Here is a 144,179-nt window from a genome sequence, read left to right on the forward strand (position 1 = left end):
GTGGGCTCCTGGATGAGGGCTGGTCACCAGAAAAACCAAACCATGATCAGAAGCTTGGAATTTTCTGACCCATCCCCAAACATACCCCATTCTCTTGAGGAAGGAGGAGGAAATGGGTCAATGATCAATCATACCTATGTGATGAAGCCTCCATTAAAATCCCCAGAGTAAGGGGTTTGGAGAGCTTTTGGGTTGGTGAACACATACACGTCAGTGTACCCTAGCTCCATGGAGACAGTAACTCCTGAACCTAGGGCCCTTCCAGTCTTCTTGACCCATGTGTTTCTTTCATCTCTTTTTCTGTCTGTTCATCTGCATCCTGTATCACGTCTTTTAATAAACTGGTAAACATATCTGTTTTCCCTGTGCTCCATGAGCCATTCTAGCCAATGATTGACTCTAAGGAGGGAGATCTTAGGAACCCCTGGTTTGTAACCAAGTTGGACAGAAGTTGTGGGTAATTTCGGACTTATTACTTAGGCTTGGTATCTGAAGTGTGTGTGTGTAGGGTAGGGCCCGGGGAGAACCTCCTCTGGATCCGATGCTATCTCCAGGCAGGTCATGTCCGAATTGAGTTAAATTATAGGCCATCTGTTAGAGATGCAGGTTCAGTCCCTGGGTCAGGAAGATCCCCTAGAGGAGGGCATGGCACCCCACTCCAGTGTTCTTGCCTGGAGAATCCCATGGACAGAGGAGTCTGGCGGGCTACAGTCCATTGGGTTGCAAAGAGTCAGACACGACTGAAGTGATGCACACTTCTCTTCTAGCAGGCCATCCATCTGGTATTACTTCTTGTGGGGGAAGAGCCCTATACATCTGGTGCCTGTGAGCGTTGTGAGTGCAGTAGGACAAGGAAGAGCAAAGAAAAACACATGAGAAAGACAAGGTATTTTTCCTACACAACCACCAATGCCCAGCGCCCCGTCTCCCCGCCCCCACAACCTACTGGGTAACTGACGATATTCCAGGTTTGATCTCTGACTCTTGACAGTAGGCTTCCTGCAATACTCTATTCTAAAAAATCAGGGAAGCCCAAATCCAAAGGTGTCACCTTCAGCGATTCTTCGTCCCCATCTCCTGTCCCAACAACCGTCTCCTTCATCCATCAGGGGCCTGGGTTCTTCCTTGTACTCACCAACTTCCCCTCCACCAATAAAGTGCCAAGATATAAATGAAATCACCCTGTTCCAATACATAATCTTATATGGTTTTGTGTTTCTTCTTTTTTTTCCAATGCACTAGAAAGTGAAATGCAAATATTTTTCGCATCTTTGTGGGAGCAAGGCCTCCCTTCCCGGGAGCAAAGAAGAACGTGTTTTTCAAGTTATGGATTGAATGAGCTTAAAGTGTATGGTGAAGGAGCACTAGGGAGGAACTTCCACCCAGACCTAGAGACTACACAGTGGTGGTGGGTAAGGAGTCCATAGGTCCAGAAGCAGCAGGGAGCCAGGCTCTATCCCAAGTCATTATCCCGAGAAGCAGCAAGGCTCCGGACAGAAGGTACGTGGTTTATCCAGGGAAGCCAGGGGCCCAGGCACTGGGTTTCAGAGCTTTGCCGAATATTCTAGTATCCTCAGTGTGTCAGGGAAACTGCCAGAAGCTGCCAGCCCAGACAGGATAGTGCAGACACACAAATGGGAAGACCAGCAGTAACTAGGGTGGAGAGATGACTCATCAGCCAGGGAGTATGGTCGAGGCGGCAGTGGAGGCTGTCAGAATGACTTATACACACCTTCCTACCGGCCCAGGGAGCTTCCTGCGGCTCCACAGTAAGAAGCCACCTGTTAGTTCTCCAGTTCGATCCCTGGGTCAGGAAGATCCCCTGGAGAAGGAAATGGCAACCCACTCCAGTATTCTGTCTGGAGAATCCCATGGACAGAGGAGCCTTGGCAGGCTCAGTCCATGGGGCTGTAAGAGCCGGACATGACTTAGCAACTAAACAGCAACCAGCCCAAAGGAGTGGCAGCTTGGAATTAAAACTAGGTTGATCCAGGGATCACAAAGAAATGTAACATTTCTTGCACACCTGAGCTTTTGATCTTAGATTTAACCTGTTACAATACAGTAGATTCCTACTCAGGGTATCAATCTGGGAGCTGAGGGACTAGCCCCAGGAGGAAAAGCCTCTGTTGACCATTCCGTGATCACCCTTCCAGACTCATTTTTGCTGCACTCCAGTCATGCCTTAGACCCCGCACTGCTCACCACCTCAGCATCCATCCTCAGCCCCGCCAGCCCTCCAGGGCAAGGCTCCTGTATCCCACTTTGTCTTGATGTCGTTTATCTCAAGAAAGAGACACATGTAGGATGGAGGAGTTTCCCTTCCTCGATTTTACTTTCCAAATGTTCTGTGAGAGACCATCTATCCCCTGCTGATTCTCGAGTCTATATCTCCAGGCTTGTCCTGACTATAGAATAACAGCTTGTGAGTATGACACCCCCTTGGTACCCTACCTAGAACTCAAGCTCCAGATGCTGAAACTAGAACATATTAACTTGTGCCACCCTGCCCTTAGATATGCCTATCTCAGTAATTAGAACCACCAACCAGTTGACTTAATTAGAAACCTAAAGTCATCAACTCTTTTTAAATGTTCTATATTTGCCAACTTCTCCAGTCCCATGACTTCTGACTTCATTTAGGACTTCATCATTTCCTGTCCGGATCATCACAATAGCCTCCTGGTCCATCAAACTCCAGTATACTTCCCTCAAAGCCAGACTGATCCTTCCAAAACACAAAGAGATTATCACACCCGTTTTCAGCATCCTTCAGATACCTCCTTTAGATATCTCACTCTTCTGCTTTTCCTTGTCGTATAAACTGTGGCCCTTGGCCGAATCCAGCCTGCAGCCTCTTTTTGTGTGGCCTTCAAGATAAGAATGGACTTTATATTTTTTAAGTGTTTAACCAAAAAAGAGAAGATGAACACCCAGCAGTTGTTACATGTGGCCGACAAAGTCTGAAGTTTTCAGACCTAGCCTTTAGAGAGAACGTTCGCCACTCCACTTAAGATTAAAGGACTCCACTCTGGCCCTCCCCAGCCACGCCCCTCCCCGCTCAGGGCAAGAAATCCCCAGCTATCCGAAGAGTATCCTACCCAGAGCCTGTGTCCTCCTCCTTCCAGACAATACTCCTGGGATTTCCAGCCCAAACAGCCTGAGCCCACTGGTAGGGCTCACTCAGGCCTCAGAGGAGGCCAAAGGCAGCTATTTGCAAGGAGATGGGACAGAGCCTGGATGTGCAAGCTGAGCTGTTCACAAATGTGTGTGAGGAGGTTTGAATTATAGGAGCGGGAATGGGAAAAGAAGGGACCAGCCAGGACACTGTACTTGTGCTTTTGGCCTGGGCCCCACAACTGTATCTTCCCTGTAGCTCCGATGGTAAAGACTCTGCCTGCAAAGCAGGAGACCTGGGTTCGATCCCTGGGTCAGGAAGATCCCCTGGAGAAGGGAATGGCAACCCACTCCAGTATTCTGGCCTGTAGAATCCCATGAACAGAGGACCCTGGCGGGCTACAGTTCGTGGGGTTGTAAAGAGTCGGACATGACTGAGCTACAAACACTGCTACACTGCCACAAGTGTAAGGATACTTATAGAACTCTCTAGCATAATAAGTAAGACTTTTCATGATACACACCCTTGCCCACCACACTCAAGACAGGCACTGACAAGGCTGACTCCTGGTGCACCTGCTCTTTTACCAGCACCTACGTGTTTGCCTGTTTTGCTGCTCATTCTTTCTGGAACCCTCTCAACTTTGAGACTCAGCTCCAAGCTCAGCTCCTCAATGAAGGTTTTCCTACTCTCTTCTCTCCTCTCTCATGCTTTCTCATTTAATCTTGGGGGCCACAACACCCTACACAAATGTCTATCACAGTATCTCTGACACTTTATTCTACCTGGTTTATTGTGTCTGTTTCCTTACAGTAGACTGGACCTTCCTTGAGGACGAAGACTTAGTCTAATATTTTTTCTGTGACCCAATCAGTATACTGGAGTTTCCAGCACATGTCCTCAGTGCTTTTCAAAAGAATACATGAATAAATCAAAATATATGACCAATCTACCTTACCAAAACCTGGGGTCCACACTCAAAGGGCAGGGATACTTGTATATTCCAAGTGACTACAGTCTCATCCCACTTTTATCCATGGGGAATTAAAATAAAAACTAGAATCCTACAACTATCTGCAGTTTTCTACACGTACCATATGTTTACGGCCTCTGTGATCTTGTTTTGAGGTTTGGTGAAGTCCTCAATGCTTAAAACTTACCTCAAGTGTTGCTTCTTTCAGAACACCTTCAAGCTGAGTTTGCTTTTCCCACCGAAGTACTCATGTTTGATTGCATATTTCTATTACCAAATGTCCACATTGTTTACGTCTTTCTCCCTAACAAGATGGAGAGTTTCTTGAAGGCAAGATCTATCCATGCATTTTTGCATTTCCAGTGACAAGGAAACCTAACACCTAGAAGTTGTTTAATAAATGTTTGATTAATGTTCATACACTTAGAGACTTTAGAGACTGTGGAAGTTATTCAATCCAAAGCAAGAATCTCTATAGAGAATACAGTATTCTCTATTATCAGTCCATCTTTGAATTCCAGTGACAGCCTCATTAGACTACTCTAAAAGAATGTACACCTCACTGGGACAAAAGTTTTCCTGCTGTTTTTTTTTCACAGGCAAATCCCCAGAGCTTAGATCAGTACCTGGCACTTAGCTGCTGTTGTTGTTCAGTCACTAAGTCGTGCGTGTCCAACTCTTTGCGACTTTATGGACTGCAGCACGCCTTGCTCCTGTGTCCTTCACTATCTCCTGGCATTTGCTCAGATTCATGTCCATTGAGTAGGTGGTGCTGTCTAAGCATCTCACCCTCTGCCACACACTTCTCCTTTTGCTTTCAATCTTTTCCAGCATCAAGGTCTTTTTTAATGAGACAGCTCTTTGCCTAGGGTGGCCAAAGCACCAGAGCTTCAGCTTCAGCATCAGTCCTTCCAATGAATATTCAGGACTGATTTCCTTTAGGATTGACTGGCTTGATCTCCTTGCAATCCATGGGACTCTCAAGAGTCATCTAAGCACCACAATTCAAAAGCATCAATTCTTCATTACTCAGCCTTCTTGATGGTCCAACTTTAACATCTGTACAGTTCAGTTCAGTTCAGTTCAGTCGCTCAGTTGTATCCGACTCTTTGCGACCCCATGAATCGCAGCACGCCAGGCCTCCCTGTCCATCACCAACTCCCGGAGTCTACCCAAACCCATGTCCATCAGGTCGGTGATGCCATCCAACCATCTCATCCTCTGTTGTCCCCTTCTCCTCCTGCCCTCAATCCTTCCCAGCTTCAGGGTCTTTTCCAATGAGTCAGCTCTTCAAATGAGGTGGCCAAAGTATTGGAGTTTCAGTTTCAGCATCAGTCCTTCCAATGAACACCCAGGACTGATCTCCTTTAGGATGGACTGGTTGGATCTCCTTGCAATCAAAGGGACTCTCAAGAGTCCTCTCCACCACCACAGTTCAAAAGCATCATTTCTTCGGCGCTCAGCTTTCTTCACCGTCCAACTCTCACATGCATACATGACCACTGGAAAAACCATAGCCTTGACTAGACGGACTTTTGTTGGCAAAGTAATGTCTCTGCTTTTAAATATGCTATCTAGGTTGGTCATGACCTTCCTTCCAAGGAGTAAGCGTCTTTTAATTTCATGGCTGCAATCACCATCAGCAGTGATTTTGGAGCCCCAAAAAAATAAAGTCTGACACTGTTTCCACTGTTTCCCCGTCTATTTGCCATGAAGTGATGGGACCAGATGCCATGATCTTAGTTTTCTGAACATTGAGCTTTAAGCCAACTTTTTCACTCCCCTCTTTCACTTTCATCAAGAGGCTCTTTAGTTTTTCCTCACTTTCTGCCATAAGGGTGGTGTCATCTGCATGTCTGAGGTTATTGATATTTCTCCCGACGATCTTGATTCCAGCTTGTGTTTCTTCCAGCCCAGAGTTTCTCATGATGTACTCTGCATATAAGTTAAACAAGCAGGGTGACAATATACAGTCTTGACGTACTCCTTTTCCTATTTGGAACCAGTCTGTTGTTCCATATCCAGTTCTAACTGTTGCTTCCTGACCTGCATACAGGTTTCTCAAGAGGCAGGTCAGATGGTCTGGTATTCCCATCTGTACATCTGTACATGACTACTGGAAAAACCATAGCTTTGACTATATGGATCATTTGCTGGCAAGGTGATGTCTCTGCTTTTTAATATGCTGTCTAGGTTGGTCATAACTTTTCTTCCAAGGAGAAAGTGTCTTTTAATTCATGGCTGCAAACACCATCTATAGTGATTACGGAGCCCAAGAAAATAAAATCTGTCACTGCTTCTACTTTTTCCCCTTCTATTTGCTTTGAAGTGATGTGACAGATGCTGTGATCATAGTTTTTTCATGTTAAGTTTCAAGCCAGCTTTTTCACTCTCCTCTTTCATCCTCATCAAGAGTCTCTTCAGTTCCTCTTCACTTTCTGCCATTCAAGTGGTATCATCTGCATATCTGAGGTTGTTGATATTTCTCCCAGCAATCTTGATTTTACCTTGGGATTCACCCAGCCTGGCATTTCACATGATGTACTCTGTATGTAAGTTAAATCAGCATGATGACAGTATACAGCATTGTCATACTCCTTTCCCAGCTTTGAACCAGTCCGTTGTTCCATGTCCAGTTCTAACTGTTGCTTCTTGACCTGCATACAGGTTTCTCAGGAGACAGGTAAGGTAGTCTGGTATTTCCATCTCTTTAAGCATTTCAACAGTTTGTTGTGATATACACAAAGGGTTTAGTGTAGTCAATGAAACAGAAGTAAATGTTTTTCTGAAATTCTCTTGCTTCCTCTATAATCCAATGAATGTTGGCAATTTGATCTCTAGTTCCTCTGCCTTTTCTAAATCCAGCTTGAACATCTGAAAGTTCTTGGTTCATGTACTGCTGAAGTCCTGATTTAAAGGATTTTGAGCATAAACTTGCTAGCATGTGAAATAAGCAAAACTGAACATTCTTTGGCATTGTCCTTTGGGACTGGAATGAAAACTGACATTTTCCAGTCCTGTGGCCACTGCTGAGTTTTCCAAATTTGCTGACATATTGAGTGCAGCACTTTCACAGCATCATCTTTTAGGATCTGAAATAGCTAAGCTGGAATTCCATCACCTCCACTAGCTTTGTTCTTAGTAATGCTTCCTAAGGCCCACTTGACTTCACACTCCAGGATGTTCACCTGTAGGTATGTGACAACATCATCGTGTTTATCTGGGTCATTAAGATCTTTTTTGTATAGTTCTTCTGTGTATTCTTGCCATCTCTTCTTAATCTCTTCTGTTTCTGTTAGGTCCTTACTGTTTCTGTCCTTTATCATGCCCATCCTTGCATGGAATGGGTTCCCTTGATGTCTCCAGTTTTCTTGAAGAGATCACTGGTCTTTCTCATTCTATTGTTTTCCTCTATTTCTTTGCATTGTTCATTTAAGAAGGCCTTCTTTATTACGATAGCTTTGCTATTCTCTGGAACTCTGCATTCAGATGGATATATCTTTCCTTTTCTCCCTTGCCTTTTGCTTCTCTTTTTCTTCAGCTATTTGTAAAGTCTCCTCAGACAACCACTTTGCCTTCTTGCATTTTTTGGTGGGGGTAGGGTTGGCTTTGGTCACTATCTCCTGTACAATGTTAGGAACCTCTGTCCAAGTTCTTCAGACACTATGTCTACCAGATCTAATCCCTTGAATCTACTTTCACCTCCACTGTATAATCATGAGGGATTATGATTTAGATCATAACCTGAATGGCCTCATGGTTTTTCTTTCTTTCTTCAATTTAAGGCTGAATTTTGCAATATGGAGCTCATGATCTGAGCCACAGTCAGCTCCTGGTCATGTTTTTGCTGACTGTATAGAGCTTCTCCACTTTGAGCTGCAAAGAACATAATCAATCTGATTTCAGTACTGACCATCTTGTGATGTCCATGTCTGGCACATCAGTTCAGTTCAGTCTTTCAGTCGTGTCCGACTCTTTGTGACCCCATGAATCGCAGCACACCAGGCCTCCCTGTCCATCACCAACTCCCGGAGTTTACCCAAACTCATGTCCATCGAGCCGGTGATGCCATCCAGCTATATCATCCTCTGTCGTCCCCTTCTCCTCCTGCCCCCAATCTTTCCCAGCATTAGGTGCTTAATAAATATTTAGTAATGTTTGATTAAATAGTTGAAAAGTTTTTTTTGATACCGAACCAAAATTTGTCTCCTTGTAATTTCCACCCGTCGAACTTGGAATATATGTTTTCCTTCTTCACATGACAAGTTCCAAATATTTTTCAGGGAGATCTCGTATTTGCCCCATTATGTTCCTCCTCTTTTCCAAGCTCAGCAACCTCAGTTCCTTCCTAACCTATTCTGAGACCCTTTGCCAACTCCATGCCCTTATCATTAACATCCTTCTGAGACTAAAACAATAATAATAATAATTAAGAGGAGCTGTGAAAGAGACAAGTATAACTAAAACTCACAGCCCTGGTCCTAGTATAACAGCTTAAACATTAAAGAGTTCAGAGAATCCCTCAGGTTAACTAGTTTAAGCTTCTAATTTTGCAAATGAAGAAACGGAAGTTACAACGAATTATTCATCAGAGCAAGAGCTGCTCCTGGTCCAGTAGCTAATCAGATGTAGACCCATCTCAACCCCAAGATTAAATCTTACTCTATTTGAATTCTTAGTCGAATGCTAACCTGAGAAAACTTATTAGATTCGCCAAATCTATCTCCTGCCAAAGACTATTCTCTCTACAGATGTGATGAAATAGGAAATTTGGCCTTCTCTTTTTTAAATTATAATTTTATTCATTTATTTATTTTTGGTCGTGGGAGTCTTTGTGGCTGCAAGGGCCACTGCCTACTTGTGGCCAACAGGCTTCCCACTGAAGTGCTTTCTCTCGCTGCAGAGCATGGGCCCTGGGGCGCTCTGGCTTCGGGAGTTAGCACGTGGGCTCAGGAGTTGCAACCCGCAGGCTCCAGAGCACGGCCTCAACAGTTGTGGTGCAGGGGCCCAGCTGCTCCGTGACCTGTGGGATCTTCCCAGATCAGAGAATGAACCCGAGTCTCCTGAATGGGCAGGTGAATTCTTCACCACTGAGCCACCAGGGAAGCCCTGGCCTTCTTTTTAAAAGAACTTCATCATATCTGTAGAGAGAACAGTCTTTGTCAGGGAGCAAGATTTTGAAAATCTATTAAGTTTTTTTCAGTTAAAAAAGAAAGCCAAGTTTCCTGGTTCTATAGCAATAATTTATACTTGTTTGAGCTGTTTTTCATGAATTACCAGATGCTTGGTAGACTTTCTTTTTTTGGAGGGGAACTTCATTTTTTTTTAATTTATTTCTTTTAATTGGAGACTAATTACAATACTGTGGTGGTTTTTGCCATACATTGACATGAATCAGCCATGGGTGTACATGTGTCCCCATCCTGAACCCCCAACCACCTCCCTCCCCATCCCATCCCTCTGGGTCATCCCAGTGCACCAGCCCCGAGCACCCTGCCTCATGCATTGAACCTGGACTGGCGATCTGTTTTCTTGGTAGCCTTTCAAGAGAGAGTTAATAAAATGGTTTATAACTTGTTAGAAAGGCGATAGAGGTTTGCTGGCAGTCCAGTGGTTAAGAATCTGCCTTGCAGTGCAAAGACATTGGTGTGGTCCCTGAAAGGGGAAGCTCCCACATGCCTCGAGCAGCTAAGCCTGTGAAGCCAAGTGTCCCCGAGCGCATGCTCCACAGGGAGAGAGCCGACTTCACGGAGAAGCCTGCGCCCCGTCGGGAAGAACAGAGCCGTCACGGAATGCCGAAAGCCAGGGAAGCCTGTGCGTGGCCATGAACACCCAATACCACCAAAAATAATAAAAAGCAAATATACTTTCTAAAAAGAGCTATAAAAATCACTTTAATAAGTTCATATATAGACTTTTTTATGATACTTAAATTCTCCTAGGCCAAGAACTGAATCTCAGTGTACAGTATAAAGCAGAGGCAACCACAAGAAGTCTGTGCCACATATCTTTTCTTTTACCTCATATTAGGATCAGATGGTAAAGAGTCTGCCTGCAATGCAGGAGACCCGGGTTCAATCCCTGGGTCAGGAAGATCCCCTGGAGAAGGAAATGGCAACCCACTCCAGCATTCTCACCTGGAGAATCCCATGGACAGAGGAGCCTGGCGGGCTACAGTCCACGGGGTCACAAAGAGTCAGACACAACTGAGCAACTAACACACACACACACACACACACAAGAAATTAAAACCAACTCTTCAGAACAAGAAAGGATCACCCATCCCCACCTCTATTTACCACTTCCTTTTTTCTATTTACCATTTTCTCTTATCCCAGAAAACAATGAACAAAATTAAGTAAAAAATGTCTAATTTTTAGTAAAGACATTTAAATATTTCAAAGGCATGGGCAGTTACATACATTTTAGGAAATTCTGTCTTAATATTGATGAAATGGAATAAGTAGCAGAGGGATTGTAAGGGTTACTTTGCATTTAGTAAGCACAAAGTCTCTTTGCACCTAAGCCAATTTGGAGATAATCCAGTTGAAGAGCTGGTTTACTAACCCATTTTCCTAAAGTGGATCCACCTATTTGTAATTGGGAACTTCCTGGAAAATAGATAATGAACATACAAGTTGTACTTTCATGTTAAGTACAAACTTTAGTAGTCAACAGTTTGTGCAATTTTGAAAAGAATTTTCCCGTGTGAACTTCCCCGTCAAAGAGTTGTAATTTAACACAGGAAAATGCACAGTGTAGTTCAGTGTCAGAACTGCATCAGAGTATTACCAGGAGAATGCTGTAGATTTTTATCTTGGAAATTGCTACTAAGTATAATAGGTCTTCTTTCTTTCCTTGTAATAATCCTCACCTTTGATAGCTCTGTCTGCCTCAGTGGTTTTCAAACTGTGGTGTCTGGCTGCATCGGCAACACCTGGGAACCGGTTAGAAATGCAAACTCTCAAGTCCACCCCAGAACTACTGAATCAGAAGCTGTGGGGTGGGGCGCAACAGTTGGTGTCTGTACTCGGCTGCCAGGTGATTCTGATGCATGTTAAAGTTTGAGGATTGACGCGTATTATGATAGCCGCTCACCACATCCTGTTCCTTTACCTTTCACGTGAAATGTTCTTCCCCTTAGACAAGCCCTTGTTACCTTACAGAGACGAGAAAGAGAAAAGCACTCCCTGACATCTGGAGCTCCTCTGGCACCCACAGCTAGGGCCCTGGTGTATAACATAAATAGATTCACAGAACATCATCAGACCAGGCCACTCTGCAATCAGGACAAAAACAAACCCACTCCATAGTCACATCTGAACACAGACAAAAACAGGAACACGTCCAAACCACAGAGATAACCAAAATATTTTCCATCTTAGCTAAAATAAGCGGCCATTGCCTCTTTGCCAATTAAAACTTTATACTCATTTTATTCTTGCCTCTTTCCAATAAGCTTGATTAAGATACCCAAACATAGAATAGTCCCCACTTCCTGACAGCATCCAACCCCGGCCAAAGCCCCATCTCTCAGTATGACCTAACACAAGTCCAAATCATAAAATAAGATCTCCCTAATTACACAAGCCCCTGTTTCTCTGAAGTTTCACTTTAGTTACCTGTGGTCAACCTCAGTCGAAAAATATTAAATGAAAAATTTCAGAAATCATAAGTTTTAAATTGAGTGTGGTTCTGAGAAGCACGATGAAATCTCACACTGTCTGCTCCACCCGCCCACAATGCAAATCCTCCCTTTGTCCACTCATTGTGGCCCTTCATCACTCAGTACCCAACGTGGTTATCAGGTCCGCTGGTCCTGGGATCACAGCGCTTGTGTTCAAGCCACCCTTACATTTCAGTGGCCCCCATTGTAGTGAGCAGTGATGCTGGCAATTCAGATCTGCCCAAGAGTAGCCGCAAGCAAGGTGCTTCCTTTAAGTGAAAAGGTGGAAGTTTTCAACTTGATAACGAGTGAAAAAAATGGTTTGCTGAGGTTGCTAAGATCTACAGGAAGAACAATTCCTCTGTCCATGAAACTGTGAAAAAGGAGAAGAAATCATGCCAGTTTTACTGTTATGCCTCAAACTGCAGAAATTATAACCACAGCGCACAATGGAAAAGGCATTAAATTTGTACAATATTTTCAGAGAGACCACATTCGCATAACCTTTAATACAGTATAGTGTTTTTATTATTCTATTTTATTATTAGTTACTGTTGTTAATCTCTTACTGGGCCTAATTTAAAAATTAAACTTTATCATAAATAGGCACGTATTTTTTTTAAAAGAAGCATAGTATTATCCACAGTTTCAGTATTATCCACAGTTCAGTATAGAGTTCAGTATTATCCACAGTTTCAGGCACCCAATGGGAGTCTTGGAATGTATTCCCCAAGGGTGAGGGCAGAAGACTGTTCTTTCTAAGATGCTGCAGGTTGTAACTCATTTTGCTACAACAAGTAATAACCAACTTTCCCAGGAACAGGTGTGTCCCTGTGGTCTTTGACTGGACAGCATTGATATAAGAATTATTGTGCAACCTCCTAGTCAGTGGGAATCAGTGCCCTCCTGTGAACAATTTGTTCCCAGTCCAACGCAAAGTAAATACAGAAATTAGGATTTGTTATTTAGAAACACCAACAACCATTCGAGATAGTAACTTTATGTCTGTTGAATCTCAACATAGAACATCAGACTGGTATTTTGCATACCAGTTGCTTAAATTTTATTTTTCTAGTAATTTGTAATTACATCTTACAAATGATCTGCAATAGATTTTTTAAAAAGAAAAACTGGTACTCCATCACAAATTGGTTGAGAGGCATTGTCCTACAGGGCTTCTCTAATACCTTTCAACATTGCTATCACATTAATCTTCTGAAAACTCTGCTTTCAATATTTTGTGCCCTTTCTCAAGTATCTCCAAGTACCTCAAGCATCTCCTCTGTTTTCCAGATGAGGAGAGGGGAATCTAATATACTTTGAGTGTCTACTGTATGCTGTTAATTGTCCACATTTAAATATACCCAATTCCCAGGAAGGAGTTCTAAATAGATATCAACATCCTGCTTCAAAACCTATTTCACTGCAGCACACCAGGCCTCTCTATCCATCACCAACTCCCAGAGTTTACCCAAACTTATGTCCATCAAGTCAGTGATGCCATCTAGCCATCTCATCCTCTGTCGTCCCCTTCTCCTCCTGCCCCCAATCCTTCCCAGCATCAGGGTCTTTTCCAATGAGTCAACTCTTTGCATGAAGTGGCCAAAGTATTGGAGTTTCAGCTTCAACATCAGTCTTTCCAGTGAACACCCAGGACTGATCTTCTTTAGGATGGACTGGCTGGATCTTCTTGCAGTCCGTGGGACTATCAGGAGTCTTCTCCAACACTACAGTTCAAAAGCATCAATTCTTTGGTGCTCAGCTTTCTTTATAGTCCAACTCTCACATCCATACATGACCACTGGAAAAACCATAGCTTTGACTAGACGGACCTTTGTTGGCAAAGTAATGTCTCTGCTTTTTAATATGTTGTCTAGGTTGGTCATAACTTTCCTTCCAAGGAGTGAGCGTCTTTTAATTTCATGGCTGCAATCACCATCTGCAGTAATTTTGGAGCCCCCCCAAAATATATTTAGACAAGAATAAAACAGGACAGGGGCTTCCCTAATAGCTCAGTTGGTAAAGAATCCACCTGCAGTGCAGGAGACTCTGGCTCAATTCCTGGGTGGGGAAGACCCACTGGAGAAGGGATAGGCTACCCACTCCAGTATTCTTGGGCTTCCCTTGTGGCTAAGCTGGTAAAGAATCCGCCTGCAACATGGGAGACCTGGGTTCAATCCCTGGGTTGAAGGGAAAGATCCCCTGGAGAAGGGAAAGGCTACCCACTCCGGTATTCTGGCCTGGAGAATTCCATGGACTATATAATCCATGGAGTAACAAAGAGTCAGACATGACTGAGTGACTTTCACTTTCACTTTTCAAAACAGGACAGGCTTCCTAATTAATTTTTTAGAAGCCAGCATAGTAGGTCTGGAAAAGGATAGGACTGGAAAACATCAGTTTTCATTCCAAACCCAAAGACGGGCAATTCCAAAGAATGCTTAAACTACCAAACAATTGCACTCATTTCACATGCTAGCAAAGTGATGCTCCAAATCCTTCAAGCTACACTTCAGCAGAATGTGAACCAGAGAACTTCCAGATGTGCAACCTGGGTTTAGAAAAGGCCGAGAAACCAGAGATTAAATTGCCAACATTCATTAGATCATAGAGAAAGCAAGGGAATTCCAGAAAAACGTCTACTTCTGCTTCATTGACTATGCTAAAGCCTTTGACTGTGTGAATCATGACAAACTATGGAAAATTCTTAAAGAGTTGGGAATATCGGATCACCTTATCTGCCTCCTGAGAAATCCGTATGTGGGTCAAGAAGCAACAGTTAGATTCATACATGGAACAACTAACTGGTTCTAAATTGGTGAAGGAATATAATAAGGTTATATATTGTCACCCTGCTTATTTAACTTATATGCAGAGTATATCATGTGAAATGCCAGGCTGGATGAAACCCAAGCTGGAATCAAGATTGCCAGGAGAAATATCAACAATCTCATATATGCAGATGACACCACTCTAAAGGCAGAAAGTAAAGAACTAAAAAAGAATCTCTTGATGAAAGTGAAAGAGGAGAGTGGAAAAGCTGGTTTGAAACTCAGCATGAAAAAAAACTAAGATTATGGCATCCAGTCCCTTCACATCATAGCAAATAGAAGGTGAAAAGGTAGAAGCAGTGACAGATTTTATTTCCTTGGGCTCCAAAATCATTGCAAACAGTGACCACAGCTATGAAATTAAAAGAAATAAGAAATTAAAACCTTTCCTTGGGAGGAAAGCTGTGACAAACCTAGACAGCATATTAACAAGCAGAAACATCATTTTGCCGACAAAGGTCCATATAGTGAAAGCTATGATTTTTCCAGTAGTCTTGTATTGATGTGAGAGTTGGGCCATAAAGAAGGCTGAGCGATGAAAAACTGATGCTTTCCAATTGTGGTATTGAAGATTCTTGAAAGTCCCCTGGACAGCAAGGAGAGCAAACCAGTCCATCCTAAAGGAAATCAGTCCTGAATATTCATTGGAAGGACTGATGCTGAAGCTGAAGCTCCAATACTTTGGCCACCTGATGCGAAGAACTGATTCATTGGAAAAGACCCTGATGCTGGGAAAGATTGAAGGCGGGAGGAGAAGGGGACGACAGAGGATGAGATGATTAGATAGCACCACTGACTCAATGAACATGAATTTGAGCAAACTCAGGGAGATAGTGCAGGACAGGGGAGCCTGGTGTGCTGCAGTCCATGAAGTTGCAAAAAGTCAGACTCAACTTAGCAACTGAACCACAACAACAACAAATAGTAAAAGAAACCTGATCATTATAGCATTTGAAATTTCTAGTGCAATATTGTTAGTAAATACTGATGCAAAGGTGCTATACTAGACACTTGCTGAAGTTTGTTCCTCACGTAACACTGATCAGGAGCTTACTAAAAGCTGGCACCATTCACGGTCCCTTTGGCAGCCACATTTGTGCCACCTCCCCTTCTTCTGTCATTCTTGGCTCTAGAAGTAGGGAAGAGACATAAGAAGAGCCAATCAAAATACCTCACTCTTCTGGCCTCAATGATGGAGCCAGTGGTGTGTTCATTTCCCATGAAGAATAAACCAGTTTTCCCCAGAACTGTGCTAAGTATAGGTAGCAGGGAAGTTGCCCTTTTTCCTTTGTTACAAGTCATTAGGACAGGGTACATGTTGCCAGTAGCATATTCCTAGAACATGAGAAAGATCTATTCAACATGGGAACGAAACAAACCCAAATTGCAGGAAGACACAGAGCAAGGAGAGCAAGAGCGCAAGCGAGAAACTCTCCACACAGGGTTCCCTGGACCCAGTCACCCCAGCACCTTCTCTTTCCTTTCTCAGGCTCGGTTTTGCAAATCAACAGAATTCCTTTTCAGGTTAAAGTAATTTTGAAGCAGGAGACAGACAGACCCCGGTATAAACAGAGTTCATGCCCTGTGGACAGATACTCAAAAAGGAGCAGAGAGAGACGAGCTGACTCCTGCCCAGATAAAAGACCACAGATTCCTCATTTTCAAAGTCAGGGAGACCTTCCCGACTGCACATGTACAGAAAGGCTCCATAGAGGTCAAAAGAGAGGAAGTGTCACCTCATGGTAAGTGATGTCAACCTAGCCATATGTCTCTCTCCTAGATTCCATCTTGGCTAAGAAATGCACATATGGGAGGACCCTGAGATATACCAGATCCGAACTCAGAACTGGCAAAGCAAGACGATTGGCCCAAGGAAACTTGGAAGAAATGCCCCATAACTGTGATTCAAAACACCACAAGGGCGTGACTCTCTCTCTTGGGCCCGTCTGCATGTCCATCTACACGTAGTTTTTTTCCTCCTAATAAGCACTATATTGTTTCACTACTTTCTGATTCTATGTGGAAATTCATTTCTACGCAGCTGACAGGCCAGGGTCTGGTCACTGGCTCCTGGTCCCTGGTGGTATGCTGGCTAGGATTCACAACTGTCATTGCTGTGGCCTAACTTCAATCTCTTGCCAGGATCCAAAACCCTGATTCAAACCGCTGCAGGCTGAAGCCGCCTTGAATCAGTTTGAGGTCCTTTTCTGTCATTTGCAACCAAAAGCCTTCACTAACACAAGTCTTCAATAAGTAGCTTGTGTGGTAGGAAGAGCAAGGGCTAAAGCCTGAGACAAACACAGTTTTTTCCAATTAATGATTATGTGACAATTAGCCTCTCTGAACATCATTTGCCTTGTTTGCATCTGGGAAAAAATTCAGCCCACTCCTAGAGTTGGACTGTAAGCTTTGGAAGGATGGGAAACACATCTACCTTTCCTCTTATGTCCTTCTCTCATGACCTGCTAAACGGCGAGGGGGCCTGGGAAGGTCAGAGAAATACTGCCATTTTCTCAGATTCCTTCAGCTTAAAATATTCAATAAACTAGGATGTCATATTTTAGGATAGCATGTCCTAAACCCTGTCACTTGAAAACCAGAGTTTGATTTGGCAAATGTCCCCACAATTAAACCCAACTCATTGACCTTTTTGTGTTTCTGCTTTCACTTACTTTTTTAGCCTCTAAAATTGCTAATTTCCTCATCCGTGTTTCTAAATGTCCTTTCATTACAAGGAAGAACAAAATATGACATGTTAGATCTGTTTCTTTTATTTTAACCTTTGCTTCCTGTTGCCGTTGGATACTGTCTATACATAATTAAAAGATGTTTTCTCCTTGGAAGAAAAGCTATGACAAACCTAGGCATCTATTTAAATGCAGAGAAATCACTTTGCCAACAAAGGTCCATATCGTCAAAGCTATGGTTTTTCCATAGTCATGTACGGATGTGATTGTTGGACGATAAAGAAGGCTGAGTGCCAAACAATTGATGCTTTCAAACTGTGGTGCTGGAGAAGACTCTTGAGAGTTCCTTGGACTGCAAGGTGATCAAACCAGTCCATCCTAAAGGAAATCAATCCTAAATATTCATTGGAAGGACTGATGCTGAAGCTGAAGCCCCAATACTTTGGCCACCTGATGCCAAGAACTGACTCCTTGGAAAAGACCCTGATGATGGGAAAGATTGAAGGCAGGAGGAGAAGGGGACGACAGAGGATGAGATGTCTGGATGGCATCACTCACTCTATGGACATGAGTTTGAGCAAACTCCAGGAGATAGGAAGGACAGAGAAGCCTGGTATGCTGCAGTTCATGGGACTGCAAAGAGCTGGACACCACAAAGTGATTAAGGGAAGAAACAGCAACAATACAAAATGCGCTTCCTCAGGGAACCCTGCACCTCTGCCTGAATGATAAACCAAAGTACTTTGTTTATATCCTGACCTTGTCCACCCTTGAATGGCTGCAACTAAGTAGAAATTAACACATCCCCTCCCTGGGGCTGGCCATTCTAGGAGATATTTGCAAGGTTAGTGGCCTTTTTACTTTACTTCCTCACCCCCTCCCGATCTGTGTTCTGTAAAAGAAACTGTCATCCAGACCCAGATAAGATGGTTATTTTGAGACACTAATCTCAAAGAAGATTTAAGTTCCTCTGCCATCTTCTTGGTCTGCCAGTTTCCAAATTAAATTGTTATTCCTTGCCTCAAGCCCTGTCTCCTGAATTATTGGCCTGTCACGCAGTGAGAAGAGTGAGCTTGGACTTGCTAGCACTTTTATACTTTATCCAACATTTTTGTTGTGAGCATCAACCAAGATATCTATATTGCCATTTTGCCAGAAACAGAAGTCTCTGATTGGTAGTTCTATTATTGTTCTTATGGAGTTTCACTGTTTTCATTTCAAAAATGTTCCCTGTATTTAGTATTTTCTATATTATTGTAGAATATTTGAACATTCTGTGCATGCATGCTAAGTCACTTCAGACGTGTCTGACTCTTTGTGACCCTGTGGACTACAGCCCACAGGTTCCTTTGTCCACGGGATTCACTAGACAAGAATATTGGAGTAGGTTGCCATTTCCTCCTCCAGGGGATCTTTCAGACCCAGGGATCAAATCCAGATCTCCTGCATCTCCTGCATTGGTAGGTGGGTTCTTAACCACTAGTGCCACCTGATAAGCCATTTTAATCTTTTAGTCCATACGATTTTCCTTCTCACGTTCATAATTAATTTGTCTAAGTTTTCCTAGATGTCTTAAAGTTTTCTAACCTTCGATTAAATCAAGTAAGCAGTCAGGAACACAAGCACTTCTCATAAAATAACCGGTGTACTTTTGCCTGGAAAATCCCATGGACGGAGGAGCCTGGTGGGCTGCAGTCCGTGGGGTCGCTAAGAGTCGGAGACGACTGAGCGACTTCACTTTCACTTTTCACTTTCCTGCATTGGAGAAGGAAATGGCAACCCACTCCAGTGTTCTTGCCTGGAGAATCCCAGGGACGGGGGAGCCTGGTGGGCTGCCGTCTATAGGGTCGCACAGAGTCGGACACGACTGAAGTGACTTAGCAGCAGCAGCAGCAGCAGAGTGGTTAAGAGCATGAATTCTGCACCAAACTTCCTGCACTCAAAATTGCCACTTAGCTGTGAGCCCTGTACCTTGAACTTCCTTATGTGTAAAATGCAGGGGATAATAACAGTACCCTCCTGTTAGTATTAAAAAGAAAAAACACAGTCCCCAAATGGCATCACTTCTTCTAAAGACCATGATACCAAACCTAGATTTAATACCTAATCCAACTACAGTTTCAACCTTCCCCTGAAATGTAACCTTAGTCACCCATCCCGGAATTTTCTGGTCAGTATTAAGGAGGTAATCTGTCATAATGGGTCCTCTCTATCCTCTCCCCACCCCCAAAAAGAATCCTTTCTTTTCTTTTGCTAACAGCTTCCTCACCTCACACTTCCTTCCATTTAGCACAACCTCTCAGAGTGCCTTTCTGCTTTCTAGATGGGATGCTGCTGCCTGATCAGGACATGCTGTCTTTGAGACTGGGATACTTGTTCTAGCTAGCTAAGTGTCTAAAGGCTTCACTTATCCCAGGAATTTGACATGTTCATCTTTACCTCTCCAGCACCATGTGTGGACCTGATGCATAGTGGGTAGGCCATAGCTATCTTTGGAATGTTGTAAAGGTTAGACAAATGAAGGTGTCAATGAGTTAATGGATATGACTATGAAGAATAGGACAGGATTTTTTGACTGTGGCATCTTGCTTATGTGGTTACAGACAAGGTCTATGTGAAAACACCAAAAGATTTAAGTTTCTCTCAAACTCAATATAAAACAGTAGCGAGATGTGGCTGATAAATAATTATGCTATAACCTTCAGTTCAGTTCAGTTTCTTAGTCGTGTCTGACTCTTTGTGACCCCATGGACTGCAGCACACCAGGCCTCCCTGTCCATCACCAACTCCCAGAGTTTACTCAAACTCATGTCCATTGAGTCGGTGATGCCATCCAGCCATCTCATCCTCTTTCGTTCCCTTCTCCCCCTGCCTTCAGTCTTTCCCAGCATCAGGGTCTTTTCCAATGAGTCAGTTCTTCATATCAGGTGGCCTTGCTATTAAGTTAAAAAGAGCATGGTACTCGGAAGAAAAAAAGTTTCTAGGGGATTCTTCACTCCTATGGTCAGTTTCCCAAGCATTCCAAATGCTGTGCTCCATGCAAAGGAAACTGATCTTCTTTCCAAGACAGACTCACATCTTTTTGTCCTGTTTCCTCACATGGTTTTCTCCCACCCATAGAAAATGCTTTCCCTCTCATCCTTCATTTCTCTATTGCCCTCCCTGGAATTTTCTGCTGTTCTACAATCCCAGGCCCCATGCTCCCAACTTTTCTCTACACCCCCCAAACCTCTGTTACAATGTTATGGTATTTATCTTTTTTAGTTTGACATTTTCACTATTTATGTCCTTGACTTCTGTATCAAAAGAATATCAGCTGTAAAGCACGGATCAAAGGCAAGCAAATATCATTATTTTTGTTGTACTTGCTTCCATGTACATTTCACAGCTATTAGGTCATGATCTCCTAAAGGCCAGTAAGAGACTCTTGCCATTTACATTATTTTATTTCTCTTTAACTTACACAGGGTACCTAGCTAGTTGTCCTGGACAAAGAACAAATGTTGCTTGTCTGATGGCTGACTCATACATATCTACAAGCCACAACAAGAAGATGTTAACACACTAGCAAGGAACAAGGGTGTATACATACTTCAAGCCAGGAGCCGGGTTTTTGAAACATCTGTTAGTACATAGACATATAGATATATTTTCTGATTACATATTCTCTTGTACATAAATTGAAAAAGTTAATTAACTAAGAGTATGAAGAGATAACTCCCAGAAAGAGAAATACAAATGGCTAATGAAATAAACAATGGTATGTCATCTTAGTTAATAAAGAAGGAAATGCAAACGGAACAAAATGAGGCCCCGTGATTTGCCTACCACATTGGCAAAAGGCAAAGACATAGATAATAATCAGTGTCAGCAACAGTGGAAATGTAAATTTTAAAGAACACTTTACAATACTGAGAAAAATTTTAAAACACAGATTCCTTACTAAATAAGCCCACTTCTAAGAGCCTAGCCTTCAGAATAACTTTTTCCATATTGCCAGGATGTTGGCTGAAGAATGTCCTTTGTGTCATTAAATTTATATTAGTAGAAATCAGACAAAACCTAAATATGTCAAAAGTGAGATGTTCAAATAAACTATATTCATACTTCATACTCTTAGGCTTCATAGCCTTCACAAAGAATGAAGCATATCTATGTGTGTAGATATGGGGAAATGATCACAATATACTGTCAAATTTAAAAAGCAAGTTGCAAATCAATAAATGTAGTATAATCTCTTTTTTGTGGGGAAAAAAAGACATATGTTCTATGTTTCTATGTTCATATAAGTCAACAAATTTCTATATAACTATGTGCAAAAACAGAAGTAAAACCAAACCTACAAACAAAAACAAAGGTCTGAAATCTGGAAAGGAAAACACCCAGCTGCTAACCGTGGTTACCCCTGGGGAGGAAAAACAGGAAAGGCTTTGCCTTTTATGTGTTTCTGTGTATTGTTTAAATTTTCTTTCAACATGAACTTTGACTTTTTTGAAGTAAAATAATAAACTCAATTAAAGTAGTTATAAAATGTTTGAAGATTTGAGGAAGTGTTGCTGAGTCCAAGCTCCCTCTGCTTGCCGCACAAATAGGCCAATGAATCCGAGAGAGAGGTCTTGAGGTAAGAAAGAGACTTTAATCAGGGAGCCAGCAGACTGAGAAGATGGCAGGCTAGTGCCTCAAAATAACCATCTTACTGGGGTCTGGATACCAGGTTGTTTTATAGATCAGAGAGAAAGAAGCAATGAGGAACTAACGTCAAAAGGCAGAAGAGAGAGGGAGAGGCAGTGGGGAAGTAAGGTGAAAGGGTCTTCAGTCCTACAAAATATCTCCAAGGGAATGTCCAGCCTTTGGAAGGGTGTGTTAATCTCTTTTATTCACAAGTGGGCAGGGACAAACCATCTCTCCATGAGCTGAACAAAGGCACTTTAGTTTACAGTCAAGCAGAGGGGCGGGGTCCTCCTGACAAGCCATTGAGTATGATTATAATAATAAAAACAAGTCAAAGGAACAGTCTCCAACATGGAGTCAGAATTGGTTTCCTCCCTGCAACGGACTACGCTAAAGTCTTTGTGTGGATAACACTGACTACGCTAAATCCTTTGACTGTGTGGACCACAGCAAACTGTGGAAAATTCTTAAAGAGATGGGGATATTAGACCACCTTACTTGCCTCCTGAGAAACCTGTATGCAGGTCAGGAAGCAACAGTTAGAACTGGACATGGAACAATAGACTGGTTCCAAATTGGGAAAGGAGTACGTCAAACTTGCTTTTGTGATGCTGCTTATTTAACTTCTATGCAGGGTACATCATGAGAAATGCTGGGCTGGATAAAGCACAAGATGGAATCAAGATTGCTGGGAGAAATATCAATAACCTCAGATATGCAGATGACACCACTCTTACAGCAGAAAGTCAAGAATAACTAAAGAGCCTCTTGATGAAAGTGAAAGAAGAGAGTAAAAAAGCTGGCTCAGGTTGAGTGAAAAACTCAACATGGAAAAAACTAAGATTATGGCATCTGGTCCCATCACTTCATAACAAATAGATGGGGAAACAATGGAAACAGTGACAGACTTTATTTTCTTGGGCTCCAAAATCACTGCAGATGGTGACCGAAACCACAAAATTAAAAGACGCTTGCTCCTTGGAAGAAAATCTATGACCAATCTAGGCAGCATATTAAAAAGTAGAGAGATTACTTTGCCAACAAAGGTCCATATTGTCAAAGCTATGGTTTTTCCAGTAGTCATGTATGGATGTGAGAGCTGGACTATAAAGAAAGCTGAGCGCCAAAGAATTGATGCTTTTGAACTGTGGTGTTGGAGAAGACTCTCGAGAGTCCCTCCAACTGCAAGGAGATCCAACCAGTCCATCCTAAAGGAGATCAGTCCTGAGTGTTCATTGGAAGGACTGATGCTGAAGCTGAAGCTCCAATACTTTGGCCACCTGATGCAAAGAACTGACTCCTTGGAAAAGACCCTAATGCTGGGAAAGACTGAAGGCAGGAGAAGGGGATGATAGAGGATGAGATGACTAGATGACATCACTGACTTGATGGGCATGAGTTTGAGCAGGCTCCATGAGTTGGTGATGGACAGGGAGGCCTCATGTGCTGCCATCCGTGGGGTCACAAAGAGTCGGAGACGCTGAGAGACTGAACTGAACTTGATGACTGCAACAGATGCAGTGATCAAATCTGCAAGAACTGCATGCATGAATTATCTCTTTAAGTATTATTTAGAACTCTATGTTCAAAAAATTATTCACACACATTCATGTCAGTTACTGAGACCTTAAGTAGTAGCATAAAAAGTCATTTCCATGTGGTAGAAGAGGTAAGAAAGGAACAAAAAGAATTGAAATAAATTTCTTTCAACACTGTGGATGAAGAACGTCTCCTGTAATATCAGTAAACAAAAAATGCTGCAGTAACCAAGCCATCAGCAACTGCAGACACTCCCAAGTGTGCACCCTGAGGGAACCCAAGATGGGAAAGAACAGGGTACTGGCCCCAGACAGTTAAGATGCATATCAAAGGAATGATTTCAATGAGCCCAAACTCTTGCATCTTCCCCTATGCACATGAGTGTGTCCTCAGTTGCTCAGCGTGTCTGACTCTTTGCAGCCCCATGGACGCCTGCGAGGCTCCTCTGTCCCTAGAAAAGCCCTAAATTCATTAACTTGAGATGTCTGGGTGTTTTTTAAATAAACGTAATAATCTTTTGATGTTCCAGCTACCTGGTTTTGGCAAAAACTCACATATCCTGGCTACTTCCTTACCTCTTTGGAACAATTCCTCAGAGCTGTCTGGGAGTCTGTCTCTCAGGTTTAAGTCCTCAGTAGGTACACCAAATAAAACATAATTTTCAACTTTTAGATTGTGCCTTTTTTTCTCAGTTGACAGTACTTTTCTTTAAAGAAATTGACAAGCCAAGCACAGGGCTCTCAGAAAATTCACCTGATCGTTGATTTGTGCTAGAGGCCACAAATTTAAACTGCACAGGAGACAGGCAGGTAGCAGAGGTCAATGAGGCCAGCTGGGAACAAGATACCAAAGGCCAGAGGGACTGTTTGGAGAGGGTGTACTGCTTAAAGGTCACCGCAATTTCAAAACTCCAGCTTGTTGAGAGTTTGTATCTGGTATTACCAGATCTTTTAATATTTCAAAGAAAATCAGAAATCAGACTTTTTCATAGCAATGTTGCAGGAACAGGGGCCCCTTCCAGGGCCCAAGAGTGGGCTCTTGTTTACTACTTGGAAGTGAATTGTCTGAATTCATGCTAACAAAGAAAGAGATTTTATTGGAAAGGAATGCCCAGGTGCACAGGGCAATAGGGGAAGGGAACACAGGAGAACCGCTCTGCCACCAGGCTCACAGTCCCAGGTTTTGCGGTAGCAGGCTTCGTTTCTAGGTCATCTCTGACTTAGGGTTCTTCCTGGTTGCTTGCACATCACTCAGCCAAGACGAATTGCAGCAAGGATTCTGGGAGGTTGGTAGGAAATACAGACTGGTGTCTCGTCTCTGCGTTTGACCTTTCCCCATTTTTTTCTGGTTGGCGGTAGATTGTTAGTTTCAAGTTCCTTACCCAGACCTCCTGTTGGAAGACAACTGCTGTAGATGGTTAGGTAACTATCGTGCCAGGCCAGGGCGGGCAGTTTCAGTCAGTGGTTCCCCTAACAGTAATAAACTCAGGTTGTACATTTTAACAACCAATTCCTTTAAAACCTTAAATGCTATGTTGGTAAACGTTGCACAAGCCAAACAAAACACACTTCCTAGCTGAATCTGGCCTATAGCCTCCCATCTGCCATTTTGGGGTTTTACTGTCTTCACAGAGTTCTAGTGGACTAATTTTAACACGTCCTTCACCACCCAAATCAGTTCCCTCTTCTTCCACTAGCACTTTGGCCATCGTATTATAGAAAATTAGAGTTCAAAGATTTTTTAAAAAATCTTAATGAAATCTCTCAATTTCTTATGGTAGCAAAATATATATAACATAAAATTTGCCACCTTAACCATTTTATGTGTACAATTTGGTGTCATTAATTACATTCAGAAGGTTGTGCAACCATCACCACTAGCTCTTTCCAAAGTTTTCTCATCACCCTAAACAGAAACTCTGTACCCGTTAAACAATTAACTCCCCACTTCTTCCTCCCCCATTTCCTGATAAATTCTAATCCATTCTCTGTCTCTATGAATTTGCCTATTCTAGGTACCTCACAGAAATGGAATCATACGATATTTGTCCTTTTGTGTCTGTCTTATTTCACTTAGCATAATGTTTTCAAGGTTCATCCACATCACGGCATGTATCAGAACTTCAACTGAGTAATATTCCATTGTAGGTTGTGATATTGTGATTTATATCAGGAAATAGGCATTGGGTTGGCCAAAAAGTTCACTGGAATTTTTCCATAAGACGTTACAGAAAAACACCAACAAACTTTTTGGCCGACATGACATTTGATCTTTGTTCCCATTTCTAGCACAGGAGTTTTAAAAACACTTGGCATCTTCTAAGTGGTGAGAGAAACAGACGCTTCATTTGTCATGTTAATGAGGTGACTTCTGGAATGCCTGTAGGTCAGCTAAGACTGGGTGCTGGTTGCCAAGGGAACCGACCATGTGATTGGAGGGGTGGCACTTTCAGCCCCTTAGCCCAACCTTCAGGTAGGAGAGAGGGGCTAGATGTGGAATCATCACCACTGTCTATTGATTTAATCAATCATGGCTATTTAATGAGGCCTCTATAAAAATTCAAAAGGACAGAGTTTGGAGAGCTTTCAGCCTGGTGACTCTGAGGGAGACTGGTGCATCTGGAAAGGGCATGACAGCTCAGTGCCCATTCCCCATACCTTGCCCTATGCTCCTCTTCTGTCTGGGTGTCCCTGGGTTATTTCTTTTGATAACAAAACCATAATCTGGTGCACAAATGGGTTTCCTGAGTCCTGTGAACCACTCAAGCAAATTAACCAAATCCAAAGAGGGGATCATGGGAACCTCTGGTTTATAGTCAGTTGGTCACAAGCATAGGGAACAGCTTGGACTCCTGACTGGCATCTGAAGCCCACGGCAGTCTTGTACAACTGAATCCCTGACCTGTGGAATCTGATTCTATCTCCTGGTTCAGTTCAGTTCAGTTCAGTTCAGTCACTCAGGCGTGTCCACCTCCTTGTGACCCCATGAACTGCAGCACGCCAGGCCTCCCTGTCCATCACCAACTATCGGAGTTTACCCAAACTCATGTCCATTGAGTCGGTGATGCCATCCAGCCATCTCATCCTCTGTCGTCCCCTTCTCCTGCTGCCTTCAATCTTTCCCAGCATCAGGGTCTTTTCAAATGAGTCAGCTCTTCGCATCAGGTGGCCAAAGTATTGGAGTTTCAGCTTCAATATCAGTCCTTCAGATGAACACCCAGGACTGATCTCCTTTAGGAAGGACTGGTTGGATCCCCTTGCAGTCCAAGAGACTCTCAAGAGTCTTCTCCAACACCACAGTTCAAAAGCATCAATTCTTCGGCTCTCAGCTTTCTTCACAGTCCAACTCTCACATCCACACATCAGTATCAAAACTGAGTTAAAATGTAAGACACCTAACTGGTGTCAAAGCATTGTTTGTTGAGAAACTCTCTCTTGTCACTATGGAACTGTTTTCAGAACGATTTGTACGTATATAGCACATTTTGTTTACCCATTTCTCTTTGAATGGACACTTGGGTTGTTTCTACCGTTTGAATATTGTGAAAAATGTTGCTATGAACATTGATTTTAAAATATCTGTTTGAGTCCAATTTTTATTGTTTTGGGTATATCCCTAGGTGTAGAATTGCTGGGTAATATGAAATTCTATATTTGACTTTTTGAGGACCTGACAATCTGTTTTCTACACCAGTCACATCATCTTACATTCCTACCAACAATGCATGTAAATTTCTCATTTTTAAGATGAGGAAATCAAGGGTAAAACTGGTTAGATGGCTTGATCATAGATACAGAAAGTCAACTACAGATCTTGTAGTAGAATGTGGCCATGGGCAGCCCTTAGCACACAGCCTTTGTTGTGTACAGTTAGCTTGCTCCCCGTTACCAGGCAACGGTTACCATGAGACCATGAGTGGGTCCATTCAGCCCGCATGAGTGGTGGCCATCAAGCGGAGAGTGAGGTAAGAGTCAGATTTGGACTTTCTCCCCAGGATCATCCTGCTGGTGAGCTGGGGGCCCAGGGATAAGCTGGGGGCTGTGTCCTGCAGGGCTCCAGAACCCTCGCCTAGGTCACCCCCTGGCCGGGTCCAGGCCTTGAGCTGGTGGTGAGCTGCTTCAGCAGCAGCACGTGCAAAGGATGCAGGCTGCAGAACCTGGCCTGGGCAGGCTGAGAAGCCTGAGGGCCAGCTGAGTTGGGTGACTGACTCCTTCAACAATGACAGCTGGGCAAGCTCTGGGGACCTGGCCCCTAGGGAGCTGCCAACTGAGCTCTGCCTCTTCAGCCAGGGCTCACCCCTTAGAGGGTGAAAGGTGTGCCTTGGGACCTTGCCCTTTCTCATCAGAGCAGAGAATAACTTTTATTTGGTGGAGATGTACAGAAACACTCTTACCTGACCATGACCTGACCTCAATAAAAAAGGAACTGACACCAAGAAGTTTGTTTGCCACAACTAAATGCCCCTCCCTCGCGTTTTCTGTAAAAGAGCTTTGCTGAGAGCTTTTGGGGAGTTTGAGGTTTTTAAGGCATGAGCCACCCATCTCCTTACACAGTCTTCAATAAGCCTTTCTCTGTCCTAAACTCCAGTGTTTTTGGTACTGTTTGGCCTCACTGTCCTCCGGCACACAGGCTTGTGTTTTGGTAACAAGCCCACAAGAGAAAGCAAGTATCTTGAGTCCTAGTACAGCTCTCTTTTAAAGGTTAACTCCGCTAGGATTTAACTCAGATGATCAGGCTCTACACAAAGAGTGGGCCCCTGGAAACAGATCAGTAGATATATATGAAGAAACGACAACAATATTGGAGGAAAGAATTTGAATTCAGTTCTGGATTTTCCTCTCCATATGGAGAGAATTTTGTTTTGTTCTTTTCTTCAGGTCTAAGCTCTGAGAGGGGATAAAGTCATACTTGTCTTTAGCCTGATACCTAACTATAGAATAATCATAGAAATATTTTTGTATCAGTTGTTTCATTTCTGGTTGTGACTGTTGCTTCTTGACCTGAATATAGCTTTCTCAAGAGACAAATAAGATGGTATTCCCATCTCTTTATGAATTTTCCACAGTTTGTTGTCATCCACCCAGTCAAAGGCTTTCACTTAGTCAATGAAGCAGAAGTGTGTATATATATAGAGATATAGATACATAGATATATAGATATGTTTGGAATTCCCTTGCTTTCTCCATGATTCAACAAATGTTGGCAATTTGATCTCTAATTTCTCTGCCTTTTGTAAACCCAGCTTGTATATCTGGAATTTCTTGATTCATGTACTGCTGAAGCCTAGCTTGAAGGATTATGAGTATAACCTTGCTAGCATGTGAAATGAGCACAACTGTATGGCAGTTTGAACATACTTTGGGATTGGAATGAAAACTGACCTTTTCCAGTCCTGTGGCCCTTGCTGAGTTACCTAGAGAGCCAGAAAAATAACTATTAACTTTTTAGTACTTTTTTCCAGGCTTTCCCCCCTAAATATGGTGTTTTTGTTTGGTATATATGGTTGAAATCATAGAACCTTAAAGCTTAAGAAAATTATTAAAATTTGGGAAGCAAGCTTAAAAAACAGAATAAGGATAAATGAAGATTTCAAGGTTTAGAAAAGCACCCTTCCTACCAAGTCATGGCCCTCACTGCCTTATGACACTCCTTTAGGTGGCGTGTTCTTACTCACCTGTCCACACAGAAATGTGTCATTTATCTAAATGTAAAAGCTCCAAGGACATGGCCACACATTATGATATTTTGTTTCTTCCTCCATGCCATGTAGAGTGCTACACACACAGTAGGTCCTCAGCAAAGAATTTCTGGATGAGCATTACCGATTTCAGACCATCTGCAAAGTTAACTCTCCTCAGACTCTCCATTAAGGGTAATCTAACCCAGGACCTGCAGGACCTAGTCTTGTCAGGGCTTCACATTCTGTGACCTTTGGTTCAATAATCAAAGATAATTTAAAGTCATCTGGGAGGCTTCCCTGGTGGCTCAGTGGTGAAAAATCTGCCTGCCAATGCAAGAGACACAGGTTCGATCCCTGGAATGGGAAGATCCCACATGTCTCAGAGCAACTAAGCCCATGTGCCACAACTAGTGAGCCTGTATTCTGGAGCCCAGCAACTGCAACTACTTGAGCCCTCACACCATGACTCCTGAAGCCCACATGCCCTAGAACTCATTCTCCAGCAACAAGAGAAGCCACCACAGTGAGAATGTACTGAACTAGAGAGTGGCCCCCACTCACGGCAACTACAGAAAAGCTTATGCAGCAATGAAAACCCAGCACAGCCCATAAACAAAAAAATAATTGATTTAAAATAAAAGTCATCTGAATCTTTACTTCCACTACTTGAATACTATAGGAAATTCAACTTGTAACCCATAATAACACTTCTTAAAACCTCCTTTGCCCCATTCTTTCCACTCCAGTACATCTCAAGTCCATGGCTGACTGAAAGCCCCCGTCTCAAAATCGTCACCCAAAATTCTCTCTCAACTTCATCCCCTGTGGTTCTTGGTTTCGCTTTTCTTCCCCTTTAACTTTGATTTCTTCTTTCTTTCAGCCAAAAATTGCAGCCATTTATATCATTTTGGTGTTCTCTTATTTCTTTTTCTTACTCTTATTTCTTCAGCTCAGCCCCCTCTCTCCTCAGGCTCTGATTTTGTATCAGGGAAGCTCAGGAAGGCAGCTGCACACTCAGCCCCTCTCTCGGAAGGAGACCCAGAAGTTAGGACCGGGGGACAAAGAAGCAGAGAAGGTAGGAGAAACCGTAAGTGTTCATAATGTCCTGTCTTTTCTTTTATTCTCATCACATGATGAAATTCTCACATATTATTTATTTGGGGTGGACTACATGAAAGTTCTTTGGAAAAATATGTGGCAAGTTGTAAAGGTAAAATGATGAAATTTTCTTTGATAAAGGAGGTCACTACCAACTCACCCTCTCCTTTTTAGGATGTCACCTTGAAGGTATATGATAGGCCTGAAAAGTAGGGTCTGATCTTTTGGTCTTACAAAACAGTCACAGGACTTCTGGCCCTTAAAACTGCAAACATTCCTCTGGAATTAGCTCAGAGGTCTCTCATGAGTATAATAAGATAATTACAAGGTATATCATCTTGACTCTCAGATATAAGTTTTCATTTTTCTCTTTTCTACTTTCTGTATATACCTGTGTGCAAATCTCTCCAAACTTTGTATTCACTTTTGTGACATCTGATATGCATGTTATCACTGATAATTCTTACTCAATAGTAAAATTACATTCTCTCTTCTATATTGGTATAGAGCATGGGTTCCCAACCAATGCCAGTCCATGGCCTGTTAGGAACTAGGTGGCTCAGAAAGAGGTGAGCAGCAAGCGACTGTGGGAAGCTTCATCCGTGTTTACAGCCACTCCCCATAGCTCGGTACTCGCATTACTGCCTGAGTCCCGCCTCCCATGAGATCAGTGTTAGATTCTCATAGGAGTGAACCCTACTGAGTTTGAATTACCCCCAAACCAACATTCACCTCCCCACCTTTCGTGGAAAACTGTCTTTCACAAAACTGGTGCTTGATGCCAAAAAGATTGGGGATTGCTCGTATGAAGGAGTCTTTTGTTGGAGTCTTTGCTTTCTTTCCCCAGCACTATGATATGGTCCTCCAAACAACCGTGACATCTATTTAGCCATAATTCTTATTTGATCTCTTCCTCCAGTCCAGTAATACCCAAAGTGCACTCTTGCCGAGCGAGAGCAAACTTAGGTAATACCCAACACTACTTGACATGAGTCAACAGGTACCGACAGATAATCACTGAAACTTTTTGTTCTCCCCAGCTATCTCTGCATGCATTCTTGATGGAGTTTGCTATAAGACTTCAAAGGACAGGAGAACAGTAGGACCAAGTTCAGAAAGTGGGACTGAATATTCCAGGACAAGGGATATGGAGCTACCACTCATTCAGTTCTGAAGCCACAAAACTAGGATTCTGCCTTAGTTTCTCTTTCCCTCAAACAAAACATCCAATTGACTCCACACTCAACCCACATCCCCAACGCATTCAGTTCTTCCATTTTCACCGTTTCTATCCTCGTTCAAGGCACCGTGCAACAGCCTCCTAACTGAACTTCCTGTTTCTACTCTTGCTTGTCTCTATAGCAGCTGACATCATTTATAAAAATATAAACCATAACATGCTACTGCCAACTCTTTATTGGTTTTCCATCATATTTAAATCAACACCCAACTACTCACACCTGAAGAGCCCCAAGCCTCATCGTACGTCTCTTTGCTTTAGCCACACTTGCTTGCTTTCTGTTCCCCCAACACACCAAGCTTGTCTAAAATGTACTTCCCCCTGGTTTTCACATGGCTCTTTTTAAGGACTCAGTTCAGCTCAGTTCAGTCACTCAGTCGTGTCTGACTCTTTGTGACCCCATGGACTGCAGCACACCAGACCTCCCTGTCCATCACCAACTCCCGAAGTTTACTCTAAGTCATGTCCATCAAGTTGGTGATGCCATCCGTCCATCTCATTTAAGGACTCAGTTGAACTTTTAGCTACTTAGAGAGGACTTACCTATTTATTCTAAAGTAACCACCCAGTTGTTCTCCATCACAATGTTGTGTTTTGTCAGCATGACACTTTTCTAGTTGTTTCTTGAATATATGTTGTGTGTTTTCAATTGCTCAAACTTTTGTTGAATGAATGAATGGTAAGCCTTACTCTCCCATTTCCTGATGGGAGAGGAAACTCTGAGCAAGAGTTAAGAGTCTAAGAACTTTACATCTGATTTTTCTTTTAACTTCCTCACAACAGCTATTTTATCTACTTCAAATTCTCCATCATCATTAACCCTTACTGTAGAATGGCCTGGGGATTTAGGTAACTAACTCCATATGAAGGTTTGAAGAAATAAAAACACCAAAGAATGGGATACGTGGCAGTGACTTTAAACAGGAAAGTCTGCCAATTCCTATCACTTCCTATAGAGAAGAAGCAGAAAGAGGCAAAGCAGGAGCTGATAAACAACCCGGGACTAACACTGGAAGCGCTCATGGAACTTTCTGGTGCCCACCACCTGAAGTCTCTGAACTCAGACCTCACCTTCCTACTGCCTCACACAACATAATCCTGCTCACATCCCTGCTGAACAGTCTCCATCACCACCACTCTGCCAACCAAATCCTTCAGATTCAGACACAGCTCTCCAATTCCTTTTCTTTTTTTTCCCCTTTGGTGGGAGGCTGTGGGGAACTGGGTCTTAGCTACTGCCTATGGGATCTAGTTCACTGGTTGAACCCAGGCCCCCTGCATTAGGAGCTCAGAGTCTTGGCCACTGGACCACTAGGGAAGTCCCTCCAATTCCTTTTTGAGAAGTCAGTCCTTAAAACCTTTAATCCACTAAGAACTTCCTTCTCTGACTTCCTGGTTTCAAAAGGAAAATCCAGTAGGAGTTCATTGGTCTTTCTTTGTTTTTCTTTACCATTATTTGTACATTTGGGTTTTGTTTTGTTTTGCTTTATTTTTACTTTTAAATATTTTTTGGAAGAACTGACGCTGAAGGTGAAGTTCCAATATTTTGGCCACCTGATGCGAAGAGCCAATTCAGTGGAAAAACCCTGATGCTGGGAAAGACTGGGGGCAGGAGGAGAAGGGGACGACAGAAGATGAGATGATCGGATAGCATGATCGACTCAATGGACATGGGTTGAGCAAACACCAGGAGATGATGAAAGACAGGGAAGCCTGGCGCACTGCAGTCCATGGTTGCAAAGAGTCGGACACAACTGAGTGATTGAACGGCAACAATTTTTACTTTTACTCTTGTCTTAATCTTAGAATCCTATATAGCATCAAACACAAGATACCAGTAAGAGTTTTTATTTTGGTTTGTTTGGATTAATTGAACAGATTCACACTCTAGCTGCAGTTTGTACTCTGAAGGGGAAAAACACAAAGATAAAACTAAAAGGAGAGGGAAGAAGGAGGTGTGACAAAAAGAGGGGCGCTAATATATAGGGAAAGGAAGGGGTACAAAAGAGGGAAGAGACCCCCAAAATCAGCTTTCATTGTGAAGACTTGATCACAGTTTCTAACATGTTGTCAGTCTGCTAAAATGGAAGTCGACAGGAAATAGGCAGAATCAGGGAAACAGCCTCAGGCCAGCTTACATTCTTGTGTTAAATCCTTCCACTGCCTTGCCTTATTTGCAGTTACCTCTCATTCTTTCTTAAAGTCAGGCAGATTCTGATTTGTTCTTCATGCAAGTATGGCTTTCTCAACAGATTGATTTATACATAGGTAGAAAGTAATAGTCATCTGTGGACATCAAAACAGAGGAGACTTCCTCTCTCACCTCTTTGTTTTTACAAATAAAAATTTAGTGTGGGATATACCTAAGTTTCAGTGGGAAAACATGAACTCTCAGCAACTTTCATATAGTCATAATAGAAGCAGTTTCTGTCATTCCTATCCAGAAATTAGCTCACTCTGAAACCACTTACTGGGTCTAACAGTTTATGTGACAGGTAGATCACGATTATTCACTGCTATTTCCTCACACCTAGCACAGGGTCTGGTACATGTCATGTGTGTAGTAAGCTTTCGAATATTTTCTGATGGAGTGAAAGAATAAATGGTAGCTCCAATCTCTGGTGCACCCCTACGTGATCTTAAATCAAAGACACAGACACATGGGGAACACAGGACGGTTTTTTGAAAAGGACACAGTTGAGGGAGAAGAGGACCAGAGCTCGGCGGCTCTGTTTATCTCTATCTGCAATTCATCCCACGAATGGGAGCCGAATGCCTCCTATGTGACAGGAGTGTGTTAACCCTCAGGTACAAATATAAAGATGCAGACCCTGGCTCCAGTGTGTGCTTTTCCATTATCCCATCATAGCCTCTAATCACATTCTCTTAGTTACTAGGCTGTAACTGTCACTACTTAGAAAAGGCAGGGGAACCAGAGATCAAATCACTAACATCTGCTGGATCATCAAAAAAGCAAGCGAGTTCCAGAAAAACATCTATTTCTGCTTTATTGACTATGCCAAAGCCTTTAACTGTGTGGATCACAACAAACTGTGGAAAATTCTCCAAGAGATGGGAATACCAGACTACCTGACCTGCCTCTTGAAAAATCTGTATGCAGGTAAAGAAGCAACAGTTAGAACTGGACATGGTTCCAAATAGGGAAAGGAGAACATCAAGGCTTTATATTGTCACCCTGCTTATTTAACTTATATGCAGAGTAGAAGCACAAGCTGGAATCAAGATTGCCAGGAGAAATATCAATAACCTCGGATATGCAGATGACACCACCGTTATGGCAGAAAGTGAAGAACGAAACAGCCTCTTGATGAAAGTGAAAGTTCAGTTCAGTTCACTTCAGTCGCTCAGTCGTGTCCAACTCTTTGCGACCCCATGAATCGCAGAAAGCCAGGCCTCCCTGTCCATCACCAACTCCCGGAGTTTACCCAAACCCATGTCCATCAAGTCGGTGATGCCATCCAACCATCTCATCTTTGTCATCCCCTTCTCCTCCTGCCCCCAATCCTTCCCAGCATTAGGGTCTTTTCCAATGAGTCAACCCTTCACATGAGGTGGCCAAAGTATTGGAGTTTCAGCTTCAACATCAGTCCTTCCAATGAACACCCAGGACTGATCTCCTTTAGGATGGATTGATTGGATCTCCTTGCAGTCCAAGGGACTCTCAAGAGTCTTCTCCAACACCACAGTTCAAAAGCATCAATTCTTAGGTGCTCAGCTTTCTTCACCGTCCAACTCTCACATGCATACATGACCACTGGAAAAACCATAGCCTTGATTAGATGGACCTTTGTTGGCAGAGAGTGAAAAAGTTGGCTTAAAACTCAACATTCAGAAAACTAAGATCATGGCATCTTGTCCCATCACTTCATGGCAAATAGATGGGGAAACAGTGGAAACAGTGGCTGACTTTATTTCTGGGGGCTCCAAAATCACTGCAGATAGTGATTGCAGCCATGAAATTAAAAGACACTTACTCCTTGGAAGGAAATTTATGACCAACCTAGATAGCATATTAAAAAGCAGAGACATTACTTTGTCAACAAAGGTCTGTCTAGTCAAAGCTATGGTTTTTCCAGTAGTCATGTATGGATGTGAGAGTTGGACTATAAAGAAACCTGAGTGCCAAAGAATTGATGCTTTTGAACTGTGGTGTTGGAGAAGACTCTGGAGAGTCCCTTGGACTGCAAGGAGATCCAACCAGTCCATCCTAAAGGAGATCAGTCCTGGGTGTTCATTGGAAGGACTGATGTTGAAGCTGAAACTCCAATACTTTGGCCACCTGATGCGAAGGGCTGACTCATTTGAAAAGACCCTGATGCTGGGAAAGATTGTAGGCAGGGGGAGAAGGGGACGACAGAGGGTGAGTTGGTTGGATGGCATCACCGACTCAATGAACATGGGTTTGGGTGGACTCCGGAAGTTGGTGATGGACAGGGAGGCCTGACATGCTGCAGTTCATGGGGTTGCAAAGAGTTGGACATGTCTGAGTGTCTGAAATGAACTGTCACTATATCTGTCTTGCCACTATACTGGAAGTTCTGTTAGGACCCGGCCCACCACACAGCAAGCACTAAATAGTACCTGGTAAGGCATCTAATGGAGATTGTAGCTTCCCAAGGGAAAAGGACATACTCAACCATATAAAGCCAGGTTTCTTAGTTGTGAGAAAGAAACGCTGACTCTGGTTGAGACAGCAGAAAAGGAGCATGTTGAAGATACTGGATGGCTCTCAGAATTATTGGAGGGTAAAGAGAATCATCACAGAGGTTAGGCCTCCAGAAATGATGCACAAAACCAGCAGAACTAGACCAGTGAGGAAATCATCTCCATTGCAGCTCCCCGCCAACGCCACTTCTGCATTAGAACCCAGTCTTGCAACCCTTGAGAAACTGTTGTTGCTGCCAGGGCAGCCAACAAAGTCAGCCACCTCTATAGCTACTCTATCAAATGCCAAAGAACCAGAGAGCATCCCTTGTTCATGGGGAGCTGAATCAGCTGCTGGAAAGGCAGGTTGAGCCCGGATTGTGAAATGCTTGGATAAAGGGGTAGGCAGACACCTGCACGGCTCATTCCTAAACCAGATTCCCCAATTAAATGGGGGCAGTGCTAGTCACTGTTATGTCTGTCTCTTTGCGACCCCATGGACCGTAGCCCACCAGACTCCCCGGTCCATGGAATTCTCCAGGTAAGAATACTGGAGTGGGTAGCCATTTCCTTCTCCAGAGGATCTTCCCCACCCAGAGACTGAACCGGGGTCTCCCACATTGCAGGCAGATTCTTTACTATCTGAACCACCAGGGAAAGCTAAATCTGCAGTGCTTGCTTTTGGTATTTGCACATATGATTGAATCAACAGATGAAAGTCTGTAAATTCAGAACAGATTGCCCCAGTTAATCTCTATGACTAGTCATGTCTACAGTTCAGTCAGTTCAGTTGCTCAGTCATGTCCGACTCTTTGCAACTCCATGAACCGCAGCATGCCAGGCCTCCCTGTCCATCACCAACTTCCGGAGTCCACCCAAACCCATGTTCATTGAGTCGGTGATGCCATCCAACCAACTCATCCTCTGTCATTCCCTTCTCCTCCTGCCTACAATCTTTCCCAGCATCGGGGTCTTTTCAAATGAGTCAGCCCTTCGCATCAGGTGGCCAAAGTATTGGAGTTTCAGCTTCAACATCAGTCCTTCCAATGAACACCCAGGACTGATCTCCTTTAGGATGGACTGGTTGGATCTCCTTGCAGTCCAAGGGACTCTCCAGAGTCTTCTCCAACACCACAGTTCAAAAGCATCAATTCTTTGGCACTCAGCTTTCTTTATATTCCAACACTCACATCCATACATGACTACTGGAAAAACCATAGCTTTGACTAGACGGACCTTTGTTGACAAAGTAATGTCTCTGCTTTTTAATATGCTATCTAGGTTGGTCATAAATATCCTTCCAAGGAGTAAGCATCTTTTAATTTCATGGCTGCAATCATCATCTGCAGTGATTTTGGAGCCCAGAAAAATAACTTCAGCCACTGTTTCCACTGTTTCCCCATCTATTTGCCATGAAGTGACAGGACCGGATGCCAAAAATGCTGAGTTTTAAGCTAACATTTTCACTTTCCTCTTTCAATTTCATCAAGAGGCTCTTCAGTTTTTCACTTTCTGCCATAAGGGTGGTGTCATCTGCATATCTGAGGTTATTGATATTTCTCTTGGCAATCTTGATTCCAGCTTGTGCTTCTTCCAGCCTAGCGTTTCTCATGATGTACTCTGCATAGAAGTTAAATAAGCAGGGTGACAATATACAGCCTTGACGTACTCCTTTCCCTATTTGGAACCAGTCTGTCATTCCATGTCCAGTTCTAACTGTTGCTTCCTGACCTGCATACAGGTTTCTCAAGAGACAGGTCAGGTGGTCTGGTATTCCCATCTCTTTCAGAATTTTCCACAGTTTATTGTGATCCACACAGTCAAAGGCTTTGGCATAGTCAATAAAGCAGAAATAGATGTTTTTCTGGAACTCGCTTGCTTTTTCAATGATCCAGCGGATGTTAGCAATTTGATTTCTGGTTCCTCTGACTTTTCTAAAACCATCTTGAACACCTGGAAGTTTACGGTTCACATATTGCTCTAGCCTGGCTTGGAGAATTTTGAGCATTACTTTACTAGTGTGTGAGATGAGTGAAATTGTGCAGTAGTTTGAGCATTCGTTGGCATTGCCTTTCTTTGGGATTGGAATGAAAACTGACCTTTTCCAGTCCTGTGGCCACTGTTGAATTTTCCAAATTTGCTGACATATTGAGAGCAGCACTTTCTCAGCATCATCTTTTAGGATTTGAAAGAGCTCAACTGGAATTTCATCACCTCCACTAGCTTTGTTCGTAGTGATGCTTCCTAAGGCCCACTTGACTTCACATTCCAGGATGTTTGGCTCTAGGTGAGTGTGAGTAATCACACCATCATGATTATCTGGGTCGTGAAAATCTTTTTTGTACAGTTCTTCTGTGTATTCTTGCCACCTCTTCTTAATATCTTCGGCTTCTGTTAGGTCCATAAAATTTCTGTCCTTTTGAGCCCATCTTTGCATGAAATGTTCCCTTGGTATCTCTAATTTTCTTGAAGAGATCTCTAGTCTTTCCCATTCTATTGTTTTCCTCTACTTCTTTTACTCCTTTTTTTTTTTTTTTCTATTTCCTCTCCAAGTCCAAGGTAAGGAGCGGCAGCTCCACTGTGCTGGAGCAGCCGTAAAGAGATACCCCACGTCCAAGGTAAGAGAAACCTAAGTAAGATAGTAGGCGCTAAGAGAGGGAATCAGAGGGCAGACAGACTGAAACCACAATCACAGAAAACTAGCCAATCTGATCACACGGACCACAGCCTTGTTTAACTCATTGAAACTAAGCCATGCCATGTGGGGCCACCCAAGATGGATGGGTCATGGTGGAGAGGTCTGACAGAATGTGGTCCACTGGAGAAGGGAATGGCAAACCACTTCATTATTCTTGCTTTGAGACCCCATGAACAGTATGAAAAGGCAAAAAGATAGGTCACTGAAAGATGAACTCCCCAGGTTGGTAGGTGCCCAATATGCTACTGGAGATCAGTGGAGAAATAATTCCAGAAAGAATGATGGGATAGAGCTAAAGCAAAAACAACACCCAGCTGTGGATGTGACTGATGATAGAAGCAAGGTCTGATGCTGTAAAGAGCAATATTGCATAGGAACATGGACTGTTAGGTCCATGAATCAAGGCAAACTGAAAGTGGTCAAAGAGGAAATGGCAAGAGTGAACGTTGACATTTTAGGAATCAGCGAACTAAGATGGACTGGAATGGGTGAATTTAACTCAAATGACCATTATATCTACTACTGTGGGCAGGAATCCCTTAGAAGAAATGGAGTAGCCATTATAAACAACAAAAGATCCTCGAATGCAGTACTTGGATGCAATCTTCGTAATGACAGAATGATCTCTGTTCGTTTCCAAGGCAAACCATTTAATATCACGGTAATCCAAGTCCATGCCCCAACCAGTAATGCTGAAGAAGCTGAAGTTGAACAGTTTTATGAAGACCTACAAGACCTTTTAGCACTAACACCCAAAAAAGATGTCCTTTTCATTATAGGGGACTGGAATGCAAAAGTAGGACGTCAAGAAACACCTGGAGTAACAGGCAAATTTGGCCTTGGAGTACAGAATGAAGCAGGGCAAAGACTAATAGAGTTTTGCCAAGAGAACGCACTGGTCATAGAAAACATCCTCTTCCAACAACACAAGAGAAGACTCTACACATGGACATCACCAGATGGATAACACTGAAATCAGATTGATTATATTCTTTGCAGCCAAATGGAGAAGCTCTATACAGTCAGTGAAAACAAGACCAGAAGCTGACTGTGGCTCAGATCATGAACTGCTTTTTGCCAAATTCAGACTTAAATTGAAGAAAGTGGGGAAAACCACTAGACCATTCAGGTATGACCTAAATCAAATCCCTTATGATTATACAGTGGAAGTGAGAAATAGATTTAAGGGACTAGATCGGACAGACAGAGTGCCTGATGAACTATGGACGGAGATTTGTGACACTCCACAGGAGACAGGGATCAAGACCATCCCCAAGAAAAAGAAATGCAAAAAAGAAAAATGGCTGTCTGAGGAAGCCTTACAAATAGCTGTGAAAAGAAGAGAAGTGAAAATCAAAGGAGAAAAGGAAAGATATACCCATTTGAATGCTGAGATCCAGAGAATAGCAAGGAGAGATAAGAAAGCCTTCCTCAGCAATGAATGCAAAGAAACAGAAGTCATGTCTACAATGATAGACTGAACCTGAGATCAGAAAATATACTATCTCTCATAACATGTTTTGGGGATTTTAACTGCAATATCAAGGCCTTTATGTCATGAAATCTGGGTCAGGTACCAAAAGAACCAACAACATTTAGATCTGCAACATTTATAGTGTTGGAGTTGGGGCGTGGCTGGATCTTATGTGCCCTGGATCCTTCTCAACTGAGGGTTTCCCACCCAAATCAGGACTCAAGTTTTGTCATTCTCTTGCATCAGCCACGGGTTACTACAGGTTATTTCAGAGTTCTTAGCAGAAAAAAAAAATGCAGACTTTAGGAGTACTGCAAGTCAAGACAGGTGAGTAGCACTGGCTCCAAGGGCTGAAGAGACACTTAGGCAAAAACTATTCAAAACAGGTTATTCAATCCCAACTGGGACAGCAGACGCCTTCTCCAAGGAGAGAACGGACTAGGTTAGACCTGTGCAAACTCGGTCTTGCCGGCTATACTTTCCTCTGAATAGCTACCAATGCTTCCGTGTCCCCCTGCCACCATCCCCACCTCCGCCCCAGAGTCCACTTTAATAATCTCTTTAGGCACGGAAGCTGTCTAGAGAAGAAGGGAATCTGTGAAAGAAGATGGGGTATAATTTGGGTTATAGAGCTCATGGATGTTTTATGTATAAACTTAAACGAATTTGTCGAGTTCTCCACCCACTGCCTCATCTTAGGTTGCTGCTTCTGCTAAGTCGTTTCAGTCGTGTCCGACTCTGTGCGACCCCATAGACGGCAGCCCACCAGGCTCCGCCGTCCCTGGGATTCTCCAGGCAAGAACATTGGAGTGGGTTGCCATTTCCTTTAATGCAGGAAAGTGAAAAGTGAAAGTGAATTCGCTCAGTCGTGTCCGACCCTTCGCGATCCCGTGGACTGCAGCCTACCAGGCTTCTCCATCCATGGGATTTTCCAGGCGAGAGTACTGGAGTGGGGTGCCATTGCCTTCTCCGCATCTTAGGCTAGATCACTCAGAAAAAAAACAACAAACAAAAAAAACCCTGTGACGGCCCCGGACCCCTCAAAGGGAACCCCATCTACTCCAGCTTCTTTGCTGGATCTCCCGTTATGCCCCCCTCGCCCACGGCTTCTCCCTCTCATTTGAAGCCGCAAGCATCCCCTGCTCCCCACCAGAAAACTACTCTTCAAAGACTTCCTTCCGAGCCCAGCAAAGCCTGGCGCGCTCGCTAACCGGAGAGGCAGCAGGTGCTCGCTTTTTTCAAAAAAAACGAAACTGCCATTTCCGGTAAAAAAAAAAAAAGGAACCTGATGAAGCGTTCTGGGGTTCTCAGACGCGCGCGGGAACGGGAGGCGGCGAGGAGAGCCCCGCGCGCCCAATCGCAAGCCCGGCCCCGGCCCCGGCCCCGGCCCCGGCCCCGGCCCCGGCCCCGGCCCCGGCCCCGGCCCCGGCCCCGGCCCCGGCGCCTCAGCCCCGGCCCGCCCCGCCGCCTCGTCCCCGCCCCGGCCCCGCCGCCTCGTCCCGGCCCCGCCCCCGCCCCCGCCGCGGCCCCACCGCCTCCTCGGCCCCGCCACCTCCTCGGCCCCGCCACCTCCTCGGCCCCGCCACCTCCTCGGCCCCGCCACCTCCTCGGCCCCGCCACCTCCTCGGCCCCGCCACCTCCTCGGCCCCGCCACCTCCTCGGCCCCGCCGCCTCGGCCCCGGCCCCGCCCCCGCCCCCGCGCCTCGGCCCCGCCCCCGCGCCTCGGCCCCGCCCCCGCGCCTCGGCCCCGCCCCGCGCCTCGGCCCCGCCCCCGCGCCTCGGCCCCGCCCCCGCGCCTCGGCCCCGCCCCCGCGCCTCGGCCCCGCCCCCGCGCCTCGGCCCCGCCCCGTCCCGCCGCCTGGGCTGGCACACGACGCCCCCTGTGGCCTAGGCTCACGCGCCAGATTTGGTGTTGGGGGGAGGCGGCGGGAGGGGCGGCGTGCGCGGCGGAAGGGGAAGGGGAGCAGGCTCTCAGCCGTGCGGTCGCCGCCCGGTGAGGACCCGCGAGGCCTCGGCATCCCGCCGCGGAACAATGGGACTCGGCGCGCGAGGTTTCCTGACGTTGCTGGCCCTGGGGGTCGTGCTGGGGGTGGCGCTGCTGAAGGTCTTCACGGACAGCGCGGACCCCGAGGGTGAGTGGCTGCGGGGCCGCCCCCGTCCCGCGAGCCTCCCGGCGGGCTGAGGCCGCGCGGAAAGTTGTGCGAGTGTGGGGACGAGCGCGCGGCGGCCGGGCGCGGGCCTGAGGGCGGCGGGGGGCGGCCGGGCGGCCTCGCGCCCCGCGGGGCCGCCGACTGAAGGGGCGTCTGGCCGTCCCCATAGCTCCGGGGCGCGCCACGACCGCGACCGGAGGGCGGCGAGTCACCTGTTGCGCTACCGACGACCGGCCTGCAGCGCGGTTGTTACAGCCTTTCCCCGAAGTTAACGTTTCTCGGGGAGTTTGGAGTTCCTTTCAGGCTTCCTTTTGTAAACGGTTAGGGGGACTGGAAAATATGTCTACCGATTCCTGAGCAGACGTGTCTACCAGTTGCTAACCTTTCAGGAGTTTTCCGGCGTCTCATCGCCTAGTGTAAAATCAAGCCAATTATGTATATATAGTCTTAAGGACCCCAGACGCTTAAAGTTAGCACTTTGGGGCTCATGTGGCAGGTTGGGAGCTTCGGGGCCGTGCGGCCAGCCCTCCCGGGCGCAGGTGATGCTCGCGCCCTTGTGGATGGCTGCTCCTGGCCCCTCGTGTACCGTGAACACCGGCCGAGGAGCACCGGCTCTGCCGCCTTAAACAGCTGCGCGGATGTTAGGAGTTCAGGACACCGCCAGCGGAGTCAGGACACAATGAGTTTGACCTTTCGCTTCTGGGGGAAGGGAGGTGTGCCTTGAGGCCCTTGGCCTTTTGGGGACTTTTTCGATAAAGCGGCGAAAGCTGGGATTTCCTGTGTAAATTCTGTTTTCTCTTTGTCAACTCTAACAGAAGTCAGATCACTGGTTAATGATCAGTAAACCAGGATAAGTTAGTTTAAAGACCCAAGCTTTTCATGGTTTTTAAATTCTATCCACTGTGTATTTAGCTTTACATTAGTTTTATCCAGCAGTTTGAAAAACCAGATGGTTCAGACACAGCGCCTACTTTTGCTAGAATAATCTGGATGAATTAGACAACGATTTTCGTTTGTTTTGCGGAATTTTTTTGTTTGCTTTGCTGAATTGTACATGTGTCAGACTAGCTTTGTAGACCTCATTTTGAGATCATTTAAGGAAAGAATGATCAGTAAAAGCATGTCCATCATATTTTCAATATTATGAAGTGTTTGTAAAAGTGAACTGTCTAGAGTGAAAGAGTATAACTTGGTGCTAATTTTATACCAATATTTATGTCAGTAGGTGTCCATTTTTTATGTTACTTTGTGAAAGTATAGCTTTTTATTGTTTCTCTGAAGAATTACTGAGTAAAGAAAAAGTGTCCTTGCTTTTCTTTCACCCTCATAACAGATTTTTTTGCCCTAATTTAATACTCACTGTTTGACAGTTCTTTTTTATTACCTGATGATGTCTCACTAGATGTTAATGCTATTTGAAAAATTTGGAATGCTCTACTATGTGAGAGCCTTGATTTCATGAACTGGTATAACCAATGTGAGTGGGAATCCATTTCTCCAGACTATAATGTCACCTTGAAACTAAAGTAAGGTTCTATAAAGGACATCTCAAAAGAGCAAGTAAATGTTGTCCTAGTGTTTATAGGTAGTCTGTAATCTGTTTAAACTGTCATTATGAAGTACAGTGATTTTTGTCATACTAGAGTTCCGTAACTAATTTTTACTAGACACTTTCATCTCACTCCCTGAGCTCCTCACTCTGTGCTAATTGAGGTCCGTACATCATCCCATTGGATCCTTACAGTATTATCCCCATTTCATAAATAAGGAAACTGAGGCTTAGAAGTTACCTAACTTGTGCAAAGTGAAACAAATACATGTTTGATTTCAGAGGCCAGAATCCATCTTTCAGCCATTTTCTACTAAGCTACGTTGTGTCATGTTGACTCTTCAAGCAGTACTGTCATTGCCTAGAATATTGTGGGAAAAGATAAAAAGCATTGCTGAAATTCTACTTTTAAAATTTTCTTCAGTCTGCAGCATAGTTTCATAAATATTTTCCGTTGAAGGAGGAGAGATAGTATGAACAAGTTACCAAGCCAGCGAACAGGATAGATTGTGGTAGTACACTGAAGGATACAAGGGAGGGGAAGGCTGTTACTCAGGACTGTTAGTGGCAAGTGACAGAAACCCACCTTAAACAAGCATAGGGGAAAGGAGGGACTTTAATGACCATGAACTGCAAAGTCCAAGGGTTAAGGTGGCTTCAGAAATGCTGCATTCAAGAGTTCAAACAGGTTGCTAAGAGACGGCCATTTCTAACTCTCTAGATTACATCTGTCAAACCTTAGGCAAGCCCTAAAGTGTTCTTGGCCTGCAGGGGGAATCCAAATAAGAGGAACTTTCTAAAGTAATTCAGTTCAGTTTAGTTCAGTCCAGTCGCTTAGTGTATAGGACTCTTTGTGACCCCATAGACTGCAGCATTCCAGGACTCCCTGTCCATCACCAAGTCCCGGAGCCTACTCAAACTCATGTCCATCGAGTCAGTGATGCCATCCAACCATCTCATTCTCTGTCGTCCCCTTATCCTCCCACCATCGATCTTTCCCAGCATCAGGGTCTTTTCCAGTGAGTCAGTTCTTCGCATCAGTTGGCCAAAGTACTGGAGTTTCAGCTTTGCATCAGTCCTTCCAATGAATATTCAGGATTGATTTCCTTTAGGATGGACAGGTTGGATCTCCTTGCAGTCCAAGGGACTCTCAAGAGTCTTCTCCAACACTGAAGTTCAAAACCATAAATTTTTTGGTGCTCAGCTTTCTTTATAGTTCAATTCTCACATAGGTACAGGACTGCTGGAAAAACCATACCTTTGACTAGACGGACCTATGTTGGCAAAGTAATGTCTCTGCTTTTTAATATGCTGTCTAAAGTGATTGCCAGACTTCAAAGGCCACCATAATGGGTAGCCCATTATGAGATGAAATTAATCTTTAATGAACCTGTGCCACCTTATGAACTTAACTTAATTCCATTTAGTGTAATATTCTGATGTAATACTTGGTCATTTTTTGTCACGTAAATCATCCGCCTCCTTGTACTTAGATCATCCAAGACATTCTTTATTTCATTGCTTGCACACAGTAGGTACTTCATAAGTATTTTTTGAAAAAAGGTGAAGAGGTCTTAAAACTAGAAAGAGCTTAGAAAGAAGGCAGTTTCGGCCTTCTTCCTCAAGCCAGAAAAAAGAAAAATGGAAAGCATTCGTGCTAAGAGTGATAACAGCAGGGAGAGAGAAGCAGGAGGCTCTTGTAATGTGGGCAGAAGATGAAGACATGGGGTAATGGGGATAAGTGGGTAGAGTCTAGATCTCCTTGGGGAGTGGAACTGAAATCATTGCTACTGGATTGGATGGTGGAGTGAGGAAGAAGGAAGAATCAGAAGATAACTTCCTGGTGTTAGGCTTGAGCAACCAGCAATGCAACAACTGGGAACATAGGAGCAGAAGCAGGTTTATCGTAGAAAATCAGGACTTCCATCTGGCACTCTCATGTCCGCGCTTTGGAATCAAACAGCCTGGTTCATATCTGAGAATCTGCCACTTACTGGCTGGGTGGCCAGAATCTGCCTGCAAGGCAGGAGACCCTGGTTCGATTCCTGGTTGGGAAAGATCCCGTGGAGAAAGGGATCGGCTACCCACTCCAGTATTCATGGGCTTCCCCGGTGGCTCAGATGGTAAAGAATCTGCGTGCAGTGCAAGACACCTGGATTTCATCCCTGGGTTGGGAAGAACCCCTGGAGGAGGACATGGCAACTCACTCCAGTATTGCCTGGAGAATCTCCATGGACAGAGGTGGCTGGTGGGCTACAGTCCTTGGGATCTCAACGAGTGAGACACAACGGAGCAACTAAGCACAGCTGGGTGGTCTCCTGTGGGTCTTCCTGTGGGTCTTCTGTCACTGCCTAGGTGTGTTCCTGTCGCAGAATTGTTTTGGGGGTTAGATGGGCTAATGCAGGTTACGTTCTCCCCACAAGGCCTGCCATGTAGTAAGCCCTTCATAATATTGTCAAGTATTTGCTTCCTGCTGCTAAGTACGTCTAAATACATACCTGATCTCTTTCAGGTTTAATCTTCACACCATATTCTTTTGGTATAAATGGATTATGGTTCCAGCAAGAGGAAGAAATTTGCACACAGAGTAAAGATAGCTCCATCAGAATTGTTATTGCTTACTTTCTTTGTACTTGGGAGGTTTTTGGGGTGGGGGAGGCCTTCTTTGTGAAAAGTACACAATGATTCACTTCCTCGCCTCCCATGTAATATATGTATTTAATCTTCCATTATATGAAGATACAGGGTGAATAATGCACCCTGAAAAGTTGCTTAACTGAAGCATAGAATTCTTCCAAAGTTTTTCCACATTTTAAGGTACTAGTTAAAAATTCAAAGAATTATATCAGGAAGGCTGGCAAGTTTACATGAAAACCCTAACCCAGTTCATCTTCTCTCCACTGTATGAAGTTAGGCCGGCTCGTGTACCAGATCTGGGGCACTCGTTAATAGTAAGGGTGGTCCACTCTGCTCAGAAGAGCAGAGTTGTCAGTAGTAGAAATTCCTCATAACCACATGGCCTCATGTACACACTATTTGATCAGTGGCTGGCACATAGTAAGGACCTGGTTAGTGTTACATTAGCTATATGTCTTCTGTCTTAAAAAAATCCAGTAATACAGATCTAGATTTATGAACAGTTTCAAGGCATGTTTCATAGAAACAGTGGCAAAAGTAGAGCTTCCTGTGGAATAATCTTCCCTCCACCCCTCAGAGGCCGAGAGAAACATATTGCCAGTATCCTGAGTTAAATATTGATGTCCGTTCTTAACAGGATATTTCTTTGTTTTTATAGGACCTCCAAGCCAGAAGAATCCCATGTCTGTAGAAAACTCCAGCGATAACCAAGGAGGTGAGTTTTAAAAGGTCAGAAAACGGATTATGTGTCTAGCATACATAAAGTAATATCAGCTAGTCCAGTACTTGTAAGCTGGTACACTGACCTGTCTTAACCATGATTTGTGCATTTGTGAATACTTCAAGCCTACCATCAAAGGCTTCCCTTAGTAGGCATTAGGAAATGATAGTTCACTGGATTCACCATCTTTCTCAGTCTAGCAAAGTTGTGAGTAAATTCTGAAACTATTAATATAAACATACTGGAATTTATTACTGAGTTTTGAAGCACATTTTTTGGTGTGACATTTTGCACTCTGCCTATGAATATGAGCTGCAATTCATAAATCTGCTGATCTTGCTGCTGGAAGAAATCACTTTAAGCTGGTCAGCCATGGCAGCCTTAATTTGCCTTGGTGGACTCCAAGGAGACCCTGCTTATATTTCACCCATCAGCTAGATTTCAATCCACTCCCTTGTTTCCTTACTGAAACAGTAGATGAGGGTTTTTTCTTGTGCTTTTAGTTTGGGACAGATGGATTTCTTCCTTGATTTTCTGAACTAACATGGAAAGATAGGAACCAGACTGATGTTATAGATAATAGTACCATCAATGCATGTTGCTTCTAAGTAATATTTTGTTTATCTTCTCACTGCCTTTGTTAAGAGTGACAGAGGTAGAAACTTAAAAAATGTATACAAATCCTATCATTGGACCCGTTTTTTCTACTTTTATTCAACAAATATCTATTGAGTGTCTATAAAGTGTAGATACAGTACAAAAGGGACCAAGCACTGACTTCTTGGAGTTTTTGTTTTCTGTGTTATTTTATTTTTGAAACATACGCATAACTTAAAATTCACAATGTGAGCCATTTTTAAGTGTACAGGTCCCATTAAATACATTCACAATGTTGTGCAATGTCATGGAGATTTTTTATTAATTTTTTATTGAAGTACAGTTAATTTACAATGTTGTGTCAATTTCTGCTGTCCAGCAAAATGACTTAGCTATATACACATATACATTCCTTTTTATCTTCTTTTCCATTGTGGTTTATTGCAGAATAGTAAACGTAGTTCCCTGTGCACCGTTGTTGTTTCTCAGCTCTACATGTAACAGTTTGCATCTACTGACCCCAGACTCCTAGTCCCTCCCTCCCCGACCCCTGCTCCTCTTGGAAACCCTAAGTCTGTTCTGTATGTCTGTGAGTCTGTTTCTACTTAATAGATAGGTTCATTTGTGCCATATTTTAGATTCCACATATAAGTGATTTGTTGTTGTTTAGTCACTAAGTCGTGTCTGACTCTGTGACCCCATGGACTGCAGCATGCCAAGCTTCCCTGTCCTTCATGTCTCCCGGAGTTTGCTCAAACTCATGTCCATTTAAGCAGATCACTGATTAATCAGTGATTAATCCATCCAGTCACCTCATCCTCTGTTGACTCCTTCTTCTTTTGCCTTCAGTCTTTCCCAGCATCAGGGTCTTTTCCAGTGAGTCAGCTCTTTGCATCAGTGGCCAAAGTATTGTAGCTTCAGCATCAGTCTTTCCAATGAATATTGAGGGTTGATTTTCTTTAGGATTGACTGGTTTGAACTCCTTGCTGTCCAAGGGACTCTTAAGAATCTTCTCCGGCACCACATTCAAAAGCATCAATTCTTTTGTGTTCAGCCTTATTTATGGTCCGACTCACATCTGTACATGACTACTGTAAAAACCATACCTTTGACTAGATGGACCTTTGTTGGAAAATCATGTCTCTGCTTTTTAATAAGCTATGTATAAAGTGATTGCCAGACTTCAAAAGCCACCAGAATGGGTAGCCAATTCAGACATGAAATTAATTTTTAATGTATCTGTGCCACTTTACGATCTTAATTCCATTTAGTGAAGTATTCTGCTGTAATACTTGGTCTGTTTTGTCACGTAAAGCATCCGCCTCCTTGTACTTAGATCATCCAAGACATTCTTTATTTCAGTGCTTGCACACAGTACGTACTCATAAGTATTTTTTGCAAAAGCGTGAAGAGGTCTTAAAACTAGAAAGAGCTTAGAAAGAAGGCAGTTTCTGCCTTCTTCCTCAAGCCGGAAAAAAGAAAAAAGGAAAGCTTTCGTCATAAGAGTGATAACAGCAGGGAGAGAGAAACAGGAGGCTCTTGTAATCTGGGCAGAAGATGAAGACATGGGGTAATGGGGATAAGTGGGTAGAGTCTAGATCTACTTGGGGAGTGGAACTGAAATCATTGCTACTGGATTGGATGGTGGAGTGAGGAAGAAGGAAGAATCAAAAGATAGCTTCCTGGTGTTAGGCTTGAGCAACCAGCAGTGCAATCAGCAATGCAACAACTGGGAACATGGGGGCAGAAGCAGGTTTATTGTAGAAAATGAGCACTTCCATCTGGCACTCTCATGTCGGCGCCTTGGAATCAAACAGCCTGGTCCACATCTGAGAAGCCGCAACTTACTGGATTGGTTTCCAGAATCTATCTGCCTGCAAGGCGGGAGACCCTGGTTCAATTCCTGGTTGGGAAAGATCACGAGAAGAAAGGGATCGGCTACCCACTCCCGTGTTCATGGGCTTCCCTGGTGGCTCAGATGGTAAAGAATCCACCTACAGTGCAGGAGACCTGGATTTGATCCCTGGGTTGGGAAGATCCCCTGGAGGAGGACATGGCAACTCACTCCAGTATTCTTGCCTGGAGAATCTCCATGGACGAAGGTGGCTGGTGGGCTACAGTCCTTGGGATCTCAACGAGTCAGACACAACAGAGCAACTAAGCACAGCTGGGTGGTCTCCTGTGGGTCTTCCTGTGGGTCTTCTGTCATTGCCTAGCTGTGTTCCTGTCACAGAATTGTTTTGGTGGTTACATGAGTTGATACAGGTTACTTGCTCCCCGCAAGGCCTGGCATGTTGTAAGCCCTTCATTATATTGGCAATTATTTGCTACTTGCTGCTAAATACATCTAAATACATAATAAACTGACCTTGATCTTTTCCAGGTTTAATCTTCACACGTAGAGTTTTGGGATAAATGGATTATGGTTCCAGCAAGAGGAAGGAATTTTCTCACATAGTAAAGATAGCTCCTTCAGAATTGTTATTGCTTATTTTCTTTTTACTTGAAAGGTTTTTTTTGGGGGGGGAAGGCCTTCTTTGTGAAAAGTACACAATAATACCCTTCCTCACCTCCCATGTAATATATGTGTTTAATCTTCCTTTATATAAAGATCCAGGGTGAATAATGCACCCTGAAAAGTTGCTTAAGTGAATCATAGAATTCTTCCAAACGTTTTCCACATTTTAGGTACTAATTAAAAATTCAAAGAATTATATCAGGAAGGCTTGCAAGTTTACGTGAAAACCCTAACCCAATTCATCTTCTCTCCACTGTGTGAAGTTAGGTGGGCTCGTGTATCAGACCTGGGGCACTTGTTAATAGTGAGAGTGGTCCACTCTCCTCAGAAGAGCAGAGTTGTCAGTAGTAGAAATTCCTCATAACTACATGGCCTCATGTACAAACTATTTTATCAGTGGCTGGCACATGGTAAGGACCTGGTTAATGTTACATTAGCTATATGTCTTCTGTCTTAAAAAATCCAGTAATACAGATCTAGATTTATGAACAGTTTCAAGGCATGTTTCATAGGAACAGTGCAAAAGTAGAACTTCCTGTGGAATAATCTACCTTCCCACCCCTCAGAGGCTGTTGAAACACATTGCCAGTACCCTTAGTTAAATATTGATGTCCTTTCTTCACAGAATATTTCTTTGTTTTTATAGGAATTGGAAACCAGAATGATCCTAAGTCTGCAGAAAACTCCAAGGATAACCATGGAGGTGAGTTTTAAAAGGTCAGAAAATGGATTTAGAACTTGCTGTGGAATACTCTACCCTCCCACCCCTCAGAGGCTGTTGAAACACATTGCCAGTACCCTTAGTTAAATATTGATGTCCTTTGTTCACAGAATAATTCTTTGCTTTTATAGGAATTGGAAACCAGAATGATCCTAAGTCTGCAGAAAACTCCAAGGATAACCATGGAGGTGAGTTTTAAAAGGTCAGAAAATGGATTTAGAACTTCCTGTGGAACAACCTACATTCCCACCCCTCAGAGGCTGTTGAAACACATTGCCAGTACCCTTAGTTAAATATTGTTGTCCTTTCTTCACAGAATATTTCTTTGTTTTTGTAGGAATTGGAAACCAGAATGATCCTAAGTCTGCAGGAAACTCCAAGGATAACCAAGGAGGTGAGTTTTACAAGGTCAGAAAATGGATTTAGAACTTCCTGTGGAATAATCTACCCTCCCACCCCTCAGAGGCTGTTGAAACACATTGCCAGTACCCTTAGTTAAATATTCATGTCCTTTGTTCACAAAATAGTTCTTTGTTTTTATAGGAAATGGAGACCAGAAAGATTCTAAGTCTGCAGAAAACTCGAAGGATAAACAAGGAGGTGAGTTTTAAAAGGTCAGAAAACGGGTTATGTGTCTAGCATACATAAAGTAATATCAGCTAGTCAAGTACATGTAAGCTGGTACACTGACCTGTCTTAACCATGATTTGTGCATTTGTGAATACTTCAAGCCTACTATCAAAGGCTTCCCTTAGTAGGCATCAGGAAATGATAGATCACTGGAATTACCATCTTTCTCAGTCTAGCAAAGTTGTGAGGAAATTCTAAAACTATTAATAAAAACATACTGAAATTTATTACTGAGTTTTGAAGTACATATTTAGGTATCACATTTTATGCTCTGCCTATGAATATGAGCTAGAATTCATAAATCTGCTGATCTTGCTGCTGGAAGAAATCACTTTAAGCTGGTCAGCCATGGCAGCCTTAATTTGCCTTGGTGGACTCTAAGGAGACCGTACCCATCAGTTAGATTTCAATCCATGTTCTTATTTCCTTATTGAAACAGAAGATGAGGCTGTTTTCTTGTGCCTTTAGTTTGGGACAGATGGATTTCTTCCTTGATTTTCTGAATTAGCATGGGAAGATAGGAACCAGACTGATGTTGTAAATAATAGTCCATCAATGCATGTTGCTTCTAAGTAATATTTAGTTTATCTTCTCACTGCCTTTATTAAGAGTGACAGAGCTAGAAACTTAAAAAAGTTACACAAATCCTATCACGGGACCTGTTTTTTATACTTTTATTCCACAAATATTTATTGAGTGTCTCTAATGTGTGGACACAGTACAAAAGGGACCAAGCGCTGACTTCTTGGAGTTTTGTTTGCATTTTGTGTTATTTTATTTTTGAAACATACATATGACTTAAAATTCACAATGTTAGCCATTTTTAAGTGTACAGGTGGCATTAAGTACATTCACAATGTTGTGCAATGTCATGGAGATTTTTTATTAAGTTTTTATTGAAGTACAGTTAATTTACAATGTTGTGTTAATTTCTGCTGTCCAGCAAAATGACTTAGCTATATACACATACTCCTTTTTATCTTCGTTTCCATTGTGGTTTATTGCAGAATAGTAAACATAGTTCCCTGTGCACCGTTGTTGTTTCTCAGCTCTACATGTAACAGTTTGCATCTACTGACCCCAGACTCCTAGTCCCTCCCTCCCCAAGCCCTGCTCCCCCTGGGAAACCCTAAGTCTGTTCTGTATCTGTGAGTCTGTTTCTACTTTACAGATAGGTTCATTTGTGCCATATTTTAGATTCCACATATAAGTGATTTGTTGTTGTTTAGTCACTAAGTCGTGTGTGACTCGGTGACGCCATGGACTGCAGCATGCCAAGCTTCCCTGTCCTTCATGTCTCCCGGAGTTTGCTCAAACTCATGTCCATTTAAGCAGATCACTGTTTAATCAGTGATTAATCCATCCAGTCACCTCATCCTCTGTTGCCCGTTTCTTCTTTTGCCCTCTATCTTTTCCAGCATCAGGGTCTTTTCCAGTGAGTCAGCTCTTTGCATCAGTGGCCAAAGTATTGTAGCTTCAGCATCAGTCTTTCCAATGAATATTGAGGGTTGATGTTCTTTAGGATTGAATGGTTTGATCTCTTTGCTGTTAAGGGACTCTTAAGAATCTTCTCCAGTACCACAGTTCAAAAGCATCAATAGTTTTGTGTTCAGCCTTCTTTATGGTCTAACTCACATCCGTACATGACTACTGGAAAAACCATACCTTTGACTAGATGGACCTTTGTTGGAAAACCATGTCTCTGCTTTTTAATAAGCTATGTATAAAGTGACTGCAGACTTCAAAAGCTACCATAATGGATAGCCAGTTAGGACATGAAATTAATCTTTAATGAATCTGTGCCACTGTACGAACTTAATTCCATTTAGTGACATATTCTGCTGTAATACTTGGTCTATATTGTCACGTAAAGCATCCGCCTCCTTGTACTTAGATTTTCCAAGACATTCTTTATTTCAGTGCTTGCACGCAATAGGTACTTCATAAGTATTTTTTGCAAAAAGGTGAAGAGGTCTTAAAACTAGAAAGAGCTTAGAAAGAAGGCAGTTTCTGCCTTCTTCCTCAAGCCGGAAAAAAAGAAAAAAGGAAAGCTTTCGTCATAACAGCAGGGAGAGAGAAACAGGAGGCTCTTGTAATCTGGGCAGAAGATGAAGAAGACATGAGGTAATGGGGATAAGTGGGTAGAGTCTAGATCTACTTGGGGAGTGGAACTGAAATCATTGCTACTGGATTGGATGGTGGAGTGAGGAAGAAGGAAGAATCAAAAGATAACTTCCTGGTGTTAGGCTTGAGCAACCAGCAGTGCAACCACTGGGAACATGGGGGCAGAAGCAGGTTTATCGTAGAAAATCAGCACTTCCATCTGGCACTCTGATGTCCGCACTTTGGAATCAAACAGCCTGGTTCACATCTGAGAATCTGCCACTTACTGGCTGGGTGGCCAGAATCTGCCTGCAAGGCAGGAGACCCTGGTTCGTTTCCTGGTTGGGAAAGATCCCGTGGAGAAAGGGATCGGCTACCCACTCCAGTATTCATGGGCTTCCCCGGTGGCTCAGATGGTAAAGAATCTGCGTGCAGTGCAAGACGCCTGGATTTGATCCCTGGATTGGGAAGAACCCCTGGAGGAGGACATGGCAACTCACTCCAGTATTGCCTGGAGAATCTCCATGGACAGAGGTGGCTGGTGGGCTACAGTCCTTGGGATCTCAACGAGTGAGACACAACGGAGCAACTAAGCACAGCTGCGTGGTCTCCTGTGGGTCTTCCTTTGGATCTTCTGTCACTGCCTAGGTGTGTTCCTGTCGCAAAATTGTTTTGGGTGTTAGATGGGCTAATGCAGGTTACATGCTCCCCACAAGGCCTAGCATGTAGCTTACTAATATTGTCAACTATTGCCTACCTGCTGCTGATGCTGCTGCTGCTAAGTCGCTTCAGTCGTGTCCAACTCTGTGCGACCCCCTAGACGGCAGCCCACCAGGCTCCGCCGTACCTGGGATTCTCCAGGAAAGAATAATGGTGTGGATTGCCATTTCCTTCTCCAGTGCATGAAAGGGAAAGGAAAAAGTGAAAGTGAAGTCGCTCAGTCGTGTCCGACTCTTAGCGACCCCAGGGACTGCAGCCTACCAGGCTGCTCCATCCAGGGGATTTTCCAGGCAAGAGTACTGGAGTGGGGTGCCATTGCCTTCTCCAAGTACATCTAAATAAATAGTCTACTGACTTTGATCTCTTTCAGGTTTAATCTTCACACCATAGTGTTTTGGTATAAATGGATTATGGTTCCAGCAAGAGGAAGAAATTTGCACACAGAGTAAAGATAGATCCATCAGAATTGTCATTGCTTACTTTCTTTGTACTTGGGAGGTTTTTGGGCTAGGGGAGGCCTTCTTTGTGAAGAGTACACAATTACATACTTACTCACCTCCCAGGTGATATATGTATTTAATCTTCCTTTATGTAAAGATCCAGGGTGAATAATGCACCCTGAAAAGTTGCTTAACTGAAGCATAGAATTCTTCCAAAGTTTTTCTACATTTTAAGGTACTAGTTAAAATTTCAAAGAATTATATCAGGAAGGCTGGCACGTTTACGTGAAAACCCTAACCCAGTTCATCTTCTCTCCACTGTATGAAGTTAGGCGGACTCATGTACCAGCCCTGGGGCACTCATGAATAGTGAGGGTGGTCCACTGTCTTCAGAAGAGGAAAGTTGTCAGTAGTGGAAATTCCTCATGACCACATGGCCTCATGTACACACTATTTTATCAGTGGCTGGCACATAGTAAGGACCTGCTTAGTGTTACATTTAGCTATATGTCTTCTGTCTTAAAAAATCCAGTAATACAGATCTAGATTTATGAACAGTTTCAAGCCATGTTTCATAGAAACAGTGGCAAAAGTAGAACTTCCTGAGGAATAATCTACCCTTCCTACCCTCAGAGGCTGAGAGAAACATATTGCCAGTATCGTGAGATAAATATTGATGTCTGTTCTTCACAGGATATTTCTTTGTTTTTATAGGAGTTCCAAACCAGAATAATCCTCAGTCTCCAGGAAACTCCAATGGTAACAACCAAGGAGGTGAGTTTTAAAAGGTCAGAAAATGGATTATGTATCTAGCATACATAAAGTAATATCAGCTAGTCCAGTACATGTAAGCTGGTACACTGACCCTTCTTACCATGATTTATGCATTTGTGAACACTTCAAGCCTACCATCAAAGGCTTCCCTTAGTAGGCATTAGGAAATGGTAGTTCAGTGGATTCATCATCTTTCTCAAAGTTGTCCGTAAATTCTAAAACTATTAATAAAAACATACTGGAATTTATTACTGAATTTTGAAGCATATTTTTTAGTGTAACATTTTGTGCTCTCCCTATGGATATGAACTAGAATTCATAAATCTGCTGATCTTGCTGGTGGAAGAAACCACTTTAAGCTGGTCAGCCATGGCAGCCTTAATTTGCCTTGGTGGACTCTAAGGAGACCCTGCTTATATTTCACCCATCAGTTAGATTTCAATCCACGCCCTTGCTTCCTTATTGAAACAGTAGATGAGGCCTTTTTCTTGTGCTTTTAGTTTGGGACAGATGGATTTCTTCCTTGATTTTCTGAACTAACAGAAAGATAGGAACCAGACTAATGTTATAGAAAATAGTACCATCAACGTATGTTGCTTCTAAGTAATATTTAGTTTATCTTCTCACTGCCTTTATTAAGAGTGACAGAGGTAGCAACTTAAAAAATGTATACAAATCCTATCACTGGACCCGTTTTTTCTACTTTTATTCAACAAATATCTATTGAGTGTCTCTAATGTGTGGACACAGTACAAAAGGGACCAAGCGCTGACTTCCTGGAGTTTTTGTTTGTATTTTGTGTTATTTTATTTTTGAAACATGCACATAACTTAAAATTCACAATGTGAGCCATTTTTAAGTGTACAGGTCGCATTAAATACATTCACAATATTGTGCAGTGTGATGGAGATTTTTTATTAAATTTTTATTGAAGTACAGTTAATTTGCAGTGTTGTGTCAATTTCTGCTGTCCAGCAAAATGACTTAGTTATATACACATATACATTCTTGTTTATCTCCTTTTCCATTGTGGTTTATTCCAGAATAGTAAACGTAGTTCCCTGTGCACCATTGTTGTTTCTCAGCTCTACATGTAACAGTTTGCATCTACTGACCCCAGACTCCTAGTCCCTCCCTCCCCGAGCCCTGCTCCCCCTTGGAAACCCTAAGTCTGTTCTGTATGTCTGTGAGTCTGTTTCTACTTCATAGATAGGTTCATTTGTGCCATATTTTAGATTCCCCATAAGTGATTTGTTGTTTAGTCACTAAGTCGTGTCTGACTCTGTGACCCCATGGACTGCAGCATGCCAAGCTTCCCTGTCCTTCATGTCTCCCGGAGTTTGCTCAAACTCATGTCCATTTCGTCAAATCACTGATTAATCTATGCTTAATCGATCCAGTCACCTCATCCTCTGTTGCCTCCTTCTTCTTTTGCCCTCAATCTTTCCCAGCATCAGGGTCTTTTCCAATGAATCAGCTCTTTGCATCAGGTGGCCAAAGTGTTTCCAATGAATATTGAGGGTCGATTTTCTTTAGGATTCACTGGTTTGAACTCCTTGCTGTCCTAAGGACTCTTAAGAATCTTCTCCGGCACCACAGTTCAAAAGCATCAATTCTTTTTCTTCAGTCTTCTTTATGGTCCAACTCACATCCGTACATGACTACTGGAAAAACCAGTAGTAGAAAACCTTTGACTAGACGGACTTTTGTTTGCAAACTAATGTCTCTGCTTTTAATAAGCTATGTCTAGAGTGATTGCCAGACTTCAAAAGCCACCATAATGGGTAGCCAGTTAGGAGATGAAGTTAATCTTTAATGAATCTGTGCAACTTTTCGAACTTAATTCCATTTAGTGAAGTATTCTGCTGTAATGCTTGGTCTTCTTTTGTCATGTAAAGCATCCACCTCCTTGTACTTAGATCATCCAAGACATTCTTTACTTTAGTGCTTGCACACAGTAGGTACTTCATAAGTATTTTTTGAAAAAAGGGTAAAGAGGTCTTAAAACTAGAAAGAGCTTAGAAAGAAGGCAGTTTCTGCCTTCTTCCTCAAGCCGGAAAAAAGAAAAAAGGAAAGCTTTCATCATAAGAGTGATAACAGCAGGGAGAGAGAAACAGGAGGCTCTTGTAATGTGGGCAGAAGATGAAGACATGGGGTAATGGGGATAAGTGGGTAGAGTCTAGATCTCCTTGGGGAGTGGAACTGAAATCATTGCTACTGGATTGGATGGTGGAGTGAGGAAGAAGAAAGAATCAAAAGATAGCTTCCTGGTGTTAGGCTTGAGCAACCAACAGTCCAACAACTGGGAACATGGGGGCAAAAACAGGTTTTTTGTAGAAAATGAGCACTTCCATCTGGCACTCTCATATCTATGCTTTGGAATCAAACAGCTTGATCATCTGAGAATCTGCCACTTACTGGCTGGGTGGCCAGAATCTGCCTTAGGAGACCCTGGTTTGATTCCTGGGTGGCAAAGATCCCTGGAGAAAGGGATCAGCTACCCACTCCAGTATTCTTGCGCTTCCTCGGTGGCTCAGATGGTAAAGAATCCGCGTGCAGTGTAGGAGACCTGGATTCAATGCCTCTGTTGGGAAGAACCCCTGGAGGAGGACATGGCAACTCACTCCAGTATTGCCTGGAGAATCTCCATGGACAGAGGTGGCTGGTGGGCTACAGTCCTTGGGATCTCAACGAGTGAGACACAGCGGAGCAACTAAACACAGCTGGGTGGTCTCCTGTGGGTCTTCTGTCACTGCCTAGCTGTGTTCCTGTCGCAGAATTGTTTTGGGTGTTAGATGGGCTAATGCAGGTTACATGCTCACCACAAGGCCTGGCATGTAGTAAGCCCTTCGTAATATTGTCAGTTATTGCCTACCTGCTACTAAATACATCTAAATACATAGTCTACTGACGTTGATCTCTTTCAGCTTTAATCTTCACACCATAGTCTTTTGGTATAAATGGATTATGGTTCAGCAAGAGGAAGAAATTTGCACACAGAGTAAAGATAGATCCATCAGAATTGTTATTGCTTACTTTCTTTGTACTTGGGATGTTTTTGGGGTGGGGGAGGCCTTCTTTGTGAAAAGTACACAATAATATACTTACTCACCTCCCACGTAATATATGTGTTTAATCTGCCATTGTATAAACATCCGGGGTGAATAATGCACCCTGAAAAGTTGCTTAACTGAAGCATAGAATTCTTCCAAAGTTTTTCCACATTTTAAGGTACTAGTTAAAAATTCAAAGAATTATATCAGGAAGGCTGGCACGTTTACGTGAAAACCCTAACCCAGTTCATCTTCTCTCCACTGTATGAAGTTATGCGGGCTCGTGTACCAGACCTGGGGCACTCGTTAATAGTGAGGGTGGTCCACTGTCTTCAGAAGAGCAGAGTTGTCAGTAGTGGAAATTCCTCATAACCACATGGCCTCATGTACAAACTATTTTATCAGTGGCTAGCACATAGTAAGGACCTGGTTACTGTTACATTAACTATATGTCTTCTGTCTTAAAAAATCCAGTAATACAGATCTAGATTTATGAACATTTTCAAGGCATGCTTCATAGAAACAGTGGCAAAAGTAGAACTTCCTGTGGGATAATCTACCCTCCCTCTCCTCAGAGGCCGAGAGAAACATATTGCCAGTATCCTGAGTTAAGTCTTGATGTTTGTTCTTCACAGGATATTTCTTTTGTTTTTATAGGAGCTCCAATCCAGAATAATCCTCAGTCTTCAGGAAACTCCAATGATAACCACCAAGGAGGTGAGTTTTAAAAGGTCAGAAAATGGATTATGTGTCTAGCATAAAGTAATATCAGCTAGTCCAGTACATGTAAGCTGGTACATTGACCTGTCTTAACCATGATTTATGCATTTGTGAATACTTCAAGCCTACCATCAAAGGCTTCCCTTAGTAGGCATCAGGAAATGATAGTTCACTGGATTCACCATCTTTCTCAAAGTTGTGAGTAAATTCTAAGACTATTAATGAAAACATACTGGAATTTATTCCTGAGTTTTGAAGCACATTTTTTAGTGTAACATTTTGCACTCTGCCTACTGATAGGAGCTAGAATTCATAAATCTGCTGATCTTGCTGCTGGAAGAAATCACTTTAAGCTGGTCAGCCATGGCAGCCTTAATTTGCCTTGGTGGACTCCAAGGAGACCCTGCTTATATTTCACCCATCAGCTAGATTTCAATCCACCCCCTTGTTTCCTTACTGAAACAGTAGATGAGGGTTTTTTCTTGTGCTTTTAGTTTGGGACAGATGGATTTCTTCCTTGATTTTCTGAACTAACATGGAAAGATAGGAACCAGACTGATGTTATAGATAATAGTACCATCAACGCATGTTGCTTCTAAGTAATATTTAGTTTATCCTCTCACTGCCTTTATTAAGAGTGACAGAGGTAGCAACTTAAGAAAGGTACACAAATCCTATCACTGGACCCGTTTTTTCTACTTTTATTTCACAAGTATCTATTGAGTGTCTCTAATTTGTGGACACAGTACAAGAGGGACCAAGCACTGACTTCCTGGAGTTTTTGTTTCTATTTTGTGTTATTTTTGAAACATGCACATAACTTAAAATTCACAATGTGAGCCATTTTTAAGTGTACAGGTGGCATTAAGTACATTCACAATGTTGTGCAATGTCATGGAGAATTTTTATTAATTTTTTATTGAAGTACAGTTAATTTACAATGTTGTGTTAATTTCTGCTGTCCAGCAAAATGACTTAGTTATATACACATATACATTCTTGTTTATCTTCTTTTCCATTGTGGTTTATTGCAGAATAGTAAACGTAGTTCCCTGTGCACCGTTGTTGTTTCTCACCTCTACATGTAACAGTTTGCATCTACTGACCCCAGACTCCTAGTCCCTCCCTCCCCGAGCCCTGCTCCCCCTTGGAAACCCTAAGTCTGTTCTGTATGTCTGTGAGTCTGTTTCTACTTCATAGATAGGTTCATTTGTGCCATATTTTAGATTCCACATATAAGTGATTTGTTGTTGTTTTGTCACTAAGTCGTGTCTGACTCTGTGACGCCATGGACTGCAGCATGCCAAGCTTCCCTGTCCTTCATGTCTCCCGGAGTTTGCTCAAACTCATGTCCATTTCGTCAAATCACTGATTAATCTATGCTTAATCGATCCAGTCACCTCATCCTCTGTTGCCTCCTTCTTCTTTTGCCCTCAATCTTTCCCAGCATCAGGGTCTTTTCCAATGAATCAGCTCTTTGCATCAGGTGGCCAAAGTATTGTAGCTTCAGCATCAGTCTTTCCAATGAATATTGAGGGTCGATTTTCTTTAGGATTCACTGGTTTGAACTCCTTGCTGTCCTAAGGACTCTTAAGAATCTTCTCCGGCACCACAGTTCAAAAGCATCAATTCTTTTTCTTCAGTCTTCTTTATGGTCCGATTCACATCCGTATATGACTACTGGAAAAACCAGTAGTAGAAAACCTTTGACTAGACGGACTTTTGTTTGCAAACTAATGTCTCTGCTTTTAATAAGCTATGTCTAGAGTGATTGCCAGACTTCAAAAGCCACCATAATGGGTAGCCAGTTAGGAGATGAAGTTAATCTTTAATGAATCTGTGCCACTTTACGAACTTAATTCCATTTAGTGAAGTATTCTGCTGTAATACTTGGTCATTTTTTGTCACATAAAGCATCTACCTCCTTGTACTTAGATCGTCCAAGACATTCTTTACTTCAGTGCTTGTACACAGTAGGTACTTTTCATAAGTATTTTTTGCAAAAGGGTGAAGAGGTCTTAAAACTAGAAAGAGCTTAGAAAGAAGGCAGTTTCTGCCTTCTTCCTCAAGCCAGAAAAAAGAAAAAAGGAAAGCTTTCATCATAAGAGTGATAACAGCAGGGAGAGAGAAACAGGAGGCTCTTGTAATCTGGGCAGAAGATGAAGACATGAGGTAATGGGGATAAGTGGGTAGAGTCTAGATCTCCTTGGGGAGTGGAACTGAAATCATTGCTACTGGATTGGATGGTGGGGTGAGGAAGAAGGAAGAATCAAAAGATAGCTTCCTGGTGTTAGGCTTGAGCAACCAGCAATGCAACTACTGGGAACGTGGGGGCCAAAGCAGGTTTATCGTAGAAAATCAGCACTTCTATCTGGCACTCTCATGTCCACGCTTTGGAGTCAAACAGCCTGGTTCACATCTGAGAATCTGCCACTTACTGGCTGGGTGGCCAGAATCTGCCTGCAAGGCAGGAGACCCAGGTTCCTTTCCTGGTTGGGAAAGATCCCGTGGAGAAAGAGATCGGCTACCCACTCAAGTATTCATGGGCTTCCCCGGTGGCTCAGATGGTAAAGAATCCGCGTGCAGTGCAAGACGCCTGGATTTGATCCCTGGGTTGGGAGGAACCCCTGGAGGAGTACATGGCAACTCACTCCAGTATTGCCTGGAGAATCTCCATGGACAGAGGTGGCTGGTGGGCTACAGTCCTTGGGATCTCAACGAGTGAGACACAACGGAGCAACTAAACACAGCTGGGTGGTCTCCTGTGGGTCTTCCTGTGGGTCTTCTGTCACTGCCTAGCTGTGTTCCTGTCACAGAATTGTTTTGGGGGTTAGATGGGCTGATGCAGGTTACGTTCTCCTCACAAGGCCTGACATTAGTAAGCCCTTCATAATATTGTCAAGTATTTGCTTCCTGCTGCTAAGTACATCTAAATACATACCTGATCTCTTTCAGGTTTAATCTTCACACCATAGTCTTTTGGTATAAATGGATTATGGTTCCAGCAAGAGGAAAAAATTCGCACACAGAGTAAAGATAGCTCCATCAGAATTGTTATTGCTTACTTTCTTTGCACTTGGGAGGTTTTTGGGGTGGGGGAGGCCTTCTTTGTGAAAAGTACACAATGATTCACTTCCTCACCTCCCATGTAATATATGTATTTAATCTTCCATTATATGAAGATACAGGGTGAATAATGCACCCTGAAAAGTTGCTTAACTGAAGCATAGAATTCTTCCAAAGTTTTTCCACATTTTAAGGTACTAGTTAAAAATTCAAACAATTATATCAGGAAGGCTGGCACGTTTACATGAAAACCCTAACCCAGTTCATCTTCTCTCCACTGTATGAAGTTATGCGGGCTCGTGTACCAGACCTGGGGCACTCGTTAATAGTGAGGGTGGTCCACTCTGCTCAGAAGAGCCGAGTTGTCAGTAGTGGAAATTCCTCATAACCACATGGCCTCATGTACAAACTATTTTATCAGTGGCTAGCACATAGTAAGGACCTGGTTACTGTTACATTAACTATATGTCTTCTGTCTTAAAAAATCCAGTAATACAGATCTAGATTTATGAACAGTTTCAAGGCATGCTTCATAGAAACAGTGGCAAAGGTAGAACTTCCTGTGGGATAATCTACCCTCCCTCTCCTCAGAGGCCGAGAGAAACATATTGCCAGTATCCTGAGTTAAATCTTGATGTTTGTTCTTCACAGGATATTTCTTTTGTTTTTATAGGAGCTCCAATCCAGAATAATCCTCAGTCTCCAGGAAACTCCAATGGTAACAACCAAGGAGGTGAGTTTTAAAAGGTCAGAAAATGGATTATGTGTCTAGCATAAAGTAATATCAGCTAGTCCAGTACATGTAAGCTGGTACATTGACCTGTCTTAACCATGATTTATGCATTTGTGAATACTTCAAGGCTACCATCAAAGGCTTCCCTTAGTAGGCATCAGGAAATGATAGTTCACTGGATTCACCATCTTTCTCAAAGTTGTGAGTAAATTCTAAGACTATTAATGAAAACATACTGGAATTTATTCCTGAGTTTTGAAGCACATTTTTTAGTGTAACATTTTGCACTCTGCCTACTGATAGGAGCTAGAATTCATAAATCTGCTGATCTTGCTGCTGGAAGAAACCACCTTAAGCTGGTCAGCCATGGCAGCCTTAATTTGCCTTGGTGGACTCTAAGGAGACCCTGCTTATATTTCACCCATCAGTTAGATTTCAATCCATGCCCTTGCTTCCTTATTGAAACAGTAGATGAGGGTTTTTTCTTGTGCTTTTAGTTTGGGACAGATGGATTTCTTCCTTGATTTTCTGAACTAACATGGAAAGATAGGAACCAGACTGATGTTACAGATAATAGTACCATCAACTCATGTTGCTTCTAAGTAATATTTAGTTTATCTTCTCACTGCCTTCATTAAGAGTGACAGAGGTAGCAACTTAAGAAAGGTACACAAATCCTATCACTGGACCCGTTTTTTCTACTTTTATTTCACAAGTATCTATTGAGTGTCTCTAATGTGTGGACACAGTACAAGAGGGACCAAGCACTGACTTCCTGGAGTTTTTGTTTCTATTTTGTGTTATTTTTGAAACATACACATAACCTAAAATTCACAATGTGAGCCATTTTTAAGTGTACAGGTGGCATTAAGTACATTCACAATGTTGTGCAATATCATGGAGATTTTTTATTAATTTTTTATTGAAGTACAGTTAATTTACAATGTTGTGTCAATTTCTGCTGTCCAGCAAAATGACTTAGTTATATACACATATACATTCTTGTTTATCTTCTTTTCCATTGTGGTTTATTGCAGAATAGTAAATGTAGTTCCCTGTGCACCGTTGTTGTTTCTCAGCTCTACATGTAACAGTTTGCATCTACTGACCCCAGACTCCTAGTCCCTCCTTCCCCGACCCCTGCTCCCCCTTGGAAACCCTCAGTCTGTTCTGTATGTCTGTGAGTCTGTTTCTACTTAATAGATAGGTTCATTTGTGCCATATTTTAGATTCCCCATAAGTGATTTGTTGTTGTTTAGTCACTAAGTCGTGTCTGACTCTGTGATCCCATGGACTGCAGCATGCCAAGCTTCCCTGTCCTTCATGTCTCCCGGAGTTTGCTCAAACTCATGTCCATTTCGTCAAATCACTGATTAATCTATGCTTAATCGATCCAGTCACCTCATCCTCTGTTGCCTCCTTCTTCTTTTGCCCTCAATCTTTCCCAGCATCAGGGTCTTTTCCAATGAATCAGCTCTTTGCATCAGGTGGCCAAAGTATTGTAGCTTCAGCATCAGTCTTTCCAATGAATATTGAGGGTCGATTTTCTTTAGGATTCACTGGTTTGAACTCCTTGCTGTCCTAAGGACTCTTAAGAATCTTCTCCAGCACCACAGTTCAAAAGCATCAATTCTCTTTCTTCAGTCTTCTTTATGGTCCGACTCACATCCGTATATGACTACTGGAAAAACCAGTAGTAGAAAAACTTTGACTAGACGGACTTTTGTTTGCAAACTAATGTCTCTGCTTTTAATAAGCTATGTCTAGAGTGATTGCCAGACTTCAAAAGCCACCATAATGGGTAGCCAGTTAGGAGATGAAGTTAATCTTTAATGAATCTGTGCCACTTTACGAACTTAATTCCATTTAGTGAAGTATTCTGCTGTAATACTTGGTCATTTTTTGTCACATAAAGCATCTACCTCCTTGTACTTAGATCGTCCAAGACATTGTTTACTTCAGTGCTTGTACACAGTAGTTACTTCATAAGTATTTTTTGCAAAAGGGTGAAGAGGTCTTAAAACTAGAAAGAGCTTAGAAAGAAGGCAGTTTCTGCCTTCTTCCTCAAGCCGGAAAAAAGAAAAAAGGAAAGCTTTCATCATAAGAGTGATAACAGCAGGGAGAGAGAAACAGGAGGCTCTTGTAATCTGGGCAGAAGATGAAGACATGAGGTAATGGGGATAAGTGGGTAGAGTCTAGATCTCCTTGGGGAGTGGAACTGAAATCATTGCTACTGGATTGGATGGTGGGGTGAGGAAGAAGGAAGAATCAAAAGATAGCTTCCTGGTGTTAGGCTTGAGCAACCAGCAATGCAACTACTGGGAACGTGGGGGCCAAAGCAGGTTTATCGTAGAAAATCAGCACTTCCATCTGGCACTCTGATGTCCGCGCTTTAGAATCAAACAGCCTGGTTCACATCTGAGAATCTGCCACTTACTGGCTGGGTGGCCAGAATCTGCCTGCAAGGCAGGAGACCCTGGTTCGATTCCTGGTTGGGAAAGATCCCGTGGAGAAAGGGATCGGCTACCCACTCCAGTATTCATGGGCTTCCCCGGTGGCTCAGATGGTGAAGAATCCGCGTGCAGTGCAAGACGCCTGGATTTGATCCCTGGGTTGGGAAGAACCCCTGGAGGAGGACATGGCAACTCACTCCAGTATTGCCTGGAGAATCTCCATGGACAGAGGTGGCTGGTGGGCTACAGTCCTTGGGATCTCAACGAGTGAGACACAACGGAGCAACTAAGCACAGCTGGGTGGTCTCCTGTGGGTCTTCCTGTGGGTCTTCTGTCACTGCCTAGCTGTGTTCCTGTCGCAAAATTGTTTTGGGGGTTAGATGGGCTGATGCAGGTTACGTTCTCCTCACAAGGCCTGGCATTAGTAAGCCCTTCATAATATTGTCAAGTATTTGCTTCCTGCTGCTAAGTACATCTAAATACATACCTGATCTCTTTCAGGTTTAATCTTCACACCATAGTCTTTTGGTATAAATGGATTATGGTTCCAGCAAGAGGAAGAAATTTGCACACAGCGTAAAGATAGCTCCATCAGAATTGTCATTGCTTACTTTCTTTGCACTTGGGAGGTTTTTGGGGTGGGGGAGGCCTTCCTTGTGAAAAGCACAGAATTATATACCTACTCACCTCCCATGTGATGTGTGTATTTAATCTTCCATTGTGTAAACATCCAGGGTGAATAATGCACCCTGAAAAGTTGCTTAACTGAAGCATAGAATTCTTCGAAAGTTTTCCCACATTTTAAGGTACTAGTTAAAAATTCAAAAAATTATATCAGGAAGGCTGGCAAGTTGACATGAAAACCCTAACCCACTTCATCTTCTCTCCACTGTATGAAGTTAGGCGGGCTTGTGTACCAGCCCTGGGGCACTCGTTAATAGTGAGGATGGTCCACTCTCCTCAGAAGTGCAGAGTTGTCAGTAGTAGAAATTCCTCATAACCACATGGCCTCATGTACACACTATTTTATCAGTGGCTAGCACATAGTAAGGACCTGGTTAGTGTTACATTAACTATATGTCTTCTGTCTTAAAAATTCCAGTAATACAGATCTAGATTTATGAACAGTTTCAAGGCATGTTTCATAAAAACAGTGGCAAACGTAGAGCTTCCTGTGGAATAATCTTCCCTCCACCCCTCAGAGGCCGAGAGAAACATATTGCCAGTATCCTGGGTTAAATATTGATGTCTGTTCTTCACAGGATATTTCTTTGTTTTTATAGGACCTCCAAACCAGAATAATCCTCAGTCTCCAGGAAACTCCAATGGTAACAACCAAGGAGGTGAGTTTTAAAAGGTCAGAAAATGGATTATGTATCTAGCATACATGAAGTAATATCAGCTAGTCCAATACATGTAAGCTGGTACACTGACCCTTCTTACCATGATTTATGCATTTGTGAATACTTCAAGCCTACCATCAAAGGCTTCCCTTAGTAGGCATCAGGAAATGATAGTTCACTGGATTCATCATCTTTCTCAAAGTTGTCATTAAATTCTAAAACTATTAATGAAAACATACTGGAATTTATTCCTGAGTTTTGAAGCACATTTTTTAGTGTAACATTTTGCACTCTGCCTACTGATAGGAGCTAGAATTCATAAATCTGCTGATCTTGCTGGTGGAAGAAACCACTTTAAGCTGGTCAGCCATGGCAGCCTTAATTTGCCTTGGTGGACTCTAAGGAGACCCTGCTTATATTTCACCCATCAGTTAGATTTCAATCCATGCCCTTGCTTCCTTATTGAAACAGTAGATGAGGCTTTTTTCTTGTGCTTTTAGTTTGGGACAGATGAATTTCTTCCTTGATTTTCCGAACTAACATGGAAAGATAGGAACCAGACTGATGTTACAGATAATAGTACCATCAATGCATGTTGCTTCTAAGTAATATTTAGTTTATCTTCTCACTGCCTTTATTAAGAGTGACAGAGGTAGAAACTTAAAGGTACACAAATCCTATCACTGGACCCGTTTTTTCTACTTTTATTCCACAAATGTTTATGGAGTGTCTCTAATGTGTGGACACAGTACAAAAGGGACCAAGCGCTGACTTCTTGGAGTTTTTGTTTGTTTTCTGTGTTATTTTATTTTTGAAACATGCACATAACTTAAAATTCACAATGTGAGCCATTTTTAAGTGTACAGGTCCCATTAAATACATTCACAATGTTGTGCAATGTCATGGAGATTTTGTATTAATTTTTTATTGAAGTACAGTTAACTTACAATGTTGTGTCAATTTCTGCTGTCCAGCAAAATGACTTAGTTATACACACATATACATTCTCTTTTATTTTCTTTTCCATTGTGGTTTATTGCAGAATAGTAAATGTAGTTCCCTGTGCACCGTTGTTGTTTCTCAGCTCTACATGTAACAGTTTGCATCTACTGACCCCAGACTCCTAGTCCCTCCCTCCCCGAGCCCTGCTCCCCCTTGGAAACCCTAAGTCTGTTCTATGTCTGTGAGTCTGTTTCTACTCAGAGATAGGTTCCTTTGTGCCATTTTTTAGATTCCATATGTAAGTGATTTGTTGTTGTTTAGTGACCAAGGTATGTCTGACTCTGTGACCCCGTGGACTGTAGCATGCCAAGCCTGCCTGTCCTTCATGTTTCTTTATATGTGATGTGTTACTCCAAGAGTCTATTTCTCTTGGAATTTGATGACACACGTTGGTTAACAGTACCTGATTGAGGCCTTTTCAGTGGGTTGAAAGGAGTATTTTAGAGATGAAATCTCCAGATGTGCAAAGTGTGGTGTTTGAGGTTTCATCTCCCAGGAGTACACTATGAACAGATTACTGAATTTGCTTGTTTCTGTGTCATACATTTTAAGATACTAACTAGATTATGACTGATATCATACCAGGACATATCAGAATTTTATGAAATTTCTGGAACATTTATATTAATAACATTCACCAGGCATTATAACCTAAGATGGTTTATCATCACTTATTTAACAGTGGTTCCCGTATAGTTTAACATGCCAAATGAGCCTAATTAGTTTGATTTCCCTTTTTGTAAATAAAGAGAACAAATCTTTTGAGATGTTGTAGGAGCCCTCTGGAAATGTCCAGTGTTACTGTCAGGTCAAAAAGACTTTATTTAGAATTTGATCTTGGAGAAGTTTGTCAAAAATAGCAGAAGGGTTCAGACATCTGACTAAATATGATCACAGTTTATTATAAATCAATACTTTATTACCTATGAAGGTTACATAGTTCTGAGAAAAATTTAGCTCTTTTAAAATTGAAAAGACTTTGTTTTCATAAGTAAAAACAAAGATCTGATTAAGATAACATGAAGCACAGAGAAATAATTTTGGTAAAACACAAGATCTTTGCTTTCTAGACAAGCGTACTTAAAAGGTAAGAAAGAAAACTTTCATAGAATTTTATCAGAAGGAGATCATAGTCCAGGGAAACTTTGGTCTTTTAGCAGATGATGGAAAATTAAGTTCCAGTTTTACATAAGTACACTATTGATATTAAAGCTTATTTTTTTTAAACCCTTACAACAAATTCTTTCAATCTTACCCAGTTTGATCACTCATAAAATTCCTTTCCCAGATTCTCTTTCCAAAAACCTACAACTCTCTTAATATCCCTTTAGAATTTATTCTGTGTTTTTCCTCTTTCCCTTTCTGAAATGATAAGCCTGCTTTAGGACAGTTACTTTCATTTCAACAAAAATCTCTTATACCTTCTTTTACCATCCTATTTTTCTCGTATATGAAGCTTTTCCACATAATATTTCTTGTAGATTTAATTATGTTTAATGATTAGAATTCTTAACCCTTGGTAACCTTAATTTCTAATAAAGCATTCTTTAGATTAGTCAATTTATGAATACCCTTCATAATTTCTAGAATCATGCTTTCTCATAGTACAGTTCTTTAGCATGGCACAAAACATGTTTACTAAGAAAACCAAATATCTTTAGTAACTCTGTAAAAGAAAGCCAAAAGTGGATAAACCTGTGTTCGGTATTTACTTTTTCAGTGTTTTATCTTATTTGAAAATGATTCAGATATTCAATGAGTTTAACTCACTATTTAACTGAACTTAACAAAATTTTAAGTCTCTAGGGTACCAGAAGTTTTAGGGGAATTTTTAAAAGTGTACTTAAAAGCTATTCTGTGTACATCTATTTAAATGACTTGTTTTTTAAAAATTATATTTAGATTAATTATGAAAGTCTGATCATACTGTTATTTTTCTTGCTGAATTATCATTAAAGGTCAGTGCAGTACTTTGAGAACAGCTTCAGGCTTGATCCCTGGGTTCGGAAGATACCCTGGATTAAGAAATGGCAATTCACTCCAGTATTCTTGCCTGGAAAATTTCACGGACAGAGGAGCCTAGCAGACTGTAGTCCAAGGGCTCGCAAAGAGTCAGACACAACTGACCACACACACAGACACACATGTTAGAGTCCATGAGATGACTTTAAATGCTCCTCCTAGCACAGGGTATCTATCTTGAGGGGGGAAAAGCATTGCCTTGAATTTTTTCCTGAAGAGTCCAGATAATACAGCTGTTATAAAAATGTTTTGTTTATTGTGTAAGATTTTTGCATAGCTGTTCTATCCCTTTGATATATCTGTGAAGCTTGAAGATTCTGTAACCTGTTGAATTTGTGGTTTTTTAATAAGATATAATGCTTAATATTTTGGTTTGTTAGTAACATTTCTAATTGTAGAAAAATTGTCATCTGAACATACTGTTTACCAATTTATTGGGTGCAATTTAGTGCAGTTTATTTGGCACCAGTCCCAAAAGGAAAACAGTACCTTTGAGAAATCCTGTATGATGTGTACTCTAGGAATGTACTGTTGGGAAAAGAGGAGACTGCTAGCAGTACCACTTACCACATGGATCTGCGTTGCTGCTACACAGGACTCAGCACGTTGAATTCAGCAAATGCAGCTGCTCTCGACTTTGTCTGTCTGTTTTGGTCTCCATCTGAGTTCTGAGTGCTGTCTGTGCTTATTCATCGTGGCACCTAACGCTATACGGAACCAAGTGCATAGTTTGTAGTTGCTGATTTACAGAGAACCACTGTGTATGTTTTTCAGACTCGACTGGTCCATGCTCCAATCTTATCTGTTATTCTAGCTGGATTTTTTTATTTATAGAGTAAGATAGACACTTGAGTTCAAAGAAACAGGATTTAAGGTTGCTTTCTAACTGTACCACAGAGTTACATGTGATGGTTTTGTTTTTTAGTATGTTCTAATATTTATTTGAAGACAGACATACTTTTGACATTCTTTTGTACAGGAACTTGTTTGATGCTTCATCCACTTAGAAAGAAAATAATTTCCCCCCTTTCACGTATAGTCTGAGAGCATATTATTTAGGGTCTGTGGATGGATGGATTTATCCTTCCTGTGCAAGAAAGTCCCAGGCCCAGCTTGTTTTTCATAACAGGGTTTGGGCAAGGAAATGTAACCTAGTCTAGAGTGGACAGTAGATATCAGAACAGCAGTTCAGTATTAGCCAGGATACAGGATCATTCTTCTTTTTGGTCAGTTAGGATTAATGCTTCCCCCAAAAGGAGAGTCTCAGGTTCAAGGTACCACCAAGGTACCACCATCCAGTCTGAAGCTCTTTTCTTGGGCATAATTTTACAAAGCCGTATTCAAAGCAGTTGACCTCCGTTAATGTTCTCGCCATACCCGATTGCCTTTGGCTTGGCACAGTTGCTCGGGCTACTCTAGTAGCGTTGGCTTTACCCACAGATCCGGCAGGACCGTAGCAGCTTTGAATAGACGCAGCTGGTTTGAGTGTTAGATTTCTGCAGAAGCCGCTGCTGCTGCTAAGTCGCGTCAGTCGTGTCCGACTCTGTGCGACCCCATAGACGGCAGCCCACCAGGCTCCGCCGTCCCTGGGATTCTCCAGGCAAGAACACTGGAGTGGGTTGCCATTTCCTTCTCCAGTGCATGAAAGGGAAAAGTGAAAGTGAAGTCGCTCAGTCGTGTCTGACTCTTTGCGACCCCATGGATTGCAGCCCACCAGGCTCCTCCGTCCATGGGATTTCCAAGCAAGATTACTTCTGCAGAAGAGGGTAGTGGAAATTTGGGAACAGCTTACTCAAATAATTATTCCAACTTTTACCTCAATGAAAACACTAGAAGCCTTACGATGTGGGAAGAATTCATCAGGTACATAATCTCATATTCCTTAGTGCCTTCCTTTATTTCCCTTTGGTAAAATGGTTTATGTATGAAGGAAACATGAGATGGAAACTTCCAGTTAGGTTGTGAGCTGCTATAAGAAGGAACTAGATGACCTGACAGGCTACCGCAGATGCAGATGGTATTAGATGGACAGACAGAGATGCAGGTATAGATATTGTTGTTTCTAACCAGAGAGTTGAGATAGGAAACAATTTCTCTGACTACTCCAAAGGTTACTGTGTACTTAAGGAAGTACTTCAACTCCTCAAAGACTTTAGTTTGTTCAACTCATGTTTATGAGATTGCATTTGAAAATTGCTGATAATTTTTAACATCATTAGATTTTATAGGAATGTAGATTTCAAGGAATGTAGAGTGGGAAATCATGCAGTATTACGTTCAGTTTCAGGAACAAATGTTTGTTTTGACTGCCCACTCTGCTATTCACTGTTTTAGGCACAAGGCATGTAGTGATATTAGGTTGGTTCAAAAGTAATTGTGGTTTTGAACTGTTGAACTTTGCTGTTTGATACTAGAATATATTCTTCAATTTAGCTACGAAATTTTGCCTAATCCGCCATATTCACCTGACCTCTTAAGCATCGACGACCACTTCTTCAAGCATCTCGACAACTTTTTGCAGGGAAAAAGCTTCCACAGCCAGCAGGAGGCAGGAAGTGCTTTCTAGCAGTTTTTCAAATCCCAAAGCATGGATTTTTATGCTACAGCAATAAACTTATTTCTCATTGGCAAAAATACGTTGGTCATTAAGGTTTCTATTTTTATTAATAAAGATGTGTTTGTGCCTAGTTACAGTGATTTAAGATTCATGGTCCGAAACTGCAGTTACTTTTTCACCAACCTAATAAATAAGACAGATTAGGCCCTGCTCTCAAGAAGTTTATAATCAGGTGGTGGTTGAGTCACTAAGTCATGTCTGACTCTTGCGACCCCTTGGACTATAGCCTGCCATGCTTCTCTGTCCATGGGGCTTCTCCAGGCAAGAATTCTGGAGTGGGTTGCCATGTCCTTCTCCGGGGGATCTTCCCAACCCAGGGATCAAACCTGGGTCTCCTGCATTGCAGGCAGATTCTTTACCGACTGAGCTACGAGGGAAGCCCTTATAATCTGGTGGGGAGATACAAATTGTGAGATAAACAACTGAAGGTTATTTCAGATTGTGATTTTTAGAAATAAACAGGATATTTTATATATATGTACAAATATTTATGGTGGAGAATGACTGAGAAAGGGCTGCTTCAGACCGGGTGGTCTGGGAGGACCTCTCTGAGGTGGGGTCATCTGAGCTGAGCCCTGACTGACAGGAAGGAGCCGGCCCTGCACATACCAGAAGGAAGAGCATTGCAGGCAGAAGGAGTAGTTAGTGCAGGTGTGAATCCGGAGTGACCCTCTGTGTCATGTGGCTGCCATGCAGCCGTGGGTGTGCACTGATTACATGCAGGAATCATGAGACGGGAACACAGTGTTTGATATGTAAGAGTTGTATTTTGAAACATCAAAAACACAGTAGGGTGCAGTTCAGAAGAGGAGGCCAGAGTGTGAGTTCCAGCTTCTTCACTAACTTCTCTGGGTCTTTTTTGTTGTCGTTCAAGTGGAGGTAGGTGTTCGTTCTTCAGGCGTAGAATGTTATGGTGCCTCTAAACCACAGTGCACCTTCATATTCTCTGGATTTTCAGACAGCAGGTATAATAAGAAAGTGGAACGGTTCTGGTGCTTTCTTTCCCGAAGTGTGCAGCTATCCCGAAGTTATAATTAGGAGCCAGATGAAAAGCTTCCAATTCAGATCAAGAACTGTTGCTTGTAGTTGATTGTGATGTGAGCTTTAAAAGGGGAGATCAGATGTTTAACAGTTAAATCATTTTCAGGGTTAGAGGTATGGGGCTGGGTAACCAGCCTGCTATATGAGTTCTGGGAAAACCCAGGAAATTGTGACTGTTAGCTTGGGTCTGTGGGGGCGGTGAGGTTGTGATGAATGGAGGGTAGGAGAGCGTGACGGCACGGGCTGCACGTGAACTGAGAATTCAGTGCAGAAATCCCAGAAATACCGAGAAATGCTAAACAGCAACAGAAATGAGAAGAATCAATGAGCAGTTTCTAATACTTTTGTTCCTTTTCACAGATGGTGTAGAAGATAAACATAGGGGTCCTCTCCCCCCAAAAGTAAACCTAGGGCAGCAAGCCAGCTACCAGACCCTCTGTTCCTGTTGCCTTTGAGTTTGCCTGCAAGGGTCTGACACACACTGAGTGCCCAGTGGGTCCTTGCTGAGTCTGAATTCTAGTTTGAATAGGAGAATGGACTTACATGGCATTGAATACATGACACTCATTTTTTTAGCTTGCTCTGGACTCTCGTGTCGTCTTTCAGACAAATATTATTGACTTATCTACTCAATCATGCACAGTAATACATAGAAATTTCTCAAGAATAACTTTCCCAGATGCATAGTATTAAAAAAAGACTTTGATATGCTGATTATAGAATTAAGCAGTGGTTGATATCAGGCATTCATCTTTTTGTTTGTCAGCATCTTCTTTTTCTCCTTAATATTTTAATTTTGTTTACAACTTATTATAAAATATGAGTTAATGCGTGTACATAATTTGAAAATTCAGAGAGGACTGGAAAACAGAAATACATAATACCTGCCTTCCTTTCTCTATTGAGTCCCACTGACTCCTTTTCTCAGATGTCCTTTAATGGTCGAAAGCCAGACTCATTATTTCCATCCAAAGATCTGTATTTGGTGTCTCACTTGAATGACCAACCATTTGTATCTAAAGCAAGAAATGATTACCAGTTTTACATGTATTCTCCCAAAAGACAGTTTAAAAGTGAAAGTGTTAGTCGCTCAGTCGTGTCCGACTCTTTGCGACCCCAGGGACCATAGCTCTCAAGGATCCTCTGTTCATGGAATTCTCCAGGCAAGACAGTTTAAGCCTAATCCATATATAGCATATGTGTTTTCTCTGAACATAAATGGATAAGCACATAAACGTGCTAAGCACACCTTTCCCTCCTCAGCTGGTCTCACTCACGCTCATCCCTCCTGGTGCCTGCATGGTATCCCATGGCACATGCAGCACAGCTGACTCTCCCAGGCTCCCCCTGAGGAATGTGTGGGTTAGTTTCAGTCTCTGCCCATCTAAGCAGTGCTGCAGTGAACGTCCCTCCTGTTCCGCGCTGGCTTGCCTCTGCTAGGGCCCCTGTGGTGCTCTTTCCAAGAGGTGGGACTGCTGAGTCAGATTGTGCATGTATTTTAATTGATGATGTTTTGCTAAATTTTCTTGCAAAATTACACTAGTTTACTCCCACAGGCAGTAAAAGGGGCTTGTTTTCCACAGCCACAACAGCACTGGATAATAGCAGGTATTTTAATATTTGCCAATGTGATACGTAATTAATGAAGTCTCCTTATTTGGAGTTACAGTCCTTTAGTTTAGAATATTTTCATATTGGTTTTGAAGGGGTTTGGTTCTTTTTTTAAAAAACAGCTTTACTGAGATATAAGTCACTCATTTCAGGTGTATAATTCAGTGGTTTTTTAGTATATCCAGGTATGTACAACCATCACTAGTTAATTTTGGAATATTTTCATTGCCTCAAAAAGAAATTCTGTGCCCTTTAGCCATCACCCCCTTTACCCCATCTCACCCTGACCCCCCAATCCCTAAGCAATCATTTATCTAGTTTCTGTTTCTAGATTTCCTTATTCTGGACTTCCATATGAACAGAATCATTTTAGTATGTGGTCTTTTATGATTGACTTCTTTCACTTATGTTTTCAAGGTTGTAGCAAGTTATCAGTACTTCCTTCCCTTTTATGGCTGAGTAATGTTCCATTGTATAGATATACCATATAATGCTTATATAATCATCCAGTGGTGGACATTTAGATTGCCTCAACCTTTTGACTGTTATGAATAGTATTGCTATAAACAAGTGTGCAAAACGATGGGTCATATGGTAACACTGTGCTTAATGAACTGCCAGGCTGTTTTCCTAAAAGGCTGTCCCATTTCACATTCCCACTAGCAGTGTACACTGTGTCAGGATTTTGATTTCTCTATGTCCTTTCCAGCACTTTTAAACTTTTTGATTCTAGTCATCCTAGTAGGTATGAAATAGTATCTCATTGTGGTTTTGATTTGCATTTCTTTGTTGACAAATGATGTTGAGCATCCTTCATGTGTTTATTAGTCATTTGCATATCTTCCTTAGAAAAATACCTGGTTTTTTTAGTTTGAAGTATAGTTGATTTACAGTGTTGTGTTAATTACTGCTGTACAGCATAGTGATTCAGTTGTATTGTTGTTTAGTTGCTAAGTTGGGTTCAACTCTTTTGCAAGCCCATGGACTATAGCCCACCAGGCTCCTCTGCTCATAGGATTTTCCAGGCAAGAATACTGGAGTGGGTTGTCATTTCCTTCTCCAGGGGATCTTCCTGACTCAGAGGTTGAACCTGTGTCTCCTGCATTGGCAGGCAGATTCTTTACCACTGATTCAGTTTTACATACATATATATACATTCTTCCTTTATATGTTCTTTTCTATTATGGCTTATCATAGCATATTGAATATAGTTCTCTGTGCTACACAGTAGGACCTTGTTGTTTATCCATTCTATATATAAAAGCTTACATCTGCTAACCCCAACCACCCACTTCAAAATATTTAAATATTTTGCCCATTTTTAAATTATTAAATTTTTTCTGATTATAAAAATAGTTCTTGTGGAGATTTTGGAAACTACAGCAAAGTATTTTTTTAATTATTCAAGTTACTCCCACCAAGCACTTTTAGCTTTTTTTAGACTTAGAGTTGATGTATAGGTACAGTTTCTTAAATGGAAACTAACCCTCTTCCACAAAACATTTTATTATGGTTTCAAGTTACAACATGAGAACAACTAGTTGAAAAGTGACACTTTCAGCCTATCACCTGTTACAATAATGACTTACTTATTGCTCAGTAAGTTTTGGGTTGACTGCTTTTTCCACTCTGTGGTGAATTTGATTCACCAGTTTCAAGTGTTTTTCACCCCAGTGTGTGCGCTCTGTTGTGTTTGGGGGGAGATACAAGGAGAAAAATAATTGTTTTGCTGTTAAGTGAACTTGGATTAGTTACTTAACCTCTCTGTGCTTCAGTTCCTTTTGTAAAAAATAGAACTGATAAAATAATACAGATTTTCTAATGGGATAAATAACAAGTAAAGCACCTGGCTTTAAAATAGTACCTGGCACAAATTAAAAACTAAATAAATGTGTTCCTCTTTGCTCTCCAGCCATGATGGCCCTTTTTTTCTTTCATTGAAATATAATTAATTTAAAATATTATATTAGCTTCAGGTGTTTGGCATAGTCATTTGGTATTCTTCTAATTAAGAAATGTTCACCACAGTAAGTCTAGTTATCATCTGTCACTATACGAAGCGTTTACAATATGATTGATCGTATTCGCTATGCTGTACATTATCTCTTCATGACTTACTTTATAACGAGAAGTCTGTCCCTCTTAGTCAGCCGTTTTGTTCATTCCTCTGCCCCCTCCCCTTGTCACCTCCGGTCTGTCCTCTGCGCCTGTGAGAATGGGCCTTGTTTGACCTGCATCTGTGCTCTCTGCCCCAGAACCTCGGCAGGTGCAGCTCTCGCTCCCTCAGGCACTCTCCCCGCCCATCCCTGCCTCTGCCTGTGAACACCCATTCAGCCCTCAGGGCTCTGCTCCGGGCTCACGTCCTTGGGGAGTAGTCCTGGACCTGTGGTTACAGACCTCCCGAGGACCATATCTGTCTGTGTTAGGCTTCAGCGAAGGCTGCCTTCTCAGCTGAAAAGTCATCTGCCTCAGCATCACATCGCCAGTGTCCAGCTCAGGCCTGACACATTTTTGTTGAAGCAAAGGACGAGTGAGTGCTCTGGGAGGAGGAATCTAGTTTCTATGCTTGCTACCCCAGCCTTACCTGCAAGGTTAGTTGGGAGTCCTTTGATCAAAATAAATCACCATCTGCTCTCTACAGATCCTTCTCTAATGGGACGCAGGACTTTTCACTTCACAGTTGGAAAGAACGGGCTTACATGATGATAGGAGCGTTGCCATAATTCTGTCACTGCGTTCCTGGGCAACTCCGTCTTTGTTCTTCCTGCCATGCAGCCCCCCCAGCCCGGCCCTGATCAGTGAGGGGTGTGGGAACGGCGCTGGTCAGGGGCCTTCAGATCCACAAGGACAGAGCGGAGCTCGCCAGGCTCACCAGGGCCGCTGTGGTCAGTCTTCCTGCCGAGTAGGGGGCGCTCAGGTCATTCCGCCCTGGTGACCTTCTGCAGGCGGGGACCATCTGTGCTCTGTGTGACACAGAGGTCATAGCGGTGATGCAGGGAGGAGGCATTGGGTTTACTCATGTTGGGGGATGGGAGGGGTTCCCCAAGTCCCTTAGGGAGTATGGGTTTAACCATAATGTGGTGGGAAGACATTGCAGGGCTTTAAATAGATTAGTTCAAATGGATGGTGGGCCAGGACGCTAGTGGTGGACATGAAGACAGAGTTTGCTGATGGACTGACTGTGGCAGGTGAGAGGAAGGGGGGACTGGCGGCTGGGTATTCGAGTTTGAGCTCAGATGTTGTACTGGCTCAGTCAAACCCAACTCCTGGCCACCACGTGCCCAGGCAGTGACTACAGGGGAGGAGTTAAAAACGAGAATGGCCGATAGATCCCAGCAGGCTGGAGAAGGCGAGTGGGCAGAGTGTCCAAAGATGGAGAGCCTCGTGATGAAAGACAGAGGGAAGAGCACAGACAAAGAAGTGAGGGGTGAGGAGAGCCCCACTTTCTGTTTCCTTGTCTTTGAGAAAGTTGAGAGGTAAGGGTGACAGTGTGAGAATTAGGCAGTTTTAACTTCCTACATGAGCCAGTTTTGGGGGCTCTTTACAGGGTAAGTCTTAGAAATTGTCATCTAGTATTAATAGTTACATTGCTGCATTTTATTTTTTAAAATTATCAAACCTTAGAACTGGAAGTAACCTTTGAGCAGTTTTTCTCGTTATTAGCACCACATTCAAACCAACTGAGCAACCTGTCATTCCTATTGTATGGTTTTTTTTTTCTTTTGGTTATTTAACCTGTTTGTGCTGGGAACTATGATAATGCTTAGTTATGAGAAAATTATAAACCAAAAAGTACTATACAGTTCTAAAGTGAACATCCAGACTTAACCAGAGAGGAGAAAGTATTCAGTTTCTGAGTTTTTCCAGTTGAGTTTAGCTATTCAGTTTTCTTGTGAGTTGTATAATCCAAGTTTTGCCATGACTTCATCCTTTCTATTCACAGAGTTTCTGTCTCACAAAGTAGCCTTAAGATTCAGCAATCTGCAGTAACTATGACACACCAAGGATATTACATGCGTACCACAGCATAATTGTTTTGATGAGACGACATGATATGTGTAACAAATGTATGCGTGGCTGTCTCTGTAAAGAGGTTAATCTCTCTTTGTGTTAAGTTTTTCTGAGGATGATTCTGTTTATAACTAGACTCTAGATCATGCTGACCCAGGATAAACTTTTTAGACTAAGTGCTTTAAATGGTGCTAAGTCTGTAAGTTCAGTGAGTCTGGCGGCATCTGAGACCCACACTAGTTTACCAATGAAAGGTGCTATGTATAAGATGTAAAACTTCTGCTTAGTAGAATGCCATGATTTTAACAATTTACTTTAGAATAAAAACTTAGAGTCTAGTTGACTCGGTGTAAGTATTGTTAACATTGCAGCACACAGACACAGGAATTCATGTTCATTAGCTTAGTCAGAAGTTCACAAAGGGGTGTCAAAGTCTATTTCAAAAAGAAAAGTCTAATTTTAGAAGCTTCCACTTTACACACCAGAACTTTCATTTCAATAAATAGCTCGGGTAATTTTCCTCCTGGCACAAGTTGAAAAGTACATTCTGTTGGAAAGGGAAAAAAAATAACCTGACGAGAAACTATAAGCCTGTTTTATGAAGTGAAGGAACAGGAAGAAGAAAGTAAACATCACCACAAATTTAATTTTCATATTGTTACATGTATTTGGTTGCAAGCAACAAAAACCAACTCTAGCTAAGCACTTAGGCAACAAGAAATTGTTGGACACAGATGGGGTGGCTCACAGAATCAAAGAGAAAACATTGAACAACTAGACCTAGCACTAGGTATTTTAAGGGCAGAACTGAACAGAAAGTATCTTTAAGGAGTTGTCAAAACGACTTCAGCTGTTTTCCATCAAGATAACTTGTCAGCTCTTTTCCATTCTATTGTATGGTGCTTGAGTTTCAAAATCATGGGAAAGATCTGATTGGCCTAATTTGAATCATTGCCTACCCATTGACAGTCCCTCCAAACTGCATGGAGTGCAGAACTGAGGGGTCTTTAAAGGAAGAGTGGAAGCTGTTATAAAAAATGAGGACTAGGAGCTAGACAAGGGAAAAACAGTGGGTGTTCACTACACCAGCCCTGTAGCCACGGTCAGTAGTAATGATCCTGCCTGACTAGAGTAAGTGCCGGATAGTTACTATCTTTCTCTTCAGAAACATCTTATCAGCTTTGTATTCATACGTGAACTGTGGCAAAAATATTATGCCACTTTGAATTGGAGAGAGATCATTTCCCTTGAATTTCAGAATATCTTTTTCATTTAGCTTTATAAATTGTTCAGATGACAGGTAATTTCTGATATGGAGTAAAAATAATCTAGAATCACTTTTCTTGTTTGCTTCACTTTTCTTTTTTTCCAGCAAGTTCTTATACTTGAAGTATGTTATAGATAACTAGATAGATAACTAGAAAGTTATGATAATTCTCAGAAGGTATGTGTGTATTCTTCTTTTCTACAACTCCGTGTAGAGAAAATATTCTTTGTCTTCCTGAATGAACTGGCAGATTGTTTACATTTAAAGTCTATTTCCTAGGATTTCCCTGGTGGTCCAGTGGTTAAGAATCTGCCTGCCAATGCAGGGGACACAGGTTCAATCCCTGGTCTAGGAAGCCCCGCATGCCATGGGGCAACTAAGCCTGCGCACTGCAACTCCTGAGCCTAAACCCTGGAGCCTGTGCTCTGCAGTAAGGGAAGCCACTACACTGAGAAGTCTGCACCGCAGCTGGAGAGTGGCCCCCTCGCTGCAGCCAGAGGAAGCCCATGCAATGCAGCGAAGACCCAGGGAAGCCGAAAGGAAAAAACAAAGAATCTTTTTTTAAAGTCTATTTCCTTAGAACTTATACCCACCCTATTGTTGTTCTGCCGCGTCTACCTTTCTCCTTGTCCCTCATAGTTCTTGTCCCCTAGTGGGTCAGGTACTACTTCAGAAGGGACCTGGGGCAGCTTTTGTGAAACTCAAAACAATCAAAAAGCCCAGGGAGCAGGAATAAATTGAACTGTATTGGGGTAACGTTCTGCCATTAGCCTTGAAGAGCAGTGGTCAGTGCTCAGTGCGGCCCCACGGCCACGAGCTCAGCAAGCACCCCACGGCGGCCAGGCACCCTCGGTTTATGTGGGCCTGTCCCAGAGGCGCATGGTCTCACCCGTGCAACCAGGGGACTGTTCAAGGTCTCTGAGCACAAGTGGGCCCTCAAGTTCCTGAGGAAAAGGGAGGGGACCCCGCCCATGCCTAGGGGAAGAGGGAGGGCTGGGCAGCCCTAAGGAAACCAGCTCGGAGAAGGACCGAGCCACCTCCCCCCAGCGCACACTCAGACCTCTACAGGGACAGAGAGGCGGGCACTGCCTAGGGCATTAAGCCAGCTGTGAAGAACAGTGTCGGTCAGCACTCGAGCTTGATACAGAGTGTGGATGAGAGACATGGAGTAAGTTCCAACCACGGACTGAAGGTTGTGAGAAGAAAACTTGCAAAAAACCAAAACCTTGCAGCTTAATTCTGCAAGTTAAAGTGTTCCACAGTAGACAGTAACACATGGACAATTAGAAGACTTCCATTTGGCTTGGTGACGTCCCAACCATTATAGACTAGCAAGTAACTGGTTGTATATGCCCAGACACAAAACTGTTTATCCACAGCTGGCTATTCGGTTAATAAAAAGGTTTGTGACTAGGCATATACATTGGTTATTTGCTATTTATAGTAATCAGGATATCGCCAAACAAAATAGAAGTTTTCTAATTGTAAATGTGTTAGCCAGATTTTAGTCAATAAGTAGGGAATAAAACAGCCTTTGTAAACACTAGGCCACATGCTCATTCAGTCTTTATCATCATACCCTAGTAAGTAATTTTGCTTTCAGTGTTAAACAATAACAACAAAAGGCGTACCAAAATCCTCACATACCTTTAGGTGTAACCTTTCCTGGGTTTTTCCATTATTAATGAAGTCAAGGCAAATTTTATAACTTCCTTGAGATAGCTAAAACTTACACAGCAATCTCTGTATGTAGGGATATTATAGTATTAGAGTATTAAAAGAAACTGACCTTGCATTATTTTCTACTCAAGACAGGGTTTTGGTTAAATGCATTTTTTGTTCTGTTTTAAAATCTCATATATACTCTGTCCATCCCACTAGTTAGTTGCAAGACAGTTGACCTCAGGCAAAGTTAAGTCCCTCTGGAAGTTCATTGCCTAGAGATAGGGAGACAATTTGCTCGATATTGACACTGTTTAGTTAGAAGTAAGAAAAAGTGTCTCAGTAGATCACTGGAAATTGATTATGATAGTAGAAACTTCTTTTACCTTGAGGAAAACATAAATACTAATATCACTGAAATATGAATAGGGAAAGAGTAGAAAATAAAGCATAGAACTAATTCTAACCGACAGAAGTTTTATGGAGATGACTGAGGTAAACTGTGAGGAGCTTTGCAACACTTAATAAATTCTCCTTACTCATTATAGCTTTTTAAAATTGTTGGCTCCTATTTTTACCAATCTGAGTTTTCATTAGTCTTCCTTTTTCTTACACAGTTAGAAGGAAAAGAATTGAAATCTTTGTGCCTCAGTTTTCTTCTAGCACTTCTTTCTAAAAGGTTTTTGTGAGGATTAAGTGAGTTGATAACATGTAAAGGATTTAGAACAGTGCCTGGCACATCATAAACTATATATATGTGTGTGTGTGTGTATATATATGTATATATGAATTATTATTGTTAAAATGGAGTAAGGAAGAACAGATTTGTCACTGGAGGACACGATGTGAGGAAAGGTGTGGGGTAGGGAATGGATCTGGGCTGGAAAGATGGTCCAGGCTGTCTTTCAGCCATGTGTTCCCTGTTGTGAAATGCAGGTGAGGGTGGTGGTGGTAACAGTGGTAGCCTCTGGCTGCCAAGCATCAGAGAAGGCAATGGCAACCCACTCCAGTATACTCTTGCCTGGAAAATCCCATGGGCAGAGGAGCCTGGTAGGCTGCAGTCCATGGGGTCGCGATGAGTCGGACACGACTGAGCGGCTTCACTTTCACTTTTCACTTTCATGCACTGGAGAAGGAAATGGCAACCCGCTCCAGTGTTCTTGCCTGGAGAATCCCAGGGACGGGGGGACCTGGTGGGCTGCCGTCTATGGGGTCGCACAGAGTCGGACATGACTGAAGCGACTTAGCAGCAGCAGCAGCAGCCAAGCATCATGCAGGTTCTTCACCCTTGTTACTGAATTATATATGATACCCAGATGATTAAGTATTATTTTCCCTGTTTTAGAGATGAGGAAATGTTGTACACTTAGAAGATAATTGCGTGGCCGTTTGAGCACAGGAAGGAAAGTGAAAGTGTTAGCTGCTCAGTTGTGTCCGACTCTGCACGACACCACAGACTGCAGCCCGCCGGGCTCCTCTGTCTGTGGGATTCTGCAAGCAAGCGGACTGGAGTGGGGTGCCATGCCCTCTGCCAGGGATCCTCCCGACTCGGGGATCAAACCCGGGTCTCTTGCATTGCAAGCAGATTCTTTACTATCTGAGCCACCTGGGAAGCCCAGGAGTTGGAAGCCCAGGAGTTGGTTTAAAAGCTGGGGGTTTCTTTCTGACATACCTGGCTGCCTCTTGAAATCTCCAGGGATTGATTGACAGATAATTAGATACCTATTCTACCAATTGATACTGATTAGAATTGATAATACCAATTGATACAGATTAGAATTTTCTTCATTACTACTTCTGAATTTTCAGCAGATTTTTCTGCCCCGGTGTTTCCCAGAAACCCCTGATAAGATGGTTTGTCTGTCTTTCCCCAAGACCTTTTCTGGAAAGGTAGCAGGTGAGCATGCAGTCTGTGCAGAGTTGGATGGTCCGGAGGGAGCACTCGTTCTGGCGGAAGTAACAGGATCTCGCATCTACAAACTTGACCCTCTCCCATTTCCGTATCAGATAAATAGCATTATCTGTGTAATCAAGTTGTAATTCAGAATGGAATTCAGGGTCTGTGTGCCTTGGCTCCACGCACTTCCTGGCTTTGTTTCCAGATCTGTAAAACATCAGTGAAAATACTTCTGTATGCCTTGAGGTTTATTGTGGGATAAAGTAAAATTCAGTACATGGAATAGTTCATAAGCTATTCACTGCTTTATAAACATTGTTTCTATAATCATAGTCTTGTGAGACAGTTATATCCTCAGAGGCTTCTACATACATAGGGGTCTTTGTTCCTACACTCAAGTGGCTTCAGATGGCTTATTTTAGCTTCTCCTTTTTTCTAATAGACTCAACTGTCATGTCTGTGTATTGGCATTATGCAATGCCCACTTCTCCCTCAATTTGCTGCTTTTAATCAGCAGTCAACTGGGAAACCACAGAATAGAACTTGTTAGCAATATGTCTAAAATTAAAGTAATTTTGTTCTTCTTTTTCACAAAGGATGAAAGGAAGTTTTTTTAAAATTTCAGTTGGTTTAAAATTTCGTGTTTATTTTTGAAATCTTCTTTAAGTTCTTAAGCATTTTTAGAAATTAATAATGCTTGCATTTAATCCTTCAAGCAGTGCAAAAGCATATAAGATAAAAAAAAAGATCTGATGCCTCCCTCCCTTTCCCTTCTCAATAACTCCCTAGAAATAATCACTATTTGTGGAATGAGTATACAAAATAGGCTCATAATGTACTGCACCTTGTTTTTTTGACCAAACTATTGACCTTTTTGTATTAGTACATTATTGGTTGTGTGCACACATGCTAAGTCACTTCAGTTGTGTCTGACTCTTTGCGAGCCCTTGGACTACAGTCTGCTAGGCTCCTCTGTCCATAGAACTCTCCAGGCGAGAATACTGGGGTGGGTTGCCATGCTGTCCAGGGGATCCTCTGGACCCAGGGATTGAACCGCGTCTCCTTATGTCTCCTGCATTGACAGGCAGGTTCTTTACCACTAGTGCCATCTGGGAGGCCCACATTATTGGTTATTGCTGCGTGACAGAACCCCCAGGACTTAGTGATTTGACTGTATATATTATCTCAGTTCCTCTGGATAAAAGAGTTCAGTAGTGGCTTAGCTGGGTACTTCGCTGAAGGTTTCAGGGTTTCCCTGATAGCTCAGTTGGTAAAGAATCCATCTGCAATGCAGCAGACCCTGGTTCGTTTCCTGGGTCAGGAAGATCCACTGGAGAAGGGACAGGCTACCCACTCCAGTATTCTTTGGCTTCCCTTGTGGCTCAGCTGGTAAAGAATCTGCCTGTATGTGGGAGACCTGGGTTCGATCCCTGGGTTGGGAAGATCCCCTGGAGAAAGGAAAGGCTACCCACTCCAGTATTCTGGCCTGGAGAATTCCATGGACTGTATAGTCCATGGAGTTGCAAGGAGTCGAACACGACTGAGCGACTTTCACTTTTCACTGAAGGTGGATTTGAAGTTAACAGTACGGGAGGCTTGAGTGGGACTGAAGGCTTCACTCAAAGGTAAACTAACTCACAGACAGCCTGTTGGCAGGAGGCCTCAGTTCTCTCCCCATAGTGTTGCTTGAGTATCTTCACAGCGTGGTGGCAGGCTTCCCCAAAAGTGAGCTATCTAGAGATTCACTGGATCCTAGAGAGAGCCAAGTAGAAGCTATCCTTTTTATGACCTAACCTCAGAAGTTATAGTTTTGCCATATTCTTTGCTAGAAGCAGGTTTCTAAGTTAGGTCCACATAGAAGGAAAGTGAAATAGAAATAGTGTAGTGCTTAGGGATAGTGTAGGAAGTGCTTTGAAACAATAAATTATAAAGAAATCTACAATAATTTCAGGATAATGGTTACTTTGAAGGCACTGCATTTGAGGAGGTGCACAATTTGAGGGAATTTCTTAACCGACAATTTTGTCTTTATCAGACTAATGAGAACACAGATGTTCTTAACCATGAGATGTTCTTAAACATATTGCTTAATGAAAATTTTGAGAGCCTCTCGATTTTTAAATTCTGAGCTCTTATTTTAGTTCAGCTTACATGTATACATTTGTTTATTGATGGTGATTTTAGTGCAGTGAAGATAGTCAATGGTAAAATTAATACCTAAAGTAAATGCAGTAGGCTCTGGAATTCAGGAGGATTTCCATTGAGACAATGAGCAAATCAGTGGAAAGTTCACCAGGCTTGGAGAAGTCTAACAACCTGTGTTAGGGTCTATTCATCACCGTGTGTGACAGTGATTTGGAGCATTTACTTAACTGGAGTCAGTTTCTCATCAATAAATTGCAGGGAACAAGCCCACTTCTCATGCTGTTATACAGATCACATGAAATTTTTTTTAATTAAAAATATGAAATTTTTAATTTTTAATATGAAATATATCCAGCTACTGGCACACAACAGACCCTCAGCATTTTCTTCCTACTTGCCTCTTGATTCTGGTTCTGTGTCTAGCATTTTAGCAAGCGTGTATTTTTAGTAATTGCAAGTTTTGTATTTTTCTTTTGTTGTGCAAGAAAAAATGTTCAGTATTAAATACTAAATTTTCTAATGCCTTTATACAATGAGCTAAAATTATTTAATAGTGGATGTTAAACTGTACAGTTGCCATCTCTAGGGATTTCTTTTTGCTGACATTTGAGCAGACAGGTTTTTTTGCTGACTGAATATCTCTTTGTGGTGGTGCTTTGAGCTCATTAACAACCAAATTCTTATGTGGCAGCTGCACATTACACATGCTTATTCTCTGTGTTCAGACCATAAATCTTCTGTGACTGAGTGACAGCACCACCTGCGTAGTCTTTTGAGGTTGCAAATATAGCTCTAATAATGTTATTTCAAAATATTCTAGACATGTTTTCTCATACATTTTAACACAACTGGGACAATGAAATGGTATTTCAGACTATGAAAAACTTGTTATTTTTTGTGTGTATTTTACAATGGAGACAGACGGTAGAATTTCCTGTATATAGGATTGTAGAACATGTAGAACATCCAGAGTATTCGGTACATACCTAACTGAGGGTTATTAAATACTGAGAGTAATTTTGAAAACGTTCATGTTGTTATTTTTTCTCCCTAAAATCTGTTTTCTAGCTTATTCTTAGCAAAACATGTTGAATGAAGGTCGTTAGGGTAATGACACAGTCACTCACTCATCCCGACAAAGCTTTTTGCTTTGATGGCACTACTTTTCATGACTGGTAGGCAAACACAGTGCTTGAAAACAGAGGCTCTTGAGCCAAACTGCCTGAGTTCACATCCTGGCTCTTCCCTTCCCTAGTTTGTTCTCAAGTCACTGAACCTCTCTGTTCTTCAATTTCATCTATGAAATGGGGATGAACATAAAATCTGCCCCTTAAAGTCATTATGAAAATTGCTAATATTTACAGAATATTAAAGCAGTGTCTGGTTCATAATGGGGACTGTTCAAATATTCATTAAATGAGCACAATAAATAAATACAGCAGACAGACAGCTGTAGAGCATAGAGCACGCAGGACTGGGCTCAGCTCTGTAAGCTCATCCCAGATGGGATCCATCCCCAAACAGTAAAAGACGCTGTCCTTTCAGTCAGATTAGTCATACAAGCTCATAAGGATAAGGAGGAGTATAAATCATCAGTGAATGACGCTTTCCCTTTGGCTTAACCAAACCAGAAGCGTAGGGGGTGAGCCTGTGTCATTTTTCAGGGCAGAGGGCTGATGGGACATGGATAGGGAGGGATCTGGAGGGACAAACAGAAAATATCCATCCCAGTTTCTGAGACAGAGTGCATATTTATATATAATACATATATAATATGTAGATATGTGCATATTTCTATATAAAATTTCCATTATATTCCCATGTATTTTCTAACTCTCCACAGAAAGAAATTTGATTTCAGCATGAAAGTCTCAGTCACTTAAAGCGTATTTCAGCATTACTATTCCCTGGCCTAAAACAACAGAGGAACACAGTTCATTTTCTACTGAATCCAAAAAAACGATTCCAAGCTTGGTAGGAAATGTTGAAGAGCTGATAGATAGAATTGATAATACTACCTCCCATGTAGAAATGCCAGCAAAACTTTCTCAGTCTTTATACCAAATGCTTCTAATCTGCACCAACAATTTCTGTTCATAAACAGAACAGAATTGAATCTGTTCATCTGTTCTGGCTAATCATGTGTGCTAATTCTGTGTGGTAGGCAGAATTCTAAGATGACCCTCCAGTGACCCTCTCCCTGTATCTACTTCTCTCACTTGTGAATATCAGCCATCATTCCTATCACAATCACAGAAAACTAACCAATCTAATCACATGGACCACAACCTTGTCTAACTCAGCGAAACTATAGGCCATGCCATGCCATGCCATGCCACTCAAGACAGATGGGTCATGGTAGAGAGGTCTGACAGAATGTGGTCCACTGGAGAAGGGAATGGCAAACCACTGCAGTATTCTTGCCTTGAGAACCGCATGAACAGTATGAAAAGGCAAAAAGATAGGACACTGAAAGATGAACTCCACAGGTCAGTAAGTGCCCAATGTGCTACTGGAGATCAGTGGAGAAATAACTCCAGAAAGAATGAAGAGATGGAGCCAAAGCAAAAACCACCCAGTTGTGGATGTGACTGGTGATGGAAGCAAGGGCCAATGCTGTAAAGAACAATATTGCATAGGAACCTGGAATGTTAGGTCCATGAATCAAGGCAAATTGGAAGTGGTCAAACAGGAGATGGCAAGAGTGAACTTCGACATTCTAGGAATCAGTGAACTAAGATGGACTGGAATGGGTGAATTTAACTCAGATGACCATTATATCGACTACTGTGGGCAAGAATCCCTTAGACGAAATGGAGTAGCCATCATATAGTCAACAAAAGAGTCCGAAATGCAGTACTTGGATGCAATCTCGAAAACGACAGAATGATCTCTGCTCGTTTCCAAGGCAAACCATTCAATATCACAGTAATCCAAGCCTATGCTCCGACCAGTAACGTTGAAGAAGCTGAAGTTGAGTGGTTCTATGAAGACCTACAAGACCTTTTAGCACTAACACCCAAAAAAGATGTCCTTTTCATTATAGGGGACTGGAATGCAAAAGTAGAAAGTCAAGAAACACCTGGTGTAACAGGCAAATTTGGCCTTGGAGTACAGAATGAAGCAGGGCAGAGGCTAATAGAGTTTTGCAAAGAGAACGCACTGGTCATAGCAAACACCTTCTTCCAACAACACAAGAGAAGACTCTACACATGGACATCACCAGATGGTCAACACCGAAATCAGATTGAGTATATTTTTTGCAGCCAAATGTGGAAATGCTCTATACAGTCAGCAAAAACAAGACCAGGAGCTGACTGGCTCAGATCATGAACTCCTTATTGCCAAACTCAGACTTAAATTGAAGAAAGTAGGGAAAACCAGTAGACCATTCAGGTATGACCTAAATCAAATCTGTTAAAGATTATACAGTGGAAGTGAGAAATAGATTTAAGGGACTAGATCTGATAGAGTGCCTGATGAACTATGGATGGAGGTTTGTGACATTGTACAGGAAAGAGGAGAGTGAAAAAGTTGGCTTAAGGCTCAACGTTCAGAAAACTAAGATCATGGCATCTGGTCCCATCACTTCATGGCAAATAGATGGGGAAACAGTGGAAACAGTGTCAGACTTTATTTTTTTGGGCTCCAGAATCACTGCTGATGGTGACTGCAGCCATGAAATTAAAAGACGCTTACTCCTTGGAAGGAAGGTTATGGCCAACCTAGATAGCATATTTAAAAGCAGAGACATTACTTTGCCAACAAAAGTCCGTCTAGTCAAGGCTATGGTTTCTCCATTGGTCGTGTATGGATGTGAGAGTTGGACGGTGAAGAAAGCTGAACACTGAAGAATTGATGCTTTTGAACTGTGGTGTTGGAGAAGACTCTTGAGAGTCCCTTGGACTGCAAGGAGATCCAATCAATCCGTCCTAAAAGAGATCAATCCTGGGTGTTCATTGGAAGGTCTGATGTTGAAGCTGAAACTCCAATACTTTGACCACCTCATGCGAAGGGTTGACTCATTGGAAAAGACCCTAATGCTGGGTACGATTGGGGTCAGGAGGAGAAGGGGACGACAGAGGATGAGATGGTTGGGTGGCATCACCAACTCGATGGACATGGGTTTGGGTAGACTCCGGGAGTTGGTGATGTACAGAGAGGCCTGGCGTGCTGCAATTCATGGGGTCGCAAAGAGTCAGACATGACTGAGCGACTGAACTGAACTGAACAGGTGACAGAAATCAAGACCATCCCAAAGAAAAAGAAATGCAAAAAAGCAAAATGGCTGTCTGAGGAGGCCTTACAAATAGCTGTGAGAAGAAGAGACGCAAAAAGCAAAGTAGAAAAGGAAAGATATACCCATTTGAAAGCAGAGTTCCAAAGAATAGCAAGGAGAGATAAGAAAGCCTTCCTCAGTGATCAATGCAAAGAAATAGAGGAAAACAAAAGAATGGGAAAGACTAGAGATCTCTTCAAGAAAATTAGAGATACCAAGGGAACATTTTATGCTAAGATGGGCACAATAAAGGACAGAAATGGTATGGACCTAACAGAAGCAGAAGATATTAAGAAGAGGTGGCAAGAATACACAGAAGAACTGTACAAAAAAGATCTTCATGACCCAGATATCCGTGATGGTATGATCGCTCACCTAGAGCCAGACATCCTAGAATGCTAAGTCAGGTGGACCTTAGGAAGCATCACTGCGAACAAAGCTGTTGGAGGTGATGGAATTCCAGTTGAGCTATTTCAAATCCTATAAGATGCTGTGAAAGTGCTGCACTCAATATGTCAGCAAATCTGGAAAACTCAGCAGTGGCCACAGGACTGGAAAAGGTCAGTTTTCATTCCAATCCCAAAGAAAGGCAATGCCAAAGAATGCTCAAACTACTGCACAATTGCACTCATCTCACATGCTAGTAAAGTAATGCTCAAAATTCTCCAAGCCAGGCTTCAACAGTATGTGAACCAAGAAATTCCAGATATTCAAGCTGGTTTTAGAAAAGGCAGAGGAACCAGAGATCACATTGCCAGCATCCGCTGGATCATAGAAAATGCAAGAGAATTCCAGAAAAACATCTGCTTTTGCCTTACTGATTATGCCAAAGCCTTTGACTGTGTAGATTACAGCAAACTGTGGGAAATTCTTAAAGAGATGGGAATACCAGACCACCTTACTGCCTCCTGAGAAATCTGTTTGCAGGTCAAGAAGCAACAGTTAGAACTGGACATGGAACAACAGACTGGTTCCATATTGGGAAAGGAGTCTGTCAAGGCTATATATTGTCACCTTGCTTATTTAACTTCTATACAGAGTACATCATACGAAATGCAGTCTGGATGAAGCACAAGCTGGAATCAAGATTGTTGGGAGAAACATCAATAATCTCAGATATGCAGATGACACCACCCTTATGACAGAAAGTGAAGAACAGCTAAAGAGCTCTTGATGAAAGTGAAAGAGGAGAGTGAAAAAAGTTAGCTTAAAATTCAACATTTAAAAAACGAAGATCATGGCATCTGGTCCCATCACTTCCTGGCAAATATATGGGGAAACAGTGGATACAGTGACAAACATTTTCTTGGGCTTCAAAATCACTGCAGATGGTGATTGCAGCCATGAAATTAAAAGATGCTTGCTCCTTGGAGAAAACTTACGACCAACCTAGACAGCATAGTAAAAAGCAGAGACATTTCTTTGCTGACAAAGGTCCATCTAGTCAAAGCAATGGTCTTTCCAATAGTCATGTATGGATGTGAGAGTTGGACTATAAAGAAAAGTGAGCACTGAAGAATTGATGCTTTTGAACTGTGGTATTTGAGAAGACTGTTGAGAGTCCCTTGGAGTACAAGGAGATCCAACCAGTCCATCCTAAAGGAAATCAGTCCTGAATATTCATTGGAAAGAGTGATGCTGAAGCTGAAGCTCCAATACTTTGGCCACCTAATGCAAAGAACTGATTAACTGGAAAATATCCTGATGCTGGGAAAGATTGAAGGCTGGAGGAGAAGGGGACAACAGAGGATGAGATGGTTGGATGGCATCACCGACTCGATGGACATGAGTTTGAGCAAGCTCCGGGAGCTCGTGATGGACAGGGAGGCCTGAGATGCTGCAGTCCATGGGGTCACAAAGAGTCAGATACAACTGAATGACTGAACTGATGATTAGTGATGTTGAACACTTTCGATCTGTTAGCCATCTCTGTCTTTTTTGTAAAAATGTCTATTCTGATTCTCTGTTTTAAATGAGATTATTGATTTTCTTGCTGTTGAGCTATATGACTTTATATAAATTGGATATTAACCTCTCAACTTATATGATTTACAAATATTTTCTCTCATTCAGTAGTCTGCCTTTTCATTTTGTTAATGGTTTTCTTTGCTGTGCCGAAGCATTTTAGTTTGATATAGTCCCACTTGCTTATTTTTTGCTTTAGTTATCTCTGGTTTTGGTGTCAAATCTCAAAAACCATAGCCAAGCCTTATGTGAAGGACTTTATTACCTGTGTTTTCTCACATGTTTTATGGTTTCAGGTCTTACATTAAGTACTATCAAGTCTTTGCCTCACTTTGAGTTACTTTTCTGTGTATGGTATAAGGTACTGGTCTAGTTTCTTTGTGTTCCATATGGCTATCCAGTTTTCCCATCACCACTTATTGAAGAGATTGTCCTTTTCCTTTTGTATGAATATATTCTTGGCTTCTTTGTCCTAAATTAATTGGCCATATTTGTATGGTTTCTAGGCTGTCACTTCTGTTGATATATGTGTTTGTTTTGATGCCAATACCATACATTTTGATTACTGTAGCTTTGTAATTAGTTTAAATTTAGAAAGTGTGATGGCTCCAGCTTTGTTGTTATTTCTCAGGATTGCTTTGGCTACTCAGAATCTTTTGTGATTCTATATAAATTCTAGGATTATTTATTCTATTTCTGTGAAAAATACCATTGAAATTTTTATCAAGATTGCATGGACTCGGTAGATTGCTTTGGGTGGTGTGGCTATTTTAACAGTATTCTTCCAGTTCATGATCACAGAGTATTTTTCCATTTATTGTATCTTCTTTAATTCTTTTCATCAGTGTCTTGTAGTTTTCAGTGTACAGGCCTGTTACCTACTTGGTTAAATTTTTTCCTAGGTATTTTATTTCTTCCATGCAATTGTAAATTGGATTGGTTTTAGTTTCTTTGTGTGGTAGTTTGTTATTAGTGTATAGAAATGCAATAGATTTTTATATATTTTGTATCCTTGAACTTTACTAAATTTGTTTATTAGTTCTAACAGTTTTCTGTGGTGTCTTAAGGGTTTTCTGTTTATAATACCATATTATCTGCGAATAGTGACAACTTTACTTCTTCCTCTCAAATTTGGATGCCTTTTATTTCTTTTACTTGCCCAATTGCTCTGGCTAAGATTTCCAATACTGTGTTGAATAAAAGTGGTTAGAATGGGCATCCTTGTCTTGTTCCTGATATTACAGGAGAAGTTTTCAGCTTTTCACTGATGAGTATGTTAGCTATGGTCACATCATTTATGGCCTCTATTATGTTGAGGCAGATTATGGCCTCTCTTCTGTTGAGACATATCCATAAATGGATGTTGAATTTTCTTAAATGCTTTTTCTGCATCAAAGGCTACCCACTCCAATATTCTGGCCTAGCGAATTCCAAGGACTGTACAGTCCATGGTGTCGCAAGGAGTCAGACACGACTGAGCGACTTTCACTTACTTACTATTGAGATAATCATATGGTTTTTATCCTTCATTTTGTTAATATGGTATATAACATTGATTGATTTGCAGGTGTTGAACCATACTTGCATCCCTGGAATAAATTCCACTTGATTATAATGTATGATTCTTTTCATGTATTGTTGAATTGAGCTTGCTCATATTTTGTTGAGGATTTTTACATCCATTTTCATCAGTGATATCAGCCTGTTCTTTTGTTGTGGCATCTTTGTCTGATTTTGGTATCAGGGTAAGTTGACCTCTTAACACTTTATTGACTGGAGATGTGTTACTACATCTTCTGTTACCCAAACATTTATCAACCAGAGACATATCACATATCAATACGTTTTTAGAGAGTAATACAGTTAACATCACTGTGCGAAGTTGTTAGAGCTTCAGATTTATCAAGAATTCATTACACAACTTATGATCATTATCATCCACATTTTGTTCCATTAGGTTTTGGTTTCAACCTTGCGTATGTGACAATAAACATAAGATTTTAAAAAATGATGGAGTGAAAAATTTTGAATGAAGAATTTTTCAGTAAATTTTTTTTCAAAATTTAAAAATTTTAATGCTTGAAAAGATACCATCAACAGTTGAAAAGACAATTCCACAGAAAAAGAAAAAGAAAACTGCAAATAGTATATCTGATAAGGGCTAGTATCCAGAATATATAAAAGTCAACAATTAAATGGGTAAAGGATCTGAATAGACATTTCTTTGAAGGAAATATTATAAATGAGCAATAAGCATATGAAAAGATGCTTAGGTTAGATAGCAGGGAGTTGCACAACTTGTGACACTTTTCTTTTTATTAATTTATTTTAGTTGGAGGCTAATTACTTTACAATATTGTAGTGGTTTTTGCCATACATTGACATGAATCAGCCATGGGTTTACATGTGTTTCCCATCCGGAACCCCCTTCCCACCTCCCTCCCCATCCCATCCCTCTGGGTCATCCCAGTGCACCAGCCCTGAGCACCCTGTCTCATGCATCGAACCTGGACTGGCGATCTGTTTCACATATGATAATATACAAGTTTCAATGCTATTCTGTCAGATCATCCCAACCTCGCCTTCTCCCACAGAGTCCAAAATACTGTTCTATACATCTGTGTCTCTTTTTCTGTCTCACATATAGGGTTATCGTTACCATCTTTCTAAATTCCATATATATTCATTAGTATGCTGTATTGGTATTTTTCTTTCTGGCTTACTTCACTCTGTATAATGGGCTCCGGTTTCATCCACCTCATTAGAACTGATTCAAATGTATTCTTTTTAATGGCTGAGTAATATTTCATTGTGTATATGTACCACAGCTTCCTTATCCATTCATCTGCTGATGGACATCTGGTTGTTTCCATGTCCTGGCTATTATAAACAGTGCAGCGATGAACATTAGGGCACATGTGTCTCTTTCAGTTCTGGTTTCCTCGGTGTGTATGCCCAGCAGTGGGATTGCTGGGTCACATGGCAGTTCTATTTCCAGTTTTTAAGGAATCTCCACACTGTTCTCCATAGTGGCTGTACTAGTTTGCATTCCCACCAACAGTGTAAGAGGGTTCCCTTTTCTCCACACCCTCTCCAGCACATATTGCTTGTAGACATTTGGATAGCAGCCATTCTGACGGGTGTGAAATGGTACCTCATTGTGGTTTCGATTTGCATTTCCCTGATAATGAGTGATGTTGAGCATCTTTTCATGTGTTTGTTAGCCATCTGTATGTCATCTTTGGAGAAATGTCTGTTTAGTTCTTTGGCCCATTTTTTGATTGGGTTGTTTATTTTTCTGGAATTGAGCTGCAGGAGTTGCTTGTATAATTTTGAGATTAATTCTTTGTCCGTTGCTTCATTTGCTGTTATTTTCTCCCATTCTGAAGGCTGTCTTTTCACCTTGCTTATAGTTTCCTTTGTTGTACAGAAGCTTTTAATTTTAATTAGGTCCCATTTGTTTATTTTTGCTTTTATTTCCAATATTCTGGGAGGTGGGTCATTGAGAATCCTGCTGTGATTTATGTTGGGGAGTGTTTTGCCTATGTTTTCCTCTAGGAGTTTTATAGTTTCTGGTCTTACGTTTAGATCTTTAATCCATTTTGAGTTTATTTTTGTGTATGGTGTTAGAAAGTGTTCTAGTTTCATTCTTTTACAAGTCGTTGACCAGTTTTCCCAGCACCACTCGTTAAAGAGATTGTTTTTTCTCCATTGTATATTCTTGCCTCCTTTGTTGAAGTTAAGGTGCCCATAGGTGCGTGGATTTATCCCTGGGCTTTCTATTTTGTTCTGTTGATCTATATTTCTGTCTTTGTGCCAGTACCATACTGTCTTGATTACTGTGGCTTTGTAGTAGAGCCTGAAGTCAGGCAGGTTGATTCCCCCAGTTCCATTCTTCTTTCTCAAGATTGCTTTGGCTATTCGAGGTTTTTTGTATTTCCATACAAATTGTGAAATTATTTGTTCTAGTTCTCTGAAGAATACCATTGGTAGCTTGATAGGGACTGCATTGAATCTATAGATTGCTTTGGGTAGAATACTCATTTTCACTATATTGATTCTTCCAATCCATGAACACAGTATATTTCTCCATCTCTTTGTGTCCTCTTTGATTTCTTTCACCAGTGTTTTATAGTTTTCTATGTATAAGTCTTTTGTTTCTTTAGGTGGATATATTCCTGAGTATTTTATTCTTTTCATTGCAATGGTGAATGGGCTTGTTTCCTTAATTTCTCTTTCTGTTTTCTGATTTATAGTGTATAGGAATGCAAGGGATTTCTGTGTGTTAATTTTATATCCTTCAACTTTACTATATTCGTTGATTAGCTCTAGTAATTTTCTAGTAGAGTCTTTAGGGTTTTCTATGTAGAGGATCATGTCATCTGCAAACAGTGAGAGTTTTACTTCTTCTTTTCCTATCTGAATTCCTTTTATTTCTTTTTTTCTCTGATTGCTGTTGCCAAAACTTTCAAAACTATGTTGAATAGTAGTGGTGAGAGTGGGCACCCTTGCCTTGTTCCTGACATTAGGGGAAATGCTTTCAATTTTTCACCATTGAGGATAATGTTTGCTGTGGGTTTGTCATATATGGCTTTTATTATGTTGAAGTATGTTCCTTCTACTCCTGCTTTCTGGAGAGTTTTTATCATAAATGGATGTTGAATTTTGTCAAAGGCTTTTTCTGCATCTATTGAGATAATCATATGGTTTTTATCTTTCAATTTGTTGATGTGATGTATTACATTGATTGATTTGTGGATATTATCCTTGCATTCCTGAGATAAAGCCCACTTGGTCATGATGTATGATCTTTTTAATATGTTGTTGGATTCTGTTTGCTAGAATTTTGTTAAGCATTTTTGCATCTGTGTTCATCAGTGGTACTGGCCTGTAGTTTTCTTTGTTTGTGGCATCTTTGTCTGGTTTTGGTATTAGGGTAATGGTGGCCTCATAGAATGAGTTTGGAAGTTTACCTTCTTCTGCAGTTTTCTGGAAGAGTTTGAGTAAGATAGGTGTTAGCTCTTCTCTAAATTTTTTGTAGAATTCAGCTGTGAAGCCATCTAGTCCTGGGCTCTTGTTTGCTGAAAGATTTTTGATTACAGTTTCGATTTCCATGCTTGTGATGGGTCTGTTAAGATCTTCTATTTCTTCCTGGTTCAGTTTTGGAAAGTTATACTTTTCTAAGAATTTGTCCATTTCGTCCAAGTTGTCTATTTTATTTGCATATAGTTACTGATAATAGTCTCTTATGATCCTCGGTATTTCTGTGTTGTCTGTTGTGATCTCTCCATTTTCATTTCTAATTTTGTTGATTTGATATTTCTCCCTTTGTTTCTTGATGAGTCTGGCTAACGGTTTGTCAATTTTATTTATCTTCTCCAAGAACCAGCTTTTAGTTTTGTTGATTTTTGCTATGGTCTCTTTTGTTTCTTTTGCATTTATTTCTGCCCTAATTTTTAAGATTTCTTTCCTTCTGCTAACCCTGGGGTTCTTCATTTCTTCCTTTTCTAGTTGCTTTAGATGTAGAGTTAGGTTATTTGACTTTTTTTCTTGTTTCTTGAGGTAAGCCTGTATTGCTATGAACCTTCCCCTTAGCACTGCTTTTACAGTGTCCCATAGGTTTTGGGTTGTTGTGTTTTCATTTTCATTCATTTCTATGCAAATTTTGATTTCTTTTTTGATTTCTTCTATGATTTGTTGGTTATTCAGAAGCATGTTGTTTAGCCTCCATATGTTGGAATTTTTAATAGTTTTTTTTCCTGTAATTGATATCTAATCTTACTGTATTGTGGTCAGAAAAGATGATTGGAATGATTTCAGTTTTTTTGAATTTACCAAGGCTAGATTTATGGCCCAGGATGTGATCTACCCTGGAGAAGGTTCCGTATGCACTTGAGAAAAAGGTGAAATTCATTGTTTTGGGGTGAAATGTCCTGTCAATTAGGTCTAACTGATCCATTGTGTCATTTAAAGTTTGTATTTCCTTGTTAATTTTCTGTTTAGTTGATCTATCTATAGGTGTGAGTGGGGTATTAAAGTCTCCCACTATTATTGTGTTATTGTTAATTTCCCCTTTCATACTTGTTAGCATTTGCCTTACGTATTGCGGTGCTCCTATGTTGGGTGCATATATATTTATAATTGTTATATCTTCTTCTTGGATTGATCCTTTGATCATTATATAGTGTCCTTCCTTGTCTCTTTTCACAGCCTTTATTTTAAAATCTATTTTATCTGATATGAGTATTGTGACTCCTGCTTTCTTTTGGTATCCTTTTGCATGAAATATTTTTTTTCAGCCCTTCACTTTCAGTCTGTATGTGTCCCTTGTTTTGAGGTGGGTCTCTTGTAGACAGCATATATAGGGGTCTTGTTTTTGTATCCATTCAACCAGTCTCTCTCTTTTGGTTGGGGCATTCTACCCATTTACATTTAAGGTAATTATTGATAAGTATGGTCCCATTGCCATTTACTTTGTTGTTTTGGGTTTGAGTTTATACACCCTTTCTGTGTTTCCTATCTAGAGAAGATCCTTTAGCATTTGTTGAAGAGCTGGTTTGGTGGTGCTGAATTCTCTCAGCTTTTGCTTGTCTGTAAAGCTTTTGAATTCTCCTTCATATCTGAATGAGATCCTTGCTGGGTACAATAATATGGGTTGTAGGTTATTCTCTTTCATTACTTTAAGTATGTCCTGCCATTCCCTTCTGTCCTGAAGAGTTTCTATTGAACGATCAGCTGTTATCCTTATGGGAATCCCCTTGTGTGTTATTTGTTGTTTTTCCCTTGCTGCTTTTAATATTTGTTCTTTTTGTTTGATCTTTGTTAAGTTGATTAATATGTGTCTTGGGGTGTTTCTTCTTGGGTTTATCCTGTTTGGGACTCTCTGGGTTTCTTAGACTTGTGTGATTATTTCCTTCCCCATTTTAGGGAAATTTTCAACTATTATCTCCTCGAGTATTTTTTCATGGCCTTTCTTTTTGTCTTCTTCTTCTGGGACTCCTATGATTCAAATGTTGGGGCCTTTGACATTGTCCCAGAGGTCTCTGAGGTTGTCCTCATTTCTTTTGATTCTTTTTTATTTTTCCTCTCTACTTCATTTATTTCCACCATTCTATCTTCTACCTCACTTATCCTATCTTCTGCCTCTGTTATTCTACTGTTGGTTCCCTCCAGAGTGTTTTTGATCTCATTTATTGCATTATTCATTATATATTGACTCTTTTTTATTTCTTCTAGGTTCTTGATAAACATTTCTTGCATCTTCTCAATCCTTGTCTCCAAGCTATTTATCTGTAACTCCATTTTGTTTTCAAGATTTTGGATCATTTTTAATATCATTATTCTAAATCTTTTTCAGGTAGATTCCCTATCTCCTCCTCTTTTGTTTGGTTTGGTGGGCATTTATCATATTCCTTTACCTGCTGAGTATTTCTCTGCCATTTCATCTTGTTTATATTGCTGTGTTTGGGGTGGCCTTTCTGTATTCTGGCAGTTTGTGGTTCCTCTTTATTGTGGAGGTTCCTCGCTGTGGGTGGGGTTGGACCAGTGGCTTGTCAAGGTTTCCTGGTTGGGGCAGCTTGCGTTGGTGTTCTGGTGGGTGGAGCTGGATTTCTTCTCTCTGGACTGCAGTGGAATGTCCAGTAGTGAGTTTTGAGATGTCTATGGGTTTGGTGTGACTTTGGGCAGCCTTTATATTGAAGCTAAGGGCTATGTTCCTGCATTGCTGGAGAATTTGTGTGGTATGTCTTGCTATGGAACTTGTTGGCTCTTGGGTGGAGCTTGGTTTCAGTGTAGGTATGGAGGCTTTTGGATGATCTCTTGTTAATTAATGTTCCCTGGAGTCAGGAGTTCTCTGGGGTTCTCAGGTTTTGGGCTTAAGCCTCATGCCTCTGGTTTTCAGTCTTATTCTTGCAGTAGCCTCAAGACTTCTCCATCCATACAGCACTGATAATAAAACTTCTAGGTTAATGGTGAAAAGATTCTCCACAGTGAGGGACACCCAGAGAGGTTCACTGAGTTACATGGAGAAGAGAAGAGGGAGGAGGGAGATAGAGGTGACCAGGAGGAGAATAGGGGGAATCAAACAGGAAGAGAGCAATCTAGCCAGTGAACACTTCCCTATGTGCTCTCCACAGTCTGGAACTCTCAGAGAGGTTCATGGAGTTACATAGAGAAGAGAAGAGGGGGGAAGGAGATAGAGGTGAGCAGGAGGAGAAAAGGGGGAATCAAGAGGAGAGAGATCTGGGCAGTACTCTGTTCCCTAAGTGTTCTCAATAGCCCAGATTACCCACAGAGATTCACAGAATTGGGTTGAGAAGAGAAGGAGGAGGGGGGAGATAGAGGTGACCTGGGGAGAAGGAGAGTCAAAAGGGGGAGAGAGTAATCAAGCCAGTAATCACACTCCTGAGTAAAAATGGGTACTGAAGATTGGATTCTTAAATGTACAAAATTGATATCAAATACTATAAAACAAAGATTAAAATTCTAGAGTAGAGGTTAGACTCTTAAAAAGTACAATATTTAAAAAAAAAACAAAATCACAAAAAGTATAAGAAATATATATGAAGTTTGCTTTACAAATAGGGTATTTTTTTTTTGCAAGGTAATAGTGGGTTATAAAAATGAAATGTAAAGGAGTAATAGAGGACTTAAAAAAAAGAAAAAAATTTAAAAAATGGTAATAATATAAATATATCTAGGAATTTCTCTGGAGCTGTTGCGGACAGTGTGGGGTCAGTTCAGTTTGAGATAGTTCCTTGTTCCTGCTTGTACTTCTCAAGATCTATAGGCCCCTTCCAATGTGGTCGGTGTTAACTACAGGGATTTTAATCTGTTGACCTGTCACTTCCAAAGCGGTTCCCTCTGTTTACTTGGCTTCTGTTTGCAGGTCTCTTCAGTGTCTGATTTCCGCCCTGACACAAGGGGGCAGAGGTGGTCTCTTTAGGTTCCCTTGTTCGGTTGTGCTGTGGGGAGGGAGGAACACTGCAGACCAATATCACTGGCATGTGTGTGGAGAGCTCGCAGTGTCTCGGCCACACTGGGTTTGCCCCAGCTCACAACGTGTGTGCTTCCCCAGTCTCTCCTGCTTAGGCTTCAGGTTACTCTGCCGGGGAGTGGGCCCTGAGATGCATGCACTTCCCAGGTCTAAGCCACTCAGGTTCAGGTTTCCGGGTACTCCACAAAGGCGCAGACTCGATTGGGCCCGTGGTTTGTGCCGTTCCCTGGTCAAAGCAGCTCAGGCAGCCAGGTGTTTGGCGAGCGCACTCTCCCCTGTTGGGGCAGTGCGACTTATCACCTCCTTGGTCCCCGCCTCGGTTTCCTGGCGCCCTTGGCTCTGGTGTGCCTTGTGTCAGTTCTGGGGAGCTGGTCTCTGGCTGCGACCCTCCCGGCAGATGTTAACCCCCCGGGATCTCGGGCAGTCTTTGCTTAGAAACTGGAAGCCCGTTTGCAGTTTGGTGGGGGATGGCAACCCACTCCAGTGTTCTTGCCTAGAGTATCCCAGGGACGGTGGAGCCTGATGGGCTGCCGTCTATGGGGTCGCACAGAGTCGGGCACGACTGAAGCAACTTAGCAGCAGCAGCAGCCCTCTCTGGGGCTGAGTTTGCCCTTTTCCGGCTCTGGCTGGCCCCTCCTGCCGGCTGCTTCTGGCGGGGGATGGGGCGGTCCGCAGCCTGCTAGCTCTCCTCTGGTATTGCTCAGTCTTTTTTTCTGTGAGCGGCCAGCAGTGCCTTAGGTTTGGGCTTTTCGCGGGATGGTTTTCTCTCTCTCTCTTTGGCTGTCTCACAGTTTAGGTTGCTGTCTCACGTTAGCTCCCTCAGATTGCCCTCAGGGCATTCAGGCCCGGTCCTTACCCTAAGCAGTGCCGCCCGCTCCTCTCCGTTCAGCCCCCGCTTGCTGGTGTGGATGCAAGCGTCTGGGGTACTTCTCTGCTGGGAGTTGCCTTTAGGCACGTAATCTGTGGGTTTTATTTATTTGTTTTCCCTCCCGGTTATGTTGCCCTCCAAGATTTGAAAACTTCCCCCAGACCTGCCAGTGAGAGGGTTTCCTGGTGTTTGGAAACTTCTCCTCTTTTACGACTCCCTCCCCGGGACGGGTCTCTGTCCCTAACTCTTTTGTCTCTCTTTTTATCTTTTATATTTTGTCCTACCTCCTTTTGAAGACAATGGGCTGCTTTTCTGGGTGCCTGATGTCCTCTGCCAGCGTTCAGAAGTTGTTTTGTGAAGTTTGCTCAGCGTTCAAATGTTCTTTTGATGAATTTGTGGGGGATAAAGTGGTCTCCCCATCCTATTCCTCCACCATCTTAGGACCGCCCCCCTTCAGTAAATTTTATGCAGATACTTTCTCTGTTTATCTGAGTGACATATATACTAGTGTCTCAGAAGATGATAGTTCTTCAGAGTACAGTTGTGATTCATATATGACTAGTAGACCAACAAAGACAAAAAAACCTTACTAACTGATTCTGATACGGCAAGGGAAAATGAAACGGTGCTGGAGAATGCTCCATTGCTTCTACAGAAGAGTGGATTAGAGACACTATTTTATGACAGTTAGGAGACTTTACAGGTGTGTCAGTTGTGACTGTTGAGTGTAATAACCCACAAAGTGTGAGTGAAGTGACAGACTTCATTTGTGGCTGGTCAGAATAAAGACCACTGGGCACAGGCGTTGGTTTCTGCAAAAGTCCCCCAGTCAATAGTGAGTTAAAATCAGGTTTGAAATCTTGATTGAGAGAGTTCCACGGCCCTGTCCTTGAGCTCACTGACCCTTTCTCTTGGTTTATCTGTTCTGCTGTTAAACCTCTTTCCTATCAGTTATTTTATTCGTCAGCTCTGTGTCTGCTTCTTCATACTTTCTTATATTTTCTCTTTATTGAAGTGTGCTCATCCTTTTTTCTCCCAGGTTTGGTAAGAATCTTTATGACAGTTACTTTGAACTTTTTGTCAGGTAAATTTCTTATCTTTGTTTCATTGAAGTCTTTTTCTAATGTCTTATCTTGTTCTTAACTTTGGAACATACTCCTCTTTCTTCCTTTTCCTGGACTCTCTGTCATGGTTTCTGTGTATTAGATAAAACAGCCATCTGGCCCAGACCTGAACGAGTGGATTCATGTAGGAGATGAACCTTGTTCGATCCTGCCCTAACTCATGGTTCTCTCTCAAGCCTTTTTGATTGTTAAGTAGTCTGTTTTGCTTTTAATGGATGCTAATAGCTGTGGGTGTGCCAAGACATGTCAGCATAGGAGAGGATCTCAGTCAGCACCTAAAGTCAGCCCTGTTGGAAGGCAAGCCCTCAGGTAACAGCTTTCAGAGTATGCCAGTATATGCAGTCCTACAGGACCACAGACATAAGCCCCACAGGCAGCTAGAGCCAGGTGATCTGGAGCTGTCCCGTGGGCAGCATCACAAAAACTGCGGTATCAGAAAAAGTATGCAACCTCCTTTGCAGAAGATCTTGAAAACCTTGGGTTAGGCAAAGAGAGGGGAAAGATGGTGTCCCCCAGCCTCCATCCCCTCGGAGCCCCTTGTGGGCCTCTAGAAGTGTGCCAACCTGAAGCCTGCCCCAGGCCAGGGCTCCTGCCTCTCAGAAAGACAGATGAGTTTCCATCTGCTGTCTGTGCGGTTCTCTGGGGGTGGCAGTCAGCCAGGAACTACCTTTGCGTTTGTTACAGTCCCACGGGATCTAGGAACACAAGTGTCCCTGGCCTCCAGAGCCAGGCGCTCCAGGGGTGTCCCCTGGGGAGCAGCCACATAAAATCACAGGGCACCAGGCACACATCCAGGCCGACTCCAGGACGCACCCCAGGTGCTCTGGGGAGTGGCGGAGGGGACACAAAGGCAGGACCCACCCCAGGTCTCCGGAGAGGACTGGGGTCCACTCCTGATGTGCGTTTAACTAGAAATCTGCCCCTCAGGCCCACCAATAAGAGCCCTCTGGGCGAGTACCCAGTCCTGTGGCCACCGCTGGGTCTTCCAGATTTGCTGACATAATAAATGCAGAACCTTGATGGCATCCTCCTTTAGGGATGTGAATAGTTCTGCTAAAATTTCATCTCATCCACTAGCTTTATTAACTAAAGCAGTGCTTCTTAAGGCCCACTTGACTTTGCACTCCAGAATGTCTGGCTCTGGGTGAATAACCACACCATCATAGTAATCTGATTCATTTAGATCTTTTTTATACAGTTCTTCTGTGTATTCTTTCCATCTCTTCTTGATCTCTTTAGCATCTACTAGGTCTCTGTCATTTTTAATCTTTTATTGTGCCCATCTTTTGGCAGAAAGCTCCCTTGATGTTTCCAATTTTCCGGAAGAGATCTCTAGTCTTTTCCCTTTTGTTGTTTTCTTCTGTTATTAAACACTGTTCATTGAAGAAGGCCTTCTTGTCTCTTCCAGCTATTTTTTGAAACTGCATTTAATTGGGTGTACCTTTCCCTCTCTCCCTTGCTTTTCGCTTCTCTTCATTCTTTGGCTATTCATAAAGCCTCCTCAGATAACCACTTGGCCTTCTTGCTTTCCTTTTTCTTTGGGATGGTTTTGTTCACTGCCTCCTGTACCATATTACAGACCTCTGTCCATAGTTCTTCTGGCACACTGTTAACTAGGTCTAGTCCCTTAAATCTGTTCATTACCTCCACTGCAAATTCATACAGGATTTGATATAAGTCATACCTGGCTAGCCTAGTGTTTTTCCCAGTTTTCTTTAGTATAAGCCTGAATTTTGCTATAAGAAACTGATGATCTGAGCCACAGCCAGCTCCAGGTCTTGTTTTTGCTGACTGTATACAGCTTCTCCATCTTCAGCTACAACGAATGTAATCGATTTGATTTTGGTATTGACCACTTGGTGATGTCCATGTGTAAAGTTGTCTCTTGTGTTGTTGAAAAAGAGTATTTGCTATGACTAATGCATTCTCTTGGCAGAATTCAGTTAGCCTTTGCCCTGCTTCATTTTGTTCTGCAAGGCCAAGCTTGCCTGTGACTCCAGATTTATCTTGACTTCCTACTTTTGCATTCCAATCCCTGATGATGAATAGAACATCTTTTTTAGGTGTTAGTTCTAGGAGGTCTCTTAGGTCTTCATAGAACTAACCTACTTCAGCCTCTTCAGCCATCAGTGGTAGGGGCATAGACTTGGATTACTATGATGCTGAATGACTTGCCTTGGAAATGAGCCAAGATCATTCTGTCATTTTTAAGGTTGCACCCAAGTACTGTATTTCAGACTCTTTTGTTGACTATGAGGGCTACTCCGTTTCTTCTAAGGGATTCTTGCCCACAGTAGTAGATATAATAATCATCTGAGTTAAATTCACCCATTCCCATCCCATTTTAGTTCACTGATTCCTAGGATGTCGGTGTTCACTCTTAGCATCTCCTGCTTGACCACTTCAATTTTCCTTGATTCATGGACCTAACATTCTATTCTAGGTTCCTGTGCAATACTGTCCTTTGCAGCATTGGATTTTACTTTCGTCACCAGACACATCAACAGCTTAGTGTCTTACCACTTTAGCCCAGCTGCTTCATTCATTCTGGGGCTATTGGTAATTTTCCTCCGCTCCTCCCCAGTAGCGTATTGGACACCTTCAGGCCCAGGGGGACTCATCTTGGGTGTCATATCTTTTTGGCCTTTTATACAGTTCATGAAGTTCTCATGGCAAGTATACTGGGTGGTTTGCTATTCCCTCCTCCAGTGGATCACGTTTTGTCAGAATTCTCTGCTATGACCCATCTGTCTTGGGTGGCCCTGCACAGCATGGCTCGTAGCATCATTGAGTTACGCAAGCTTCCTCGCCACAACAAGGCAATGATCCGTGAAGGGGTATACAAAGGTAGTTGGAATAAATCCAGACTCTGAAGAGGATGAGTACTTTTACTTGGTGCTAAAAAGACAGGCTGCTTCATAGTGTCCTTGGTCTTGCTGCAATAGAAGGTGGCTGGCTGGTGTTATTAGAAAAAGGCTTGGAGTATCACTTTTGTCTTTTTTGGATGTTTGTATCAGTGAACTGAGAGTATCTTCAATAGCATCCTCTTCACGTGCTGTGATTCTGGCGGCAGTGGTGATAATCATGGAAGTAGGTCTGTTCTGAGCATCTCTGCAGCAGTGGCAGAGCATCCCTTGTCTCCATGGGCACCTTGTCTGTGTTGTTCCTCTCCCTCTGAGCACGGCAGCTGCTGGCACGGACGGTACGTGGCACTCTCACTACAGCCCTTCTCTTCCTCTTCCTGTGATTGTTAGCTGAAACCAAGAGTTAAGGTCAAGAAATGTTTATAGCTCTGACTGAAGTCTGTAGATGATCTTAGGTTTTACTTAAGCAAGTTTTGAGAGTGATTTGACAAGTACTGACTGACTGAATTTGTCTCAAAGATCTGAGTTTCAAAGATCTGTGAAAGGAACCAGCTCAGCACAGCCACCAGCTGGTGCCGCTGCCCAGAGACACATCTGGTTAGAAGTGGGAGGACCGTGATCCTGAGCACATGCGTTTGCCAGGGCTCCCACAGCAAAGGACCACTAACTGGGTGGCGTACACAGCAGAGATGGATTGTCAGATTGTTGACAGACTGTCAGATGACACCCTCCTGAGGGCTGATGACAAAGGGTTGTTCATACCTGCTGCCTCGTTTCTGGGGTTTTGCTGGCACTCTTTGGCTCCCCTTGGCCTCTTGGAACCACCACCCTGATCTCTGCCTTCATCTTCACATGATGTTCCTCCTGTATGTTTGTCTGTTTCCAAATTTCCCACTTTACAAGGATACCAGGTACTTAAGGCTCATCCCAGTAACCTCATTTTAACTTGATTATAATCCTCTGTGAAGATCCTATCTCCAAATAAGGCAACATTCTCAGGTACTGGGAATTAGGGCTTCACCATATGAATTTTAGGGGGACACAGTTCAACACATAACACTAAAGAAGTGTTGACACTGTGTGCCCCCCAGCCCCTGTCCCGCAGCTCCACCTGCGTTAGCTGAGGTGTTACTGATGGTACGCGTGCTCAGCTTGTTGACTGAGTTGTGTTAGTAGGATGTCTGTCTTGTTCAGAATGAAACCGAAAGGAATAATGCTGTGATGAGTGGGATTCCTCCTCCGCAGCCCGCTGGCCCCCATCCTTGCTCCACCCCCTCCCCTCACCTCTGCTGGTCTGACCCTCCCGGAAGTGGGCCTGAGGGCTCGGGGAATAGCACTGTGATGAGCAGGATTCCTCCCCCTCGCCTCTGCTGGTCTGAGCCTCAGGGAAGCAGGCCTGGAGGGCTCTGGGAATAGCACTGTGATGAGCGGGATTCCTCCCCCTCACCTCTGCTGGTCTGACCCTCCCGGAAGCAGGCCTGAGGACTTGGGGAGAAGCCCGCTGGGATGTTTTCACTCAGTGGAGGTGCCCCTGGCTGGCAGATGCGGTTCTTGGGGAGCTTCTCCCCCGCCAGTCTCTGGATGCCTGGGGCCTCCCCCTGCTGGCCCTCGTGCTCCACTCTCTCCAATCCAGTCCAGTCCAGTTCAGTTCAGTCGCTCAGTCGTGTCCGACTCTCTGCGACCCCATGGACCGCAGCACACAGGGCCTCCCTGTCCATCGCCAGCTCCCGGAGTCTACCCAGACTCGCGTCCATCGAGTCGGTGATGCCACTCCCTTGGCCTCCGCTGTGGAATGTCCCACCTCTCTGCTGGGTCTCTCCACCCCTCTGTGCAGAAATCTGCGAAGCTATCTTTTAATGCAGCCCCGTGCTGGCAGTGTTCATGGGGCCTGATTAGGTCCATGGGAAACAAGCATCTTTGTGGTCGCTGGAAACAGGAACCGACTCCCAGAGCAGCCTCTCTAAGCCCTGCTGACAGGCAGAGACAGCTCACCCGCGCTGCCTCTCGCCCTTAGAGTCACTCTTCAGACCTGAGTCGATCTCAGTGTTTGTCCCTGGGCCTGCTCTTCAGGGGACTCCGTTGGACCCTTTCCAGCTTGGCTTGAGGGTGAGGGCTCATGTTCCCCTCTTTTCCTCCATGGGCAGAGGCGGGGGTGGACACACGTCACACTTTCCAATAGCATACCCTCCTTGGGCCTGTACACCTTCTTTTGTCTTGTTTTAACTTGATGTTTTTGTACTTTTTTGGCATGAGATACATAGATGACATATAACATACTAGTTTCTGGTATACAACATAATGATTTGATATTTGTCTGTATTGCACAATGATCACAATAATTAACATCTATCATAATATATAAGAATTTATATAACATCTGTCATCATATTTAGTTACAATTTTTTTTCTTATGATGAGAACTTTCCAGATCTATTCTTTTAAAAACTTTCAACTATACAGTGTGATATTAACTATAGTCACCGTGTGTTTTACACTACATCCCCATGGTTGAGTTATTGTATAACTAGAAATTGGTACCTTTGACCCCCTTCACTCATGTCACCCACCCTCCACATCTTTACAACTTCTGCTCCTCAGAGGCAGGGGAGACGGAAGGGCTAACGCAGCAGAGCCTCACTCTTTCCAAGCCCTGCGTGGGTGGTCTGTTCTGCCGACATCTCTGCAGCTGATGGCTGTACCTCGCCATGGAGGACCTGGCAGTCGCTGAACAGCTAAACACTTTTGGGAGAGGGAAGACACCCACACATCCAGGTGGGATGGTCTCATTTGTAGAGAAGCACAAATGACCATTCACTTATATTATAGACACGGGGGTTGACTCACTGAACGTGAGCTCTGAGCTTGAAGAGAGCATCCTTGCATTGCACTTAACACATTTAAACATCACAGAACACACCTTAACATAAAACTTATTTGCCTGTTTGGTCAGGCAAAATTTGTAGAAAAGTTTAGGTGCTTAGTCATTTCTTTAACACATTTGGATTTTTTTAACAAAGAACTAACCTGATAGCTCCCTGTTTTTGCCCATGTGACTTTGTACAGTGTCTGTGAAGAATATCTTATTATGGCTGGGAGAAGAGAGTAGGCTGTGTGTGTGTGTGTGTGTGTGTGTGTGTAATCCAAAAGCAGCATTGTGTTCATTGTTCCACTCTGCAGAGACCATTCTGTTCTAAAGATATGATATAAACGATGGTTCTCAGCTGTATTTAATTTCACTATAATAGAATTCATTCAGTAGATTAAAATAATAGGTGATTATTTCAATGCTAAAAGTATATTACTTATATTTATAGAGCATTTTAATTGATTAATAAAAGATTAGTTCAAGTTCATAGAGAAGGTAATGGCGACCCATTCCAGTACTCTTGCCTGGAAAATCCCATGGAAGGAGGGGCGTGGTAGGCTGCAGTCCATGGGATCTCGAAGAGTCGGACACGACTGAGCGACTTCACTTTCACTTTTCACTTTCAGGCATTGGAGAGGGAAATGGCAACCCACTCCAGTGTTCTTGCCTGGAGAATCCCAGGGATGGAGGAGCCTGGTGGGCTGCCGTCTATGGGGTCTCACAGAGTCAGACATGACTGAAGCGACATAGCAGCAGCAGCAGTTCAAGTTCATAGCATTTCTATCATCTACTTGAATAATTATAATTTATTAGTCTATATAATACAGAAGTTTTTGTAGTATCACCAGTGCAATGGACATGAACTTGGGCAAATTTCAGGAGGTGGTGAGGGACAGGGGGGCCTGGCGTGCTTCAGTCCATGAGGTCACAAAGAGTCAGACATGACTGGGCTTCTGAACAACAACAACATAATATAGAAGTACTGATTCCTTTTGTCTTTTTTAAAAATCAGATAATACTCAGTGGAAGAGATCACACAATAAAGACCCAGAGTTCAGAAAAGGTGATAGGAATTTAAATAGTAAAAGCTGATAGCCAGATAAGAAGCACTATCAAAACCAGCCTGTAAAGCTGAAAATAAATATTTGAATTCTTTGAATAAAAAATCCAGAATAACTGTGAAAGATGGGGTGATAGTACCTGAAGTCATCGCTTTTGGGTGTGACAGGGACCGTGCAGGCCTGATGCTGCTGTCACTGGAGAAGGCAGGCCAGGGGTGAGTTCTTTCCACTCTGGTTCTTGGCCAGAGAGAGTGAAATGAGAAAATGCAGGCAACATAGCAAACTACTAAATCTGCAGACACAAATAAAGAAATAAATTGCAACCAGTCAGTCCTAAAGGCAGTCAACCTTGAATATTCATTGGAAGGACTGATGCTGAAGCTCCAATACTTTGGCCACCTGATGCAGAGAGCTGACTTATTGGGAAAGACCCTGATGCTGGGAAAGATTGAGGGCAGAGGAGAAGGGGGCGGCAGATGATGAGATGGTTGGATAGTATCACCAACTCAGTGGACATGAGTTTGGCAAACTCAGGGAGACAGTGGAGGTCAGAGGAGCTGAACAACAACAATAGGGCAAGGAGAGATTTTTGATTCCCTGGATAGTATATAGTAAGATAGAATTTATTATGCTTTCCTCGTAGCTCAGACAGTAAAGAATCTGCCTGCAATGCGGGAGACCCAGGTTCAATCCCTAGGATGGGAAGATCCCCTGGAGAAGGGCATGGTTACCACTCCAGTATTCTTGCCTGGAGAATTCCATGGACAGAGGAGCCTGGCGGGCTACAGTCCATGGAGGCACAAAGAGTTGGATGCGACCGAGCAACTAACATACATTTATTTAGTAAATTATAAATAACTAAAGTATCTTTAGTTGTAAGTATCAGTTAGGTTATGGTGTCACAATGAAGATAGAGTATGAAAAAATATTAAGACAGAAATGTTTGCTTTTGGCCATAGGGCATTTTATACATAGATATTTAGTATTTTTTTTTTTGGTAATAGTGCTAACTTATTTCCAGTTGTTTATTTTAGATTAACATCAATGGTTTCCCCTTATAAAATTGGCTTTTGCATATTTTAAGCTTTCCAAAATATTTTTAGAAATATGTTTCCAACGACGGAAAATTATTATCACCCCTATGAGATTTCCAACCAACCATGTTCTGCAGTGTTATTTCACTTCCTAATGTGTCATGGGAAGTTGGTTTTACTCTTATAAAGAATGTCCCGCTTACGCTCATGTCCACTTCAGGCCGTTAGAAGCATGCAGCTACTGTTTGTCCTCAAAGCTTTTTGGAAGAATGTGGCAGAGAAACTTTAAACTTTAAAAACCCTTTTTGTATGCATTGGTGTAATAATCTTTTCAACTAATATTTGTGACACGGAGTATGGAATATTCAGACGGAGGTGGTTAAGACACTGTCCCTGTACTGAAAGAGCTCCGTCTTCTGGTGGGGTCTCCTTCCCCCCACCCCGCCCCACCATGTGGTCACAAAGATTCCTAGCTGTGTGTGAAAGCAGGCTTGGTCCTTGTGAATCTGTTCCTGTTTTGAGACGTGTTATGGCTTATTGCTCTGTACTGCGGAGTATTCACAGACCAAGTCCCTTTCGTGCTGCCGTGTTTGTTAGGCCTTTTCCTTTGTATGTGGCCATGAAAGGCAGTGAAGTGGGAGCTTGATTATCCGAGTCACAGCTCTTGCTTTTCTTCATCTTCTCATAGACGCACAGGAGCATCACAGCCATAGAAATGAATCTTCCAACCCCAATGTGCAACCATCAGCCACCACCACCTTGAAACCCAAGGGAAAATCATCAGAAACTAGAGATTCCTCAGCCTCACATAATGGGACAGCCACCACCTCGAAACCCACTGCAACATCTAAAATGATAACACCAGTGGTCTCAACAAATACGACTTCCACCACATTAAGGACAACAAAGGTTTCACAAAATACATCCCAGGTATCAATATCCACAGTGACCACAGCCCACAATAGTTCGATGACATCTGTTTCTTCATCAGTAACAGGTATGTATAAAATGGACCTATTTTTTCCTATGCTGAAAAATAGTTGTTAAAATGCCACATTTATATCATTCCATTCTGCAAAATGTAGAAATTTAGGCAATTATTTCTCATTTCCTATATAATTAGTTGTAGAGATCTGGAAAAGAGTTGATGTACTAACTATCTTGTTCCTTTAAGAAATTAGCTTCCAACTTAATTATGCCAAATAATGACTGTATAAGATCCATCTGTAAATAACTAAATTATCCTAACGGAATTTTATTTTGCATGATTTGAAAACTTGTCATACCTTTAATTTTTTGTACCTCACTCTAGAAGAGAATTAGGTAGGGTCAGTCTCCATGATTTCTAAACCTAAATCATGGTGAACTTCGGTTTTAATCCACTTGTGCCATAAAGATATTTTTTAATGGTATTAGATATAGTCACATATATATTATTAGTCTCAGCACTCTTTTTTTTCGTTTGTTTAAAATATAATACCTGTAAAACCTGGAATTCAAAAACCTTAAAATTCTCTTTTAAGTTATCCAAAGTTGAACTTCTCTTTAAAAGCTGCTGATTACATTTATCAAAACAAATATCAGACTTTATGGTTTCTTTTTTGTGTTTTTATATACTTTTATTCTGAATAGTTTCTCTTCTTTATTACTACAATTTATGTATTGACTTCACAAAATTAAAATAGTTAAAATTCACAATTTGTTCAAAAGGAGAAATTTCAGTTAGAAACATTTACTCAAATTGGATCCAGTTTCAGGATTACAACTGTTACCCAGACATGTTTTGTATAGGGCATGAACTCTTAAAGAGAATTCATAAAAGAATTCCCCAAATCTTGCTGCCTTGGATGGTTTTGGTAGACCATCCAAGTCCAATCTCGCATTAGTGGGGGTTTCTGTAATAAGGGATGTATTGGGTCAGCTGAAGAAAACTAAAACCAGGCAGTCACTAGACACAAACTCAACTAGAGAGCAGCTTCATGTCCTTCTCGTCCCCAAGTCAGAATGCTTATACAGAAATTCAGAATGGTTTAGCTTATTACAATGTATTTTAAAAGCACTAAAACCTATTTTTTGTTTTGTTTTCTTCTAGTCACAGCAACTATTATTTCTAAGGAAAATAAAGGATCAAAATTTGATACTGGCAGCTTTGTTGGTGGTATTGTATTAACACTGGGAGTTTTATCTTTTCTTTACATTGGATGCAAAGTGTATTATTCAAGACGAGGCATTCGGTATAGAACCATGTAAGTTTTGATTGGCCAGGACTTTTATTATTATTAGTTCTTCATTTAAATATCATGACAAAATTTAAGAGTAGAGCCAATGTTCATCTTAGGCATTAATAATTCATAGATTTATGAGTTATATTCCTATTAATCCTTTATGCCTAAAGCAAATTGGGTACAAGCTCGTGATTATAATTATTTGCAAATGAAAATGGATGTATATACCTGTAAACCTGATTGTATTTTGTTAGTGTGCCATCCTTTTTCTTTTTCTAACCGGAGACCCAGGTTTACTCAGCCCTTTTCACACGCTCACACCTCTCATCACAGGAAATACCGCATCAGGTCCTGAGGCTACTGACCCAGTGCTGCGGACAAATACAAGACGCACTAAAATAGCATCCCCGATAAAAACATGTTTGCTTTCTGTGACAAAATAAAGAAATTCTGACAGCCTCATTTTCCCTGATAATGTGTTGTTAGTATAATATATATTATCAGTTAATCTGTAGTAAAACCATCTTTTCAGGTGAGCTTTATCGACAAGTCCTCAACAACAAACCATGTCATTCTATAGATCTGATGGTTTTTAGAGGTATCATCTCCCAATTTTTGTTACTCCAACAAAGTCCTTTTGGTTTTTCTTTTGAGTCTTATATGTACAAGAGTGAATTTATTATTTTGATTGTTAATGTATATATAAAATAAATACCATAGAACAGATGGCATTTTCCAAAATTTAAGTTGTCATATGTCAATACATATGTGTCCCATAGAGTTTCCGTGTCAGAAACATTTGGGAAGTACTGATTGAGCACAGTAAAATTCTGTAAGTCTTTGATATGTTGATGTACATTTTGAATTTCTAGGAGGAAAATATAATATCAAAATAAGTCTCAGATTTTTCATTGAACTGAGAAAACCAGACTTTAAAAAATATTTAAATTGGAACTTACCTTCCATGTATAGTAGCCATCATATCAAACTTACTTTAAAAGAATTATCAAGGTGGTGTTTTGTCAGATTAAAGCACATTCAGAAACATTCATTCTTTCCTCTTGTAACTCAGCCTGTAAAAGAAGAAAAAAAAAAGGAAACTAACTAAATCAAGTTAATTCTAAAAATGCTTTAACATTTGAAATATTTTTTAAAACCACTCTGTTCCTAGAAATATTTATCATCTGGGGTTTTTTGGGTAAATTTCACCAGTTAAACAGAAGGCACATTTTGATTAAATTTAATACATCTCCTTTTTTATAATATCAATATTTATTGATATTCTTGAGACTGTAAAACTATGAAGGAATTAAATTTAAGTGTGCTGTTTTCGTTTTAAAGTGCCTTAGCTCCGAAGTTTGTAGTTTTAGCTTTACGGGCCAGCTTCCTTGTCACACGTGCATGACCACATGCTGCTGCATGCCCTGTGGAGGACGTCAGGCCCAGAGTCCCCATAGCGGAAAGGGAACTGGGCAGTGTATGAGGCAGTATGACTCTAGAAGAAGTCTTATTCATATCACAACCAGTAGCTGGTAAAAACACCTTATTTAGTTGAGTCTCAGAGCACATTTTTGTCTTTGTGTTTTTCCACATTTTAGCACCTCCGAAGTGGACGTATCTCACAGTCTCTGGGATGAGAAAGCGTTGTGCTGCAGTTTAATTGGCCATGTTTTTCTTAGTGCTACACTTTTTTTTAAAGTGTATTTTACAGCCAGTTGTTCCTTTGAAGTTATAAATAATGACATTCCATAAATAAAGACTTACTATTTTCCCATTAAGGAAACTGAGACCAGTATCTAGTAATTATGAGCATTTCTACTTTCCATTTATTGGATAATAGCACTGATTAAAGTGTTAGCTGCTGTGTTTCTTAGAGTTGCATGGATAGACAATGGAGTGATGTGGTAAGAGATGGGGTTGGGGCAGACAGACTTAAATTTGAGTCTGGTTCTACTGTTGACTAGCAGGGTGCCTACCTACATTTATGTAAATGATGTAGCACAGTGTATAGTAGTCAAGATGAGAGTCCACATGCTTACATGCTTGCTTAGCTTCTGATCTTCTGCAAAATGGAATTGATTGGTTAAATACGTAACATTATACATACATATACACACACACATTTTTTTTTTCAGTGCCCTCCCTCTGCTTAGGGCTACTGTGGTGGCTGAATGAGACATGGGTGTAAAGTCTAGCATAACTCCTTATACTTGGCACATAGTAGATGCTCATGAAATGATTGTTCTTGTTATTTTCTTTTTTTTTCTTTTTTTTTAACTTTACAATATTGTGTTTGTTTTGCCATACATTGACATGAATCCACCATGGGTGTACTTGTGTTCCCCTTATTTTCTTTATTAAAGAGGGTTATAATAGCCAGTTGATGAAAAGTCACATAGCCAGTGTAGAGCAGAGATTTGAGTGTAGATCCATTTTGCAACCTGAATACACTGCTTGAATCCTTAACCACTACAGTATACCAGGTACTTTTGCATAAGAAAACACAAAGTAATGACAGTTTTGATTCTGAAGCTTGAAATTATTCATTACTTAAAAATATGAACTATAAGTATTTTGACACAAATATAAAACATAAAGTAATTTTAACTTTTGATTTATTACAGTGATGAACATGATGCCATCATTTAAGGGACTCCAAGAACCAATGGAAAGAAGAGTGATACAGCCCTATCAACTAATTTTGATTTATTACTTTAATACAGTATTCTCTTCTTGAAAATAGAATAAACAGGCCATGCATATAATATACAGTGTATTATATAAATATGTAAAGATTCCTCATGATTATTAAAGGAAAAAGGGTTTGGTTTGGGGGTTTTTAATGAACATATGGAGCATATAGTTAGTGCCATGGGATTGTATTCAGTTTTAGAATATACATAGTAAGACAGACAAGTCCAGGCTTCCTTTTCTGTGGCACTGGTCACCTGGGCCAGTAACTGGAAGGCATCATCACTGAGGGGCATAGTGCCATCTGCTTATACAAAGAAGGAGCTTGTCTTAGCACTAAGGATTTTGATGTCTTTGTTAGTCACACAAAGAATCTCAGTGCTATTAACAGCTGGATATATCCTAATTACCATTGCCACATAGCAGAAATTATATGAATAAGCCACGTCTTAAGCATAATTTTAGTTTATTGTCTCTTCAGAAAGCATCAATATTTTATATATTTAAAGTTTGTTATTTTGTTTAGAACAAAATACATGCCCTCCCCCACCAAAAAAAAAATGAAAACTAGAAACAGTATCTGGGCTTAGCTTTGTTAGAGAACCATTGGAGAGCTTGTATTTTTCTTTTGCGCTTTCAATAGCAGTTGATGTAACTGCCTTTTTTTCCCTCTGTAATTGCAGTGTTTAACATAATAATGTTTTAAAGACTTAGTTGTTAGTATTAAATAATTAGATTATTTGCTACTGTGAGAACACTGTCACCACTGGAAATTGCTTTATTTCATGTTCAGTTGTTAATTCTGTATTTAGTGAATATTTTGAACAGATATAGAACTGCTTTCAATGTTTAGAAATGGTTAACATAATGTAAACAGACCTAGCTTTAAAAAAAAAACCACAACACACATTTAGATGGTTTCCCCAGCAACAGTTAGCGCTCTTTGGTCCAAATGAGAGGTAAATGCTGGTTTGTCAAGCCGGGGGCTGTGGGACCCCCTCGGGCTACTAGACCTGTAGGTGCCCTCCGTCAGTGTCACTCAGAGATGTGGGGAAATAGCATTTTTACACTAAAACAACAACGTGTTTTGGAATAAATTCTTACACAGTTTTAAAGCAGGAGTTTTTAAGACAGGACCTTCCTGCTTCCATATTTGGGTCTTCTCTAGACTATTCTTCTCCCCTGCTGAGGAGGAGGCACTTTCAGATGTATTATGTTAATGGAGAGAAAAAGCATAATATTGTAAAGACAGCAGTATTAGCCAACATATTTTGGAGTGTTTTCAGCTTTACAGTTTATATTCCAGCACTCAAAACTCAGGGTCAGGTTTTAACAAAAGAGATACTTAGTCATACTATGTACTAACATATTGTTTCTTCTATCTTAGATGGTCAAAGTAAATCACACCAATTTCTGACAGCCCAGAAATGAGCTAAGAAGTCCTAATAAATGTGTATGTACATTTAAGAGGAATTAAATGTAACTTTTGTGCAGAGAATCAAGAATTCTGATATGAAAGGATCATTTCTACTCACTGTGTATTATGGCCAACTGACATGATGAATAATAAGAATTATACAAAATATGGATGTGACAGGATGGATGGATGTTACACATGCAGTGTGGAAGGAGTATTATGAAACATGAGTTTGCTAATGCATTAGTTTGAAAAGAGATGTGGGCTGATAGATAAGTTTTATGTTACTAACTTATCCATAACTGGTCTTTTAACCACTGCTTCATTTCTTTGCAAAATATACTGAAGACACATTTTATAGTAAAGAAGCCTTTTTAACCTTAACTTGTCTTCTGAATTCTTGATATTTCAGTGCTTCAAGTCAGTCAGAACTTTGTAGACAGGCCTGAAATTTTCTTGAATACTTGTTTCTTAGCACTTTGAAAATATATAAAACCACTTTTTAAGTACTGAATGTCATTTTTTGCCTTTAAAATTTCCTGTGCTTGGGTTTGAAATAATTTAGTTGTGTCTTTTTCTGTATATAAGTTGTATAATTTGTTACTTTCAAATATCAGTACTTCAATCAGGTTTTGGGGTTTGGGGTATTTTTTTGGTTATATGCAAAAAATAAGGGAAACAGCTATATAAACCAGTATTTCACTTTGGAGCACATTTCCTGAGCATAAATTTATCTTCCTCATTATGTTTACTTCAGCAACTGTTCAGTTTCATTTGCATTCTTTAAGAATGTATTTACTTGAAGATAAAAGCAATTCAAATGTATGTTTAAATATTAGGTAGAATTCAACCTACAATTTTAAATTTCCTTGGATAGTCCATAAAATGAATAATTCAAATACAGTTAATGAGAGCAGGCAAAACTAGAGTGATAATTTTGTATTTTTCAGGAAAAAAATATAAAGCAAATTTCTGTTACATTTTTTCTTTTATAATGACCAACTTTTGGTATTTCTTTGTTACTGAGATCTATTTTTAGAATAAAATTTTGTTCTTTATCCAAGAGTAGTGTGTGGTTTTGCTTCATTTTTATCAAACTCAGGAGAAACTAACAGAAAATGCCCACAGTGAAAAGGCAGATTGTTGTGTGGTTGCCTGTAAGCGTGTTACAGTGGATCCTGTCCCAGATCTCCAGGGTGGAGCCCAGCAGTCTTAGCAATCCTGTCAGGTGATTCTGAACACCAGAGTCTGAGAGGCACTGCTCAGATTTTCACTTAAAGCCACTTATTTATTCTTCTAGGTAGAATCTTTAAAACAAGTATATCCGTTGTAGAAATTTTAAAATTACCATTCCTGATAATATAAATCAGCTGCAAATGTATTAACATGTGGTTTTTCAACACTTTTTCTTTACAACTGGATATAATTTAACTATATTGAAAGGATGACTTGGCTTCCCAGGTGGCGCTAGTGGTAAAGAACCACCTTCCAATGCAGGAGACTTAAGAGATAGGGGTCCCACCCCTGGGCGGAAAGATCCCCTAGAGGAGGGCATGGCAGCCCGCTCTAGTACCTTACCTAGAGAATCACATGGACAGAGGAGCCTGGCGGGCTACAGTCCATAGAGTTGCAGAGTCAGACACAACTGAGCGACTTACCATACATGCAAGGAAGACTTAAATATATATTGTTACAGAATAACCAAGGGGAAAAGGTGGAGTCTGCAGAAAATTCTTTATATAATAAAAAGTACTCCTACAGTAATATTTGTACATAATTCTTCCTCCTTCCGCATCATTACTTTGGCTTCACTCTGGGCAGAGTTATGCCTGCAGCAACATCAGGCTTGAATATGTGTCTTATTTAGGTTAACAATTGTATGAGTGTAGATACAATAAACATCACATCTGTTGAGGAAAAAAATGACTTTTTAAGGTTCAGCTAATTATGTTTTTAAAAATTTAAGTATCTTATACATACAAAAAAAATGCTGAGTGTCATCACCAAGATGGCAACATAGATTGTTCCTAACTTCCCCACACCCCACTCACAAGAAGCACAGCTAACAACTGTTGTGCACCAAGAGAAGCCTGGAACACAGGAGTGAAGCTGAAGCATCCCCTCGCACCACAGACACCAACAAAGACCACATTTCAAAGGCACAGAGGAGGGGCTACATGGTGACTCACTGCCCCTCACCAGGCCAGCACCGCGCCATACCAAGGTCTCCCCTGAGCTTGGAGTCACCCCAGGTGGGAGAGAGAGCCCAGAGTGCACATCCAGTTCCCCCAGCACTGCGGGTCACTTCTTTGGGGCACCCACTCGTGTCACCCCAGGGGAACTGCAAGGAAATCTGGGAGGCTTAACCACTGGGAATCCGACAGCAAAAAGGAGAAGGCTTGCGATAACCAGCACTCAGAGCATGGCAGATGAAGTCCGGCCAGCAACATGCAAGTGTTGCAGTCCCAGCAGATTTGCTCATCTGCAGAATCAAGTTGGTGACACAGTCTAACCTGGGAACTCAGTGCAGTGCAGGTCTGCCTGATTTGGGTCCCCAAAGAGATTTGGCAGCCCTGGAGCCTGGTCTACTCTCACCCCTGAAAGCTGAGGCATACCCTGGCCCACTGCTGAAATGGGAAAAATAGAAACATAACCTGCCAAACTGACTCAGAAGAAATAGGAAATTTGCACAGACCATTTATTAATAAGGAGCCTGAATGGGTAGTCAAAAATTTCCCAGCACTAAAAAGGCCAGGACCAAACAGCTTCACTGGAGTATTTTACAAAACACTGAAAGAAGAACTAAATCATTCTCAAAGCTCTTACAAAAAAAAAAAAAAGAGGAAAAAAAAGAGGAAGGAACACTCCCAAGTTCATTTTATGAGGCTTGCATTACTGTAACACCAAAGTCAGAAAAGGCCACTACCTGAAAAAAACCATAGGCCAATATCCCTGATGAATATAGTTGCAAAAATTCTTCATAGAATACTGGCAATCTGAATTCAGCAACACAAAAAAATGATCATTCACCATGATCAACTGGGACTTTTATTTCTAGGATGTAAGGATGGTTTAACATATGCAAATAATTCTGTGATAGATCACATTAATAGAATGAATGAAAAAAAAATCTCAACGACAGAAAAAGCATTTAAAAATTTCAACATCTGAAAACACAACAACCGAAAACCTATGGGACACTGTAAAAGCAATACTAAGGGGAAGGTTCATAGCAATACAGGCGTACCTCAAGAAACAAGAAAAAAATCAAATAAATCAACTAACTCTACACCTAAAGCAACTAGAGAAGGAAGAAATGAAAAACCCCAGGGTCAGTAGAAGGAAAGAAATCTTAAAAATTAGGGCAGAAATAAATGCAAAAGAAACAAAAGAGACCATAGCAAAAATCAACAAAACTAAAAGCTGGTTTTTCGAGAAGATAAACAAAATTGGCAAGCCATTAGCCAGACTCATCAAGAAACAAAGGGAGAAGAATCAGATCAACAAAATTAGAAATGAAAATGGAGAGATCACAACAGACTCCACAGAAATACAAAGGATCATAAGAGACTACTACCAACAGCTATATGCCAATAAAATGGACAACTTGGAAGAAATGGACAAATTCTTAGAAAAATATAACTTTCCAAAACTGAACCAGGAAGAAATAGAAGATCTTAACAGACCCATCACAAGCACGGAAATCGAAACTGTAATCAGAAATCTTCCAGCAAACAAAAGCCCAGGACCAGACGGCTTCACAGCGGAATTCTACCAAAAATTTAGAGAAGAGCTAACACCTATCCTACTCAAACTCTTCCAGGAAATTGCAGAAGATGGTAAACTTCCAAACTCATTCTATGAGGCCACCATCACCCTAATTCCAAAACCAGACAAAGATGTCACAAAAAAGGAAAACTACAGGCCAATATCACTGATGAACATAGATGCAAAAATCCTTAATAAAATTCTAGCAAACAGAATCCAACATCATATTAAAAAGATCATACATCATGACCAAGTGGGCTTTATCCCAGGAATGCAAGGTTTTTTTAACATCCGCAAATCAATCAATGTAATACACCACATTAACAAATTGAAAGAAAAAAACCATATGGTTATCTCAATAGATGCAGAAAAAGCCTTTGACAAAATTCAGCATCCATTTATGATAAAAACCTCCAGAAAGCAGGAATAGAAGGAACATATCTCAACATAATAAAAGCTATATATGACAAACCCACAGCAAACATTATCCTCAATGGTGAAAAATTGAAAGCATTTCCCCTAAAGTCAGGAACAAGGCAAGGATGCCCACTTTCACCACTACTATTCAACATAGTTTTGGAAGTTTTGGCCACAGCAATCAGAGCTGAAAAAGAAATAAAAGGAATACAGATAGGAAAAGAAGAAGTAAAACTCTCACTGTTTGCAGATGACATGATCCTCTACATAGAAAACCCTAAAGACTCTACTAGAAAATTACTAGAGTTAATCAATGAATATAGTAAAGTTGCAGGATATAAAATTAACACACAGAAATCCCTTGCATTCCTATACTCCAATAATGAGAAAACAGAAAGAGAAATTAAGGAAACAATACCATTCACCATTGCAACAAAAAGAATAAAATACTTAGGAATATATCTACCTAAAGAAACAAAAGACTTATATATAGAAAACTATAAAACACTGATGAAAGAAATCAAAGAGGACACAAACAGATGGAGAAATATACCGTGTTCATGGATTGGAAGAATTAATATAGTGAAAATGAGTATACTACCCAAAGCAATCTATAGATTCAATGCAATCCCTATCAAGCTACCAATGGTATTTTTCACAGAACTAGAACAAATCATCTCACAATTTGTATGGAAATATAAGAAACCTCGAATAGCCAAAGCAATCTTGAGGAAGAAGAATGGAACTGGAGGAATCAACCTGCCTGACTTCAGGCTCTACTACAAAGCCACTGTCATCAAGACAGTATGGTACTGGCACAAAGATAGAAATATAGATCAATGGAACAAAATAGAAAGCCCAGAGATAAACCCACGCACATATGGACACCTTATCTTCGACAAAGAAGGCAAGAATATACAATGGAGAAAAGACAATCTCTTTAACAAGTGGTGCTGGAAAAACTGGTCAACCACTTGTAAAAGAATGAAACTAGAACACTTCCTAACACCGTACACAAAAATAAACTCAAAATGGATTAAAGATCTAAACGTAAGACCAGAAACTATAAAACTCCTAGAGGAAAACATAGGCAAAACACTCTCCGACATAAATCACAGCAGGATCCTCCATGACCCACCTCCCAGAATATTGGAAATAAAAGCAAAAATAAACAAATGGGACCTAATTAAAATTAAAAGCTTTTGCACAACAAAGGAAACTATAGCAAGGTGAAAAGACAGCCTTCAGAATGGGAGAAAATAATAGCAAACGAAGCAACAGACAAACAATTAATCTCAAAAATATACAAGCAACTTCTGCAGCTGAATTCCAGAAAAATAAATGACCCAATCAAAAAATGGGCCAAAGAACTAAACAGACATTGCTCCAAAGAAGAAATACAGATGGCTAACAAACACATGAAAAGATGCTCAACATCACTCATTATTAGAGAAATGCAAATGAAAACCACAATGAGGTATCATTTCACGCCAGTCAGAATGGCTGCTATCCAAAAGTCTACAAGCAATAAATGCTGGAGAGGGTGTGGAGAAAAGGGAACCCTCTTACACTGTTGGTGGGAATGCAAACTAGTACAGCCACTATGGAGAACAGTGTGGAGATTCCTTAAAAAACTGGAAATAGAACTGCCATATGACCCAGCAATCCCATTGCTGGGCATATACTCCGAGGAAACCAGAATTGAAAGAGACGCGTGTACCCCAATGTTCATCGCAGCACTGTTTACAATAGCCAGGACATGGAAGCAACCTAGATGTCCCTCAGCAGACGAATGGATAAGGAAGCTGTGGTACATATACACAATGGAATATTACTCAGCCATTAAAAAAATACATTTGAATCGGTTCTACTGAGATGGATGAAACTGGAGCCCATTATACAGAGTGAAGTAAGCCAGAAAGAAAAACAACAATACAGTATACTAATGCATATATATGGAATTTGAAAGATGGTAACGATAACCCTATATGCGAGACAGAATAAGAGACACAGATGCATAGAACAATTTTATGGACTCTGAGGGAGAAGGTGAGGGTGGGACGTTCTGGGAGAATAGCTTTGAAACATGTATATTATCATATGTGAAACAGAACACCATTCCATGTTCGATGCATGAGACAAGGGCTCAGGGCCGGGGCAATGGGATGACCCAGAGGGATGGGATGGGGAGGGAGGTGGGTGGGGGGTCCAGGAAGGGGAACACATGTAAACCCATGGCTGATTCATGTCAATGTATGGCAAAAACTATTACAATGTTGTAAAGTAATTAGCCCCCAACTAAAATAAATAAATTTATTAAATAAATAAATAAATAAACTCAAAAAAAAAATTTCAACATCTGTTTATCTTAACATAATTGAAGGAATGTACCTCAACATAATAAAAAGTTATATATGACAGGCCCACAGCAAACATACTCACTAGTGAAAGGTTGAAAGCTTAGCCTCTAAGATCAAGAACAAAACAAGAGGGATGTCCCTGATGGTCAGGTGGATAAAATTCCATGCCCCCAATGCAGAGGGCCTGAGTTTGATCCCAGGTCAGGGAACTAGATCCTATATGCCAGAACTAATAGAGTTTGCAAGCTGCAACTAAAGACTCCTCATGCCTCAACGAAGGCTGACAATCCTCTGTGCTGCAGCTAACACCTGGTGCAGCCAAATAAATATTTTAAAACATATTTAAAAAAAAAAAAGGAACAAGACATGGTGCCCACTTTCACCACTCCTATTCAACATAGTTCCAGAAGTCCTAGCCAGAGCAATCAGGCAAGAAAAAGAAAAGGCAACAGAATTGGAAAGCAGGAAGTAAAACTGTCCCAGTTTGCAGATGACATGATTTTATATATAAGGAACTTAAAGATTCCATCAGAAAGCTTTTACTTTGTTAAATACAGACTATGGACAAAACATAAATCTTCTTTTAAAACGTATAGGGCGCACTGGGTCTTCATTGCTCCGTGCGGGCTTTATCTAGTTGAGGCGAGTGGGGGCTACACTCGAGTTGCCGTGCACAAGCTTCTTGTTGTAGATTCTCTCGTTACGGAGCACGGCTCTCGGGCTTGCAGGCCTCCGTAGTTGCAGCACACAGGCTCAGTAGTTGTGGCACATGGGCTTGGTCGTCCCACAGCATGTGGGACCCTCCCAGGTCAGGGATCAAACCTGTGTCCCCTGCATTGGAAGGCAGATTCCTAACCACTGTGCCATCAGGGAAGCCTGACCAAAAAGCTTCTAGATCTGTTCAACAAACTCAGTAAAGTTGCAGTTTACAAAATAAACATCAAAAACTAGTTTTTCTATACACCAATAATGAATTATTTGAAAAAGAGAAAAATGGTCCCACTTAAAATAGCATCAAAAACAAATACCTAGGAATAAATTTAATCAAGGAGATGAAAGATCTCCACTCTGAAATCATAAAAGAGTGGTGAAAGAAATAGAAGACACAAATAAATGGAAATATATCCTGGGTTGGAAGAATTAATATTGTTAAAACATCAATACTACCAAAAACCATTTAGAAATTCAGTGCAATCCCTACCAAGATTCAAATGGCATTTTTAACAGAGGTAGAAAAACAATCCAAAGGTTTAGATGGAACCACAAAGACTCTAAAGAGCTAAAGCAATCCTGAGAAAAAAGCAGGGCAGAGGCTAATAGAGTTCTGCCAAGAGAACACACTGGTCATAGCAAACACCCTCTTCCAACAACACAAGGGAAGACTTTACACATGGACATCACCAGATGGTCATTACTGAAATCAGATTCATTATATTCACAGTTGAAGATGGAGAAGCTCTGTACAGTCAGCAAAGAAAGACCGGGACCTGACTGTGGTTCAGATCATGAACTCTTTATTTCAAAATTCAGACTGAAATTGAATAAAGTAGGGAAAACCACTTGGCCATTCAGGTATGACCTAAATCAAATCCCTTATGATTATACAGTGGAAGTGAGAAATAGATTCAAGGGATGAGATCTGACAGACTGAGTGCCTGAAAAACTATGGAAGGAGGTTTGAAACACTGTATGGGAGGCAGTGATCAAGACCATTCCCAAGAAAAAGAAATGCAAAAAGGCAAAATGGTTGTCTGAGGAGGCCTTACAAATAGCTGAGAAAAGAAGAGAAGCTGAAGGCAAAGGAGAAAGAGCAAGATATATCTAACTGAATGCAGAGTTCCAGAGAATAGCAAGGAGAGAGAAGAAAGCCTTCTTAAGTGAACAGTGTGAAGAAGTAGCGGAAAACAATAGAATGAGAAAGACTAGAGATCTCCTCAAGAAAATTAGAGATACCAAGGGAACGTTTCATGCAAAGATGGGCTCAATAAAGGACAGAAACAGTAAAGACCTAACAGAAGCAGAACAGATTAAGAAGAGGTGGCAAGAATACACAGGAGAACTGTATAAAAAAGGTCTTACTCATCCGGATAACCAGGATGGTGTGGTCACTTACCCAGAGCCAGATATCCTGGTGTATGAAGTCAAGTGGGCCTTAGGAAGCATTACTACAAACAAAGCTAGTGGAGCTGAGCTATTTCAAATCCTAAAAGATGATGCTGCTAGAGTGCTGCGCTCAATATGCCAGAAATCTGGAAAACTCAGTGGCCACAGGACCAGAAAACGTCAATTTTCATTCCAATTCCAAAGAAAGGCAATGCCAAAGTATGCTCCAACTACCTCACAACTGCACTCATCTCACATGCTAGCAAGGTAATACTCAAAATCCTTTAAGCTAGGCTTCAACAGTACATGAATAGAAACTTCCAGATGTTCAAGCTGGATTTAGAAAAGGCAGAGGAACCAGAGATCAAATTACCAACATCCATTGGATCATGGACAAAGCAAGCGAGTTCCAGAAAACATCTACTTCTGCTTCACTGACTACACTAAAGTCTTTGTCGATCACAGCAAACTGGAAAAATTTTTAAGAGATTGGAATACCAGAACACCTTACATGCCTCCTGAGAAACTTGTATGTGGGTCAAGAAGCAACAGTTAGAACAAGACATGAAACAACGGACTGGTTCCAAATTGGGCAAGGAGTACATCAAGGCTGTATGTTGTCACCCTGCTTATTTAACTTATATGCAGAGTACATCATGCGAAATGCTGGGCTGGATGAATCACAGCTGGAATCAAGATTGTCAGGAGAAATATCAAAAACCTCAGATATGCAGATGATACCACCCTTATAGCAGAAAGAGAAGAAGAAGAACTAAAAAGCCTCTTGATGAAAGTGAAAGAGAAGAGTGAAAAAGCTGGCGAAAAGCTCAACATTCAGAAAACTAAGATCATGGCATCTGGTCCCATCACTTCATGGCAAATAGATGGGGAAACAATGGAAACAGTGACAGACTTTATTTTCTTGGGCTTCAAAATCACTGGGGATTGTGACTGAAGCCGTAAAATTAAAAGATGTTTGCTCCCTGGAAGAAAATCTATGATACACCTAGATGGCATATTAAAAAGCAGAGACATCACTTTGCAAACAAAGGTCCCTATAGTCAAAGCTGTGGTTTTTCCAGTCATGTACAGATGTGAGAGTTGGACCAAAAAGAAAACTGAGCACTGAAGAATTGACGCTTTCAAATTGTGGTGTTGGAGAAGACTCTTGAGAGTCCCTTGGACTGCAAGAAGATCAAAGCAGTCCATCCTAAAGGCAACCAACCCTGAATATTCATTGGAAGGACCAATGCTGAAGCTGAAGCTCCAATACTTTGGCCACCTGATCTGAAGAGCTGAGTCATTGGAAAAGACCCTGATGCTGGGAAAGATTGAGGGCAGGAGAAAAAGGGGAAAACAGAAGGTGAGTTGGTTGGATGAATCGTTGACTCAATCGGCATGAGTTTGAGCAAACTTCAGGAGATAGTGAAGGCCTGGTGTGCTGCAGTCCATGGTGTCACAGAGTTGGACATGACTGAGTGACTGAACAACAGCATACAGTAATGTAATATTTGACAAAGAAGCCATGAAGTCTCAATGGGGAAATGTCAGTCTTCAATAAATAGTGCTAGGAGATTTGGACATTCACATGTAAAAGAGTGAAAATAGATCCCTACCTTAACACTTCTCACAAAAATTAACTCAAATGGATTAAAGACTTAAATGTAAGACCTGAAACCATAAAACTCCTAGAAGAAAACATAGGAAAGAACCTCTTTGACATGGGTCTTAATGATTTTTTTGAATATGCCACAAAGCAAAAGCAACAAAATAAAAAATAAACAGGTGGGACTACATCAAACTAAAAAGGGTCTGCATAAGAAAAGAAATGATCAACAAAATGAAAAGACAACCAATCAAAAGCATAAAAGTGTTTGCAAACCATATATCTAATAAGGGGTTAATATCCATAATGTATAAAGAACTCTTGCAAAAATAGCACACAAAAAAATTAATTGGAAAGGAACTGAACAATATAGAGGTTCCTCAAAAAATTAAAAATAGAACTATCGTATGATCTAGCAATTTCACTTCTTGGAATGTATCCAACAGAAATAAAAATACTATGTTGAAGAGATATCTGCACCCCCATGTTCATTAGCAGCATTATTTACAATAAATAGCCAAAATGTAGAAACGATCTAAGTGACCACTAATGGGTGAATGGATAAAAAAGCTTGTGGTGTTTATATATATATACATATACAACAACATACGTGGACTTTGAGGACATAATGCTAAGTGAAATAATTGGACAGAGAAAGACAAAAAGTGAATATCTCACATACATGCAGAATCTAGAAAACAATAACCCAAACTCATAGGAAAAGAGCCGACTTGTGGTTACCATAAGTGAGGTGTGGGGGGAGGGGACAACTGGATAAAAGGTCAAAATGTACAAACTTCAGGTTATAAGGTGAATAGATTCTAGGGATATAATTACTACATGATTACTAGTTGATCACTGTTGTATGATATGGAAGAAAGTTGTTCAGAGTAAATCCTAAGAATTCTCATTACAAGGGGAAAAAAATTTCTTTTGTATCTATATGAGATGGTGGATGTTAACTAAACTTACTATGCTAATCATTTCACAGTGTATGTAAGTCAAATAATTATTCTGTATACTTTAAACATATACAGTATCATATATCAAGTATATCCCTATGAAACTGTAAAATGCATGTCATAAATATACAGCACAATAAGTTATCACAAAGTGAACACACCTCTTTAACCCCCATCCAGATCAGAGACAAGAGTGTTACCAACACTTTGGAAGTCCCTCTTACACCCATTCCCAACCACACTTCCCTCCTTCTCCTCCAAGGTTAACAACTGCTGGACCTTTAGCATCATAGATTAGTATTTCCTGTTTCAGAATTTCATATGATAGAATCATGCTTCTTTTCATCTATATTCTTTCAGTCAACGTTTGTGAGATTCATTCATATTATTGTAAGTAGTCACTAATTTATGTTCATTGCTGTTTAGTATTCCATTGTGAGCATATTGATTTGTTCTTCTTCTGCACATTTGGGTCTTCAGAATTTGGTTTATACAAATAACATGGTTAATAACTATTTATACCTGGCTATTGATGCAAATTTGTAAGCATTTCATTTAGGTATATACCTAGGACAGGAGTTACTGGGTCAGAGGGTTTGTGAGTGTAGCTGAGCTGCAGCAGAAAATGCTGAACAGGTTTTCAAGGTGGCTCCATCAGCTTGCAGCCCCATGGTAGCCTAAGAGCTCTTATAGTTTCCCGTTCTTGATTTATCAGGCCTGAGCTTCAGTCATCCTGGCAGGTGGCAGTATCACTGTGGGTGTACTTTGCATTTCTCTAACTACTGATACAAGATTACACACCTTTCCGTTTGTTTGTTGGCCATTTGGCTGTACTTTTGGGATATGCCAATTTGAGTCTCTTGCCCATTTTTTGATAGGTTTTCTTATTTGTAATTTTCTATACATCCTTTTTCTGTTTATTTTTTAAAATTTTTATTGGAGCACAGTTACCTTACAATGTGCATTATGTACTACACAGCAAAGTGAATCAGCCAAACATCTACACAGATCCTCTCTGTTGTGGTTTCCTTCCAACTCAGGGCACCACGGAGCATGAGAAGAGTTCCCTGTGCTGTACGGTAGGTTTATATGTCCTTGATGAAAGTTCCAGTCAATAATACATTTACAAATGTATCTCTCCAAATCCATTTAATAAATAGAGGAAAATTAAATTTTTGTTCTATGCAAAGTGTATAATTTAAAGAACATATGGCATGTTTTCATTAAATGTGTTTCTGGCAAAAGAGATATTTGTTATTATCCCTGAAATCGTTCTATATTAGAGTGCATTTTGTATTAGTTCTGTATTAGACTGACAAGTTCCCAAGAAGTAATGATAAAAAGGAACATTTGATAAACATGCACATTTTATATACGCTCTGCTGCTGTGTGATCGTAGACACACAGGGGCATCACTAAGTTTGTAGCAAACAGGAGACCACAATAGGCATCTCTGGATATAAACAGCTGATAACTAAGAAGAAAATGAGTTGGAGATCTGAAATTAAGTCCTGGAAGATTTTCACTGAGTAGACAGTACTCAGCTTCCTCCGCTTCTCCTACAGCAGCACCACTGCACCTACCATCTTCACACATCCATCCATCCTAACCCTTTTCCATTTCGTTTGAAGAAGAGACAGACTTCTGCTCCCAAATACCTAGATATATCACCTCCCAGCTACTCAAAGGCCTTGTCTATTTTTATTAATAAACTATTATAATCATTCTTTAATACTTTCTTAAGAGCCAGTTAGAGTGCCGCCTCATTTGCGCAGAGCTTCCCCCGTGCCCCAAGCCTGCTCTTTTTCTTCTGTTATGAGTCTTCTGATACTGATCCTTCAAAGTGTTGACAGGACGGCACGCAGCAAAAGGATTCTCAAAACATGTCATATCCTGCTGCTTTTGCTGCAGAATTAGGAAAGAAATTTCTGTCTAGGAACTACAAAATGCTCTGCACCAAAGGAAGTTAGGAAAAAAATCAACTGAGCTACAACACTTCCTAACTCATTCTGTGAATGAGTATCATTTGGTGTCATTATCCTGATACCAAAGCCAGACAAACTCACCACAAGAAAACTACAAACCAATATCCCTTATGAATATAAAGGCAAAAATCTTCAACAAAATATCAGCAAACTGAATCCAGCAACATATCAAAAAGATTACACACCACAATCAAATTAGATTTATCTCATGAATACAAGGATGTTTCAACATAACAAAATCAATCAATGTAACATACCTCATTAATAGAACGAACACAGAGAGGATTGTGAGACCATCTCAATGAAGAAAAAGTATTTGTTTACAGCCAACATCTTTTATAACACTCAGAAAACTAGAAATAGAAGTGACTTCAAGAACCTGGCAAATGGCATCTATTAAAAAAACCAATAAAAAGAGCTAATGTACCCAATAGTGAAAGATTGAAAGCTTTCCCTCTAAGGAAGACCACTTTCATCACTGATGTTCAACATTGTGTTGAAAATTCTAGCCAAAGCAATTAGGTGACAGAAAAAGCTTCAAAACTGGAAAAGAAGACAATCTCTATTTGTAAATGTCATGATTCTAGATACAAAAATTCCCAACAAATAAACAAGGAATATAGAACTATTAAATTCACAAAGTTGTAAGGGTATGAGACCAACACACAAAAATCAGTTGTGTCTCTATATACTAACAATGAACAGTTCAAATGACATTAAGAAAACAGCATCCAAAAGAATAAAGCACCTGGGAGGAAATTTAACCAAGAAAGGGAAAGTCTTGTACACTGAAAACTACGAAACGTTGTTGATATTAAAGATCTAAATAATGGAAAAAATCCCCATGTTCGTGGATGAGAAGATTTAATATTGTGAAGATGGCAACACTACCCAAGGCACAGATTCACTGCAACCTGTATTGAGATTCCTGGATCACAAGGGGCCACAAGTATCCAAAACATCCTTGCAAAATAAGAACTAAGTTTGAGGATCACATTTCCCAATTTAAAAACTTACTAGGAGGCTACAGTAATTAAAACAGTGTGGTACTGGCATAGGATAGACATATCAGTATCAGTTCAGTCGCTCAGTTGTGTCTGACTCTTTGCAACACAGTGGACTGCAGCACGCCAGGCCTCCCTGTCCATCACCAACTCCTGGAGCTTGCTCAACTCATATCCATCGAGTTGGTGATGCCATCCAACTATCTTATCCTCTGCTATCCCCTCCTCCTCCTCCTGCCTTCAATCTTTTCCAGCATCAGGATCTTTTCCAAGGAGTCAGTTCTTCACATCAGGTGGCCAAAGTATTGGCTTCAGCATCAGTCCTTCCAATGAATATTCAGGACTGATTTCCTTTAGGATGGACTCATTTGCTCTCCTTGCAGTCCAGGGGACTCTCAAGGGTCTTCTCCAACACTACAGTTCAAAAGCATCAATTCTTTGGCACTCAGGTTTCTTTATAGTCCAACTCTCACATCCATACATGACTACCTGAAAAATCATAGCTTTTTTAAAAAACTAGACAGACCATTGTTGGCAAAGTAATGTCTCTGCTTTTTAGTATGCTGTCTAGGTTGGTCATAGCTTTTGTTCCAAGGAGCAAGCGTCTTTTAATTTCATGGCTGCAGTCACCATCTGCAGTGATTTTGGAGCTCCCCCAAAAATAAAGTCTGTCACTGTTTCCATTGTTTCCCATCTATTTGCCATGAAGTGATGGGACCAGATGCCATGATCTTAGTTTTTCGAATGTTGAGTTTTAAGTCCGCTTTTTCACTCTCCTCTTTCACTTTCATCAAGAGGCTCTTTATTTCTTCACTTTCTGCCACAAGAGTGGTGTCATCTGTATATTTGAGGTTATTGATATTTCTCCCGGCAATCTTGATTCCAGCTTGTGCTTCCTCCAGCCCAGCGTTTCTCATGATGTACTCTGCATATAAGTTAAATAAGCATGGTGACAATATACAGCCTTGACAGATTCCTTTCCCAATTTGGAACCAGTCTGTTGTTCCATGTCCAGTTCTAACTGTTGCTTCTTGACCTGCATACAAATTTCTCAGGAGGCAGGTAATATGGTCTGGTATTCCCATCTCTTTTAAGAATTTTCCACAGTTTGTTGTGATCCACACAGTCAAAGGCTTTGGCATAGTCAATAAATCAGAAGTAGATGTTGTTCGAGAACTCTCTTGCTGTTTCAATGATCCAGTGGATGTTGTCAATTTGATCTCTGGTTCCTCTGCCTTTTCTAAATCCAGCTTGAACATGTGGAAGTTCATGGTTCACGTACTGTTGAAGTCTGGCTTGGAGAATTTTGAGCATTACTTTGCTGGCATGTAAGATGAGAGCAATTGTGCGGTAGTTTGAACATTTTTGGCATTGCCTTTCTTTGGGACTGGAATGAAAACTGACCTTTTCCAGGATAGACATATACACCAATGGAATTGAATTAAACATCAGGAATAAACCCATAATCTATGGCCAATTAAGATGTGTGTGTGCTGTGTGCCCTTGAGAGCAAGTGCCCATTTTTTAAAATTTTATATTTTAAATAAAAAATATATTTACCATGTAATTTTTGTGATGAGAGAACCCAAGTCTATTCTCTTTGCAAATTTCCATTACTCAGTACAATATTATTAACTATACTAACTACAGTCATTATGCTGTACATTGTATCTCTGTATTCATCCAAAATAACTGCAATTTTGTGCTCTTGACCAGCATCTCCCCATTTCCCCCACTTTCTTCCACAATTAGACTCTCTACTTCTATTTATTTGACTTTTTTAGATTCCACATACAAGCGAGATCATGTTTTGTTTTTTCTGTGTCTGGCTTATTTCACTTAGCCTGCAAGTCAGGAAGCAACAGTTAGAACTGGACGTGGAACAACAGACTGCTTCCAAATAGGAAAAGGAGTATGTCAAGGCTGTATATTGTCACCCTGCTTATTTAACTTATATGCAGAGTACATCATGAGAAATGCTGGGCTGGAAGAAACACAAGCTGGAATCAAGATTGCCAAGAGAAATATCAATAATCTCAGATATACAGATGACACCACCCTTATGGCAGAAAGTGAAGAAGAACTAAAGAGCCTCTTGATGAAAGTGAAAGAAGAGAGTGAAAATGTTGGCTTAAAGCTCAACATTCAGAAAACTAAGATCATGGCATCTGGTCCCATCACTTCATGGCAAATAGATGGGGAAACAGTGGAAACAGTGTCAGACTTTATTTTTTTGGGCTCCCAAATCACTGCTGATGGTGATTGCAGCCATGAAATTAAAACACCCTTACTCCTTGGAAGGAAGGTTATGACCAACCTAGATAGCATATTGAAAAGCAGAGACATTACTTTGCCAACAAAGGTCCGTCTAGTCAAGGCTATGGTTTTTCCAGTGGTCATGTATGGATGTGAGAGTTGGACGGTGAAGAAAGCTGAGCGCCGAAGAATTGATGCTTTTGAACTGTGGTGTTGGAGAAGACTCTTGAGAGTCCCTTGGATTGCAAGGAGATCCAACCAGTCCATCCTAAAGGAGATCAGTCCTGGGTGTTCATTGGAAGGACTGATGTTGAAGCTGAAACTCCAATACTTCGGCCACCTCATGTGAAGAGTTGACTCATTGGAAAAGCCCCTGATGCTGGAAAAGATTGAGGGCAGGAGGAGAAGGGGATGATAGAGGATGAGATGGTTGGATGGCATCACCGACTCGATGGACATGGGTTTGGGTAGACTCCGGGAGTTGGTGATGGACAGGGAGGCCTGGCGGGCTACGATTCATGGGGTCGCAAAGAGTCAGACACGACTGAGCGACTGAACTGAATGTTACCCAGGATCATTCATGTTGTTGCAAATGGCAGGATCTCTTGCTTTTTCAAGACTGAAATATATTATGTATATAAAATCTCTCACAATTTTTTAATCCATTCTTTGTTGAGTGGACACTTAGGTTGTTTCCATATCTTGCCTAGTATGTATAATACCGTAATAAATGGGACAGCAGATAACTCTTCAAGGTACTGATTTCATTTCCTTTGTTTATATGCCCAGAAGTGGGATTGCAGGGTCATGATAATTTTACTTGTGGTTTTCTGAGGAAACTTCATACTGTTTTCCACAATGACTATACAATTTATGGTCCCATCAAGAGTGTACAGGGTTCCCTTCACATTCTCACCAACACTTGTTCTGCCTTTTTGATAGTAGCCATCCTAACAGGTGTGTGTTGCTATTTCATTGTGGCTTTGATTTGCATTTCTCTGATGATTAGTCATGTTGAGCACCTGTTCATTTACCTATTGGGTATTTGTATGTCTTCTCTGGAAAAAGTCTGTTCAGTTCCTCTGCCCGTTTTTAATTGATATGTTTGTTTTTTGATATTGAGTTGTATAAATTCCTTATATATTTTGGACACTATCAGATATATGGTTTACAAATATTTTTCCCTCTTCATTTTGTCGATTGTTTCCTTTGCTGTGTGGTAGCATTTTAGTTTGATGTTGTCTCACTTGCTTATTTTTGCTTTTTTTGTCTGAATTGTAGATGTCATACACAAAACATTATAGCCAAGAATAATGTCAAGAAACTTTTTCCCTATTTTTTTTTCATTCAGAAGTTTTACAGTTTCAGGTATTATGTTTAAGTCTTTGATACATTTTGAGTTATTTTTGTTAAGGTGTGTGATATGGATCCAATTTTATTCTTTTGTATGTTGATATCATTTTCCCTATACCTTTTATTGAAGAGACTGTCCTTTTCCCATTGTGTATTCTTCACACCCTTGTCAAAAATTAGTTGCCTTTGTTTGTGTATGCTAAGTCATTTCAGTTGTGTCCGACTCTGCAACCCTATAGACTATAGCCTGCCAGCCTCCTCTGTCCATGGGATTTTCTAGGCAAGAATACTGGAGTGGGTTGCCATGACCTCCTCCAGGGAATCTTCCCAACCTAGGGATTGAACCCACATCTCTTATATCTCCTGCATTGAAAGGCATGTTCTTTACCACTAGCTCCAAGCTTGGGTTTATTTCTAGGCTCTCTACTCTGTTTTACTGGTCTATGGGTCTGTTTTTATGCCAGTATCATATTCTTTTGATTACTATAGGTTTGCAATGTAACTTGAAATCAGAATGTGATGCCCCCAATTCTCATCTTCATTCTCAAAATGGCTTTAGCAAATTAAGGGTTTGGGTTTTGTTTTCTTTTATTTTGTTTTTGTGGTTCCATACAAATTTTATAATTTTTTTCTATTTCTATGAAAAATGCCACAGGAATTTTGATAGAATTTGCATTGAATCTATACTTGCCTTTGGGTGGTATGAACATTTTAACAATATTAATTCTTCCAATTCATGTACACAAGATACATTTTCATTTTTTTTTTTAAGTTTTTCCTTCAATTATCAATTGATCTGAGACAAGGGTTCCAAGGAATTCAATGGGGAAAAAATAGTCTCTTCAACAAGTATCCAGTTGTCCCTGTTCAAAACTGCAAAAGAATGGAGTTGGACTCTCACCTCATACCATATAGAAAAATTAATTTAAAATGCATCAACAATTTAAATATAAAAGCCAAACCACAAAACTCTTAAAACAGGAATATATCTTATGATCCTGAATTTGGCAATGGATTCTTAAATTAACACCAAAATCATGCACAACCAAAGAAAACCTAGATAAATTAAACTTCATCAAAATTAAAAACCAGGGGAGTTCCTTGGTGGGCCAGTGGTTCAGAATCCACCTTCCAACGCAGAGGATGCAAGTTTGATCCCTCATCTGGGAACTAAGACCCACGCGCTGAAGGGCAACTAAGCCCACCCGCCACAACTGCCAGCCCATGTGCTCAAGAGCCCAGGCTCCACGAGAGAAAGCCACGTGCAACAAGAGCCCGCACATGGCAGTGGGGACCCACAGCAGCCAAATAAACAAAATCAATTCAAAATATATCACTGAGTTAAATCTAAAACATCAAAAATTAAAAACCAAACTTTTGCACCAAGGACATTAACAAGAAAGTAAAAAGATAACCTACAGAATACAAGAAAATATTTGCAGTCATAGTTCTAAGAAGGGTCTACTATATGGCATATATCATAAGAAGAACTTCTCAACAAAAAGACAAGCAACCCAACTGCAAAGTGGACAAAGAGCTTGAATAGACATTTCTCCAAAGATTTACATTAGCCATTAAGGAAAATGCAAATGAAAACCATAATACAAACCAATTCCACATCCATGAGGACAGCTATAAAAAACAGAAAGAAAGAAAATACCAAGTGTTGCAGGGAGTGGAGAGAAATGGGACCCCTTGTGTATTGCTTGCTTGTGGGAATGTAAAATGAATGCTGAAGCTGCTGTTAAAAACAGTCTGGCAGTTCCTAAATAAGCTAAACCTACTCCAGGTACATAACCAAAAGACCTGAAAATAGGTATCCAAACAAATACCTGTAGAAGAACATTCACAGCAGCACTACTCACAGTAGCCAAAAAGTAGAAAGTACCCCAAGCCCACCATTAGATGTCTGGATAAACAAAACGGTATACGTGTTCAGTGTAATATGACTCAGCCATAAGAAAGAATGAAGTACTGATACATGCTATAGTGTGATGAACCTCAGAAACACTATGCTAAGTGAAAGAAGCCAGGCACAAAAAGCCACATACTGACTCCATTTATATGAAATATCCAAAATAGATAAACCCAGAGACAGAAAGCAAATTGTTTGCCAGGACAATGGGGAAGAGGGTGTGGATACTGACCGCTTCACGAGGACAAGATTCTCTTTTGGCTTTAGTCATCTACATAAGTGGAAACCGCCTTCTACATTTTTAAGCACAAATATTATTTTTTATATTATTTATGGTGTTTATGAATTGAACTTCAAGTCCAATCAACTAGCCTTCCCAAACTCCTTTAAATTCAATTCTGCCACTATATTATTCTTTATAACAGCTATAATCACATAACTCCTCTGCTGAGAAACCAATAGCTCTTCATCACCTTTAGAATGATCTCTAGACAGCAAAGCTCAATATCTGTATCTTTTTAAATCAGGTTCCCATGCTAACTTCTTAACCTTGTTTCCCATTATTTATTTTCATTGACCCTATAACTACTCACTTTTTCCAAAAAAATACTTAATGCATTTTTCTCTTTCTTTGGATTTTTCCCTCTGCCTGGAAAATACTTCCCAACATCTCTGTTCTCCAACTTTATATACTTTAATTCTATTTAATCTTCAGTACCCAACTGATTACTACCTTAGTTAAATTTTTTTTTTAAATCCCCAGAGCACTTTATCTGAACCTCTCTTACAGCAATTATTTTCTACTTTGAATTAAAATATATTCTCAGGTCCTCAGGACCCCTGTCTCGTTCCTTTGCACCTCTGTGCTTTACAGATGCCAAACCTATCTCCAGTCTCCATACCTGCCCCCAGGCTTCTTCGCTTTTGGCATCTGCATATATCCTAATTATTCCAAATTACATTGTTCTACAAATTACCTCACAATCACAATAGCTTCAAAATGAATAAGCTTCCTCAAGAGACAATGAGTTCTGGTGGAAACAGAAATTGTACATGTCATCACCTGAAATACTACAGAGATTATATATACCAGATACTGAAAGTGAAAGTCTTAGTCGCTCAGCTGTGTCCGACTCTTTGTGACCCCATGGACTGTAGCCCACCAGGCTACTATGTCCATGGAATTCTCCAGGCAAGAATACTGGAGTGGGTAGCCATTCCCTTCTCCAGGGGATCTTCCCAACCGAGGCACTGAACCTGGGTCTCTGGCATCACAGGAAGACTGTTGACAGTCTGAGCCACCAGGAAAGCCCCAAATACCAGATAAGGACAGAGAAAATCTTTAGCTTCCTTGTAACTTTGAAACCAAGATTATGATTTCTGTTTTCATAGAAAAATCATGCTGTATGTACCTACGGACTTGGAAAAGTAAAGATCTTCAAGGCATATTGTCAAATGAAAAAACAACGTAAAGAAACTCATACTATCTATGCACATGTATATATGCACAACCACACACATTAAATACATAGCAAATTTAAAGGTGATTAGCCCTGTGAAGAAGATTGAAATGAGCAGTAGGGGAGAAATTAAGGACAACTTGAACATTTTACTTTATATACTTTGAATTTTTTACAAGTATCTATTTAAGTATTCAGTCCCGTTAGTCGCTCAGTTGTGTCTGATTCTTAGCGACCCCATGGACTGCAGCACACCAGGCCTCCCTGTCCATCAACAACTCTCAGAGTTTACTCAAACCCATGTCCATTGAGTCGGTGATACTATCCATCCATCTCATCCTCTGTCGTCCCCTTCTCCTCCTGCCTTCAATCTTTCCCAGCATCAGGGTCTTTTCCAGTGAGTCAGTTCTTTGCATCAGGTGGCCAAAGTTTTGGAGTCTCAGCTTCAGCATCAGTCCTTCAAATGAATATTCAGGGTTGATTTCCTTTAGGATTGACTGGGTCTCCTCGCAGTCCAAGGGACTCTCAAGAGTCTTCTCCAACACCACCATTCGAAAGCATCAATTCTTCTGCGCTCAGCCTTCTTTATAGACCAACTCTCACATCCATACATGACTACTGGAAAAACCATAGCCTAGACTGGAGAGACTTTTGTCGGCAAAGTAATGTCTCTGCTTTTTAATATGCTGTCTAGGTTGGTTATAACGTTCCTGACAAGGAGTAAGCGTCTTTTAATCTCATGGCTGTAGTCACCATCTGTAGTGATTTTGGAGTCCCCCTAAAAATAAAGTCTGTCACTGTTTCCATTGTTTCCCCACCTATTTGCCATGACGTGACGGGACCAGATGCCATGATCTTCATTTTCTGAATGTTGAGTTTTAACTCCTCTTTTTCACTTTCCTCTTTCACTTTCATCAAGAGGCTCTTTAGTTCTTCTTCACTTTCTGCTGTAAGGGTGGTGTCATCTGCATATCTGAGGTTATTGATATTTCTCCTGGCAATCTTGATTGCAGGGTGTGATTCATCCAGCCAAGCATTTTTCATGATGTACTCTAAATAGAAGTTAAACAAGCAGGGTGACAATATATAGCCTTGACAGATTCCTTTCCCAATTTGGAACCAGTCTGTTGTTCCATGTCCTGTTCTGTTGCTTCTAAATCTGCACACAGATTTCTCAGAAGGCAGGTAAGGTGGTCTGGTATTCCCATCTCTTTTAAGAATTGTCCACAGTTTGTTGTTATATACACAGTTAAAGGCTTCGTGTAATCAATAAGGCAGGTTTTTCTGGAATTCTCTTGCCTTTTCGATGATCCAGTAGATGTTGGCAATTTGATCTCTGGTTCCTCTGCCTTTTCTAAATCCAAATGGAACATCTGGAAGTTCACAGTTCATGTGCTGTTGAAGCCTGGCTTGGAGAATTTTGAGCATTACTTTACTAGCATGTGAGATGAGTGCAATTGTGTGGTAGTTTGAGTATTCTTTGGCCTTGCCTTTCTTTGGGATTGGAATGAACACTGACCTCTTCCAGTCCTGTGGCCACTGCTGAGTTTTCCAAATTTGCTGGCATATTGAGTGCAGCACTTTCACAGCATCATCTTTTAGGATTTGAAATAGCTCAACTGGAATTCAAGTATTACTTGGCCTTTAAAAAACAAAGTATAATAAAAAACACTGAATGGAGCCCAATGCTGTGACTCAGTTTATGCAGGTCTGATGTCAAAGGAGACACTTGCCACTTAGGGATGAGACCAGTGACACTGTCACCAGCACTGCTTGCTAACCGAGAACACAGAAGTTCTTATGTGTAGCCCTACATTAGACTCCAATATAACCTTGTGAGGAATAAGGAAGGCAGAAACTGACCCTCAAAGAAAAGCCAAGGATCAAGGAGAGTTATAAAGGGCTGTCTAAGAACCTTATTTAATGTAGAACTGAGCTTAGAGGTAAAGTTTTCAGATTTGAAATTCTAGGCTCTTTTCATAATACCACAATATATGGTTACCTGGCTTACAAGATAATTATCCAATTTTACCTTATATCATCAGAACTGCTAAGGATTAAAAGTGCCAAGGATTCACTGGTTAAAACCTGTTGGACACCATTATATCATAATATAACAGTATCTCTCCTAATTATCAATTATTAGCATGGTTTTTCTGTTTCCACTAAGTTAATCATGTCTTTCCCAACAGACCACCCAAGAAATACTATTTGTTGTGGGTGTGTGGAGCCCAATAAATAATAAAGACCTCTTTTACCCAAGTGCAGAAACAATAAAGGGTACAGAAGTGATCACACATAGATTTGCTGTTGTTGTTCAGTCGCTCAGTCATGTCCAACTCTTTGCGACCCCATGGACTGCAGCATGCAAGGCTTCCCTGTCGTTCATCATATCCCGGAGTTTGCTCAAACTCATGTCCATTGAGTCGGTGATGCCATCCAACCATCTTGTCCTCTGTCGTCCCCTTCTTCCCCTGCCTTCAATCTTTCCCAGCATCAGGGTCTTTTCTAATGAGTCAGCTCTTCCCATTCAGGTGACCAAAGTATTGGAGCTTCAGCTTCAGCATCAGTTCTTCCAATGAATATTCAGGGTTGATTTCCTTCAGGATTGACTGGTTTGATCTCCTTGCAGTCCAAGGGACTCTCAAGAGTCTTCTCCAACACCACAGTTCAAAAGCATCAGTTTTTCAATGCTCAGCCTTCTTTATGGTCCAACACTCACATCCATACATGACTATTGGAAAAACCATAGTTTTGACTAGACGGACCTTTGTCAGCAAAGTAATGTCTCTGCTTCTTAATATGCTGTCTAGGTTGGTCATAGGTTTTCTCCAAGAAGCACACATCTTTTAATTTCATGGCTGCAATCACCATCTGCAATGATTTTCGAGCTCAAGAAAATAAATTCTGCCACTGTTTCCATTGTTTCCCCATCTATATTCCATGAAGTGATGGGACCAGATGCCATGATCTTAGTTTTTTGAATGTTGAGTTTTAATCCAGCTTTTTCACTCTCCTCTTTCACTTTCATCAAGAGGCTCTTTAGTTCCTCTTCGTTTTCTGCTGGAAGAGTCGTGTCATCTGCATATCTGAGGTTATTGATATTTCTCCCAGTAGTCTTAATTCCAGCTTGTGTTTCATCCAGCCCAGCGTTTCTTGTGATGTACTCTACATAGAAGTTAGATAAGCAGGATGACAATATACAGCCTTAACGTACTCCTTTCCCAATTTTGAGCCAGTCCATTGTTCCACGTTTGGTTCTAACTGTTGCTTCTTGACCCGCACACAGATTTCTCAGGAGGCAGGTAAGGTGGTCTGGAATTCCCATCTCTTTTAAGAATTTTCCACAGTTTGTTGTTATCCACCCAGGCTTTAACATAGTCAATAAAGCAGAAATAGATGTTTTTTCTGGAACTCTCTAGCCTTTACTATGATCCGATGGATGTTGGCAATTTGATCTCTGGTTCCTCTGCCTTTTCTAAATCCAGCTTGAACATCTGGAAGTTCTCGGTTCATGTACATTTGAAGCCTAGCTCGGAGAATTTTGAGCATTACACTGCTAGCATGTGAGATGAGTGCAATTGTGTAGTAGTTTGAGCATTCTTTGACATTGCCTTTCTTTGGGATTAGAATGAACACTGACCTTTTCCAGTCCTGTGGCCACTGCTGAGTTTTCCAAATTTGCTGGCATATTTAGTGCAGCACTTTCACAGCATTGTCTTTAAGGATTTGAAATAGCTCAACTGGAATGCCATCACCTTCGCTAGCTTTGTTCATAGTGATGCTTTCTAAGGCCCACTTGACTTGGCACTCCAGGATGTCTGACTCTAGGTGAGTGATCACACCATCATGGTTATCTGGGTCATGAAGATCTTTTTTGTATAGTTCTGTATATTCTTGCCACCTCTTCTTAATCTGTTTTGCTTCTGTTAGACCCATACCATTTCTGTCCTTTATTGTGCCCATCTTTGCATGAAATGTTCTCTTGGTATCTCTAGTTTTCTTGAAGATATCTCAAGATATGTTTCCCATTCTGTTGTTTTTCTCTACTTCTTTGTACTGATCACTGAGGAAGGCTTTCTTATCTCTTCTTGCTATTCTTTGCAACTCATTATTCAAATGGGTATGTCTTTCCATTTCTCCTTTGCCTTTAGCTTCTCTTCTTTTCTCAGCTATTTGTAAGGACTCCTCAGACAACCATTTTGCTTTTTTGCATTTCTTTTACTTGGGGATGGTCTTGATCACTACCTCCTATACAATGTCACGAACCTCCGTCCATAATTCTTCAGGCACTCTATCAGATCTAATCCCTTGAATCTATTTGTCACTTCCACTGTATAATCATAAGGGATTCGATTTAAGTCATACCTGAATGGTCTAGTGGTTTTCCCTACTTTCTTCAATTTAAGCCTGAACTTGGCAATAAGGAGCTCATGATCTGAGCCACAGTCAGCTCCCAGTCTTGTTTTTGCTGACTGTATAAAGCTTCTTCATGTTTAGCTGAAAAGAATATAATCAGTCTGATTTCAGTATTGACCACAGGTGATGTCCCTGTGTAGCGTCTTCTCTTGTGTTGTTGGAAAATGTTGTTTGCTGTGACCAGTGCGTTCTCTTGGCAAAACTCTACTAGCCTTTGCCCTGCTTCATTCTGTACTCTAAGGCCAAATTTGTCTGTTACTCCAGGTGATTCTTGACTTCCTACTTTTGCATTCCAGTCCCCTATGAAAAGGACATCTTTTTTGGGTGTTAGTTCTAGAAGGTCTTGTAGGTCTTCGTAGAACCATTCAACTTCAACTTCTTCAGCATTACTGGTTGGGACATAGACTTGGATTATTGTGACATTGAATGGTTTGCCTTTGAAATACACAGAGATCATTCTGTCATTTTTGAGACTGCACCCAAGTGCTGCATTCCAGACTCTTATGTTGATTATGAGGGCTACTCCATTTATTCTAAGTGATTCTTGCTCACAGTAGTAGATATAATGGTTATTTGAATTAAATTCACCCATTCCAGTCCATTTTAGTTCACTGATTCCTAAAATTCTATGTTCATTCT

The 144,179-nt window shown here is 41.3% G+C and overlaps 1 protein-coding gene across 1 annotated transcript; it reads left to right on the forward strand.

The window, feature by feature from the left end:
* The first annotated feature begins 27,419 nt into the window (after positions 1 to 27,419).
* Positions 27,420 to 118,995, forward strand: TMEM123 (transmembrane protein 123). The gene is made up of 15 exons (XM_081538045.1): positions 27,420 to 27,449; positions 30,115 to 30,252; positions 42,232 to 42,472; positions 47,335 to 47,391; positions 51,159 to 51,215; positions 51,365 to 51,421; positions 51,571 to 51,627; positions 51,777 to 51,833; positions 55,841 to 55,900; positions 59,611 to 59,670; positions 63,413 to 63,472; positions 67,209 to 67,268; positions 112,288 to 112,596; positions 113,692 to 113,845; positions 116,449 to 118,995. Exons 1-15 carry the CDS (start codon positions 27,420 to 27,422, stop codon positions 116,471 to 116,473), a joined length of 1,422 nt encoding a protein of 473 aa, XP_081394171.1. The 3' UTR covers positions 116,474 to 118,995.
* Positions 118,996 to 144,179: the final 25,184 nt, after the last annotated feature.

This window comes from Giraffa tippelskirchi, chromosome 11 (genome assembly GCF_054371585.1).
Source record: "Giraffa tippelskirchi isolate mGirTip1 chromosome 11, T2T-mGirTip1v1.2.pri, whole genome shotgun sequence".
NCBI classification, from domain to species: domain Eukaryota; kingdom Metazoa; phylum Chordata; class Mammalia; order Artiodactyla; family Giraffidae; genus Giraffa; species Giraffa tippelskirchi.

Bases quoted from the DNA above. Each gene is read 5' to 3' on its own strand.
- TMEM123 (XM_081538045.1), top strand. From the start codon at position 27,420: ATGAGTGGTGGCCATCAAGCGGAGAGTGAG. The intron at 51,422-51,570 runs GTGAGTTTTAAA...TTGTTTTTGTAG, and splicing joins CTCCAAGGATAACCATGGAG to GAATTGGAAACCAGAATGAT. The intron at 55,901-59,610 runs GTGAGTTTTAAA...TTGTTTTTATAG, and splicing joins CAATGGTAACAACCAAGGAG to GAGCTCCAATCCAGAATAAT.